Below are 144179 nucleotides of genomic sequence, written 5' to 3' on the forward strand. Positions count from 1 at the left end.
TTTATGATATTTTTAATATAGGTTGCCATTTAAAAATCAAAAGTTGATGGTGGTTTACCTAATAAATATAAGGGTGAAAAATATTAAAAATTTATATAGTTTTAGAACAAAATGTATCTGAAATTTCAAAAAAAAACAATTTGAAAAAGTACCTAAATAGTTTTTATAAATAATGAGTGTTTTACACCTCATGAGTCAAGAATCACCCTGTGTATACATATATATTATATATTAATGAATTTAATATAATGCATGTTCCAAATAAAAAGGTAGCTACTTTTTTCCAATCGTGTTTAGCCATATAGAGCTGAACAAATAAATAATTTTGAAATGTTCACATGAGTATTAGGTATAATATTATGGTAATCATAATAATATACACCAGTGAATTTCAACCTTTTTTGAATTTCGACTCCAATTTTTTTTATGGTAGCCCCTTCAAATAATAAATAATAGATCTAAATTGAACATGGATAATTAGAAACATTCGTACCGAATAAATAATTAGTTTGATTTTTAAAATAATATATTTTGATATGAATAATCATTTGTTAACTATTCTTAGGGATCCCCGAACTATGTTTAGTGACCACCTTGAGGGAAAGACTTCCCCCCAAGTTGAAAACCACTGATATACATTACATAATATAAGTTGTAGGTAGACTGAAATTCCTAGTTAATGACTTGTATACTCATACGTGTATAAGTACTTATACTTACCTATATTACATTAAAAATTGCAACCTTAAGCATAGATAAAAAATAGCTGACATTTGACAATTCGAAAATTGCTGACAGATATTCGGTATACTAAAATATTTTACCAATATCAGAACGTCGGAGTACTGAATTGGACACGAAATGCGCTTCCATACACTTTATTAATCTAAACATTAATTAACAATAATTATTATTTTCACTATACCCATGATCATAAAAACGAAATGTTTTTTCTTAACGGCTCAAATAGATTTTTCATGAAAAAATTCCAACACAAATATTGCATTATAACGTCATTTATTAGTTTTCATAAAATTATTAGCTACTGATATAATATAAGAGCTAATATATAGTTATAGGTATAATAAATTGGGCACACAGATAAAGCCCTATTAGTAGTACATAAATTATGTTCCATAGTTTCACAAGCGTCTAGATGTATACAATGAAATAATAAAGATATGAATAAAAATAAAAATAAAAATTGTGAATTTTATAAAAATTTACAATATAAGTCATTTTACACGTCCAAATATAGAATAATAAAATATTATAATACTATTTTTTCCAACTTTAAAAACATAACTGATTTACTATTTATGTATAGAAATAGATACCATTATATCAATAATATTGTTGGGGTATAATTAAAATACAACATAGTATACAATAACGTTTTAACAATTACGGAAAATGAATTTTTATAATTTTGACTTACTTAGTTAGTGTTTTATTTATCAGTATTATAAATTATGGAGCAATAATAATAATAAATATAAGCTAAAAATTAAAATATTTATTGCATAATGATTTTTTATCTACAAGCGTGATACTAAAACTTAAAATAAAATATTTTTAAAAGTCATATTAATCATGATAATAATTGTATGTGTAAAAACATAGGTATTTATAGGTATTTATAGATAATATATTTATTATTAAAAGCGGAAATTGAAAATTATATTGTTATCATGAACCATTATTATTTTATTTTATGTAATTTCTTATAAGGCTTTTGATCTATTGTTGAATATTATTAGATTACAGTTAATAAAACCAATAGATAAACCATTTAATTAAAAAAAATATAATTAATCATAACAAAATGCATTTGTAACTATATTTATAACATCTAACAATATTTAGTCACGAAAAAATCAAAGAAGTTAAAAGTAGGTACAACAACCTGCTCTAAAATTTATAATTTATAAAATGGGAAATTTAGTTACATAATCAAGTTGTTTCACTTAAATGTACTAAAAGCATTAAAAGGACGTCAACTCCTCTTCAATCAACGAAATGTGTTTTATTAGTAAAAAGGTGGGCCTAATGAGCCTATATTAAACTATTTTTTGATATATTCATAAATCGTCGAAATCGTTATTAGCTCAACTGTACGTTTGACAATTAAATTCAATGTTCGAATTGGGAGGAAGTATTGATGAGCAGAGCTTTTTAAATAATTTGAGACCACCCCTAATAGTTTTTTACCATATTATTTAATTTACAATCAAGTAGGTACATAGACATAACTGTTCGTTTTTTTTTACATGTTATTTTTAAAAATAAACTTATAATTTTTACAATATTGTTACCTATTCCGTAAAGAAGAAAAATTAAATTTGACGAAATTTTCCTATAGCATAATACCTACTCAATACTCATTATTATGACGATACTGCATTTACAGCTGTGGAATCAAATTATTTATTAAATTAATAAGCTTTTAAACAACTATTGCTTAAAAATATTTATTTAAATCAATCAGAAGTATCCATTACATGCATATTCTTATTAAAGTCGTAATTGTTTGTTTAAAGATTGACTTTCGGTGATATGTGGTGGGGCTTTGCAAAGCTAGGTTGAATTTAATAATTTCAAATGACGTTAATTTTATTCAAATTTAGGTACAAGGTTTTTTTTCCAATTCGAGCACATTTTTTTAAATTTAGACATTTAGTATGTTACGTTCACATTTTTCAATAGGTACAATAAATTATATAAAATGTATTTTATATTAATTTAGGTAGTAATTGAAGAAGTTCAGAGCTTGATATTGTTATACTATATTTTATATGGATATGTTGAATGATATGATAAAACTGCAGTAAGTGATTATGCTTTCAGAAAATTTAACTCTAGGTACTTTCAATGAATTTTAAGTTCGTAGATATATTTTAATAGGCAGGTATTTAAAAATACACTAAATCAGTTTTCAAAATTAGGACATTTTTAGCAGATTTCTATTATGAGACACATTTTCAAGAGCAAAAATGTAACTTAACTTATAGTTGGTTCACTGCACTCAGGATCTAAAATACATTGAAAATTTAAAGATTAAAGTTTATATTTTCTGAATTTTTATTTTAATTGACAAAGCTAATTATTGGATGATAGTAAACTTACGTAGGTAATTAAAAGTAAAAATGATATGTAAAATAAAAACATAAGTTTGAAGTTCTTACCTAGGTGATATAGTTAATTTGATTTTAAATTTAATGAATATAATGTATTTTATTGATTTTTGTAAATATGTAAAATTTATCACATTTCAGAAAGTTTTGGAAAATGAACGAAAAAAATTTGTTTAAATAGTTGTTTTTATTAAATAATATTTTATATGTTTCTATTCCCTAATCTAACAGTATATAATTTTTAGTTATAGAATGTCAAAATATTTTTTTCAGAGAAAATGGCTAATGAATTTGTTATTATTATATTTAAACTAATTTATTGAATTTTTTATGAATTCATAAGTACAATAAATAAATGTACCTATAATATTCATAAAGTCGTCAGACATATTGAAAAATATTTAAAATTGAATACATTTAATAAATTATTTAATCATTCAAATAGTTTCTCCAAAAACAGAATAAAACCTAGACGTACTAATTTCTATTGAATCATTATTACCTGTTTTAATAGCTTATAACTCTCTACAATATTCCTGCTAAAATAAAAAAATAATGTAATAGGTTTATTTAAAGTTATTATAAAACTTTTATTAATACATTTTAATATTTATAACAATAATAATATTTTTTTTTTAAACGAGATGTATAGAGTATAGACTTTAAAATAATAATAATAAACTAATATAATTAAAACTTACTAATTTAATTGCATTTATATTACAAGTATAATATCCAGAATTACTTGCTCATAGTAATCGTGTTTTGAAATAATTTTTTAGCTGTAGGTACCTAATGTATATTACCATTTTAGTGAAATATTAATGTTTTTATAAATTTAATAAAAATAAAATTAATTAACGTTTTTAAAGTATTTGCATTATGTTAAAGGGTCAGCAAGGTCTTAAAGATTTTAAGTTATTATAAATTAATAAACAAGTATTTTATTGTTGTGCTAATCACATTTTATGTATTTTTAAAATCGATATAAAAATTGAACAGTATTGTTCAGTAAATTTTAAAATGACGATGACGGTATTTTTTTGATCTGTCAAAAAAAAAGGAACATTCTAGTTTTAAGATATTATGTTTAATGTTTATAGAACATAAGATATAATATAAGTGAATAATTTTATAACTCATAATATTTAAATGGTCGACTAACTTGAAGTTATATGTAATATTTGAGATGTAATACAAGTATTAAACACTAATAACCAACATATTTATATTAAATGTATTTAGCATTTAAACTACTATGTTTAATAATGTAAAATATAATCATTAATTTGTTTGAATTAAAATTTTAGGAAAATTTTTATATTATTGTCACGTGTTTTCCAATATTATTAATACTAAATTTTCAAATACTTCTACAACAGTGGCGTAGCCAGGATTATGATAGGGGTAGGAGGATTAAGTTAAATTAATTTTTTACAGTTTTCTTATACAAATAATTAATTAATTAAAGTGTTGGAAATGTGGGTGGGAGTTAAACACTCATCCACCCGTGGCTACGTCACTGCTTTTACACATATATTTTAAGTTTGAGAGATTTATTGTCCATTTCTGTGTAGTAACATAATAATGCTTTATGCTAAAAATAATAATACAATTAACAATAAAAATAATATAATCTTTTTCTTTTCTTATGTCGTACAAAACAATTTTCACCATACAAAATTATTGATAATCAGTAACAAAAATGATATTACCAACAGAATACAACATATAAACATATCAACATTTTAATAATACTATTATTACACACACACATTTTAACACATAATAATAAGTTGAACAAAAACTTAATAGAAATGTTAAACATAAACATAAACATAAACAAAATAATAAAATATATAATTATTAATTATTATTATTAAACTACAGTTACATCCGAATCTCACTTTTCATTATTGTCATAAAATTGTATAATATATAAATTATAGTTAGATACTGCTATATCATAATAATTACTTAAAATAAATTCATGATTTTTTATTGTCATCAAAGTACTATAAATAATTTTTTTTTCGTTTTAACTGTACAATTATTAATAAAATTGAATTATTATAATCTTGAATGCCTGTTAATATAATATCTACTTAAAGTATTTTAAACTATTATGTTTTTCTTTAAAAGTTTAAAATTTATACGATAATTTCAAAATATTATCAACATAGCTTTAAACTTTAAAGTGATTTTTTAAAACTATATAAACATAAATACCTATAATCTATATATACATATTATAATATATTATTTTTCTTTATAAGAGGTTTTCCAATTTATTATTTTATTTTATCGAATATAGTTTTTTTTCTAGGTCAATATGATTTTAAATGTCGATAGGTACTTAAAATCATTAAAAATCATGTAAGTAGGTATATAATAATATTTATTAGGTTCACGCTGTACAGTTTTAATTTTCAATACTAATGATTTAATGTTGTTATTAAGGTTAGGTTAAGAAGAAAATAGAAAAAGCAAGAGGAAACAAAAGCAATAAGGGTAGTTATGGAGATGGACGTTTAAGGGAAATGATGAAGAGTAAAACCAAAAACAAAGATGGTTGGATACTATTGAGAATGATATGAGGGATGTTGGTATGTGTATAAAAGACGTGGAAACTTGAGAAAAGTGGTGGTGTAGGACAAACGTTGCCGACTCCAACTAGTTGGGAGGAAGGCGAAGGCGAATGAGAAGAAAGTTAAATACAAGCAATGTTATATATTCTATACAACTATTTTTACGTATTTTATTAGTATTTTTTTGAATTTTATAGGCAATTTAGCAATAACATCCAGTTAATGTATTAAAATACGATAACATTTTATTTTAAAAATTGCATTAAGTAGTTGTAATTTAATTCTTCACGATTATTAAATCGAGAAGTTTCCACTTATTCAACAAAAATGTTTATCCATTTATTTAGGAACTAATATTTATAATAAAAGTAATAATACGAATGTATTAAATATATTTCTAATACGTCAATAAACGTTGTAAATAGAGTAGGTACCTATGATTAGTATTATTTTTAAAATTTAATAATCAAATAACTTATAATATCATTCAGCTTTATGCTTGAGATGATAGTTAAAAAATGGTAACTTTCCAACCACATTTCTAACGAATGTAAATAAATCTAACTAAATCATATTTTTAAACTAAAAATATATCTATGATCTATAAGTATATATAATGTTTCATGTTGATTTCCATATATAATATTAGTTTTAGATATATTAAAAACTGAAGAAGACTATTTAAAATATTTCATTTAAATTATCACTATAGTTAAGGAAAACAAAAATAATTTAACTACAAATCTAATCCTAACAATACGTAAATAAGTTTTTTTTGTGATTATTATAGGAAATTTTTTTATAATAATAATTAGAATAAGTTTTATGAAATAGTTGTTTTACTATAAGCACTCTATAAAATATACTTTTAAATTATAAATTATTTAAGATATTTTTCATTTTATTAACTTAATATATGTATATAGGTAGGTTAGGTTAGGTATTTACCTACTTATTTACTGCATATCCAAATCATAAAATGAGAAATTTTTATAACCTTTTAACATGAGTTAGATCATATGTTTTTTTTAATACATTAAACTAACAGTATATTAGTGATAAAATATTTTCGGTTTTTTACTGTACATCGAACTATTATTATATTTTCCGTTTATATTATTTTTTGGATGCATCAATGACGATAATAATAATAATAATAATAATAATAACTGCTTAATATTAGGTACTATATCATAATATTTAATATTATAATTGTAATTTAAACTTAATTCTTAATGTTACCTTACATTTATTTTCACACGTCAGCCTAACTTAAACTAATATCTGAATTCCTGCGTTACGGGAATTCAGTCTCACTTTTCTGTCTTTGTTGTTAAGGCCCCTCGTCGAGAGACAAGGTGAATGGCCTTTAAAACGGTAATAATAATTATTACAAAATAAAAAATAATGCAAAATAATTAACACAAACATTTATCCTATAATATTTAATATTTAGTTATTATGTTTCTAATAACTATCCTAGATACTCGAATGGATCATTTATAATATATCTAAATACAATTATTACCTATCTATTATTTATTATATATTTATTATCTTTTATTAATATTAGTAGTTAAATTAGTTTATTCTAAAATAGTTATAATTTCGTGTTAATAAAATCTCATTTGAGCAATAACAGATTAAACTAACAAGAAACCGTAGAAATAGTTATATATTTATTTTAAGTATAAATAACAATTATTTGATTAAGTATTTAAATAATGATGTAAATTATTTTAACATAAATATTAGTAAAATATTGTTTAATAACACAACCATAATTTATTTAACAGAAGATATATCAAAATGGATTGTTGTTTATTTCGTTGCCTTTTATCTTTATTTATACAGAACAACAGGAGAACAAGAGTGTCAACTTATCGGAACTGTAACTACCTATACATTTTTTTTTATACAAGTGTCGATGTTGAGTTTATAAGTAACAGAAACCTGACAATATGATATTTTCATTAAAATAAATTTTGACGAAAGCAAAATTGGAATATTATTTTGCGTAGAAAGAATTCAGAAAAAGCATGTTCAACAAAAAATGTCGACTTTTGATTTGATGTAGTAATATATGTATGTTATAAATCGGGTTTGTGGTAATTCCATAATATTCATATTTGATGCATAAGAACTAAATCATAGAGATAAACTAAGTATGATAACACTACCACTTCGTCTTACAAGTTCACTTTCAAGCAGTGCTTTGCATCTGAATTTACTTGTCTCGTAACACCTTTAAAACCCGTCAAAAAATTCCCAAATTCCCAAAATTCAAATAAAAAATTTTCCAAAACACTCAAATAAACCGAAAATAGATTAATTCTTCACTATTAAAATTAATTTAATATACTCTTCGCGATTTGACTTTTTAGTTTTTTTTAATAACAATATCGTGAACAGGCATACAATGTTGTTTTAAATGTTTTTAAAGGAAACGGTTTTTTATTAAGCCAAATATATGAATTAGAATGAACATGTTTAAGTAAACATTGTCTTAGTAATAGTTATATGATGAAAATATTCTAAGATGTAAGAATCATCCTATAGTTAATTCGGTAAATAGTTTTTGAATACATTATTAACAGAATATCCGTATTATACTAAATCAACTCGAATAATGACGGTTATGAGCACCTAAAAACTTTTTTGAATTTTATACTCCAGTGTTTCTCTATCAACAACTGAACACATTCATTTAATCGAATAAATCTGGTACAAAGCTCCAAGAGATAGAGAAAATATGTAAAAGACATTTTATTTTGTATATTTTGAAGGTAATCGCATAAAACGTATTTAAAAGATTTTATTACATGTTAAAGATTTTCTGTCATAATATATTACAATATGTGTAGTTTGTTAGAATGAAATATTATACAAAATAATTGAACTTTTATTGACTTATTAAAAAAATTAGATAATTTATTCAGATCTAAATATATTTTATTCAAAACATTTTGAATGAAAATTTGTTAAAATATTATATTACCTAAACATGACCAGTTTCTTGGAAATTTATATCTAAATCACGAAACAATTTTTTGATTAAGGGCTGTAAATGACAATGATTTTTAAGTATTATGTATCATTTTTATTTTTATTAATTGTGAAATTTTTAATAATCATTACTTAAAAATAACCTTGATACCTACCCATATTAGTCTTAGTAAAAAATCGCGCTTATTTCTCGTTCTGTGGATATAATAGTGTTATTAAATTTTTGAAGACTATTTAAACTGGTAGGTAGGTATTTTAACTTTTATATTTGGACTTTTGCCGCTATGGAGCTATTAGAACAGTGAACCCTGATCATAATAAAATGCAGTGATGTTGAAATATTCCATCGTGTCATGCGATCATTCGTATTTATCGCAGACCATATTGTAAACAGTCCTGCCAGAAAATGCGAGTATTTCAGAGCCATTTTTACGATACTTTAATATTATGTTGTTCAAAACTACTACTAATCCATCCGTTTGTCGTTTTTTGCGATGTGTATGCGTCTGTATTGTTGTAGAGTACATATCTACTGCGCAGTGAACTCGGAACATTTGGGAATACAATTTTGAGGTAGTTACGTATAGGTACAGTTTAAATATTATACTATTATGCATTCACGTTTTGCGCTAATATGTCGTGTAAAGTATACTGTATCCACTAATTTATATTATTTGAATTTTTACTTGAGTTTACGAGATTCGTGAATAGTGGTTATGCAAGTTATGCTTTTCATGATATTATTTAGGTTTGATGAAATAATATTTATTTTTATTTTAACTACCCAATACCAGATTAGTGTGGACTAATATGCAATTAGAAACAAAAAATAAAATGAAAACCAAATTATCTGATACAAATTAATATATTCGTCGTTCTTCATGAAACACAAGCATTCAATACACTCATTTGTAACTTGAAGGATGAAACTATTTAAATATTGAGAGCAAGTAGTATTTATTAATAATATAATTTGTTATCACCTATTTTTAAATATTTTATGTAGATTCCTATACAGATTTAAAGGAATATTAAAAACAAAAATTAACATAATACGAATTTAATCATATATAGTGCAATATTATCTTAATAAAAACATTTTAATTTGTTTAACTTATTTAAACTTCAAAACTTTTGAGCGTATATGGAAATATATGGAAAATCTGTTTTGCCTGTATAATCTTCAAATATTGCTTTTAAACTAGTAATTGTATAATTTCTTAAATTTGTTGGAATTTATAAATCTTAATTAATTTTATACTAAGTACCTGTCCATTCATATTTATTCAGACTTCATTTTTCAAACGAATTATACACATTCTTATTTATTAATAATGAAACACATAGCAAAAGTACTAAACAACTCATTTTAACTATACATTTTATGACAGTTAAAATCGACAAAAGACAAAATGTAGAACCGTCTCAAAGAACCTACTATCTATTACTTTTTTACTTGTACATTCTATTTGTAAATATCTAACTTGGCCCATCAAAATTCAACACTAAACACATCTTTGTTTTGAAATTTAATTAAAAATTAAACGTCTAACCGAATATTTCATGAAAGACCTTAGAATTGTTTATAGGTAATAAGTTTTAAAAATAATAATCAACGTTAGATAAAATAAAAACTAAGTGAGTTATAAGCTTTTGTATTTTAAAATTAAATATTGGTCATAGTTGTGTGCAAGTATAAACTATTATCTTAACTTTACAATTTTTTTTTATATTTTAGGTTGTTCTATTTATATAACCTACGTTTTTAACCACAATTTAACTTTAATTATTTTGCATCAGTTTAGTAATGTATAGATTAATAATACGGATATTATAAAAACGAACTTTAACAGGCATTCAAAATTATTAATAATTTACAAAAAAAAGTGTGACTTAAAATGTAATCAATGTAAGATAAATAATAATTAGTGTCTATACTTACCTTAACCTTGTTTTATTTATACATAAGAATAAGCGCAACAGATCGGATAATTCATCGCTGGAAGGAAGACAAATGGTAAGTTTCTGTGAATGGACGTAGGATTTGCTTTGAATATATGTGAACATAATATTGTGTACCTATATATATTTCGGGCTTTACTGTGGACGCAATATTGTCATTATGACATTTACCATCTAGAATTCCATGGTTTGATAAGCGGCGAAGATTTATACTGTAAACATGAAACAAACTGTTATTATACGATTAACAATTAATTAATGGAGCTTATTATACAATTTATTGTTCACATAACATTTTAGAAATATAGGTTGAATAAGAAGTCTAAAAACTCGAAAACGTAATTAATCAAACTAAACACTATAATTTCTACAATGTTACTAAGATTTATTCAACTTAATATTCATCCTTTAGATTATGTTTATTGTTTGACACTATGGTGTGAATTGGACGTGTTTTCCTTTACAGGCGCAATGGGATAGAGTCAAAAATAACAAATAGTTTGCAAGGAACTTGTATAAATTATAAATTATTACCTGTATGTTATTATATCAGCCAATTTATCACTACAATAAATACTTATTTTAATATTACTGTTATTATTGTGATCATATTAATCAAATGTCTATAGAGATGAGATTTTCTTATCCCCCTCCTTCAATATGCCGGCCACTGATAAATTACTTAACAAATAAATTTTAAGAATAGTAACTTGTATGGTGCTTATAAATAGCCAAATGAACAATAAATTAAACTTCAATGTTAAATAAAGTTACATTCCGATTTAGCATAGTATTTTATTTTTTTTGAATAAATGTAATGACTAATAAATAATCAATTTAATTTAATTAAACAATCGACTTTAGAAGATAATTTCTACATCTGTTTACTATAAATGTATTCGATATTAATTTAAATTTTTGTTCATTGAAATTGAGACAATTTATTAAGTAAAACAATAGAAACAAAGATATGATTACAAATTTATCATTGTTAAAAAAAAAAATACGAAAAGGGCAGCCAAAGAGTAGAATTTTGTGAAAACAATTTAAAATTCCATTAATTAGAATTTGGAATTTGGAATTTATCTTTTTTATTTTTATAATATGCAAGTATTGTATGTTATGTCAGGTTAGCTAAATATTCATAGTTTTGTGACAACATTTTACGATGGGCACAATTTTAACTCTTAAAATCCAAAAGTAATTTGAGAAACGGAAACTAGAAATACTTATGCCGGGTTGCATTAAATCTGTTCTGTAAACTATTGGTTCCAATGGTTCCATAATCTATCTGTTCTGTAAAATCATGTTTACTGAACAGTTTGCGTTGCATAAAATTGTTTTATTATTTGTATTTATTATCTATGGTTACAACCACTTGCTCAGTTATCAGTATAAATATTTTTTTTTATAAATGATAATGTGATAAATGATAATTCAATATGAAGTTTTGTGTGTTGAGTCGTTGAGTGTTCTGTCATTTCCCGTTCTATTTTTTAAATTTGTTTTTCTATATCAAAATGGCAAATGAAAAAAGAGGTAGAAATTTCACCGAGGCTGAAAAATGCCTTTTAATTGATTTAGTTTTACTGCAGAAAAAAATTATTGAAAATATTAAGGTAAGTCAATTAAATAAAAATATTATTTGGTAACATGAATGTGTTAATTGTTCATGAACTAGCTACCTATTCTTCTTTTTGTGTTGCAATAGTGAATCTTGTGAAAATTTTAATCATAATTTATATTGAAATAAATATTTGTCCAATAATTTAGACTGATAGTATAACTAATAAATGTAAAGATGCTACTTGGATTGAAATCAGTCATACATACAACAGCCAGCAAAAGAGTCTGGTATCAGAAGCATTCGACAGTTAAAATCATTGCATGATTTTCAAAAAAGAAAAACCCGAAAGGACAAAAGTATATTGTAGGTACTTGCGGGGAATAAAGGCAAAGAAGAAGAAGAGACATAGGTATTTACCTAAAGCGAATTTTAAAGTCAAAATCATCATAATCTTCGAGAGGATTTGACCGAACCCGAAATCGCTTCGGCGTTGGAAGATTAATCAATATGTCAAACAACATATTATTATCATCAGACTCATCTGATGAAGATGAGGCTGATGTTAATGACATTGTATTAACAAAAATAAAAGTTTAATTTATTACAGTAATATTCAGTAAATAATAATGTACCTAAATAATGCACAGAATACTGAATATTGAATAAAACAAATTAGATATAACAGTACAAATTACAATATTCAACTTATCAAGAAAATGTCACGTTTTTTCGTGATAAAAAAAATATAATTACCTAAATGATAAGGTAAAGAGTTCTGCAAATTATACAGAACCGAAATCGGATCTCCAACTTATCGATTCAATAACTATGCATGTTTTTGATAACAGCTATCATATTTACGTAACTGTTTTCAATTTTACGGAACCGATAGCCGACTATCGGTTCCGTAAAGTTTTATGCAACCCGGCATTAGTGATTTATTTATATTGTAAAACTATTTATGTACGATTGATACGTGAATACTGAAATGTACAACTTTATTAGGTATCTGCTATAGAATCAAATTTTTAAATAAAGTAAACTTATACTTAGTCAAGTTAATTTAATATTTATTTTCATGAAGTGAAATTATTTTTTTTGTCTAAAATAAACTTCATTGACTTAGTAAAATCTATAGAAAAATCTTGTGAGTTAAATTTCGTTTTAAACCTTTAAAATTTGTTCACTATTTGACATTTTATACCTAACAATAATCAATTGACATTCCACATGTCTTTGAACGGTTCTAAACGGCAAGACTGATGTTTCGTTGGTGGTCTCTCATGCGGAAATATATGATGAAATACAGTGATTCTCGATTTTTAGGTTCCGAGCATAGCGATGAATGTATGATTGATTTTACAATGATAAGTGTTTTTTTTTTAAACTGTCTTCACATTTTGATGTAGGTACGTATTAAAAATACTCTGATTTTCTACTTCAGCATTTTAGCTGGTAGAAAAGTGAATATAGTTGGAACTTAGGAGAGGTTAAAGTAAAGTATTTCGTAGTAAATTTAAAAGTCATAAACAGAAACAAAAAACACAGTAATTATTATGATAACTAGTTTTTGACTAATTTGATTTTTTTGGTATGACTAAATCATGAACAATCAAAATTTAAAAAAGGTTCTGACTACTTTTTAGTTATTTATATTGAGATGAGAAATCATCAATTTCGTTTAGGTTCTTTTAAATTATTATCGATAGCAAAATGCTTAAAAATGTAATAAAAGGTTTCTCATAAGTTTCTATTAGTACAATAAAAAAAGTTAGCAGTACATTATTACTTTCTTTTAAGTTAGAATTTTTACAAAACACGTAAAAATAATACAAATTTCAAGACTATTTGATTTGGATATCTATTTAAAAAAATTATTTTTTTTATAACTAAAATTTGAATATTGAAAAACTTCAAAATCATTTTAATATAGCTAAAATGCTTGATAATTTAATTCAAGGATCATAAAATTTGTTAGAAAAGCAGTTAAAACTTAAAATATAACAATAGTACTATGTTACTTATTCATATCATTTTTTGAAATAAGCATTGAAAGTTTAAATTGTATAGAAAATTCATAAAAACCACGAACATTTGCCAACTATTTTGTACTTTTGTAGTTGGAAATTTATAAAATGTTCATTTTTTGTAGCTAAGGATTAAGTATTCAAAATAAGTCTCTCATTAATAGTTCATATCGCAAGCAAAATATCTAATAAAATATATTATGAACAATATTTATTTATTTTTATAGATATTATTATTATTATATGTTATTATATGTTCAAATTTTGATGAGATTAAATATTTAAATGAATACGACTTTAGATAATTTAAAAATTGTATTCGTGGATACTTGAGACTTTAAGAGTGCCTATATTATAATATTTTAATTACAAAATGAATTTCTTAAATGCGATGTTTTCGACAAAAATTAATTTAACCTTCTGTATTATTCAATAACAGTAAATTTAATTACTTTAATAGGTAGTAAAAATAACATAAAATATACCCATAGAAACATCGATTGCCAGAACATTTTCACTCAGAATCGTTTTTCATAAAGATACTCTAATATTATTTCACTGAATTAAAATCTAGCTTATCGATTATAGTGACCCACACAACACTCGGTGTACCAGCAGAATGGTACATAGGTACTTTCCCACCTTTTAATTTTAATTTTATTGTTTCTCCCTAAAAATAAATTTAAAATGTCTATAAATATTTTAATCAACGCACTGCTTCGTCTTAAGTGAAATTGGCATAGGGACCAAACACAACCTTTAAAAAATAAGTTTGTCTAGAATTGTGAAGTAGTGTCAGTTGGAAACCCCCTTCAAACAAGCCGTCCAATCTTGTAATCTAACCACCATATTACCTAATGAATAAATTTAATAAAAAATGTAAATATACTTATTTTTATAAATAAATATAAAAAAATATTTCAAAATGAGAAAAAATCTTTTGAGAATAAACAATATTTTCTCAATTATCATAATGAGATTGAAGCAGTTGATCACAAAAACGGTTTGCAAACATGTGCCTACAGCGTATTGAACCACGCCTTAAAATTCTGGTAACTTTGTGGTCTAATATTTTGATATAAGTGCAATGCAGGGTACAGCACTTATAGTTTTATGTTTTAGCTACCGCTGTTATAAAATATATTTTTATAATACAAAATTATAATTGCCTGAGGTGTAGCTGTCGCAGTATCGTCGATCTGTTCACCGTTCGGTCTCACGTTCATATAGTGCCCTTGTGAAAAGTGTCTGGGTCGTGACATCAACGACTCGTAGCCTGGTCGTTTTTTACCCGCAGTGCCGTTAGAAGTGACCGCCGCCGCGGTGATCGGTACGACGGAAAACGGATCATCATCGCCGTCTCCCGTTTGATAATTGTTTATCTTCTGGTGACGCATCAGTTCTTTTAACTCTTGAAATCTATCTTTGGCTGTCAGGCGCATGGCGATTATAGGTATTTTTGTTAAGGGTTGATAACCCAGACGAAATAAATTTGCTTTTCTTGTCAATTGATCGTCCATGATGGCCCTCGTTGTAGTGGTCAGTCTAGCGATTTTTTCAAATGGTCTAAGTCGCCTAAATATATGAAACCTAGAAATTCATAATAATATATATTAAATATAAATAATTTAAATAATATTTATGAGCAGAGACTATGAATCGAACCTAAACTAAAAATTCATGAAATAAGTATGATATACATAAAAACGGAGTTCTGAATTCAGAAATATAAACTGCATTAAGCAAACTCAAGTTCTTTATGAATGCACAAGTATATAGCTTTATAGGAATAAATAAAAAAATGCGTATAATATTTAATATTTAATATTTAAATATTAATACATATTACATATTTTGTATTTTAAAAACAATAAGTAGATAAGCTTCATAAAATAACATTTATTTCCTGAAAGAATTTAATATGAGATGATAAAGTTTAAAATTTAAAAAGATGATTCTTATTTCTTTTATTATAAATCTTAAGTATGTCACATCAAGATTTTGATGAGATAAGCCATTGAGATATTATTGATACCTTATACTAATATCAACTACTAATCATAGTAAAATGTTAGTTCTTAACTATATTATGTTAAAAACATTTCTACACTCCCGTAATAAGTTTTAAAAATAATTTGATATTTAAAAAAATATACATTTCTGGATATCGTTTGGATAATATTATAATATTATTTATATTAATGATATTATTAATTACATATGTAATATATTACCTTTCTGGTATGGCTCGTTCAAACATCATTGATTTCTGTCTGTTTATATATCTCGGCTTAATGTAATCTTCCCATGTATTAAATGCAAACGGATCGAAAGTCAGCGGTAAATTGCTGCTTGACGGTGTCAATTGATTTTGCCTCTGGTAGGTGCGCCACATTAGCCGCAATTCATGGCAGCTAGGTTCATCCAAAAAATCTTCTGGCTGGGAAATGATTTTTACCTCATTAATTATATCTTGTCCAATTTTCGAATCAGGTTTCCGACGATCTATGACTGTTACTTTAGGACCATACATTTTGACTCTAGGATGAGTGGTACAATCCGAATACTTATTGAGTACTAATGCGATTGAGATGTAAAATACGACGCTGATTTTCATCAGGTCCATCTATAAAAGTAAAAACAAATATTTATTTTAATTTCTAAGTATCAAATAATTACGTTCTATAAACGTCATATTACAAGTAAATCATTATAAAAATATCAAGTAGCCTAAACAAACAAATCGAAGAAAATTGTTTATAAATTGTTATTCAAAAGGTAATTAAGTACGATGATATGGTACGTTTATTGTTTATGCTTTGGTTTTGTTTATGCCATAATATTATAATATGATTATTGTGAGAAAAAAATTTTCTAACGAAACTTAATGTATACGACAAGCCACACACCTATAAACTCAGACAGTGGGATTGTTTATTTTGTTTGAAGAATTTATTGAATTCAATTTTTCATTAGATATCCAACAACATAATTTTAATTTTAATTGATAGACAATAGACATTATGTATCTACCTATATCATATTGAATTGTTATTAACTAAAAACATTTAAGAGTATTAAAAAACGTTATTAATTAATAAAGTACATTTTCGATATCAAACATCAAATTAATTTTAAGGTTGTAATTAATTTTAATAGTGATTCGCAGAATTAATACATATTTGTACCAAAATAAAGTATAAATTATAAATAAATATTAATACTAGTTATAGTGGTTTTGAGTAAGTGCCGATTTTTATCGATAGTTACTAAACAATGCAATATAACTGTTGGCATTTCGATGGTTATTTTTACTATACATTTTTAAATGATATAAAAGAATGTGATCAAAGCAAGCCATATGTAATTGGTTTTATAATATTACATATGTTTTAGTATTTTCAACTTTTTCTATTCATGATATTTTATTCTGTTTGATAAAAGAAAGATAATTTTCTAACGTTAGGATAACGTTGGCAAATTGTTAAATCACTAATTAGTTTTAACTTCCAAATTAGTGACATTTTCCAGAAAATTAAACATCAGTTACTATGAATTCAGATTGAATTAAAAAAAAAAAAGTAGGTAAGTAGATGTCACTCTGCTGTACATTAGGTGGTGGGGTGAACCTCTGACTAGGTTATGTTGGATTTGAATGCAATGATAGGTATCATTGTATATGAAAAATGATTCTGAACAGAGATGATTTGTCAGTCTAGGACATATTATATTTAAATATTGTGATATATTCTATTTTGAAAATAATATTTTATTTTTCAATTAGGACGCATTTTGCATAAGGCATGGTATATCAATTTTTCCAAAAACATTGCATGTAGTTATCATAATTCATAATATCTTATATTATCATAGATATAAATATACCTGATTTGAGGATAAATCGTTATCATTACACGATTTCATAAAAATTTAAAACTCAAACGCTCAAAACATTTTTCCTATAATGACGCTTCAAATTTTCTTTATAGCTGTTTGAAGAAAACCCTTGAATTAACACATGTTATCCAAAAGTTGCTTCTAATTATGTGTGGATAAATGAGAAAGTTATTAGACGTAAATATGGCCAGAATGTCGCAGGTTGGTCAGGAGTTAAGAAAGATACAGCTTTGGGTAGAGTTTATACAATACACCCAAAGAATGTTGAATGTTACCATCTTCGTCTTCTTCTTCATCACGTAAAAATCCAAACATCGTATTCATTTTTTAAAACTGTGAACAACGAATATCCGACATTTCAAGCATCATGTAAAGCCTTTGAATTATTATAAGATGATAATAAGTGGAATTTAGCTTTAGAAGAAGCAGTGGTATGACGTTCATCTAATAAAATGAGAGAACTATTTGGCGTAATATTAATTAAATTTGCAATTCATCGGATGCTTTAAGGCTTTGGAATAAGTATAAGGACGATTTTTTAGACGATATTCGGCGTCAATACCAAAGACATTACATGGAAAATAATATAACAGACGATGAACTTTATAACAAATGTTTTGTATGAATTGAAAATTTTGTTTTGAGTCTAGGTGGAATGAGCTTAAAAGAATATGGTTTCTCCAACTCCTACAAGATCTTGTGGACTGTTAGAAAATAGAGAACAAAAGGAACAAGCTATGATTAAATTGCTTTCCACGAGATTGTTAAGCAAAATTAACACTCATTGACTGAGGAACAGTGGTTTATTCACAAACAAATATTAAATAGCATCAAATTAAGTTTAGGCAAATGTATATTTTTGGATGCTCCTGGTGTAACCGGCTAAACCCACTTAATCAATCTACTTTTGGCTAAAGTAAGAAGCTCATATGGGATTGCAATTGCAGCTGCATCATCAGAAATTGCTGTTACGTTTTTACATGGAGGAAAAACTGCTTGTTCTGCTTTCAAGTTGCCACTCAATTTAAACACCATCGAGACTCTAACGCGTAATATTAATAAACAATCAAATTTGTCAAGTTTTGAAAAAAATGCAAGCTTATAGTTTGGGATTAAAGTACAATATCTCATAAGAAAGGATTTAAAGCTTTAAACAACTGTCTGAAGGATCTGAAAAATTCAAATTTATTGATGGGATGAGTACGGCACTGCTGGAGATTTTCGACAAACTCTACCTGTCGTACAAAGAGGAACTCGAGCTAATGAATAGTAGCCTCCATCAAGTCTTCATATTTGTGGCCTCTAATAGAAAAAGTTACTTTGACCATAATAAATAGGCGAGTACATTTAAAAGGAGACATGACTGTTAGCAGCTTTCAGAGTTACTCTTAAAAATAGGAGATGGAAAATATCCGGAATATGAAGAAAAAATTACTTTGCCGACCGGATTAGGTACCTAGGGGAAAGGTGTCCAAAGCGGCCACCCTAAGGTTCAACACAATGTCACACTTTAGGATTTAATTTTTTTTTTATGAAACCTTCAAGATTGTCTAGTTGAACTTGTCAGGAATCATAATTTCCAATCAGAAACAATTTTAAACAAATAAATAAATAGTTATTGTCAGTTTGTTAAAAAGTACAAAATTGTTCACTTTGCCCACCTAGGTGTTCAAAGTGGTCAGCCCATGTCCACATAGACTGCCGGTTTAAAATTTCTATTATTATTTATTATTTTATAATATTTCCATAAATGTATGTAATATGTATATATATTCTCACAACAACTTTTCTTTGATAAATAAGTAATTTTATTTCAAGCTTTGTGTTTCTTATTATTTTTTTTTATAAATAATTAACACATTAGTCAAACTTGATATTTTTTTGGTGAGTAACAAAGCTATTTTATAAAATAAACATATTATTAACCTTATTAAGCTTTTGAAGACAAATAAATAAATAAATAAATAAACAAATAATATTTAATACATAAATCATAGTAGTGACCACTTTGCCCTTTTAATAATGTTTAATTCACTATTTAAAAAATAATAATCATATTAACTAATTAAACATAAGATAATTCTATGACATATAAAAACTTATGTAGATTTTGAAAAAAAATAATTTGGGTATACTAATTATTATTTTCATAAAATATAATTATTTATTCAGAGCACATATTTTAGATCAACAGCATCGAAAAATGAAATTTTTTTTAAACGAAAACGGTAAATGTTTCTGTTAATAGTGGTTTATCAGTCAATAAATATGATAACAATGAACCAACACACGTGATGAAACCAACTGTTTATTTATTTATCACAGAATAATAAGACATGACCACTTTACACCTTTCCCCTACTGTTGTAAAAACTATAAAGCAGTGATCTCAAACTCCAATTACCTACGGGCTATATATTTTTTCAAAAAAATTCGCGGGCCAAATTTTAAGTGTCATTTTTATACTTATACACTAAAAACTAAAGACAAAACGAAGGCAAAGATACATACAAAATCCATTTATCTAAATTTAACTTAATATATTATTATGAAATTGCTATTATTATAATTACTATTACCAAAAATATTTTTATTGCGGGCCACGTAGGAAGGATACGAGAGCCACAGGTGGCCCGCGGGCCGTATGTTTGAGACCACTGCTATAAAGGAACTCACAGACAAAATATATCCAGAAATCGAAAATATCAAAGATAAATCAATGGACTGGCTATGTGAGAGAGCCATATTGACATCAAAAAATGATACAGCAGGAGACATAAATAAAATATTATTGGACTTTTTCAAAGCTAAAAATATGGAATACAGATCAATGAATTCAGTATTGGAAGTATATGATGCAGTTATTTATCTAGTTGAATTTCTCAATTCATTCAATCCTCCTGGATTTCCACTACATTTATTAATATTAAAAATTGATTGTCCTTAATGCTTCTCAGAAATCTTAGTCTACCAAAGTTGTGTAATGGAACACATCTACGGATTATTAGTCTACAAAAGAATTTGATTGAATCTATTATTATGAATGGATCTGCAAAAGGTGAATTAGTTTTTATTCCTCTTATACCAATGATACCATCAGATTATCCTTTCAAATTCAAGAGAATGCAGTTTTCTGTATAAGTATGTTTTGCCATGACAATAAACAAATCACAAGGGCAAACCTTGAAAGTTGCAGGGATCGATATAAGAGAAGATTATTTTTCACATGTCCAATTGTATGTGGCATGTTCCATAGTCAGTACGCTCACGAGTTTAGTTATTTTGGCACCAAAAGGAATCACACAGCTAATGTAATTTATGGAGAAATATTATATTAACGATAAAAATCAGCATAATAAACAATTTATATAAAATGACATATTTTTTTTAATAATCTTATTTAAATTAAATTTAACTAAACAATATTTAATCTTACCACATAACAACAATTAATAAACCTGGCATGACGGGTAATTCAGCTAGTTTCAATATAAACAATTTAAATTAATTTACTTTATTGTCATTTGTTTCTTATTTTGTATGTATTTTTTACACAAAACACGTTTGCCTTAATTTATTGGCAGTCCATATGAATATTATTCCTATTAATACGAAAGTGGTAATTGATGAATTAACTAAAGAAAATTAAATTTTGTATTCAAATAATTGTTATTTGTAGTTTTTAAATAAAATGTCTCATATACACGGATAATTATATGTACATGTTATTTATTATTTTAATCGGTCTGTAGTAGATAACAGTAATTATAGGTTTAATTATTTTTTCTGATCCCCTGCCCCATGTAAAAATTATGTAAGACACGCTGGTCATAAAAAATGTTTAGAAACGATAAACTTGGAGTCTATTTTTAGTGTATCCATATTTAAAAAATAATGAATAATTAGTCAATAGGTTTTTATTTTGACTTAGCTCTAAAAAATAGACCTAAATTTATTAAGGTTAAACCGTTTTTATATCTTTAAGATGTTTCAGAGATTATGTTCCTAGATAAGTTCTATTTTTGAAATGTATATCAATCACACGAGTCGTAATATAAAACTGTAAAGTACGACGTGTCTATGCTAATCGCTTAAAATATTATTAATCCGTACTCTCCTTCATTAAATAAAAACTTTTAAATATTTTGGCCGGAAATGGCGCAGTGGTCACGCAGTTGACTATGACTCACACAGTCATTGGTTCGATTCATAGCAAAGTGCAAAAAATTTGTGTGGTTTTACACGATCACCAAATCCCCACGCTATCGTCCGATTGCGTCATCCGGTTTCCAATTAGGTTCCACTCCTTGGGAGTGAAGACCGCACATGTCTCCTCTTGGAGAAGGGGGTAGTATCATGCATAGTGATATATACATAAATAAATAGATCACATGATCTCCCTACTACCCACTTGTGATAAGTATTGACGAAAACATAGAGTTCGTTTCAATGAACAAATACAAAAAAAAATATATATATATTTTCTTAGTCAGAAACTTCAGAAAAATAATGCAAATTAACCTCAGACTTATAATTTAAAAACGAAAATATATTACGTTAACATGTGCTGAACAATACATTTAATAACTCATACAATTTATTAGGTAGTTCATGAAAACAAATAAAAACCAGTTCATCAGTATACGCAACTATAAATACAATTGTTTTAAAATTACAGTATATATTTGTACCTTTTTAAAAACTTATGATTTAGGTAGCTCAATATTTTTTTCAAATTGTAATGGTGCGTTAATATATTTTATTAAAAATAACATTAGTTACACACTAATGCTCTTGGTGGAATGATTTTCCATTTAGATTGAATAATTTCAGTAGCAAAACTGAAAATGTGTGGAGAAATTGCAATCCGCTAAAGTGAAATTGTAGTTATTTTATTTTTGAAGAAACGCTATGACAATAAAATTATGAGGTATAGAAATAGTTGGTGTAGCGAAATAGCCTATCCAGCACGCCGTGTGATTGAAATGTCGTGGTTAAATTTATACAATAATAATTGATATTGTTTTATATTTTATTATTCAGATCAATAAAAAGAGTTGACACGGGCTGCCTATACCGAATCTGTTGCTGTCACATGCGGTCAACTTTCGTTGTACGCGTGGCATTCAAACTTTGTATTTTATGAATTACGCCATTTATCATTTTATGATATTTTTAATGCCTTTGACGAACCTTACATAAGCTCCCTGAATTATAATATACATTCTAAGCATAATAGTTGATAATTATTTAAATATATTGTTTGATTTTTCTTTCAAACATTGCATAATTTTAATTTGACATTGAACTGCTTATATCTACTGTGGAGAAGACTCCTGTAGTCTATACAATTACCCAACTTTAATAGAAATTACGAAAAATCATGTTTTTTTCTGCGTATGGATATAATATTATCATGTATAGAAAGTGAAAAAGTAAACGTTTGGCCATAAGTTTAAAGATTTTGAATTAAAATATTTAATTTAAAATCATTGTACACAAACAATATTTGTCTGTTATTTTATAATATGAAAATATGCACTGATCCTCCATGTAAAATTTACAACACGCCTTAAGATCAATTAACTAATATCATAGTTCTTAAAATGAATACTATATTTGGGCAACCAAGCCTTAAATATAAGTTTATTCGATTTTGTAACAATTATAATTTTAATAGCTTCTTAATGTATAAAAAGTATATATCTAATGTTTTATTAAATGTACATTCATTTATTTTTTCTTTAAATATTTAATTACAAATTGCTATATTAGCGCTATTTTTAATTATTATGTAAAATTTAAATAATTTATATGTACTAAAAAGCTCTAGTTCAATGTCTGAAGCACATAAAAAGATAATTTTAACCTTTTCTATGATTGAGCTTTTCAAATATACAACCATTCATTATAAATTGCAATTTAATATGTATATCATCAGCGTTATTATATTATTTACTAGTATTTTTCATATAGATATTGTTCTAATTCTTACGTCCACTTGTATCAAAAACTCTTTTTTTCAGCACAAGCTTGCTTTTGAAAGAAGAATCAAAGTTTTAAATATTCTATGTATTTTTTTATGTTATTTATCTTGTAATTGGTACCAATAAATATTATATTATTATAATTATTATTTATTTAATAACAGAAAAATAACTAAACCGTTGTATGAGAATTTGTTAATTTACAAGTGTACCTATATATAATGTCAGAATTCAAAAGCTTGTAAAAATTAATTTAACCGATTTTAATTTATCCTTAATTTTTGTTTGCTTTTTCTGACGCTTTTAAAAACTATTGGGGATTTATTCTTTTGATCTTCCCAAAGTAGATACAAACAAGATTCACTTCCCTACCAGGAAACATGCGGTTAAATATAATTCAAGTATTTTTACTGTTTCAAGAGGTGATGACAAATAAAATAATTTAATAAAGAACAAACACATTGTAGTAATATCGATAAATCCATAGCTCTATTCAGATTAAAAATATTTGATAGATAAAATAATTGATATTAATTCTCAATTATAAATATAAAACATTTTAACCAAAATTTAAATATCTATAAAATATCATTAGGATTAAAAGTGGAAAATTTTTTATGTTTTATGGTATAATTTTTTAACGATAACCTGATATTTCTAAAACGATGCTCATAAATATGTTAAAAAAATAATAATACTTACTCACTTGCAAAAGAAAATAATAAAAGTTTACAGCTGATATATGTACAATATATATGAATTACATGCTATATACAGTCTAGATTTATGAAAATAATTGTTTTTTAAATTTTTTTTTATCGCTAAAAGCTATTAAAATAAGTCTGAGTGAACAAAGAGATTTAAAAATAATTATATATATATTAATATTTATTTCAAGGTTCGATTTCTAAAAACAGAATAATAAATTCTTAAACTGTTATTGTATTGCGATAAAAACATTTTGAGAAAATAATGAAGAAGAAAAATATGGTTTTAAAATAAAGGTTTACGTGAAGTTATTATTTATGAATACTGCCACAACCGTCCGACAGCTGCAAGTAAATACAACACGTAGCCATTTATTGGTATCGAAAAATACAAAGGAGTTTTTTTTATAAGTAACAAATATTAAATGCAAAGGCGTGAAGGTCACCACCCACTCATCTACAGGAACTACCAACTTCATAACTCAGATTCAGATTCTGTTAACAGTCACATTTTTTAATAAAATATATATAATATAAAATAAAATATACAAAACAAATATAGCGTCTCAAATTATTCTTAAAGGTGCACATACTTTTATTTTTAAGAATTGATTCGGGTTTAAGGTGGCGATTTAGGAAATATTATTGTTCAAGTTAATTCTTTGACAACAATACTACCTACTAAATTTGTTACTATATTGTATTATTAAGATAATTATAAAATCCCTTTGAGATTAATTTTTAATTAGCTTGAGTACTCATTAACTTAATATTATCAACATCTATAGTTTCCTGTGATTTTTAAATTCGCAAATAAAGTTTTTTATTATTGTTCCATTTAGGGGAAAATTTTAAGCAAGCCTTAACGACTTCAGATCGAGTACCTTTAGGGATCACTGGTAAGGTTTGACGGAAATCACCAGCGAAAATAAATGTTATGCCACCCATAAACTTATTATTATACTTAAGATCTTTTAATGTTCGATAAATTGCTTCGATATGTGATCTGTGACTCATTATACACTCATCCCACACAACGAATGAGGTTTCTTGGAGAATTTTTCCAAGAGGGCCATTTTTACGAATCGGACAAACGTATTCTGTATCAAAAAATACATTTAACGTAACTCGAAAGTCGAGTCAGCAGTTCTATCGCCACTAAAGAGAGTTGCTGCTATACCAGATGAAGCTATTGCTAATGCAACTTTACTTGAGGATCTAATTTGAGCCAACAACAAATTAATTAGGGATGTTTTTCTTGTACCGCCCTGAGCATCTAAAAAAAATACTCTTCCTTGATGATTCATTATGCTTTCTGTAATAACATTAATAGCATATTTTTGATCATCTACTAATTTTGGTAAATTTATTTCTACAAATTCTTGTTATCGGTTATTATCGCAAGAACACAAAATTGAGAATTCAAAAGGATCAGATGCATTTTCATTTCGAACAGGTGAGTTCATTCCAAATTCAGTTAAATATTTTTCAGACAGACAAACAGACAGAAATCCATTTTTATTTATTTCATTTTCATATAAATTGCCCATTAAACATACTAACGCTTGTGATTTATTAATTTAATTAATTAATTAAATAGAACACTTTTAGTTATTCTTTACATGAATTAGGCAACTGTGTAAAATAACAACCCTAATGTGATACAATTTAAAACAAATTTGTCTTAACTTACTATGAACATTGAATTCGAATTGGTAAAATAAAATAAATAAAATAATTTAAATGGTTTTCATTGATTACAAAAAAATATTATTAATATTATTTAGCTCATTTTTTGCCGGACAGATGGCGCCACTCTCATTTCATCACCACCTCGTTATATTCATCTAACTCGGTAACTTTCTCAATTTTTTCATCCATAAGATCCTTCTCCTAACAATTACGAACCAAACAAAAAAAGAATTAGCCAAATCGGCCCAGAAATTCTCAATTGATGAATTGTTATATACTTTTATATATATAGATAGCTGATATAGATAATATAGGTACAATTTTTTTAAATTTTTTATGAATTTCATGCTTTTTTTACTGACAAAGGTGGTACTAAAACCTTCAGCGGAGTGTCGGGTATAACAGTAAAGAATTTCAGCCAAATCGGTTCAGTAGTTTTCTCGGTTATCGCGGTCGTAGAAAAACCCTTACAATTTTATGTAATAGTACCTATAGATTGGTGTGTGAGTGTGAGGATACGTCAAAAGCTTAGCTTGTAGATAAACAGTAAAATATACTGAGTATTGAATAATATAACGTTTACTTCCAATTTTAGGGGAGGCTCCACCTTTCTTAGTTCATACCTCAACATCTAAACCGTACTTATGTATTGTTGAATTTGTTAAAGACCAAAATAGAAAGGGACCATTAAAGAGTTAAATTAAATTAAATTTAAACCATTAAACCCGTGGTCTCAAAATTAATTAAGACGTACATAATATTAACAAAATTATATTTGAATGCGGATAAATGTTTCACTACATAACTTTAAATGTAGGTACGGGCGCTGTTCCGATGACATCTACGATCTACTGTTTACCGTATAGCTCAGTCGGTTATTAGTTATGTTGCAATTTAATAATGAGAACGGTTCTTCAAAACATTGTTTTATAAAGTGAAATATTGAAGATTAAATAATATTATAAGTAAGGACAAAAATAAAGAATATTATTAATCCTCGTACCGTTAAGATGGAAACATCGACAAAATGTTTGTAAGTTCATTTGGATTATATTGATTATAGAAATATTGTATAATATATCATGAGAATACTTTTTTTTTTCGATTTCGTTGATAAGTAATAGTACTTTAAATTTATTATATAAAATTTTAGTTTAGTAATGTGATGGAAATATGGATACATTATGTATCCATTCAAATGAACCTTCCTAATATAATAGGAGGCAAGATATTGGATAAGTCATTGGACTAAAATAATATTCTAATTATGATTTTATTATTTATCATAAAAAATATTCTACGTTGTGCTTACTTAAATTAGCACTTAAAAATTATAATAAAAAAAAATTGTCCATGGTTATTGAAATCATATAATATCTTAAAGTAATATATAACTATATAAGATTTAGTACATATATGGTAGTATCATAACTAATATCATCATAAGTATATTGTGAAATATAATATTGGTTAAATATTGAGTTATAAGTACCTAGTAAAAAAAATAACCAAATAGGCTGTGATTTGTACATCAGTTTTACCATATTATACAGTTGATACGTCTTACATAATTTATACGCGCATAAACACATCTATTATCTATACAATATATAAATATTAAAAACCAGCGATAATTCATAATTTATTTTTCAACACAGCGAAACTGTCAAAGCGTTGAAAGGAACCAAAATTCTTTTATTATCTCGCAATTACTTTCCTGTATCAATAATTAAACATTTCGCATTGGATAAAATAAATTTCTTGCTAAATTAATTAAGATAGGTTTTCGGATAGAATTAATAAAAGCTTACGATAAAAAAAAAAGTTTTCAATAAAGATAATTATTTAATGTCAGATTTGAGCGTTACAACTTAATAACCTACTTTTTGGAGTACCTTATAAGACCTATACGCTATTGATCAGATTAAGAGACGGAGATATTTAGTCTTCTTGACACCCCCCGATTCAAATCTCTAAGTACCTAGATATAAAAAAATCAACCACAATGATATTCAAGACAAGTGTTTAAATGTGTTTATATTTAATTAAACTATCATATATTACAACACTCGAGTTGAGTTATAAATTAATAATATTGATAATTAATTGGTGAAAGCAAGTTCGTATTTACATAGTTTGTTACGCGTAGGAGTAGTGTTAATCTTAAAATATATGTTTTTGTTTGATTTCAAAATGTGTTTATTTTAATTTAAATAAAAAAAATTAAATAGTGTAGGTATTTTTTATGTATCTATTATAAAAAGTAATAATAAAATAATGGTTCTATAAGCTTTTTAAAAAAAATTTTAATATTCAGCAATATATAAATTGTTCAAAGTATCTCACTAAAAAATAAATAAACGAACAATTACTGATACAACGTGTAATACAGTTTGAAAATTAAATCAACAAGTGGTGGTGGGGTATTAATGTTTAAACACTATTCAGATAATTTAACTAATAGAATATATGAACAAATATCTAACTCAATGAGACTTCCCAAACACTATTTTAATTTTTATTTACACAATTCTAAAAGGAATTCGTTGATAATGATTTTATTTGGTTTTATTTAAATCTATTATTGGTTATGATGCACGTTGCATCCTTAAAATAATTATTCAATATCACAGTTATAAACGGTTTTGCTGATATGAATAACTTAAATTGTGAAGGTACGCAAAGCTTAACCATAATAAATTGGAAGGCATAGCAAAACAACGATTTATTCACTTTCAGTTTTTTGCGTTGAGCCGCGTCGTAATTAAGAAAACAATTAAGTCGTTTATAATTTATTTAACTTTACTTTCCAGTTCCGATAGGCAATGGCCATAAATAAAAATGATAATCAGCGCAAAAACCGAAACCATATTTCGCGACGTCAAAATAATTGTCAGCCCCGCGAGCAAACCAGGCTCCGCTTTTCTTATCAATGCATTAAATGCGGTGAATCAAGTTTAATCTTAGTCTTCTCCAAGTATGTGTACTACATTATATTATAACAAAACACGATCGCGATGCACAGTCTCCTGGAAATGCTGCCCATCTGTTTACAAGTTTCTAGTATGTATCTACAGCTGTGTGTAATGGTCTGTGAAACCAAACATCTCAAAACTTCAAGCAAAATCAAGTTTATGTGTGGTTTTCTTTGTAAACTTATTTTGGAATCGAGTGTGGGATTTTTTTTGTACGTATATAACATTTTTTTTTTTTTGTAGAACAGTAAATTAAATAAACTTGAAAGTCGTACAGGTATACATCACTCATAACATGACTTCCCTTTGATCGATAATGATTACAAACAAAAATGCTGCTTTTGGAATTTTTCTGCAAACCAAATAATAATAATAGCAAACATTTATTTTTGAAAACCTTGCCGTTTTAGATCAGATTAAATTTATTTTAAAATATGGCCACGGTTATATTTTCTAATTTACCAATTTATCATTTTTAATCAGTGTTTCTAACTTTTATGATAGGTACCTACTATCATATAATAATATATTGTACACTGTAAAAAAAAAAAAATGTGTTCAATTAAAAATTGTGTCAGAGTTTGTATTGTACAATAGTTTATAGAATACGATATTTTAAAATTAGTTTTATCAGGCTATAATTTTATATAATTTCTAATTTATTTATTATTTAAAATTTAAATAAACTCAATAACATTAATGACATTAAAATTTATAAAAAGTGAATTTATATGAAAAATAAATATATCTATACATATGGGATCTTACACAATCTTAACCTGAAAATGTAACTGCGATATTTGAATAATTGTTTAATTAATTTTTTATTATTTATTTGTTTTATTGAGTAGTAAATTTTGTTTAGATTTAATTATAAAAATCTAAAAATCATATTTTAAACTAAAAATGCGGATTTTTTTATATAAATTAATTATATTTTTGCCTATTAATACATGTCATTGAACAGTGGCCACTACGTATAGAAAATAAAATAAATCAATATATTTCAATTAAAAATAATATTCATCTTCTCCACTTCAAACACAAAAACTTACACACACAACCACCACCTCGTTATACGTGATCCCTCCTTGCAAAACGTTACTTATAAGTTATGCGTAGGGATAACACGATTTGTTATGTTAATGGCATGATTTGACATTATAATAATTTTGGGAAGTTGTGCCAAATGATGACACTTATGAATTCGTACATTAAAAAAAAAATATATACTTATATATTATCCTACCCCGTGCACTGAAAATACGTGATTATAGTGCCTATACCTATATCATATGAAAAATACTATCCATTTCCCCACTCGGTAAATATATGTATAATATTTTCAACTATTTATTAAATATGATAATTATAGCTGATATAATAAATGAACTACACTATCTACACTATACAGTATTAGAGTGTTAAATTTCTGACAGAAAAAAACTGTTTTCAGATCTTCGAGTTTTTAAGGAATTTAAATAAAGATATTTTTAACGATTCATTTATGAAAAATATAAATACAATAATATTTTAATACGATGGTTTCACTCCGTGTTTTTTGTCAGATGATCCATGAATCCTAAATCAAATTAAAATTATTATAAACATGTAAACTCAGATCAACTGACCATGCATTATACATATCCATTTTAGAATTTAATATAAATATTTAATTTACAACTTGAATCACGGAACATTTTTTTGAACAGTTCTAATTTTCTATTGTAATGTAATAATTTGAAAAATGAATCAGAATTTATCTGAAGAATATTGTTTGTTTTGAATTGTACGAGTAGTATTCAGAGTCTTATCCTCTAAAATTATTTAAAGTCAATTATGGCAATTAAGTAATACCCTAGTTAAAATTTTACAATAAAAATTTATAAAGCCTAATTGATAAACCTTTTTCAGAGTTTTTCTTCAGAGGATGTTAGTACTATTGGTCGAAGACAGAGTAATATTATAATAAAATTATAAGTTCAAATCCTAAACATGGTGTACTTTTGACTTTGTTCAATTTATACTTCGTCTGAGGACCAATAGGTCTAGTAAAAGTCTCGTTGAAAACGTTGTCCGAAATAATGTGAAACTATTTAATCTTTATTCTATTTTTTAATTATAAAATGTGTGCTACAACGAGGTAAAACAATATTAATATTGCAGTGTTCTAAAATAAATCTTTCAGGCAAAAATTGTTTCAATTACCTATTAAAACATCGTAAAAAGAATGTTAAAAGACAAGGACTAAACTTTTAAGCATTTTGTTTTCAAATCAAACAATTGGAATTTAAATATAAATGTAAACTAATTTATAAAAATGAGTATTTAATTATGAATAAAACTATTGTTTTCGTTATACCTCTATGAATCTTCAAACATTATACTCGTATCTTAAGAGAATTTGTTGATCTTTTCAGAATTTTTAATTAATTAAAATTAAGAAAATATATTATAATATTATAGAGTATTATTTTCGATGTCGTTGACATTCATAATAAAAAAGATTAGCACAATAGCATGTGAAACAATGTAAACAATATTTAACTATTTACAGACGTTCAACTCGACAAAGTTTAATCCATTTGTAATAACGATTATATAATTTAACCATAATTTATATAATGCTTGTCTCCATTTCTACAACGTTTACAATTTAGGTAACATATTTCCTCCTGGTCTGATACCTGTATACAGCTGTCATTTCAAACATTTGTGTGGGACGTGGGTATTAAAATAATACTTTATGAATCGAATAACACATTCACTGCACCTTGAATGTAGACCTAATTTATGTATACCATAAAAGCATTGCGTTCAGAAAAATCTCGTGAATTTTATTGAGACGGTGAATTCTAATGCATGTTCTAGAATTTTTAGAATTTAATGCTGTGCTATTTTCTAATAAATTAAACAATTTAAAAATATTTCTTTACGTATTGGAAGTGAAGTTACCATAGAAGGGATTCATAAAATTGTTAGTATACAAAAAAAAAATTATCTCTTGAAATAATGATAAAGTATTATTTCATATTATATAGTATTTAGTTAATTTTAGATTTTACAATGGATTTTTAAATTTATTTTACGTTAATTTATGTTTAATATATTATCATATAAATTAACTAAATATACCTATTCATCGTTGTGATACTATCTATATGTTTTCGTTACGATCAAACTCTTTATATAAGATATTACGAAATTTCATAATTTATGAAAATCAAAACAATAGGAAAAAATGTTTAAAATGTTCTATATCATAAAGTTGCAAATAATTAGAATGATTAAATTAAATGTTTAATCGATTTGTCAGATTTTAACTAAAAATTTAAAAAAAATATCTGAGCAGTAAAACCTTTGTTTAAAAAATCTTTAATTTGTTGAGTTACATCTATTAAGGTTAGGAATTTTACAATAGTAGTAAATTTACCTAAATAAAAACTTATATACATAATAATTATTAATAAAAACAGAAAATGGTTGAGTAATTTTATTTTTTACAACACATAGGTATTCTTTGAATATCACGAAAAAATAAGCAGCTGATAAAAAACCTTTAGCTTTCACATAATTTGAAATTCTCGGCAAAGAAAAACAATGAATTCTGTATACTCTGTAAGTTATTTGAAGTAAAATGTAGGGTGAACAATAAAATTATCAATCGACATATATCAATTCAATATTTCTTCCACTCAACTCTTGGGAATTCAAGTTTCAGTATGAATGAATATTCAATGATAACATTATAATTGTTTATACTATTTTTCACCATTTTTATTTTGTTTTGTAAAAATGTGTAGGTAATTGAAGTTAATCATTTTCTGGGAAATTTTCGTTGCGTGTCCAAATATATAGGTATATTGTGCATGATAAAGTATTTAATTAATAATTGAATGAATAAGAACATCACTAAATAATTTTGAATACATCATATCATCTCTTAATTTAATATTTTCAACAAAATTACTATTCTGTTTATGAAAAAAAAAAAAATAATTAATTTAAAAAAATATCATAATATGTAATATAAAATAAATATTTAAACATATTGATATTTGTATACATTTAAAATGGTGAACCTAAATAGTTACAATATAGGTACTACAACAGTGTTAGAAAAACTTTCTATAACCTACATTTAAATTATTCAAAACTAATTAATGTTTGAAACCTATACGTATTCAAAAAGCCAATTTTAAAACCAGACTATATTACTATAACTATAGGTACACTATTATTATTTATTGTATTCATATTTGTAATTTATATTTCATAATTTTTCTGTGACTCGATTTTTTAATTTAATTTTTTTACTTTTATATAATATTATTCATATAGAATATACTTATACATTTCCAATCACTCAAAATTTCTAGCACTCAAAACTTTATGTTTTTCATAAGTCTTTTCTACTTTATTCATCAAGAATTATCAAATTAGCACGATTTATCATAAATGTCAAATACTTATCATAAAAAATTTAGAATGCCCCTACAATGTTTTTGTTTTAAATGCACAATAATTCCAACTTCAACCCAATGCTATTTGTCAAACGTATATACATTTGATGGATACGAGAGATAGAGGTCTTGCCCTCTATACTATCTCCAAACTCTTCAATTTATAATTACAAAACATACCTATAGTTTGTTGTAATATATATATTTTTTTTAGAATGCCTTCCTTTCAGAACTCAAAACTGAGTACATCGAAATGGTTAGGTTAGGTTAGGACCAATGAATTATTGGATAACGGAATTTGATAACTTCAGATAGTTATTAAAGAAAACATTTCGAACTCCATAAAAAAATTGAAACTCATTTATAGAGTTTATTAAAAAAATGTATAAAAATGCTTTTAATAAATTTGAAAATACACTTGTAGAATTCAAAATGTTCAATTGCGGTTACTTTGAAATAGAAACATACTAATGCGTTATGCCGTTATATAATACACTATTAATGCTTTGTGAATTTTAGATTTATAATATTATTGCGGCTTGTAATGCTAGGAATGGTAGATTATTAGTTATTAGTTAGAAAAATCGGTTTTATCTATGGCCAGCAAATCTTAAACGTAAAAAAAGTCCAGGTCTACAGCAGAATTGTATAAAAAAAATCAAAATATTCGGTTTGAAATTTATGATAGGTGTTATGATTTAACACCTGTGGTCCGCCCAACTCATCAAGGCGTTAAATCATTGGTTTATCAACAATAATAGCATAGAATGTTTTTATCAATTAATTATTCGTACCTTATATTATAATGTGTAGTCTTTTTGTAATTTTATTAAGTATTAATCGAGTTACGTCTTCTAGTCTTACTCAATATACTCAGTGAAATTTAAACATAATCACTTGAGCAGAAATGTATTACGTACTTTAATAATATTTCATAGTTTTAAAAGTGAAAATTAAATTCGATTAAAATTTTATTGTTTGTACGACCGAAATGAATTAGAGCATTTTTTTTTTTTTTTTTTTTGATCAAGTGATCATAATTTACTTACATACCTATATTATATAAATATCATGTGTGCATCATGTGATAATTGAGTTTAAGTGCTAATATATATTTATTTTCATCAAAACATACTGTTAATGTGACAAATTAGTTCCGTATTTAAATTAAGTATACTATTATCATATATTAAAGTATACTCGTAAATTTAATAAGACCCGAGGCGAGTATAGAAAAGCACTTAGCAGCTATTATAATGAAAGAACTTTTCGATGGAATATTTTTTTGGTAGGCATGTGCTTGTGATTAAATATGGACAACAGATGAATATGAAACATTCTTGTTTTTGTGAAACAATATATTTTAAACTGAGTGAAAGTTAGACAAAAATTATGGCTTTTAAAGTAAAATTAATGAAGGTGCTGTACGTGGTGCTTCCATAATTTATGTTTTTGAATGTCTGAGTCCATCATGGTACCTAGGCACTACCTACCAACGTGGTAAGAATATTCAAACTGCAGATGCTAATTGTATAAGCTCACCAACCATATCTATAACCATAGGAGTAGTGAGGGTGGGACAGGAGAGGCACTTGCCCACCTCTGAGCCTCAAATTAAATTAAAACTATTTTTTTTTTTTAATTGAAATAATTAAGTCTTACACTAAAATATCGAAATATTAAATGCAATATAAGAACATTTAATTTAATTTTAATTATTTTTGTTACCATGCACCGTATAACTAAATGGGTAACAGTTAAAATTATTATTACTAACTATAGTGTATGCTGTGTTGATGGTTACCTAATCTTTATAGCAGTTTCTTATGAAGCGGCTAAAATTTATCTAAACTCTAATTTAAATTTTTAGGTCTAAAAAAATGAAAATTGTCAGAAATAAGTAGTAGTGAAAGTGATGAAGAAATAGATAAAATTCCCAAATCCTCTTATAAACCTTCTACTTCTTATAATCTCAATATCGAAAATGAAAATCCTTCAACTTCTAAAAAGCCTACAAATGAAAATTGTTGTGAAAATTATATAGATAAATAAATAAAGGGCATTCAGTACTTTAAGAAGGATAAAGACTTGATTGCGTTTAACGAAGACGGAAAATCGTTGAAATGGTAAATTAAAATAGTTTTTTTTTTTTCATATTAATGAAAATTATATTAATTATATTCAATGTAAATTATTTTAGATCTCTGGATAGTTAGAGTGCATAGATAGCTAATAAATGAAATGAAGGAAAACCTACAACAGAAAATTCTAAGTATATTTTGTGAAGATCCTAGAGGATTATCATTAATATAATTATACGTACAACATTTTTTATTCAATTTTTTTTTTTATTTATACATTTATTTATTTTATTACCTAACCGGTATTTTTTTTTATTTTATTTTACTTTAAATTTTTAATATATTTATTATTGGAATTTTTATAATCTTGTTTTAATTTACCCCCCCCCCCTTCCTGATTGAAATCCTAGCTACGCCCATATATATATCAATAAATCTAATAATTATATAGTTTCTATAATAGTGGTTTATAGGTAGGTCAGTTCTTCTATTACCACCGTAAATGTATTTTTATAATAATATATATGGATGAAAAATAATTTTTTTCAAGAACATTTCATATACAATAGTAAAAAATTATTATCTACCAACATAGGTGATATAATTATTATAAAATTATTTTCATGAACTAATGATTTGTCTATACGTATACTTACATATAGGTGGTTAAACTGTATAAACTGGCTTGTAAAATTTTAAAGACTTGCAAAATAAATAGTCAACTCTAAATATTTTGATTATTAAAAACAGTAATTTAAAAATAATTGAAGATGATTTTCAGTTTATGTGATAATTATTGTTTGGAGGACAACATAATCAATGGCAGCGTTAATTATTGAGAAATTTTTATATCAGGTTTGAAAATTGAATACCGTCAAACCATTAATTTCAATCGTTTTATTGTTAATATATAAATTATGCAGAATTATGATATATTATTTTTTTAAGTTTTAGTAAGAATAACTTATGAAGAGGTTTTTGACTTCAAAAAACCATAAATGGTCGTATATTTCAAATGTCTATGAAATGCTCAAAATATTTTTGAAGTTAATATCAGATTTTAAAAATTATAGCATTAAAATTTTGCAATTCTGGGCAAGTTAATGATGATTTTTAATTGAGTTAAGTTAAGTTGATAAAAAACATTTTAAAAAGTCTAAAGTTAACAGTTCACTTAATTTTTTTAAACTCATATCAAGTTAAAAGTAATATTAATATTTTAAATGAACTTACTAACTTAAGTTAAGTTATTATTATTATTTTTAATACCTACCTATATGTAGGTACCCAGTAATATGGCTTAAAATAATAGAAATCATAAATATTATTGAACACAGAAAATAGGTAATCCCCATAGGTTTTCTATACATAGCATTGAATTATTAAGTACTGATGAATATAATTGTATAGTAGGTACCAAAAGCATACACAATGTATATGTGCATAATTTTTTTTTTTTATCATTGGCATTACAATAACTGCATAACCCAATTAGTTTTTATTTAGGACGAAAACATTTTATAATATGTTCCTGAACATTTTTGCATTTGTGATTTGTATCCTTATCAATATAATATTACTTATTAGTTTATTACTAATTAGTTATTAGTATTATTATTGTTATTTGTTATTAATATAATATTCCCTTAATACTACAGTATGGTATGGTGTATATAGTATATTTATTTATATATATACGATACACCTATATAATATTGAATGTAATATATACCTATATATGGGAATAAGGCTATTTCTATATCTAAATGTATTTAATTAAGTTATTTTTCTTGAACAATTCGGGATAATGGAACAAAAAATAAATTGAAATATATTTTTAATTCTTTCATCTTGGACTAACTTGGACAAGCGCCTCACTTGGGATAGCCATATTCGCATAAAAAGAGTTACCTTAAACGCCCGTCTTCGCAGACTACGGACGCTACTTCACAAATAACAAATACCACTCCAGTTTAAAAACTTAAGTTCTTATGTATAAAACATTACTCAAACCTCTATGGACATATGGTCTTCAACTATGGGGTACAGCAAAAGCGTCCAATACTAAAAAAATTCAACAATTTCAGAATATTGCTCTTCGGAAAATTACTACAGTTCCACCCTTTGTTTCGAATTACACTATACATAATGACCTGTCAATTAAAACCGTGACAGAAGAAGCTATACGTTTCTACAAAATCTTTCATGCCCGTCTGCAAACACACCAAAACCCACTCATTAAAAACCTATCCACCCAAACATTACCTGGCAAACCCATGCGTAGATTAAAAAGGAACTGGTGCCGTGACTTGCTAGGGAACTAATATCAAAAATCAAAAAAAAAAAAAAAAAAAAAATGAATCAGTATTTATAAATATAGGTAGTTTCATACAATTTCCAGTCAAGTGTCATTAGTGGGTGGCTTCTTACTCATGTACTCATGTATTATTGTAACCCTTATCAAATATGCTAATTGTGCATAATTGTACAAATTGTATATATTATTGTGTAAGTAAAAAAAAAAAATTTTATCTAGGAAATAGTTATGTAATATCCACTATAAATAATGATTGTATTTCATTTATTATTTAATTATTTGTAAATTAACTGAACTTGAATTCTATTAAAAGTAACTTGTTATTTATTAAGTTTATATCAATGAAAATAAGTTAAGTTAAAAATTAAGTTAATGAAAATTAAATTAAATAAGTTAAGTTGAAAAGTTTTATTAACTTAACTTTAACTGTTAAAATCATTTATGACCAGACTTGAAATTTTGTAAGAATATCAAGTACTTATCAGTTTTTATTTTTAAATTAAGAGGTACAACAAAATAACTAAATCGATTTTTTACAAAATTGACAATGAAAAATATTACCGTTTGTTTGTAATTTATTTTTATCTCTAAATATTTTGAAAGGTGCCGTCTATGCATTTTTAACTTACGATCCCACAATATACGAGCTATGAAGATCCAATCATTGAAAAATTAACCGGTAGGTACATTCATCATTCCGTTCTGAAAGAATTTTTTCAAGATGAAAAAAAGTCTTGAATAAGTTGTAAATGAATTTAAAAATCAGTAATATTTCAGAAGTTGAGCAATATTTCTTAAAGCCGACTTTGTAATTTAGTTACATTTTCAAGAAAAATATGAGTACTATGCTTCAGACCTTTTTTAGAATCATTTATTGTTACATTTACATCTGATAACGTTATTCTCAAGTAATTAATTGTTTTTCGAAATGATATGTTATGCTTATGGCTTTGAAAAGAATATAATATTATTTATTATTTTTAATCAAATAATTATTTTTCACTTTTTAATAATCTGTCTGTTATTTGGGATATGTGTACAATGAACATACATAGTTATTAAGATTCCATCCCCGAACTGGGAATTCCTGGCTACACCACTAGTTACTTGGTATTTAACGACGATTTGCAAACGAAAACGACGTTATATATAAAACACAAATTAATAATAAGTAACCCTCCGAGATGTTTGAAGCGTAGTGGTTTCGTGATCTTTTAAATTAAATTTATGATCAAGCTAACAGAAAGTGTTATCTATGAATGGTTTCTTCAATGACCTGTTAATTTTTATTATATATTCTTGGTGTGCCTAGTATAATTGATATAGATTGTTTATAACTTGAAAAATAAAAATAACTAGTAAAAGTTAATATATTATTATAACCAAAGTGTTAATGTAGAAATGCTCTAGATAATTATTTCAAAATTTATCTTTTACCAACTAATAATATAATTAAACAAGTTTTAATTTATTACCAATTTATTTTTGATGAACAAAACAATAGTAATTTGATTATTTAAAGTAAAAAAACTTATTAATTTTCAGTGAAAAGTAATAATTGAAATGTCTTTTATATCTTCCAATTAATGTAAAATGAATGTTGCCACAAAAATTAAATTAAAATTTACCACATTAAATCATTTTATGTTCAAATATTAACTGTTCTTAATTTTTTATGGTATATTCTTTAATAATATCCATAAAATCTATCATTCACAAATAATATTTTTTTAAATAATCTGTAAGAATCACGATGTACTTATACTGAACAATTATGTGAAATACATGTACTTAATTTGACTTATTTATTAAAGAAAAAACATATAACACTATAACAGTGCACAAAAATATTTGACAGTACGTGTTCCTCACTCGACAGAGCAACACGTGTGTTATCTTACCACGAGTGCGCTTTTATAGCTTCGATAGCAAAACCCCAGTCACATTTCATTGCATCGATATCAGGTAATATGATTATTATATAATTATACACCCAACTATCTTCGGCAATTTCGAAATGAACAGAAACACATCGGGCAAAATGCCCCCCCCATCAAACCTCAACAGAGCAAACACCCTACGCTCTCCCAAAAAAACAACCACAAATTCACCTGCTACCAATACCAAAAATTTCACATTACCTTCAACCAAAACACACCAATTAAATACGCGCAACTTAATATCGCAACGGACCGTTATCGAAAAGAACACCGCCGTCAGCCCTCCTCTTCCCCCAGTCATCACTACCTCGACCGCAACTAACGCCGATAACGTTAATTACACCAGTCAGATTACCAGCAACAATATAAATAATACAGATAATCACAATAACTTCGCTAGCATCACAGCAAAGGAGACCACTCCTAACAGAGAACAAGCGATAGTATTCAATTCAATCGACGGAGTTCCACAAAAAGATTATATTTTAGCCATTGGACATATTGTTCAACCTAGAAATATACTATTCGTCTCCAGAATTTCCAACAATAGATTTTGCATATTTCTATCCAGTAAAGAAATTCTCGAATCCCTTCTGTCTAAAACACAAATAATAATTATAAACGGTCAAGAAATACAAATACGACGACTACTAAACCCAGCTAAGCGTATAGTAATTTCTAACGTATGCCCGTCCATACCCAATCACGTAATACTCCACTCCCTAAACAATCTGGGTATATCACCTACATCACAAATAAACTTCCTTAAAGCTGGAATTAACCTAGATGGCTACGAACACATTCTAAGTTTCCGTAGACAAATATATATCAAGCACGAAGACACGATAAAACTCCCTGGGTCGCTGATCTTAAACCATAATCAGTCTCAGTTCAGAATTTTTTTCACGGATGACACGATTACTTGTTACACATGTAAGACAACGGGTCACACAGCTCAGACCTGCAAAAAGAATGTCTCTACTATCTCCGAAACACCTTCTCCTCCTACCACATTTTCCAAAAATACTGTTATAGACACTCCAACAAGCGATCTGACACCACCCTTCATCGATCCTGACCAAGCAGAAAGCCAAACTTCCCAACACGATGTTCAACACACCAATCTGAACACCAATGAAGAACATATACCCCCAATACCACCCGCCCAAATCAATACGGAAAACAAGGAATCAGATACTCACGAACAACACATCATATCGTCTTCCCAAGCTCCGCCTAATACCGAAAAAATACCTCTAACTATGCAGACCAATACTCAAAACAAAAGACCCATATCTGACACCTCATCCCTAATGTCCCCCCCTTCAACCCCCCTTTTAAAAGTAGCCCAGCAACCAGTTCAAAAACAAAAGAAACAAAAAATAAGATCTCAGTCTAATTCTTCATCAATCACTGACGACGACACCCCCGATGACCCCCTCATTCCGGCCCAGAAATTATTCCATGACGACAATCCCCTGCCAATAACATACACCCAATTCAAGTACCTGGTTGAATGCTCTTCAAATAAGTCCATGAATATACGCTCCCTATGCGAAGAAGCTAACATCGAATTACGTACACTAATGGCAATAATCGAAGAAACCTACGTCATGATAAAAAACTCCAGAATGAAAACTAAACTAACTAAATTTCGCAATTTATTATTCCAATTAATGCCCGAAGAACCAACAGACCCCACACAAAATCAATCATAAATAACAAACAATATAACATATACAATGAGCATAAATGTAATACAGTGGAATATTAACGGCCTTGTCAAAAAACTTAATGATATTAAACTAATAAATCAACAACACGACCCAATCATCATATGTTTACAAGAAACCAACCTCAACAATACCTTCACCCCGCCCATCAAAAACTTCAACATCTTCTCAACCAACAGAACAGCCTGCAACCGAGCTAGCGGAGGAGTAGCGATACTGGTCAGATCTGACTATCCAAGTTCCCAAATCCAGATCCAATCTCCTCTGGAAGTGGTGGCAGCATCCATCCAGCTCGAGTCTAGCATCACCATCTGCAATATTTATATACCGAACCAAAAACTATTTAAATCCACTGATATTGTGAACATAATACAACAACTTCCACCCCCCTTTCTCCTCCTGGGAGATTTCAACAGTCACGGCCTAAGCTGGGGATCGGACAAAACCGACGACCGGGGAAAACAAATCGAAAAAGTCCTCGAGACTGATAACATAATACTACTTAATAGCGGTGAACCCACACGACTCAATCCCTCGAACGGAAAATTCTCAGCGATTGACCTATCATTATGCAGCTCAAACCTTGCCCAACGCACTTCATGGTCAACTCTTCCCGAAATATACGACAGTGATCACATCCCAATCAAGATCGAGCTTCTTTCTAGCAAAGCAACTTCGCCTACATCTCCCAACAAATGGAAACTCAAAAATCCCAACTGGAATCTTTTCTCCCAACTAGTCGAAGCCTACGTAAACACAAACCCCCCTCCTCCAGATGGTCCGACCGAAAATGACGTTGCCCACATAACCAATTCTATAACTAATGCAGCAAACATATCAATTGGAAAAACAAATGGCACTCTAAACAATCCTAAAGTTCCTTGGTGGAACCCCCAAATCAAGCTATCTATTAAGGAAAAGAATATCGCATTAAAACGGTTCCAAAAAACGGGAAAAATCGAGGACCACATACGCCTAAAAGAACTTCGTGCAAAAACAAAATTCCTCGTAAAACGCAGTAAAGCATCCTCTTGGAAGAACTTCACTTCTACCATAGGCCCCAAAAGCGACCCCAGCTCTGTATGGAGCAAAATCAGATCTTTACGTGGCAACAGCAAAGAAAAACAGACTCTCATATTAAATGACAACATTCTCCTCACCGATCCAATCGAGGTTGCTAATCTTCTCGGTAACCATTTCTATTTGAACAGTTCTGATAACAACTATAATGAATCATTTCTTAATAATAACCTGACCAGTAGACAGCATTTGCTCCAACCCAACTACAGCCCATTAAATCAGGATCAACACCATCTAAACATGCCCATTAGCGCTAAGGAGCTAAACTGGGCCCTTTCCAAATGCTCTAGCCTCTCTCCCGGACCTGATGAAATCCCATACAGCTTCTTACACAACCTACCCGCATCAGCAATACAGTTCCTCCTCCACCTGTACAATAAAATATGGAATACCGGACAAATCCCAAAATCTTGGAAACACGCCATCGTCATCCCGATTTTAAAACCAGGGAAGGACAAATTTAGCACAGAGGGATATAGACCAATATCTCTCCTCAATACAATGTGTAAAATACTTGAAAAGATCATCGATTCGCGACTGAGATGGTTTCTCGAAAAAACTCACTATCTTTCCCCTCAACAAAATGGCTTCCGCAAGCACAGGAGCACATACAACAGTCTACATGAAATCCAAAAAGACATAACTAAGTCCCTAGAAACCAACCAAGCCTTGGGACTTGTTGCCCTCGACATAGCGAAAGCATACGACACCACATGGCGCCCCCGGATAATCGAACAACTACAAAAAATCCTATGTAACGGTAACCTACTGATCTTTGTCAAACATTTCCTAGAAGACAGATCTTTCCAAGTCAAAATTAACGGTCATCTCTCTTCAATCTTCAATCAAGAAAATGGAGTACCACAAGGATCCACTCTCTCAGTCACCTTATTTCTTGTAGCCATCAACGACATCTGCGAAAGAATCAAATTCCCAGTAAAATCTTCTCTCTTTGCAGACGACCTAAACATTTGGTGTTCAGCAAAAAACTCATCCTGCATACAACCATATCTACAAGACACAATATTATCACTTGCTGCATGGTCCGAGACATCAGGATACCGTTTCTTCCCATTTAAATCTCAGTGCATCACATTCACCCGAGCTAAAAAATATCCTTCATTAGACATTAGAATGAATGACATCCCAATACGAACCTCAAAATCAATTAAAATACTAGGAATCACATTCGACCGCAAAAATACCTGGAACCCACACCTTAAAGATCTCCGAAAAGCAACCATGCTAAGAATGAATATCCTCAAAACTCTAGCTCACACTTCTTGGGGAGCAAACTCCACAACCCTTAAACAAATATACACATCGCTCATTCTTTCCAAGCTAGAATACGGATCCTTCCTCTTTTTCAATTCTAAACCATCCAGCTTAAAAATGATTGACACCGTACACAACCTGGGACTGAGATTAGCCTCCGGAGCATTCCGATCGAGTCCAATTCCCAGTTTGCTCAACATCTCTTATACTCCACCCCTAAGTCTCATAAGAAAAAAAAACATCATGCTTCTATCTGCAAGACGAGCCCAGAACAACCTAGACATCCACCACGGCATCAGAACTGAACTACGAGACTCCAATTTCAAATTCTCTGACTTAATTAAACATGAATGTCCGACTACTCCCCCTTGGACTATGGACATTGACATCAACCTCAAGTTATCTTTCCTCCCGAAAAGCGAAACTACACCTAACATTTATAAAAGTGAACTACAAGCTATTCTCGAAGGATACCAAGACCACATATTCTTCTTTACGGATGGATCCAAAACAGACGCCGGCGTAGGCGCTGCAGTTACATTCGGTGAAACCAGACGAATGCTCAAGCTCCCTGACTATTGTTCAATCTATACGGCCGAAGCCTTGGCTATCTCCCATACATTAGATATTATAAAACAGGACTCAATAAACAAATCCATTATACTAAGCGACTCCCTTAGTACACTTACAAGCATCCAAAATTACTTCCAACCTAATAGCATTTCACAAAAAATCCAGAACCAGATATCATTTCTCCAAAACAACGCACAGACTATCTCCATGATATGGATACCTAGTCATATCGGCATACCTGGAAATGAGATAGCAGACACATATGCCAAACAGTCCATCTCATCTCCTCACTCTCTAATCATCGGCTCACATACTCTGCAAGACTCAAAAAACTTTATTACTGATCACATTCTAAAAAATTGGCAACACTCCTGGTCAACCCAACGTACTAAACTAAACGAAATCAAACCCAGCATTTTCCCATGGCCAACCACTCCACTTACCAGGCGTCAAGAAGTAATTCTTAATAGACTTAGAATCGGTCACACATGGTTAACCCACAAACACTTAATGTCTAAAACAGATCCCGAACCTTGTTTCTCATGCGGCGAAACACCTACAGTCAAACACATCATATGCTTCTGCCGTGAACACAACAATGTTAGAGTCAACCTCAAACTAGCTGACAATCTCTACGAAGCTCTTGGTCCTAACCCCGACAACACTCAGAAGATATTTACCTTTTTAAAATTAACTAAATTATATAACTTAATCTAAACACACCTTCACACCCCAAGCTTGAATTGTATAAATTTCCCTCCTTCATCACCATATGTTAAATTTAACTTCAGCCAATAATCTTTGTTGTTGCGGCTTAATTTTAAATAAAAAAAAAAAAAAATATTTGACACACAAGATGACGTTGGCATAGGTATAATACATAGGTATTAGTAAATTTCACACCCTCGCCCTACTGATGAATACTATTAGTGATGCAAGACTATGAAGAAGACAGTTGTTGTGATCGTCATCACACTGCTACCAAATAATATTACATAAAATCTGGGTATTATAATGTTTGTTTGTTTCGAGAAAAAAATAAACAAACTTACTACAAAAAGTTTAAAACTGTTGAAAAACATATTGTTTTCTATTCTATTTGATAAAACATAAAATATATTATATTGATTTGACAGGCAGTTTATCTGTAAATAGTTAATTAAAAAATAATAATAATTTACCATTAATACGGGATACGGTCAACGGTGGTTATTATGTTAATATTGTCTATCTTTATGACCTAAGTACCGAAGTATGCTCTACAATAAAACAATATATATAACAATAAAATTGTACCTTAGTACCTATAATTTGCTTTAGACATTTTAGTATATAATATGTATGTAATTTATTTTTTCATTGCTTGCAATTTTGGTTATTATTAATGTATTTCTTAAACCATGAATTCTCAGGTATCCTAGGTAATGAAGCACTAGCTTGCAGCTCCACTCTCACGATAAATTAGGATCACGATCGTTGATATTCGGTAAAATTATAATTGTGAATTTTTTTTACAATCGTTGAATATAATTCATATAATATAATATAGGTACTCGAGTAGTTTCTCAGTTAATAAGCGTAAGAACCATGAACGAAAAAGTAATTATATACGGAGAACAATTAATAATATTTTTTGACAAATTGAGAACAACATAAATCAGTAGTAGATCTTTTTTACGGAATAAGTATGCAATTAACGAAAACGTTCTCCAGAGATGCTTTTAAATTAAACTTAAACCAATCAAAACAACTCTTTACGTCTGGTATCCACAAAACACAAATACATGCACACTGTTGTACACTTTAATGTTTAAAATTAAATCGACGAAAGGACGTTTAAATTGCATTGCTTTAAAACATCGAATAAATTAATAACGCTACAGAGCATTTTGTTAAAGCTCTGTACGTAGGTACCATCGAGGCAGTGGTTCCTAACATATTCGGCAGTTTTCACTAAGGATCACTCACGGAAAATTCTTTAGAAACATGTACCACAATACCACATCTCAATACCCAATCACCACAGTCACTTCCAATGAACAAAATTAATATTTTAAACATAAAATATTTGTTTAGTTACTTCCAAAAATTGCATCATAATTACAAATGAATGTAATAATTAGTACTTAAATAATCATATTATATTAATATTTGCACGTAAAATTATGATGCTTGAGTATCTTTCTCATAAACTTTGAAACCCACCTACCCATCAAACTTTGATATAACTGCTCATATATTTTTAATAGTTAACTATTTCAGTTGCAGCAAATTTAATTATTTGTATATTTAATTTGAAAATATACCTATAGATGGACACAAAAAACATTATTCAGTAAAATTAAAGACCCAGTCGAGGACTACAGATTTAAACCGACTAGGGAATTTGAATTATTCGTTTTAATTAGGTACATTACAAGTTTAACCGCTGAATTGTCAAACAATAATTTATTTCAAAGATTAAAATTTGATCGATCATAACACCGCAGAAGTGAAATTGTTTACCAACTAAATTTGGTTTGAAATAATTAAACAAATATTTACAATAATATTATAGTAGGATATTATAAAACGATCAACAATCATTGAGTGTTTTGCTGCAAATCAAAAGTAGTTTTGGGGGTGGAGTGGCCGAGCGGACTGAGGCGTCTGTTGCGACGCACGCAGTCGCCGGTTCGAATCTCGGTCACGGGCAGCATCGCTCTTTGGGCATTTCGCGATGTCTGGTGAGAGAGGCCGCCGCCCTCAAACCGGGTATGGCAGAAACCTACGGGTGCCCATTCAAAATTCTGCCAAAAAAAAAAACCCACGTGTTAAAAACCTACAGTCAGTACCTTCCCTTACATTTCCCAGGCTAATGACCTGAGTTGTTGAAGCCTTAACCCTAATAAAAAAAAAAAAGTAGTTTTGAAAAGACTCTATTCAGACCGTAATATGTGTTTTGAATAACGATCACTCGAAGTCTATTGTATAAATGCTTCTTTATTATTACATATTGTAAAACTGTCATTAACTACAATTGAAACGATAATATTTTATATAATAATTAAAAAAGTTTGAAACGTTTTCGATCAAGTATATTATTTCGTATCCGTATACCTATTCAATTAGTTCATTCAACCTAAATTTAAATTTTGTCTTTTTAAATCGAAATTCAAACAAATAGCTTCTGAGTTTTAAAAATTATGCAATATGTACTATGAATAATAAAGGCCTTACACAAAATATAAATTAGATAAAATATAATATGCAGTATATAATCGTAAATGCTAATATTTAAATATTAAAATTAATAAAATAATAACTATAATATTTAAATCATCAAAACATTAATATGTATATCAACTTATCGTCATAGACCATTATCCTTTGTACATAGAGTTTAATGTTTAAGATTTCATCCCTTCAAATATCAATTATTTATATAAATAAACATTTAATAAATACAATCTGTTTAACGATTAACAATAAAAAGAGTGGTTCCAATTTTAAATAAGAGAAGTTTCTATCGACACATAACAAGCATTTATTATGGCATAAAAAAATCTAAAAATCCTAATTTGAATAAATGTATTATTATATTTTTAATAATGGTGGTGTGCATGTTTTGTAATCAGGTAAAATATATTAAATACATTTCGTATAGTGATTTTTGTCGTAACATCTAGGTTGACGATTACTTACGAATCACGGCAGATGTACTTGCTTCTGTATGAATAATTATGCCGTTAATAAATGAAAAAAGATGTTCACGCATTAATAATTATATGATGATTTCCAAACATATTATTGTCCAGCACAAAAATCGGATTTTATAAGTGCACATATTTCAAGCTCCATTTCCCCGCCCCCCCTTGGAATTTCGAAAAAAAAATTAACTCCATTCGTTTGTGCTTTTAATCCCGTCGTTTGAGCTTAACTCCTTCCAAAGTTATTCCACTTACAAAGTCGGGGGGCTGGGGACATGCTTAGCCCCCACTTTGGAATTTCGAAACAAAATAACCTCCATTCGTTTGTGTTGGTTTGTGCTTCTAACCCCGTCGTTCGTGCTCAATCCCTTCCAAAGTTTTCCAACTTTGAAAGTTGGGGACTGAAATGTAATCCCAGCTACTTTCCTTTGTAAAAAAAATTATTTTGTCATGTGAATCTGATCACAACTGTCCACCTAATCATTGTTACCTCTATTGTATTTAGTCGTAAAATATTTGGTTTGCCAGAAAAACCCATACACTTGTGAATTTAAAAAAAAATTTTTAAGTTTGAGTAATTTTGGGAAATAAAAAAAATATTTGCGACTCAACAAATGGACTTACAGCCTAACACTAAAGATATCATTGTAATACAGGTTGTACTTTAATACGTTCAATGTATTTTGGAAAATCAATCTGATGTGGATTAGAAAAACGTTTTTTAATATAAGTCCATAATTTTCGAACGTTAAAAAAATAGTTTCTATTCAATCAATGAAACTTAAGTATAATCAATATCTATATAATATTTTTATAATAATTATATTCTATACCCAATTTCATACCAGATAAGGACATTTCTATAACTGGTGAGTTATTCAAAATATTTCATTAAATTTAAAAACATTTGTAAATACATACATGCATACCTACCTATACTTTTAATAACTAGTTAATAATTACCATCCTCATCCATATTTATTATTGTTTTTTGTACATAAAATATAAATATTATATGTACGTCTTCGGGTTTTTAAGACGATATTTAAGATATAAATAATATTATTAGTTAAATATTATAAGACAGTTTAATTTTTTAAATAATAATTTATAGTAGAAATTGTGAAATGGTGGAACGTTTCCTTTGTGTCTTCTTACACGTACTACCAAATATGAATTACATACATTTTTTTTAAATATAGAATTTTTCAAATTTCGTATTAAACCTTAATAATGGCCAAAAAAATCACCATAACATAATTTATCAGGTTCTGAAATCTGCAGCTCTATCCTAATTTTATTTTTTTGGTGAGAATAATAAACTGAAGTTATACAAATAATCATACACATTTTATACTAAATATCTATTTGCAAAAAATAAATAGTGAAATTTGTGTGTGGGTGAATATAAGATCCACACTCATATTTATAACAAGCGATAGACAAGTAGACACATATATATATATAAAATATACTAATCATAATTAAAAATTAAATAGTTCAGAAATTTTAGTTAAAATAATTATTAAGTAGTTATAATAATATGTCACAGGAATACATTAATTGATATTATAGAATATTAATTTTAGAATTATATTTTAATCTATTGTTTGTTCATAAAAATGTATACCTAATCAGTTTTTATATAAAATATTTCTTAGATTTTTCATACACTGTACTCTTAAAAAACTTTTATTCGAACGTATGAATGCATTTTATATATTTATTACGGTAAGAAATCGCCATTAAAAATGTGTTTGTATGAGTGTATAACTAGAGTAGGTACTACTTAAATAGAACTGTTAATTTTAAATTATTGGTCTTAAAATGATTAATAACTACCTGATAAATTTATTTTTTCGATATAAGATTGACGTACGTAAAATTGCCACCCTAAAATTTTCGTATTATCTTCAAAGTGGCTGTAGCCCATTTGCGCCCCGAGGGTTATGGACATTTGCGCCCAAAATAAAAAACTTAACACCCAGATTTATAGCTTAAATGCGCCCATTTTGCATGTAACGATGCCGTTGTTGTTTAAAAATATAAAATCCTACGTAAAATCAAAATTGATAAAAGGTAATAATTTTAAAAATAATGTTAAATACTACACAGTATGTATATTATATATGTATATAAATATTATTTATATTGCATTAAATTATAAATTTCAAATATAAATATTTTTACGTAAAATCAAAATAATTAATAAATACAATTACAATAATATGATAAAATACAACTGATAAAATAAATGCATTTTATATAACATAATCTTTATCGATTGGGAATTGGGATTTTACAATTTCGATTAGCACAACTAAGGACAAAATATTATTATCTTTATCGATTTGGATATTGGTTTCAATTAGCTTGGGAAACGATCAAATATTATTTTAGATTTTATAGTTACACACCAAAATACTCAATAAATGGCAACGTTGCACGATTTTCACCTGATCTGAATCGGGCGCATGTGGGCTATGATTTGGGGCGCAAATGGGCTACTATAAATTGGTTCGGGCGCAAATGGGTTGCGCCGTTCAAAGTATTTACAATCAATTTTTTCTTTCCAAATAATTACTACCATTTGTAACAAAAAACACATTTTTTACTATTTTTATTCTAAGAACCTGTGTACGAGTCTGCAAATACCGTTTAAGTATCTTTTTTTAAGGCGGGTCAAATTTGTATGAGTTTGTAATTCAAAATTCATTAGTCGGTAACTTTTCTCAATTACGCTTAATATTATATATTAAAAAGCATATTTCTTATAAGTTTATAGCTTAATAAAATATAAAAAAGTAACTTCACTTAGATAAAATTAAAATTAAAAAAAAAAGTAAGTGCGTAGGTTGATTTGCTGTACAGTAGGTTACAAAGTGGGTCTCTATATAATGGATTGTATTAAATTTGAATTCAATGATAAATTATATCATATCATTGTAAACGAAAAACGATTCTGAGCGAAGATGGTTTGTCAGTCTGGATATTTAGTATTGTTATTATATTTTATTATAACCTGTTACTTGAATTAATATAATAAATAACAACAAAAAACCTAAAATCTGTATTTTTCGTTTCTATGACGATAAGCAATGAAATTAAAATCTGGTTTTTTGTAATTTGTAGGTAGTTTTTCCCGCGGAATTAAATAACTATTGAGAAAATCAAAAAATTATCTTCTTAAAGTATCATCTTGATTCAATTTGCTAAAAGATAAGGTACTATATGTTGAAACAACACTCATTCTGGTATAAAATTTAGCTGATCATATTTTGGAAAATGTAACCAAATCTAAATTCAAACGAGTAATTTTTTAAGTATTCAAAATTGTTTACTTAGGATAAAAGGTCTCATATTAAAAAAGTTTGGAATATATTGGGACTATATTAATTTTAAAATTTTAGTATTTTATTTAGATTTAACAATATTTATGATTTATTAAAATGGCTCAAGTGTAATAAATACTAAGCCCCATGTTACATCTATTTATATGTATTTAAAAAATGTTTAACGACTACGATCCTTAACATAATCATTTTTATTAATTAAAAATATTCATTGAATTTTGAATTAGAAACATTAAAGTTTTCTAAACAATTATCCACTTGATAATTACAGTATAAATACAGGGTTCTCAATTTTTTAAAAACTCCTAGATTTATGTTTTTCTAAAACCATATAATATTTTAATTTATTTCACCTTTATATTTATTAGTGTAACCAATATAAACTTTTGATTTCGAAATGGTAACATAATATAATCAAAATATCATGAATTAATAAAACCATTTTTATTATGAATTTACTTTTTAAAATTTTTATTTTTCGTTGATTAGTTTGCAAGATACAGCTCCTTAAAGTATTGATGGTTGAAGGAGGTGTTATAGTCGGTAAATGCGGCATTTTTTATACTATTTCTTCATTTGTAAAGGCTAGGAGCTATAACTGGTAAATTCGATACCGTTTGACCTAATAGGTAACAATATTGATAACTGTTGTACTTTGTACCTGATTAATTGAATGTCCTATTACACCTATATGCCAATTTGATCATAATTTAATTTATTTTTTTACTTTGAATTCAACGATATCGAATTTATCACTAGCTCCGGGTCTTTATAATTATTGAAAAAATAGTAAACCACCAATATTTTGAGGAGCTGTATTTCGCAAACCAATTAAATAAAAATAAAAATGTTAATAAGTAAATTAATAAAAAAAAAATATATAATTTTATTAATTAATTTAATTTAATTTCGTAGGTTTATTTTACGCCATAATTTTAACAATTGCATAAAACAATATTATATTATACAATTAAATATACATGCAATTTGTTTTTATAAAAAAATAGTTCAACCTACGGTATTTACTAATGACATAACTGACTACTTTTAGCAATATAAATAGGCACCTGTGTATCAAGATAAATATCCTTAGATTTATATTAAACCGATAAAACGTCTGCATTCAGAATAATTTTTTTTTCCGTAAGCAGTGATTTGTCATTGCATTTAAGTTCAGTACACCCATAACAGTAACTTACTCAACGACAAGTTACATCATCAGAGTGTTGATTTTTATATTTTATTGCAATTGAATGGCATAATAATAATAATTTTAAAGATTATACCTGAAAACGAAACAAGTTAATTGATGACTGTTCGTTAAAAACCATGATTATTCTACTTAGAAGGTAATTATTTCACATCATACCGTGTATTACCAAAGACTGAAAAAAAAATTAAACATTTGCATATATATATATATATATATATATATATATATTATATACTTATCTTTATTTTTTTTATGTATTAACTAGTGTATCTACTAATATATTACATATAAAATATATTCGTCGTTCATAATAATGGAAAAAAACACGGATCTTTTTTTTTTGGCGTATGTAATTTAAACCAAAAAAAAATATATAAGTATCTCACGCCACATTTAAACATTAAATTTGGTAATTTTCGCCACTTTTTTCATTATTTTAATAAACTATTCGTATAGATTTTTAAAATTTATCGCAATAATTATTGTATTGTATAAATGTAACGAATTTGACCGTATACCGTTCAACAGTATTATAATATAATACGATATATACAGGCAGGTTATTTAAAAAGTACACGTAAGTAATCTCAAAAATTCATAAAGTTTTTGTAAATATATTATTTATATAATTTAATACATATTTAGTTGGTCTTACAATATTCTAAAAATATCAAAATGCATAGGCATAACTACTTTTGTTTATACAGACATTCGAAATTCTAATTGGAGGAAGACGAATGTGTTTTATTTTAACAAAGAATGACGTCTTTCATATTTTAACAGTTTAGTGGTATTTCCATTATTTAAAATATATTATCTGTAAGGATGAGAAATTTTTCACTATTATAATATTTCATCTTATATTATTATTATTATTTTCTAAATACAATGAGATTTTCAAAATATGTAAACTGATTTTAAACTACTGAAAAAGTAAAACGAATCGGTTAGTGGTATACGTTGTTACCTATAATTTATACCACGAACCTATTCACATTGTTCTACTGTATGTCGGTAATTTACTTACCTATAAATTAATAAAAGCTAATATTATGTTTTAAAATAATATAATAATTACTAACACAATATATATTAGTTATTAACAATTATTCTTAGTTATAACTATAAAAATATAATCTGAGCCACCCATATTTGAAACGAGCGGAGTACACCACATAGTTAAATAGATAATCACTGAAAATAAAAAAATACCAAGACTCAAAAAAAAAAACCATATTTCACAACAGATCGGGAAGGAGAAGCACAGAAATACAATTATATAACCTAATTTAAAATACACGATATTAAAATGTAACCATAAATGTAAACTAATTTTAAGTAAATGTCAAACTAATGGCCCCAGCAACTGATGTGTTATGTAAACATCAATAACAAAAAAAAAAAAATAATAATAATAATAATATTATCGATCTATATCTATACTATTATAGAAAATTGTAAAGGTTTTTCTACGACCGCGCTAACCAAGAAAACTACTGAACCGATTTGGCTGATATTTTTTATTGTTATACCCGACACTCTGCTGAAGGTTTTAGTACCACATTTGTCAATAAAAAAAAAGTATGAAGTTCATAAAAAATTAAAAACAATTGTACCTATATTATCTATATATATATATAAAAATGGAGACAAAAATATATAAAAATGCATCAATTGAGAACGGCGGAACAGATTTCGCTCACTCTTTTTTGTTTGGGTCGTAATTGCCAGGAGAAGGTTTTAAGGTTTTACGGATGGAAAATTTGAGAAAATTATCGGGTTAAAGAAATATGACGAGAATGTGATGAAATAAAAGTGGCGCCATCTGCCCAGTAAAAAATAAAATAAATAATATTAATATTTTTTGGTAGTCAATGGCAACCATTTACCATTTAAACAAACAAGTGCTTTCGAAAGCAGCTGAACTTATTTAGGATGGAAATTGTTGTTTTTATAAATGGTTATTATTTGTGATGGTCATATATATTTAAATATATACATTATGATATATAAAATAAATAAAATTTGCTAATAATGCAAGTTGTCATTTAATTGCTTTTTTAATTACTTTAATATTGGTGACGATTCGTTCAAAAAATGAAATTACTCTTAATCTTGCTTCGTCAATCGTCAGGCATTGCAGCAACTTTGTTTGAAGGCGGTCGAACAACAGACCAAGCTCTAAAATTTCCATTGAATATACAGAGCAACGAAAATCTAACTAACAACATTTCCAAAAATTCAGCAATGGCAAAGGTTTTGCAGCAATGTAAGCTAATAGTGTGGGACGAATGTATGATGGCGCATAAAAAAATCTGTAGAGGAATCTTTAAATTATTTTATTTATATTATTTTACTAATTAAATTCCAATGTTCATAGTTAAGACAAATTTGTTTTAAAACGGTTTTAAATTGTATCACATTATGGTTGTTATTTGATCTACGATCTACACAGTTGCCTAATTCATGTAAAGAATAACTAAAAGTGTTCTATTTAATTAATAAATCACAAGCGTTAGTATGTTTAATGGGCAATTTATATGAAAATAAAATAAATAAAAATGGATTTCTGTCTGTTTATTCTTTATGCATTCCAATTCCAATTGGTGGACCGATTGTGATGAATTTTGATTTAATTATAATTGCAGTATTTATTCAAACGTGATTATTGGAAAAACGTAAAAATCATGCATATATTATAAAGCATTTAAATAAAGGATAAACAGACATCATAGATATAGAGATATAGCTATGTATATAGATAGCTATATATATCTGTTTGTCCTATATCCATTCTTAAACAGCTAGACCGATTGCGACAAAATTTAAGTTAGACAGTGTTATACCTAAATATCATCGAATTGAATATTTAAATTGTCAAAATTATATTGAAAAAACGAAGAAAATTACATAATGATATACGTAATTGAATATTGCTGTAAGATTATAATATATTTTAATTTTTTAACCGCTATCTATCATTATGTACAAACATTTAAAATATACTGCTAGAATCATCACATTAAATGAATTTTACACACAATATGAACTATGAACCACATAAGAGGTAGGATTTTTAATGGGCTACGAAGTGCACGAGTTCAGCTATCTGTTATAAATTAATAAATATGAGGCATTTATGATTTTTGATCGTCAAAAATAAATTACCAAACGTCATATTATAAACAAATAATCAGGGCCGGCGCAAGCAATTTTTTATATGTAGGCAAAGATCAAAATTGCCACCTCTTATTTTATTATAACTTAAATAGATAAATGTCATATTATGTAGGAGCAAAAAAATTAAAAAACTTTTCACACTTGTCAATTATTATATAATAAAAAAGAAATTGCTAAATTAATATTACATAGATTGTTTGTAAGGTATTTGAAATAATAAAAAATCCGTTTATATAGTCTATTACACTGTCTTCACTTACGAATCGTAAGTTACGATGATCGTATGTTTTAATGGTTTACTATTAAACTACAATTTAACACGTCCATTAAAATTACCTACACTTAATTACTACGTTTATTCGTTTATATGATTGAGTTAAAACCCTCGCCCTATGTAGTTTATTAATTTAAAACCGCTTTAATTTCAAAACGTTTTAACGCCATTATATAAACGTATAGTAAATGACGTATTACATTCAAAATGTATGATAGTTTTTTTTATTAAATCGAACATCGATATCTTAAATTAATTGTTCGTTATACTGAACTAAAGAGAAGTTACCTTTGAATTACCATTACAGTGTTATATTATACTGACACAATAAAACTCAGTACCTCAAATGTTTTGATATGTCGGACTTTTTTCTGTTCCCCTTGAGATTTGACAAAGCTAGAGTTTACATTATTTATTCAGAAGCGACTTCCCTGGTTTTTTTTTATACACATCATCAATATAAGTTTTTTACTCGGGAATATGAAGTTTGAAGTATTATTAAAAATATTTACTATCATTTTACCGTTAAAATAATCACTCATCATTATAATATTATATCATATATTGTTGTATTAAGCACTAGTAGGTAGTCAAACACTACCTAGGTATATAGCCATTGTTATGAATTTCGTATTTAATAATTTACAATTAAGACTTTAAAATATTTGGAAACTGTTAATAATATTTTTATTCTAAGTATTGTATTGTATCTGTGTGTAAAATAATATGTTTGAAAAACGATAAAAACACTACCTATATGTGTATAATAGTGAATCGAGCTTTTATCAAAATCATATTTCCAAAATTCGTATGCGGTGATTTATTATTCCTTTCAAATTTATAACACGTATTATAATACAAAACTGTCTAGTGCTTTAACCGTGAGAGGTGAGACCCAATTCTCTATATCTTTTCTTTAGCACTCGTACTCGTATTACCTACACTGCGTATCTTTTTTTACTCGTATTTATTAATCCGTGAAGTTTAGGTCGAGTTGTTCATGATTAATAAAAAAATATTATATTATAATAATTTATCGATATCGACGCTATATAATATTATTACATTCTGCTGAAAACATTTAGGAAGCGATCATATGGTAGAAGTATATATTATTTAGTATATATTTAGTATATATTAAGTATATATTTAGCCAGTTAAGTATTTTATATAACATGGATCTTAATCGACTTGTATAATGGTTAAATCAGTTTTATAAAAAATAGAATATGTGTGCCAAATTCATTTTCGAAACAGAGCTTTTTTAAATTTAACCACCACGTTAAAATAAGTGGTTTTAGTTTTTCAATAGTTATTGTCATAATTACATAGTTTTAAAGTTAATTGTTATTCACAAATCAATTGATATGTATCACTAATATTGCATTCTAACATAGTAATATTGTTTACACAATACACATTAAATTATATTTCGTGATAAAAATAATATAAATTTATTTTAAAGGTTTTAATTTACTTGCCTTTATTTTCAATTGATAGTACCCGTTTATAATATGATAACATTTTATTAGAAATAAAAACTATAATATTATAATAATTAATTAATTAAATGGTTATTTTTAAAATTATGGATCAAAAACAGGCGATGATTATAATTTTATCCTCCATTTTTTTTTTTTAAATACAACATTTTAATTTTATTATTTTAAGTTAATCCTCATATATTATACTACATACAAGTACACTCGAGCTATTATGATAGCAAAAGTACAAAACTAAATTATTTAAAAAAAATTAAATGTTTCATTTTCTTATAGGTAGTTTGGTGAATTTGGTTATAGGTTCCATAAATAATCAAATGAGACTTTGGATATTTTCATTTATATCAAAATGTACTGTATATATATATGATTGAGACTGGTTCAATAAATAAAGTTCTAACTTTATAAACCTAAAAAATGGACTTCTAAAAAATTAAAAAAGTTGAGAGGGAACGTAGTTATTATGGTTCCCACATAAAGACAAAATTTAATCAAGTTTTAACGTTTCCGAAGTGAAAGTTTTTCGTGTAACCTGATGTAAAAAAACTTAATCAAATAACAAACTTTTTCAAATTTGAAAAAACGACACACAATTTTGTAATGAATTCTTCAATGAAAGAGAATCGGCTTATAATGTGTTTTAAATATTAAAAAACACTTAAAAAACAGTTCATTCACAAAATACTACCAGAGGTCAAACATAAAACAAACATTTTTTTTTTTGGACCAGCTGTTTCATTTGAATGATTTGAACGCTTATAACATGGCTAATGTCCCACTTTTTAATGAAATATGAATATTTTTATTGATTCTATAATAAAAGATGAATTTATAATAATTAAATATCAAACGCACGTTCAATTAAATGTTTTATTATTAATATTTTTTTATAAAATATACCCTACTCTACTAGTAGGATATTATATTGAATTTAATTTGAAATATCCTTCTTAAATAAATATTACCACAATTTACCTTAAATGTATATTTTAAATAAAAAACATTCTAATTTTTTGTATAAAAAATGGAAGTTTTAAATAATTAACAGAATATGCATAGGTAGATGTAGCTTGAATAAAACAACTTATGTACATATAACATTTTAAAAAGAAACAATTGATTTTTTATATCACGAGAACATAATATTTGTTTGCTTAAAATTTAATAATAATAACAAAATAAATTTTTTTTTAATTATAAATATATCAAAGCTATTTAAATCGTTTCGAAAATAATCACAAGATTTTTTCAAAATATAAATCGCAAAGTTGTGTTTGTTTTTTTCGACCTAAATCACCCACAAAGTTATATTGTTCCTGCGTCATGTTCATTATTACGGTATGCATTCATACAGAGTGCGATAGACATAATAATAATATGCTGATATTTTACCCAGCGAGGTTTGCAGACGCGACATGTATAAAAGCATTAGTTCAAATTTAAATAAAAAAATGATCGATAAACAATAAGTAGATATAATAATGTATGATTTCGAAAAATGTATTTATTTATTTAAAAATTATGAATATGATAAGATAACAAAAATAAAGTTAATGTAATTCGTTAGTAACTATTTTTTTAAAATTTGGATTTTTATCTGCAGATGAAGTAATTCGGTTGCTTTTGATAACACGTCCACGATAACGAATACGTCGTATAGGTGCTCGTATACTATAATATCAATATTTTTTGAATCTATATTGTTTTGTAAAATGTTTTCAATATAATATAACTATAGTAAGCAACAATTGGGTAATTATCTTCTTTTATATATTATATAAAATAATTTGTCCTCCGGAGGGATCACAGTAGGGCCCAAACCATAGGGAAAATCAGCTTGAAATTTTCAGGATGGATTAATATTATACTTTAAACGAGGTTTAAGAAAGGATTTTTGGAAATTAAACCCTTAAGGTAAAATTAAGTGGTTGTAAGTATACAACAGTGGCGCAATCTATCAATCAATATCTAATACTATATTTATTTATTTATATTATTAAATTATTATTATTATTATTATTATTGATTATTGATTAGAGGCTTTTATTTATTTTATTGTTGCTCCCGGAGGAACAGGAAAAACGTTCTTAATTTCATTGCTTTTGGCGAGGATCAGATCGCAAAGTAATGTAGCTCTAGCGTTGGCTTCATCTGGAATTAGCTGCGAGTCTACTAGAAGACGGATGAACTGCACATTCTGCCTTGAAATGCTCTCAATGCAACCATTTAGAATTTTTTACCGGGACAGTTGGTTTCCTACAAATCAGTCGACACCATTATGAACCAGGATGACGTAGTCAACTATCCCATGGTGTTTTTAAACTCGCCGTAATTGCCTGGATTACCACCCACAATTTGCAGCAGTTAAAAGTAGGATCAGTTGTCATCATGCTGCGTAACATTAATCAACCTAGACTGTGCAATGGAATAAGACTGACTGTGAAAAAGCTAATGAGTAACGTCATTGAGGCAACAATCATAAAGGGAAAATACAAAGGAGAAGATGTCTTGATCCCGCGTATACCGATGACTCCAACAGATTTACCATTCGATTTTAAGCGTCTACAATTTCCCGTACGTCTGGCCTTTGTGATGACCATAGATAAATCGCAAGACCAGTCGTTAGAAGTTTGCGGAATCAACTTAGAGTTTCCCTGTTTCTCGCATGGACAATTATACGTCACGTGTTCACGCGGAAAACCGTCATCTTTGTTTATTTACGCACCACAAAACAAAACAAAAAATATAGATTATCAGAAAGCTTTAAATTGATTAACAGACTGTATCATAACTGTCTGTGCCTATTAATATCAATTGAAACCTTATAAGTAGCCAGTATTTCAGGAAAAATCTGTTTTGTAAGTATCTCATTGTTGTGACGTGACTATTTTTAAGTAAAATCATGTGTAATAAATAAAACCTCATTCATACCGAGCATTTTTAAAAAAAAAAGTTACGGATTCCTTTTGTTTGTTTTAATTTTTTTTTTATATAAAAGTTAAGTTTTTTTATTTAATGAATGAGGCAATACAAATTCGAAAAAATCCCGGTTTTCACCTTAAGTGACTTTTGCCCGGGCAACGCCGGGTGGGACAGCTAGTTAGCAATATAATATGGGCATTAGATATTATTTATTATCCAGTTATTTTTTTCACTTTTATTTATAAAAATGTCATCTATTGAAGAAATTACTATGAATGGATTGTTGACTTCTCAAATCGTTGTACCAATTATCGGTGATGGTGCCTGTCTTTTCCGTTCAATTTCCTTTCATTTATATAAGACTCAAGAAAGATGCCAGGAGATCCAAAATACAATTGTTGCGTTTGTCTCTGATAATTGGAATACCTTTGTTAATATGTCTTACAATTCATGTGGTGACAACTTTTCCACTGCTGGGGATTGTGTTCGTGAAATGGAAATTCCTACTGTCTACGATGATTACTGTGAATTGTTTGCAACTGGCAATATCTTCCCATATATATTTGAAATTTATTATAATAATAATCCTTATGCCAAATTTGGTATAGATACATTCTCAGTAAAAAGATTTCGTCTAACCGGAAATATTAATAGTGGGCATTTTGATGTTTATTTATCTATTTCTAATATTCCTAATTTTAGTTCACCAAAATTGTGCATTGGGCCACGTCTACAGATTATTAGTCTACAAAAGAATTTGATTGAAGCTATTATAATGACTGGATCTGCAAAAGATTAATTAGTTTGTATTCCTCTTATACCAATGATACCATCAGATTATCCTTTCCAATTCAAGAGAATGCAGTTTCCTTTATAAGTATTTTTTGCCATGACAATAAACAAATCAAAAGGGTGAACCTTGAAATTTGCAGAGATCGATATAAGAGAAGATTGTTTTTCACATGGCCAATTGTATGAGGTATGTTCCAGACAACAGGAATTATACAGTTAATGTAGTTTATAGAAAAATATTATATTAACGATATAAATAAGCTTAATAAAAAATTAATATAATATGACATATGTTTTTAAATAATCTTATTTAAATTAAATTTAACTAGACAATATTTAATTTTACCAGATGTCAACAATTAATAAACCCGGCAACGACGGGTAATTCAGTAAGTATTATATATATATATTTTGTTTACGGCATCAACAACAAAGTTATTAGCTGGCAATAATATTATAATAAGAACCTTAAATTCTTATTTTGTAGGCGTATAGGAACTAAAAACGTTTTTATCATAAGCTGTAATACACCTTAGACAAACAGATGTGTTTGTAAATAGGTACCGCTGTATATAGATCTTCCGGTCTATGAAATATCAATTTATTAAAATAAATCAAAATTTTTCATCATAGCTATTGTCAATCATAACGTACTTCCTATTTTATATACTCCTGATTTATATCACATTTAGGCAAAATATAATATTTTTTTTAGATTACGACGTCATATTTTAACGTATACAATATTATTCTAGCTCAAGTTTTAGCATTATTTTTGTTTTTCCTAGATCAAAGATCGGACGTGGTGGTCGTTGACGGATCACAGGCGGACCCTCGGAGACATGCCTTGTGCAAAATAAATCATCCACTACGTGTTCGCGTTACGCTGACCGTTGAACATAATGATATTCTGACCGAATATCTAATACACCACGATTAAAAGGGAAAATGTCAACTACCTGACGAGTTTTGTAAAACAAAAAGGCTCGGACCCAAATACGATGACAAGCGCTATTCCGTCGTAAAATTGTTTCTGAATAAACTATAATGTATAAAATAAAATTTAAGGAATTGGAAATCTACGGGTATTAAGCCCCCCAACCAAAAGTAAAATCCAAGTTTGAAGAGTACAATATTTTATAAGTTATAATTTTTAAATTTGATTTTGTTTTAGTCTCTATTTCGGTTCGATTTTATTTTGTTTACGGCCCCCGACCATTCTCATCGAGAAAAATATAAAAACATTATATTTCATCAACGATACTTCTCCTTTATTCGATCGATAAAATTGAAAAAAAACTTAAACACACTGATATAATTCAAATAGATTGCAATGAAATGGAATATATTATATTATCTACCATCTTGTTTCTAATTCATGAGAGTCGAGAATTTTTATAGCGTCACCAATACTTTCTCGTATAGGTAAGTATGATAATTCTAATTCTGCAGCACCCATACCTACACAATCAAAATTATATCATATTTTATTAATGGTATCGATCTCAATTGTAAAAATTCTCCAACACCTATCTACCCACACGGCAGTTAAAGAATGTTCATGCTTATAAAATCTTTTATTAAATATGATGAGAATAATTTTGAAATATCGAATCATAAATATTTGGAAGTTAATCAACAAATATATTTTAACATTAGGCATAAATATATTAACATTTTTAATTCATTTAGATAAAATATTTTGTAAGTAAAATATTATGTACTTACATTATAGATAATACCTATAACTATACCTATATTACGGTTATGTTGCTTGATTGGCTGACATAATATTATGTTCATATAAACGTGTTATTCCGGTTATTCCGGTTATTCCTAAATTAATGTTTATCGTGGAATATCACTTGATCGAATTTACAAGAACATCAAAATTCAATCCTTTTCAAATATGATTCGATAGTATAATATAGGAATATTTCAAGAACTACACTTTAATAATTAACACACGAAGGCGATTCGTGGATATAATTAATATTTTTTGTACCTAAGGTATTCACCAAAGGTAATTATATGAAAACTAAACCACTTCACCATTTAAACCAAGTTCAATCAAAATAATAAAATATAATTTTTGTTACATAATACAATATTTCTTAAATTTACTTTATATTTTACTACCTATTCAATTTTTTATTGTCACATGCTTACACCCAATATACTTTTGTCAATTTTGCAGACTGGACGATCGACATTTGTATTTTTAATTTAACAATAGAATTTTTTTCCGAATCACTGAGTCCCAAACAAATATTCATGAATAACGACTTGAACATTTGCATCGTATTTTTCAAAAGCGTGTTATTGGTGAAATGCCAGGAAATCCGAGCGAAAACCGCCCCCTGGCTACCACGCTAAAGTCCATATTTAATTCTCTGTTAATGTTTCTCTGTTTTCGTGTGCGTGATCACCGTGAATTAAAATCGACAACATTCTTGGTGACTAATTTAACGGTACAATTTCATTACGATTGCGCGATGCAAGATTACAAGATCTAATAACCTATCACAAGTTCTGAGGAGCATAGCCGATACTCAATAATAACCGATCGCGTGTTTTAAAGATGAATACTATGCGTATTTAAAATTAAAAGAAGAAAAATTATTGTCTTTAGTTTATTTGACTGATCATTTTTTGTACACGCATTTAGGGGTAAACTATCTGACAGACTGGCAATAAGCAGGCAGACGATAGTATATTATGTGACAAGGGCGAAAAGCGAGATATTTCATTACTTATGGCGAGGGCCGCATTTCGCCCAAGACTGAAATTGCCTACTCGCATGAGACATACACACTATTTTTTTTCATGGTTCTGAGTTCATCGATCATGGCAAAGGTGATGCAGCAAGCTATGCATCAACCAACTGACTTTTCTACGAAAACAATTTCATAGAAGAAATTTTATTTTATTTTAGTATAACAGCCATCATAAGTAATGAATAGATTGATAAACTTATCGGTAACATTCAACGCATTTATGCAGGAACAGCGAAAATTAAATATATTTAACTGCTTACGCGTCATGCAAAGAATTATCAAAATTAATTTGTAATTAAAAGTTTGATTTGATTTGAAGATTTCAGTTTTTGGTTGTACAGCTAGGTGTGATTGTAATACACTTTTTGGGGATTTACACTTTTTGAAATTTTCATTTTACCACCTGATATTTTGGTGATCTCCCACATTGTCCCCACTGGACGGAAAAGGTTACTTTTAACCGCTTCAACCATCGTAAAAAACTAAAATTTCTGCCAGGTGTGGCAAAAAAATAATAGGGTTTCGTGTTAAGTCAGGCCACTCAGTATTTCTAACTGTTTGTTTTTACTAATAATTACATTTTTGTTAACTATATCTTTAGAAACGGTTTCAGTATGCACAAAATATAGTTTATACATACACTGTAAATGTTTCAAATATACTATCAAAAAATAATAATAAGTAAATAAAAGGAGAGGAGGGAAAAGCAGAGAAGGATTTATGACATGAACTTGAGTATTTTTTTTTAGAAAATACAACAAAAACATTTCGTAGGGAACTAAATATTTTTTGCACTGAAAATGTATGTTTATAAGATAATGACAATTTGATAAGAAGCATCAGTATAGTATATTAGCGCACTATACATTTTTACTTTGGCGAAGAAAGATGGTCATTGGTAAATCTATGGTTTACGTGACTTGGAATGCAATTTCACTTGGAAGAAATAAATACTACTTTAACTGTAAATAATATTTTTTTTAAGAACGGTCAGAGACCATTTTGAAGTATAAGCCTTTACTTTCAAACAAAATTGTAAACCCATATAAAATATTATGATTATAATAATTAATAATATAAAAGTTTTAAGAAAAAATGTGTATTGTAGTTATAAATCATGTTTTTCAAGCTTTTCTGTTATGTTAGACTACTTAAATACTACAACAGGTTTAAACCATATAAGACTTTAGTTTGCAGACAAAGAAGAGTTATAATTCTTATGACCTACTTATAACAAACGAAATTGGAGATCAGATGTTTATATAAATTATGCAACTTAATTTTGATATATTATTGATAATAAGAAATTTTAAGGTTTGAAGTACTTTCGTTATTTCCAAAACAAAATTAAAATACAACAAATATTGTTGGTGTACTTACCAAAAACCGTTTTGTTTTTTATTATATTTGATTATTGAGTTTATTATTTTTAAGTTGATATTTTTTTCCACTTTCAATATAGTATTTCACAGTTGGCTAAAATAAATTGTTATTTATGTTTATAAGTATGCTGATAAATTAATGGTTCATAGGAGTTGAAATCGGCGAAACATCAATAATAATCGAAAAGCAAGGCAGCTAGTAAATAACATTTCAAAAATGTTATTTTTATTTTGGAAATTTGAGATAAATATTACTGTCAGAAAAAATACATCTGCGACGGATAGGTATAAATTTGGCTTCCATTTGATCTGAAATTCGTTTTTTTTTCACCTGAAATGAAATCGTTTGTGATAGACGTCGCGTTTGGAGTAAAATAAAGTAAATATAATATTTCATTTGAAAATTCACAAATACACATTTAATTATATCGTTCATCAGAAAATATTCAACGATCTACGTGAGTACTAAATGTGAAACAAAAAATCCGATGAAAATTGAATTTTCCCAAAAAAATCAAAATATACGACCGATTATAAACAGAAAAATGATGCAGGAAAAGTTTTTCCAGATCAATGTACACATTTTTAAAGAAAAATTACGCGAAACAAAATAGAATTTTTTTGTCCATTTTTCCACAGCAGTATACTTATTACACAATGGTTATTATAATATTGATAAGACGCACTAAAGAAGATTATTGTCGGTGTAGGTATAGGAAAAATGTAAAATATCAATTTGTTTAAAAAAGCATTTCACGATCACATGAAAAATTGAGAAAATCCAAAAAAGAAGGTCATTCTTGAATGATATAATACAATATTATATGATGTGACTTTGGGGAACAATTTATTAACTGTCAAAAAAAAAAAAGCAAAAAATATATTAAAAGAAAATACAATACATCGTTATTTTGAGTTTATAAGAATTCACGGAGTTAAGTATGCTGCGGAATTTAAAACAAAATAATAGATGCATTTGTAAAATAATTAAAAGCAAATCTCACTGTTAAAAATATCAAAAGCTACATTAATATATTACCTAATTATATTTTCATTTAATAAAAAAACACTTTAGTGGATTTTAACTTCATGTTAAAATTTACCTATTTCATGTTCTATAAACATAGAATTATATTATAGTGTATTCCTAGTGTAATGACGAATGAGTTGGTTTTACAATGAAGTGTTTTTTTTTGTTTGTCACCAATTTCGGATTATTAAAAATGTTTCAATTATTTACGACTACAGCATCTATTCTGATAACAAAGTGAATACAGTTGGTGCATTTTGGAGGTAAAAGTTGAAAATTTATTTTCAAAAGCATCGGAAAAAACAAAAAAAATAATTCGAATAAGGATATTTACGTAAAACCAATTTTTAGAAAAATCGATCTTAGAAATGAAAATTAATATTTTGTTGTAACTCAAAAATTAATATTCACCAAATTTGATGTTAGCGAATGTCGATATATTGTAAAATGTTCAAATAGTTTGATTGTTATTTTACTATTAATAGCCATGCAAATTTTTTAAATTTAGTAATTTTTTTTTAAATGTAGGATATGCGGTAACAAGATTGAAAATGTAATGCAAGATTTCTCATAAGGTAAGGTTAGTTTGATAGTAGTTTCAATATATTGAAAGTATTTAGGCATGATTATTTTTTAAATTAACTTAAAGTTCAAAATATGTTGAGAAAATTCTTCGAAATTCCGTAAATTCCGAAAATTTTCAAATTATTTTTGAGTTAGAATTCATAAAAAATTTATTTTTCATAACTCACATTTAAAAATTTAATAAAATATTCCTCACATTTTTTTCTATTAGAAATCACTAATATTTATAGCGATAATGATGTGTTTTAATTTTTTTTTGATTATTACATTTAATTTTTTGCAATTTTGATTGATACACCGTCTCCATTCAGAAACTAATAAGTTATCATTGAATCTAAATTTACACATATTATATTACAATAATGTAATTGACAATATTATTACTTAACCTCAAAGCGATACTCACTTATCAACCTTTTTTTTTTCGTTATTCATTTATTTTTCTATGATTTTTATTTTTTTCGGGTTAACCAGATATCTAATATACGAGTAGTTAAATAAATCATTGGAATTGTACGTTAATTTTATTAAATTCAAACGATTGTAATGTTAGTAAAACAATTTAATAAACTTTATTATTAATTAGTTTTTACTATATTAAATATAATATTATATGTACATTTACATATGTACATTTACTATATACATAGGTTATATGGTCGTGTGGTTAAAAAATAAAACACTGTATGAGCGAATAAGGTAATCGGTTATTGTGCACGTGGATCTACTTTGTTTTTAAATGTCTGTTGAAAACCAATGACAGGTTCAACAAGCACTTAATTCGTTAATTATTATAATATGAACTCAACCAAAGGCCCTCTCATAATACACTTTGTAATAATACTATAAGTGATTCTTTATATACTTTAATTATGGTATTATATCACTATAATAAAATACTTAAATTTAAAAAAAAAAATATTGAAAATGATATAAATTTATTTAAAAAAATAAAAAAATAAAAAAATAAAAAAATACTGATATTCTGTTTACCTCCAGTGTTAGTGTGATGATTCAATGTTGACACTTCGCCGGAGAGCCTCCGGACGTAATCGGTAGTGGTGGAGTATGTTGTCGTTGCGGTGTGTTTGACTGAATCGTATCACGGAGTCAGTGATTACGACTGCGGCGGCGGCGGTCTGGGGTGGGGGTGAGGGTGAGGATCGGGATGTGATGTGACGGCGGGACAGTGCTTGTTGGTGGTGTTCTGCTTTGAACAAAGGCGGCGACGTGCCGATGTTCTGGTGTCCTGTGGCGTACTGAACGACTCGGTGACGAAACGGTTCTGTCCGCGCGCCGAGAGAGCGAGACACCACCGTCACCACGACGATTGCAATGGGCTGGTGGCCACCGATGATATGGGGTGGTCGTCGAGCCTCACGAGGGTGATACGACGGAAACGGTGCCGGTCTGTCGGGTGGGGGAGTATGGCGGTAGAAAATTCGCGCGCGCCAGCTATACAACAGGTGCTTCTCTATGATAGGGCGTGCGCGCGCGCACTCGAGAGAAAGAGAGACAGAGGGTGAGAGAGAGATTCCGCCGGGAACGTGTTCGTGCGTACGAGCGTGTTGCATACGACTCCGGGAACTTTTAGCCGGCGGTGGTGGTGGGACTACCCACTAACGCTTTTAGCCGGGGGTCGCGATTTCCTCACCCCTCCCACCCATCAACATCCAACCGCCCACCGCCGCCGAAGCCCGACGGGCAGTGGCTGGTTCTTATCGCCGTGCCGTTTCGTTCTGGCGCTGCTCACTCGCTCCGTTATCGCTCCACCGTCGGCATCAACCGCCGTCGCCGCAGCCAAGTCACACGCATTTCTCTACGCCCCCGCACACACACGTTGCGTACGCCCCCGCACACACGCACGCAGACACGCCGCCGCCGTCCGCTGGACCGCGAAAACCCTCTCCGCGCGCGACCCACCACGTCCGGGTTTTAAGCGTCCGCCGCCGGAAATATAGATTTCACTCGTTTCGGGATTGTGAATGAATGATAAGCCGACTACTACTACGTCGACTAACGCCACCGCCCCCCCCCCCCTCGCCGTTGTTTTGCGCGCGGAACGGCCATTGCTGTCGTCATCGTCGACGTGCTATTATTATTATTATTATTATTGTTATTATCGACCATTGTTCTTCCGGTTAGCTCTTGGCGTTTATTGTAACACGCGTATTGTTGCTATTATTGTTGTTGTTATTGTTGTTGTTGTTGTTGTTGTTATTGTTGTTGTTGTTGTTGTTGGATATGCGTATATTAATAAGTAAAATAATATTATGATATGATTCGAGCTATAATCTGAAATACGCGTAATAGAATAACATAATCATGATTCATGACGAAACACAGTTGAACGTCTATATGTACAATTTAATATACTATATAGGTAACCACCAACCACCACTGCACTACTATTATACGTTAGACCACAACACTATTATCCATTAAAATATCATCGCGATACGCATTGTCCGGAAGTGATTTAAAAATTAATGACTTAGGTTAAGTAAATGATGTTATGAACATCGTTGTCAACGTTTTTTACAGTGAATTGATACGACATACATATCGCTCGGCTAGAGCAGTTTATTCATTTATTGGTTTGCTTGTTATGGTCGTCACCTTCCAGGATAATTTCTATTATTATGCATACTTGTAGTATACTTTACGAGACACTTTATGCGAACAAACTGCGGTTATTATACTGGTGAATTAGTTTAAAATCCACTTTTGTTGATATTGAAAAAAAAATGGTTTCGTAAACAGAAAATATAATATTTTGTTCATAAAGTGATAAGTGATAATAACTTGTTTACACTAAATAAATTAAATTATAATAATGTAGCCGTTATTTTTGTGTTTTGATTTCATAACTCTTTAGTGAACTCGTTGAACTAGACGAGAACCTATTGCCATTATAAATTATAATTACCTATTTCTCGTTAATTTCACATAAAGTTTACGTGATTGTTCTGACAAAACTTCCAACCGTCACTAAAACTCATTGTTGTTGTTTTAGATTTATCGATACACCCGAGTTCGGAAGAGGTACTTTACGCCATCCGTTGACACTATTGACGAGTGAATATTATTCTATTATAATAAACAAAATCCATTGTTAATTCTATCATATGATAGGTATGTAATATTTTTTATTTTTTTTTTTGGTTAGGTTAATAATTAGGATTCAACTTCTGAGATCTAGCCAGTAATAATTACAAAGTATTGTTCTTAAAACTTTGGGAAAACATTATGTTAAACATTAGAGGGATTATGTAAAATATATTATGTACAAGTGTATTTTTTTTACATTTCTTTTGCTAAACCTATGTTTGTGAAAAAATTGTATATATTTTTGGAGTATCTTCGCCAACTGCTAGTTGCATCGTTATGTAATATTATATTGTGTATCCGAAATAATATGGTATCAGGTTTTCAAAACGGTATTAATGATTATTATTATTTTATGATTTTATTATAGAGCGTGAAAAGAAGAAAGTTAAGAGAATTTGTATACCTAATCAAACAAAAGCATTATTTTCAAAAAAAAAAAATTATATTACTCCAACAAAAAAATAAATCGACTAAATACCCATCTATACTTTAATATTATGCTATATTATAAATAGTTTTCTGTGTCGTTTATTACAAACAATATTATTATAATATAGTCAGTAAATTTCACACTCGGTGCACGCGTTTGGTCAGTATCCAAACAACTTTCTATTCATACTTTTTGAATAGTTAAATTAATTTTTTTTTTCTAAATTTAAAATATACTTATCGTTTTTATTTTAGTTATATTAATTATAATAATTTTTACTTATTTATAATGTTAAATCCCCTTAACTCCTTGTAATATTTATTAAGTTTGATTTGTCTAATTATTTTATACGAATAATAAAATTATTATGAACAAATATGATTTATTATAATCTAAGTCACTGGAAAAGCATAATTCAATTCTACACTCGTTTAAGTGTCTAATCTGCATGAAACATGGACTTAGTGTGTGATCATAATATGATTAATATGGGTTTGAAATACGATTATCTACTTATCTAAATTATATTTTAGTATAACTTGAATTTTATGATTATAGCTAAATGGGTTTTGGTTTAAATTATGAATTTCAATATATAATTATAGTTTTCTCTTTCGCTTGCGTTGTTTTGTATGACAAAATCGTATCGGTGCAGACAGCAGACGTAAAATAAGTGGCGCTGAAAACACTTTAGCAAAATGTGTAAAAGTGATTAGTTCTTTTTTTAACCTAAAAAAGGCACATACATGTGGAATCTACGGTGGTGTAGGTAACTGTTTAGTTAAGGTACATAATCTTCAATTTATTTATTATTTACCACTATTTAAATTTATTTATTGATAATAGAATTTAAATATTTGCGATTAATTTAGATTCACACTAAATGTATCGATATTCAGTTCCACTAAAATTCTTGTGTGTGATTATGTTATGTCTCATATTTTATGACGATTTGATGCTATTGAGTGTAACAATTTAATATAATTTTTATGCACAGGCGTCCAAAAGAATAATTCTAATATATTATCACATGATGAAAATTATTATACTTAAAAATAAACTATAGTGCTTAAAAGCGAATAATTAACTTTATAGTAGCATTTGACAGTACCTAGTTGAAAGTTTTGAATTAAATTGTAAGTTCGTTAACTTTTTGAATTTAATGGTAGTGTTTTAAAAAGCGTGAATTATAATTAAGAAATAAATGCAAATTGAGAATAAATTGTATATATGTAAATTAAATTGAACAACCAAGAAAATATTTTATGTATAATAAGAAAACTAATAAGGCATACGCATTAAGACTGAAATTCATTGCGTTTTTCTAGTTAAATTATTACTGGATAGGCTAAAGGATAACAATGTGTATACAGACGAAATATGTATTATACTTTCAGCACACGTTTATAATAACGAAATCTAAAATATTAGTTTCTACAAAAATCGTAAAAGAATTCGCATTGGTATTTTTTATTTATTGACACTGGATAAATCGAATTCTCTTCCACTCACGTTATTCATAACATATATAAACAGGTATCTAAAATCAACTCATTGTGTGCCAAGATAATATAGATTCCAAATAAATATAATACCAAATGGAATTAAAAATTACATTATTTTCAAAAGGGAAGGGACAAAATCAATGATGATGAATGTTGTATTTTATTAGTATTTCAATCCAATGTACATGTAATGTATAGTATGTTAGTATGTATCAGTGTAGTGTTGATAGTCAATTCTATCACAACATAATAATATTAAAATTATTAGATGATATCGACGAATTTTCTGAGATTTTATTTTTAATAATTGCTTGGTTAGAAAAATATCACATTAACTAAGAATTTTTCAACAATATATTTCTTAAAACGTTTTAAAACCCCTAAGAGTTTTATGGAGCTATTTTATTGTTTCAAACAATGGTGTGTTTACAGAGTAAATAATTTCTGTATTTCTAACAATCATACTTACAAACACTATTAAATTAAAAAAATCTTCTAATTTGATATTTAACTATTTCAGTATTTACCATGCTAGCTAGTTGTTGATTTTAACTAATCATTTAGTTGAAAAATGAGTTACTATCTTTATTTTTATCAGAAAGTGAAAACATCAATATAACCCATTGATTTGAAAAATCAAAATGTTTAAATTTAAATAGCATAATATAATTATACAACTTAATATTAATACCTATTTAATCATTAAGTTTAAAATAAAAATCAAATTGTTATATTAAAAATATTAAATTACTAATTATAGGCATTAATAAAAATAAAATAATAAATAGTAATAGGTTTAATAGGTATATACATTATAAGAATTTGTCTCTGATAAATTATCTTAAGTCTCTTAATATTCCCTCTAATCTCCCATCTAGTATTAATATTAAATCTTTAATGGTTATTCAAAAAAATAATTAACCTAATATTGGAAGCTAATTTAATGTTGTTAATATTATTTTTGTGTATGTTTGTGTATTTTAATGTAATAATTGTATAATTATCGAGCTGTCATAGCATCTAACTAAAAGCTAATAATAATTTTTTTTTAAAACGGTTTAATAAGAATTTATGAACCTGTATTATCAGAATAATAAAATAAATCTAATTTATCATGATACAATATAATTAACCTATAAGTTGATATAAGTAAAAATTATTTTAAAAAGTCTCCGTTCCACGTGTATCTACGGTCTTGACTTAAACAGTTTAGTTCTATGTACCTAGTAAAAATCAATATACTACAAAATTCTACGTACAAAACTTGTACCCACTGGGTGGGTGTATGATAAATATTAAGAAAATCAAAAAACATATAAGTAACAAAATATTACATTGTTATTGATCTGATGTCAAAAAATGATTTATATTACATATAAACCTATTTAATATATATCTTTGAGATTCGTATATGAATGGTAGGTATATGATCCATTTGGCGTAATAACTCATTATAGTAGACCGGTGTATTATGAATAATTTGAGGTGATCAAAATACAAATAAAACTTTTTTTATGTTATACTTGTTCATATCGTTTATTGTTTTACAAAAAAAGTTATCAAGCCAGATATTTTAACAATAACTTTTAAAAATTAGGGGTTAAATAGGTAAAAAGTTCTACAAAATTAAGAACAGATAAAAATTATTTTATATTTTTATCACAAATTAAAATAAACATCACGATTCACGATTATCTTTAATGTTTGAACCACAATATCTATGCGTGATTTTAGTTTTAAAAATGGACATTTTTACAGGTGGGAATCCAAGGGGGGACCAAGGGTCGATGCCCTTCACCTCCTTCATTAATAGACTCTAGCAAATTATAGAATGTTCGTTTTTGGTGGGCTGATAAAATACATTGTCTTGCCGATTGTGAAATTTTATCCAACGTTCCCTCCTCCGTAAATCTATTCTGGATCCACGCCGGCTTGTTGCTAATGGTCTGATAAATTAGTGTTTTAATTGGATAACTATTCTGTTCTGTATTTTTAACTATCGTGGAAAACAATTTTTTAGTGACCTTAAGCACCTAACCTAACCATGGCCATTAACATTTTAAGAGGGCATAGTTGATTGAGGAACACATGATGATGTGTCAAGAACCCAGGTGTGTACCAATCTGGGAACCAGTAACTCGTGGTCAGATTAACCTCGGAGCACATATTAAGTGACTGGGACCAACAACCACGCATCTTGTTAATAACTATAAAGTTGTGTTTTCCGGTAAAATACACTAAATAAATAAAATAAATAAATAAATGAGTTCAGGTGATTTTACACCCAGATTTCCACTCATCATCAAATTCAACAATTTATTCGAAAACATAATCTTATTTTACTGTTTATCCCACTACTATAATTAATTTGTAAAAGGTTATAAATATTTTATAGCCACTTTTTCTTGTTTTTTTAATCAGATGAAACGATCAGAATAATTACACATTTTACATGAATTTGCGTGTTCCCTGCTGTTCGACGAATAATGGAGTGAAATCCGTGTTCGGTTCAGTGTGAATTTTGCATTCAACAGCGATGTTAGAAGAGTTAATTTCGTACTATATCGAAAAACAAATTGTTTAACACACGATAATGTGGTAGAACGAATTGCAAAAGCGTTTTACGATATTTGTACGCTATATATGAGTTGTTATTGTTATTAAGCTCATATAAAATCAATACTAAAAACAGCTAAAATACAGCTCTAAAAATAAATTAATTCTGTTTATGAGGGTTTTTAACATAAATGATGAAACATTCTGTAATAACGAGTAGTTTCATACTATGTTAATTACATACTTTGACTTCGTATTTATGTTAATACGTATAATAATGGTTATATATGTTCTGTGATATAGATGTGATATTTTGTTTATGAGATGATGTTAAAAGAAAACTATATTTTGTATTTTAAAATTATAAGTTATATTGAGAATGTAACATTTAGAAAATATAAAAGAAATATCTTTGGACTAATTACCTTCTTACTTATTGTCATTGTCATGCATTATGTGGCTAAATTGTAAAATCATTTAAACATGGCATATAATTTTAACTTAATTGTTGTACAAAAATATTTCTAAGTCTTATAATCATTTTTTTATGGCATTTAAAAATAATTTTGACCTAAAATATTTTTAAGCAATTTATTATTGCGTTATACATAAGAAAAAGTGTGATGAACACCAGTTGGTCATTATGATTATTCATACTATCATATGAGAATTCAGTAATAATTTATATTATCTATCATAATGTGTATAGCGGTGACCTTGAGGGGTCAACCTGAAATTGGCAAATAAAGGATTTTTAATTATTATTATCATTTTTGTTCCTTCCAATATTCTAATTTTTATTAACTTTGTTTATTGTTATGAAACGTGTGCTGAATATAAGTTATTATATCAAACGAAATTATGATAGTTTATTACTCGAATAAAATGAGAAATCCCCTAGTATAATATATTTTTGAGCGTCATTATTTTTATTCATGTTTTAATTCAGGAAAATTAAAATTTTATTTATTTAATCAATTATTTACATATATGTACACTGTACACTTTTATTCTAAATGTATTTTGCTTATTGTATTGCATTTAAATTAGTAGTAAATTTTATTCAATATCGCAATGATTATTAATTTAATACAATTTTTTTTTCCTGCGTATGGTGCTCTGCGCAAAACAAATATAGACTATATCATTTTCCCCAACTTAGAGCTGTAGGTATGTATAATATATTTATTTTTTTTTCAATGACAATATTATTCATATTCATTTGGCGGGCGCGATGTATAGGCAATTTCGGTACATCCTGGTGTAGGTGGTTGTCGAACGATATTCCTCTGTATTTCCCCGCATATAAACGAATATTTCATTATTCACGTACCTATACTGTTCAACTATCCTCGTGTATAATAATAGGACTACTCCAATTTAATAGTGAACGATGGAAAATTCTCAGATTCCAAATGGGGCAATTGTTCAAGTTGTACCATGGTTAAGTTTTCATCGAGTTATAACAATAGATTCAGTTTTTTTTTTATATATACTTAATGGTTATGACCTATGAGTGTGAAATACCCACCTATAAATATCGAAAAAAATAATTTTTTTATTGATTTTTTTTTAGAATGTTATTGGTAGTGGGAAATAATGTGTTTTGATAAAATTAATTTTGGTCATCCTTAATTTTTATTTTTATTATTTTTAAATACGAATTTGATTTGCATAATTATTTATTTTATTATTTAAATTAATGTCTTTAATGCGTTACATAGTTTTATGAATAAAAAATGATTATTAAAACCGAACTATTATACAAAACATATATAGTTTTACAAATATAAACTCATAATGGTTTATGCCATATAAGTAGGTATATATTATTATAGCTATAATGTTTGCATTGCTTTGACAATATTCAAATATTATATGGTATCAACCCACATAATTTAATATGAAATTCATAAAATTGTTACATAACCGTAAATATTAAAACAGCTTTTTTTCAAAATTTAAAATTATTTATACTCAATATAAATACATAAGCACATAATGAAATATAAATATGCTGACTTTAAAAAATAATTACTGAACAAAGCATATATTTGTTACCTACAACGCTACATACATTACAATATAACTTTATATATTTGTTATTTGTATAAATATTATATTGTGCTGTGACTTTAAATAGATTTCATATCACAGAACAGTATTGACTTAACAACTTGTGTAAGCATGTGACTCAATGTAGTATTAAATTTGAATTATTATTTATTTTTATTTGCTAAAGTGAGTTATTTCATAAATATTTCATGATATTTATAAAAATAATAATAATATGAAAAATAAAAACTTTTGTTTAATAGTTCTTTAATATAATATTATTTTTATATTATTATATTATAAAATTTTGTCGTTAAATGCATAATTGTAAAGCACACATTATTAACTTGATTATTCCATTATATGCGAACAACCATTATTATTATTTAATAGGGTATAATATTATTTTGATAGGTGGTTGAATGATATATATATATATATATATAATATGTAAACTACTTTAAAAAATATATTATCTAAATCGCTTAAGTATTTTAATCCTTGATAACATAAAAATTTGTTTCATGCAATGTTTTGCAATTCATGGTTAAAATTAAATTCAATGTGCCATTTTGTTTGCTTACTTTTGCAATTTTGAGGATTTCAGATTAATTCACAAATTTAATAGTGCTTTTCAGATTTAATATAGTTTATGTTTTATAGTTCATATTATTCTGCTTTATCTTTTTTTAAACAACATTGTATTTAAAACTCATTTAAAATGAGAAAAAACAAAATTTCGTATTATCAGATATCCCTTGCGTAATGCTTTTTACATAAAAAAGTTAACTCATTAGAAGGCTGATAAATAATAATAGTTAAGGTATAATTTACCTATATAGTGAACTAATAATTCAGAATAATGTTTATGTATTGCAAATAAATATCAATGAATTGTTGATGTCGGATAATTATAAGCATGCTGTGAGGGACAATCTCAATGATTTTCACGAACAATATATTTTGTTATTTTAATTGAGACGCATTTGTATCAACTAGTTTAATTAATTTCTTCTTATGTCGTCTAAGATTTTTAGTGTTGGTGAAGAAAAAAATAACGATATATTCTCATAAGAAAAGTTAAAAATAAATGATTAGAGCTTTCAAATCTAGTATTAACAAGTTTTTGATGAACTTTTTTTCATTCATCATACTTCTTCTGGTTTAATGGGATACATCAATAAAATGATGTCTAGTGAATACGCCCCGTTTATTTCGGATTCAAATAAACAACGTTATGTATAATTAGTGTTTCTAAAATGTTAAAATTACTTGATTGCTCAATGTTATGCACGCGAAATTTGTACTTTTCAGTTAGCAAAAAGCTTTAATTATTAAACACATTGAACGTTTTTAAAGTTCTATGTTCATTGTACACACATTCAAATATTATATAATATGTTTAATAATTTCCTACATATTTTGTATATTTAATTCTTTATCATTATTATTATACTACTATGTATAATAATTATTAATTTTCCTGACTTACAAACAATTGCCTCATTATTTTATTTGAAACGGTTCAGTGATATTGTTACGCTCCCACATAGAACATAGCTAATTACAGTTTGTCGATTGAATGTATTATACTTGTATTCACATAGCCATTATAATATATATACATTATTTAATGTCAGGTGAATTATCCAGTAAGCTCCGATGCAGTCTTGTCTTTTAAGATACGCGTATACACTAAAAATACAATTTGTTAAACGATCACGTGTGTGTTATGTTAAATAATACATAAGTAATTAATCAAAATATTCAAATTTCACCACGGTTTTGAGTGAGTTTGTGATAAGTAAAGCACTACTGAAGTTATTGAGAATTCCGCGTGGTTAGTCTACCGGAAACTACAGTAAACTGATAGCTACTTGCTACCTTCTGAAGACTTTGATTAACAGTGTACAGCAATAATACATCGTTTATTTACATATTATAGGCTTTGTGGTTACGAAAAGGGCTACGGTGGCCGGGGTCGAGGTACCGAGTGGTTGACCCTCTCAAGAATTCACTCGAACACTAAAAATATTAACTCGTCATTGTATCATGTGAAGGTAATCAAGTATACGTATATTATATATACATATATATACTAGCAGAGCTGACAGACGTTGCCTTGCACGAGTTTTAAGCAATTTTGATATTAAACAAAGAAGTATGAAATGAAAGACAAATAATATAATATTTCTTTATTTTGAAATAATATCAATTTTTCTAAAAAAAATTCATTATAGTCAATAATGGTTGTTTAGTTTTATCTAAATGTGAGTGGTTGAACAATATTTTTAATCAATTCTAAGGGAGGAGTATAAATGAATAAACTTGACGATTGCGACAACTCTTTGCGAATTGATGGGAATACCTGGTCGCCGGTCGGTTACATAGTTCGAAAAACTCATTTAATGTGGTTTTTGGGGCAATTGATGCACGTAGTCTCTTCCATGAAATAAACACACTGTCCATTTCCATGGTGCGTTCCCAAATGTATAACAGCAGGGCAAGCCCGGATTAAGGGGAGCAGGGGGCCATGGCTCTCGGGCTTAGATAGTTGGAGTTTATTTAGGGACCTCAGATTTTTCTATTATTTTTTTTTTCATAGACTGTATATTGCATAAATAATATAAAAAAAAAATCGATGATAAATTTGCTGACGAAATTATAATCAATTACCTATGTCAAATAAGCCTATTATAATAATTCATAATAATAATATATAGTTTACTACCAAAGTGTGTAATGTGTATAATACCTACCCGCATTTTGGTATACTTATTTTCAGTAATCGCTTGTCGTCACCCATCGACTGTCACCACTAGCCCTTCGACCGTCACCCAACTATCGAACGGACAAAAGCTATTTTTGTACACCAGTACATAACAACACAACACGTTAACAACAAATTTGTCGTATTCTGTTATCTTTATTTGTTTTGACTATTGTTTAATGAATTATATTTAATCGTTGAGTTAACTTTTCATTCTTTCTTCATATTTTAAAAATGAAAAAACATTTTGAGAGTGGTTCTTCAAAAATAAAAATAAAAGAAAAACAGCAAATTGAAGTAAATAAGTACAGAAGATTAATGAGCAATTACGTTTTAAATTTAGGTAAATACTTCTATTTTTATATATTTGAGATAGTAATAATCATAATATAATTTAATAATAATATTGCGAAAATATCAATTTCGTGTTTCATGTCAAAAAGAAAAAGTATTGTTTAGCTTAAACATAGATATTTAAATTTTCTATTTGTTTCAAGAATTATTATAGATGATGCCTAGATATTAAATTAACTTAGGTATATTGTTTGATATTTATTTTAGGTATTAACTAACTACTAAGTTCAAAAAGTTTCTGTACACAGTGAAATAGTTTTAAATGAACAAAGTAAAATTATACTAATAACATTAGTCAACCAAATCAATATAATTTAATGTTAATTTAAAATGTTCAAAGTAATACATTTAAAATTTTTAAATACCATATTGAGCTTTAAATTGTGCTTTTTTTTTTGTAATGACAACCAAGTTCAAGGTGTATCTGTACTCTGTAGTCTGTACACAGTAAAACAGTTTTAAATGAACAAAATAAAATTACTAATAATACTAGTCAACCAAACAAATATAATTTAACGTTAATTGAAAATGATCAAGGTAATATTACTTGGTAATAAGTTGATAAACTTTAATAAAACATGTTGATTTATTTTACTACAGATATAGAATTTAAGATGAGAAATATTTCTGATGTGGTTTCCGACATTTAATTTATCAAGTATAAGTGATTCATACCTACCTACTACTGGCTGAAAAAATTAATGACAGTTTCAGAGAATATTGTATTTAGAAATTACTTGAGTTTTTCAAAATAAGAATGATGATTTAAAACAGTCTGCACGTATATACGATAACTTATTTATATTATATAGTTTTACGTAATCAATAATGAATTCAATTATTATTTTATTTTTGTATACTTAGAATTTAGATGACAAGAGGTTTTTTACGGCTTCTGTGTTTAAACGGACTTTACCCAATGGAGAAATTGGTGATCGAAGTGGGTAATATACACAATTATTATACAAGGATCCATTTATCGTTTTATGCGTAAATTGTTTTCATGTCTACCCTGTTGATTGTTGTATAAAAGCTGTTACATGCAATGAAAACAATGATTTGAATCACTGAAATTTTTTATTTCTTGACTAATTGGTTCAATTTAAATATTCGTTAAAAATTTAAAATATTATACATTCATAAAAATATAACTATAACTCAACGCGCTGTGGAGAGCGATATGTTCGGCACGCCACGCCGTCCGGTTTATTACTGTAGACTAGTTACTATAGTGCGAATATATACGCCTTATCGGAGATATTCATGATAGGCGATGAGCAATGATCATAATATCAAACATACCGAAATAAATAAATAAATAACCACACCTTGAAATACTTAATTTCAACACAATATATATAATTACTAATCACAATAATGATTTACAAAAATTTATAAGAAATCGAACTAAACAAGACACAGATATGCGATAATAAATACAAATAAATTACATACCTAATAATAAATAAGAATTGATCACACATAATGGAAATGATAATAATTTTATACATAATACATAGCAATAGGTTACAATATATTGAAGAAGAAAGAAGGACATTAAAAAAATGTAGATTTCCATGGTTTAAAATATAATACTGTGTTGCAAGGTGGTGATAAGTTTAGAATTGAAATCCATAGTAATATAATCATTAATAAATTTTGTTCTGAACTAGACAAACGAATTGAAACTTACAAATTTGTTTCAGACATTTTTTTATTTGTTACTAAGTTGTGTGTTCCAATTGCTGACATAATTAATAAAGAAAACGACTTTGAACAAAGTAATGAGAACTTTATACACCTACAAGGAAGATGTGTAGATATTTATATAAAAAATGAAATAAAACAGTTTAAAGAGTATTTTTCCATATGCAGACCATCAATTGAAGACTATGAACATTTTAGTATAATTGATCTTTAGAAATGGTTTAATAAATGAATTAATTGACGTATTTCCCGATTTATACATTGCACTAAAAATGTATTTATAACTATACCAATTTCAAACTGTTCAGAACTTCCTGAATCTCTTTATAGTTTGATTATTGGGTTCCATCCTGATCACAAATATTTCATGAACCGTATTAGACAATATAATAACTGCTTCCAAATGACAACTTTTGGAGCGAAACAAATTATCAAAGATCGATTTCTGCCCACATTCAAAGTGAAAGGTCAAGTGTATCATTTAATTGGTAGTTTGCAAGCTTTACCTCAACAAAACCTTCAATTTCCACAGATTTATTTCATTGGAGATGATGAGAGAAAAACACGCTTAGGATGTAACAACTTCGCTGATATAAAGCAAAGCCTGGTAATACGATTACAAGCGATGTTGTGCCATAATAACCCATACATAAAGGCCTTTAAAACCACACACAAGAGAGTACCTCAAAATAGTAATAACTTTGAAATTATAATACACTCTGATAGAAAACCTGATAATGCTCACAGAGGACTTTATAATTCACCAACAGCAAGTGAAGTATCATTGGTCGCAATTGAACAACAGTTCGAAAAACGAGATATTGTGTTACAAAGTCATGATAACAATTGCAACATATTAGTGAATTGCACCGTTCATACGATACACTGCAGTACCCGTTACTTTTCTGTCATAGTGAGGACGGTTATTACATTAATATCCCTCAGATTGATCCAAAAACTAAATTACCACTTCATAAAACAGTTTCTGCATAGCAATTTTATTCTTACCACATCATGATTAGACAAATGGAAATCAACCATTTACTGTACTGTAGATCACTTTTTAATAAATATTTAGTTGATATGTACACTAAAATTGAAACAAAGTGGTTAAATTTTATTAGAAACAATCAAATGCAACTCAGAGCTGATAATTACATATTTTGTTATGACTAAAACAGCGCTTTGATTAAAACAGTCTTTGGGAAAAATATAAGGACAGTCTTTCAGAAGATATACGACATTGATTGGAATTGGATATACAGCACGAGAATGTGAACTCAATTATTAATAAGTAGGTATACATAGTTAATCTTAAAGATACAGTTCTATGTCTGGGAGGTCAATTTTGGCAACATTATTCATTATTAATTACAATATACTTATATATATTTATTATAATATAGGTATGTATATAAAACATACATATTTTTTTTTTGTAAAGGTACCTCATTTAAAATTTTGGGTCCGAGGCCTCAAAATGTCTTAATCCGGGCTTGAACCTTTCGTATACCGGAAAACTTAAAATACGCCAAAGCGCTGCATTGCTGATGATGTATCAGCCCACTTGATACTATGTTATTTTATCATTTTCATTAAAATTTTGAACAGTAAATACAACCATATCACTGCCCTTACGGACATATTTTCATATATATTTCATGGACTTTACCAAACTGTAAAGCTCAATGTTTATATGTGTTTTTTAGATTTTACAGAGCAATGGTGAATACGGAACCAGCCAACGATTGTCAATGTCAACTATTTTACCATTTTAAATGCGTAATTGATGTGATTGACCACCATGGTCAGTGCATCTACGACGATACAATCGATAACCATCGATATTAGTGATTGTATCATTCGTACATTTTCCCTTGTCTATGCTTGGCATCGTCAATCCGTCATGTGCCATCTGCCAGGCTGATTGGTGAATCTAAAGCATCTAGGCCGTTACCCAAATGTATACAAAAACATTAATTCAAATCGGTCCAGCCGCTTAGGAGGAGCTTAGTGACATACATAAGTACAGTAGAATTATATATATAAAGATATATATTTGAGAAAGATCTCCGGTTTATAGAAATATTTTGAAAACACGTTTACACCTATCCCTACATGGACATTTGAAATATGTGGATGGTTTTATATACAAGTATAGGTTTTTATAAGGTAATATTAATGTGCTGTAAATGTATACGTAATTGTAGCGGGTTACATCTGTAAAAAAAAATTACAATTTACGTCGACTTCTGAGCTGGATCAAACTTTAACATTCATAGAATGCTTAAAATATTATGCATGCGTTAATAAACAGAATCAATCAAAAATACACAGTTTTATTTTATACGTCAATACGCACATTTTCAATTATAAAAAAAAGGTGAGCCGATGAGTATCGCTCAGTTGTACAGTAGTTGTCAAGCATGTCATTGTTATGAATTATGTGTTAAATTTTAATTAAATAATACATTATTACATACAAAAAAAGGTTTTGAACGGAGATGTAGTGTCGTCCTAGCATATTTGTATAAATAATCAAATTTAATAATTAAACAAATATAATAATAAACAAATAATACCTTCAATATATATTATGGCTATAAATGGCGTGACTTTCCGGTGATTTTTTTTTTAAAAAGAACATGTATCCATGGCATAGTTGTAATATTTTAATCTTGAACCAATGTCTATATACTTAATATCCAGACGTTAATCTGATAGACACAAAAATGTACCTATAAAACAATATTACAGGCCCTATATTATGGTACTTAGTTTTCATAAACATTTTTGTATTTTTTTCTCGACTATCTTGAATACTGCTTAGTACCTGAAATGAATGTTTTGTAAGTGGAAAATCATAATATATAATAGTATTATAAATTTATCCATTAATAATAATTGTAAGTAATGGTAAAAATGTTTCTTCATAGGTCATAACCACTGACTCTCATCCCCCGATGTAGTCTGCCTAATGCATGTATGGTATAAACATTAAACACAACCTAAACGTAGGATGGGTTTTCAAGTATGCCAAATTTGTTTAGCATTTGTTCGCTACGATGCTATAACAACTACTTACACAACTTATTGTTACCTATGCAATAGTTATAGTTATGACGACAATTCCAAAACTGTTTTGCCATTATTCAAGACCTTTTAGTAAATACCTACCTATGCTACTATTATATTAATATAATTTAACTCGAAGTAGAAACTATTGTGAGTTGTTGACACCTGTCATATTATACGCCTCGTCACTTAGATATCACATCTTTGTCCTAAGTCTAAAAATCACAATGTAAACATTTAATTATACATTATGTTATTTTGATAAAACACTGGGATTTATTCAATGCGCTTTGCACAGTATTTCAATGATAAAGGTATCAGGTATCCATTACTTGTTTTTTATGATTTGAGTTGCATTTTGTAGGATCGTTTTATAAAACAGTTATATAGTACCTACAAAATATATACTGTTGATGAAATATATTATTTTCATTCTGACGCTAATTTTATTAGTTTATTTAAATTAAATTTTAAGAATTTCACTTAAGTATCTTATTTTGAAAAGGTTCTTGGAAATATTTGCTTAATGGTTGGTATTGATTTTATGTATGCGTTGCAACACAATAAACAATTAAAAACTTATATAAGATAGCCATAAAATAAGCTAATGACAATTATTTAAATTTCAGTACCAATTATTATTATTTATATTTATATTTTATTAACGGGCTGAGCTAGACAGTTAAAACATAATGAAATTATATTATATTATTTACATTAATATTTAACATTTTAAACTGTTAAAAATGCCAGTTCGTTCAACTCCTTTTTAAATGTTAAACATTTTTTAAATAATTAAAAACAAAAACATTTTATTACATATTATTTACTTTTTGGAGTGTACAGGCATTTCTTTAGGGTTTTGGTAAATGATATAATTTATTATACTCGTATATGAAAATATATCGTCAACGTAATCTCGAAATCGTTTACAAAATATTAAATTTTCAATTAAATTAATCCTAAGGAGACACTTCAAATGCATGCGAAATATCTTATAAATTTCAAAATTTTTTAAACTTGACCAATCCTTTTATCGATCTACGGACTCATTCGTGTATTGTGATAATATAGATGTTCATATAACATAGGTACAATAATAAACAATATTGCAATATCTCCGCATAATATCGTGGTCGTGAGAATTTAAAATACATGGGGAAAGGAGTCATCAAAGTAAAAAAATTAAAAATAATAGTTTAAAAGATGTAGTACTTAGTAATGTTAAGTTTTTGTAAATACAATTACTTATTTTACATGCTGTAAATCGTTAACCTCCTCTTCAACTGTGTCTAAAGCCCTGTCTCCAAACATGTATTTTAATCGGAAAAAAATATTCCCCACTAACTATGATTTAAAAAAATTAATTGAATATTTATATTCACGGCACCGACACGAACTGTTTCCAATTGTGTCGCATGAAATATTATCGTCTCGTCAAAAGAATCCCAAGAAAAAGGTATTTACACGATGCAGCATAACACGCCAGCACAGAAGGGAAGAATAAAATGGAAGAGGCAGCTATTATAGAGGTGGATCTAATTATTAAAATTATTATCTATACGATGCATATATCATATCATTTTATTTTTATTTTTTACATAATTAATATATATAATACATTACACATAAATAACGAGAGTGATGTTAATTAAATATAAGATTATATTGGATTTAATTAAAAAATTCTATACCTAAATCATATTTCAAATTTAAACGCATAAAAGTAGCCAATGAATTTTTATTTTTATTTTTACTTATAACTTTTAATGGTTTTTTAAAACAACTCAAACTGATAAATTAAATTTTATGGATGAAATTTACTTAAACTAAAAAATTACTTGGAGGATGCAACTTCCATTTCCTATAAAAAAAATAGTAATTGAGACGTTTTTTACATAAACAAAATAATACTCGTGACGCATTTACATTTGAATGGTATATTAGGACTAAGTTTACAATCAGCCAGGCATCACTGCTATGAAAAATCCTAAAAATATATTTTTATTTAAAACCTACCCCCTATTATAAGCTCGTATAATGGTTAATTATCACAGAACTGTGGCCATATTTTATTACAAACTCCCGGGGTAGCGATCCACTTTCGGGTCACGGCCCAAAATGTATAAGTAATCGTAGTTTTAAAAAAATATCCCGTACAGATTCATGTTATGTTTTCGTATCTATAAATATTTTTTTGTGTAGATTAAAAATAAAGAGCATAAAATTAAAAAAAAAAAAAATGTAATGATACCTATTTTTATATTATGTTTGTTTTAATTAACAACGGAACTGATATTTTGAATGTGAATTTCGTTTTTGTTTGTCATTGGGTCTATAGTTTTGTAATAGGTACCAGGTGTATATTTTGTGATTTTGAATGAAAAGCGAACTTTATTCTTCATTATTTTGACTTGATCACATCCATGGTAGAGAATAATCATTCAGAACTGAATGTAGGGTTGAATATTAAAACGTAAAAATTTAATAAATCATCAACAGCCACATTATTATGAAATAATAATTTTTTCAGCAATATTTTTCATTGAATTTGAAATTCAAAAATTTAATAAATATATTTTTGTGTAGGTACCGTTAAAACCAGGTCAACTCCGTGTGCGTTACACGACAACACGCCTGTGACACACGTAATACGGTAAATACCATAATATAGGTATAATTTGGTTTGCTTAAACTTTTGTAAGTCACCAGCAACTGTATTATTACTGTTAAATCGGAGTCTTTGTATTGAAATGAACCCCACATGTTAGGATTTGGTTATTGATTAATCGTCGTAATCACAGTACAAAATCGTAGGCTTTTCCTGGATGTAATACTCCATTGTAACATACGTTATTTTTTCATTGAAACTGTTCCATTTCATGATTTTTTCATTTTACCTATTATAGAGTGAAACGATATTTTACTTCACCACTCGACCATAGTATGGTTATAATGGAAATAATGCAATTATAATATGAAAATAATTACTGTATAAAAATTTTAGTTACAAATCCGATCAGTATCTTACATCAAATTATCCTATACGGCTATAATTTTTATAAATTATTGATCGATTAATGTATTTAATTATAGGGCGTATGTTTTTGTTGGATACGGAAGAAAAAAAATAGCATTAATTTTACAAAAAAGAAAGATACACTAAGTTCATAAGCTTATATGAAATAAAACGACGATGTGTATACATAACCATAGAAACTTCTAATAATACGCTTCATAAAACATTTAATTATATAGTAAATCCAATAAATGTTATGCATAATAAATCATAATTTATTACAATTTCCAGTATTAAACTTATTTTATACTGCTTAATAATAAGTAATATTTATTAGTGAAATTTTGTTGATAATTCGTAAAAATTATTTTGTTTTAAAGTCTTAACAATTTTACGGATGAGAAATTCAATAATACGTTGTACAACGATGAGGACATTTTATAATATTGTTATGGTGTAATATGTATTATATTATGTATACTATATCTTAGTACTAATGATTAAATATTACTATTTGGTTTATTGTGTAATATTTTAATTTAATCCTAATTTCGATTTCTAGTATATTAAAAGAGCATTGAAATTTGTTCAAAATTTCGTTTTGGTGCTGGTTTTGGTCATGGTTCTTTGTTATACCATGATTGCCCATAATCACGGTCTTAAAAAAAGGTCACTCTGATAAGAACCACTGGCAGCCACGTTCCATTAGAAATAATTGACCGTCGATTTTTATTCAATGTCCGATACAACAGCTACCCTGCCCCTCTGGAACCTTTCATTCAGTTATTCAATCGATAGGAATCGTGACGATTATTAATTATAGTGGTGTAGCTTTTTAGGAACCCAACGTTCTTGCAATATTCTACTGGGATGGCTTATACATGATATAGATGCAGGTTATGAACAATGATGGGACGCCAAACGCCCAAGCTGAGATCCATAAATTATAATGTTACTTAATACGGTCAATGATATTATTGAATAGTTGGAGTTTTCTCAGTGAGGCCCATCATTTAATATTTACCTACCTATATGAAATTAAAATAAAATAAATAATAAATAATTACCTATTATATTTGCATTCCCTAAAACTGAAATCCGGCATGTTGGTCATAGAACAATATAATACAAATTATCAATGTCAATTGTGTATCAGAAGTCATATTATATACTTTATAAACAAATAATAATTCATCATTTATAAGCACAATATTAGTATCCGTGTATACTTATTATGTACCTGTACTTATGTATATACTATATTATGGAACTTAATCAATCACTGTAGTTAAATATTATGAATATTTTTAGATTTTGAGCGGAGCGAGGAATGTAGGTATTAATTTTACCATGATGTGTGTTTTTATTTTTTTTTTGTGTGTGTGTCTGTCATCACGTTTTGGGGCAGCAAAAGTGCTTTGATTTTCGATTTCAATACCTCGTTCGATCAGAAACTGAATCTAGTTGGTACTTTGAGGTTATGTTACTCTATATATTATATTTTACGAAATTTTAATATATAAACTATTAACTTGTTATCGACAAAAAGTTTGGTTTTTTTTGTAGTTTACAATTTACAAACTAATAACTATAGAGACTTTAACTAGTCAACATAATATATATTTATTAACATTTAAATACAAATTTAGAAACATTTTAAATCTTTTGTGCTATTATTTAGTTCCTCATAAGTTGTTTATACCTAATCAAATGAAAAATTTCAAAAAATACATAATTACTATAAAATTTCAACAGATTCAAAGTTTATTTTTTTTTATGGATTTTACCAAAATCACAAAAATGTCATTGTCACGATTATTTATTTTGTTGGACAAATGATAACACTTTTCCGTAAAACTTGGCTGGATATCTAATACTTGTCCAGTACTAGCTGACACACACCACTGTTGCAATACTGGTATGGTATAATAAAAATGTATTTCTCTACCAGAACACTATTGCCTGTATTAGTATAATATATCAGTTATGATATAAGCAACTATAAGACTTTTCTATACTGAACTATCTAATATCTATGGCCTAATATTATTTGCAATACCACTAATCATTATTGGAGGAGTGGCGATAGTGCTTTTAATGCTTATATTGTAGTATAAATGCTTAAAATTTATAATTTAGGAATACGATTTTCTCCAAAACACAAAATCGGTTAAGTAGCTTTCGACTATCTATTTTATAATCTACATCCAACCTTGATATTTTTATTCAGATATTTTCTTTATTTTAAACTATAAATGTGACGATGCATGGTTTATTACTCTTACCTCATCTTCTGGAGTAACCAATTTCAACAGATTCTAATTTCTCCTATTACATTTTATAAATAGTAAGCTGTGACAAATAACTATCGTTTACAAGCATGCCCATCTAAAATCTTAAAATTTTGCTTAAATTAATTCGAATAAAAAAATAAGAGCCACTTATCAAGTTAACGACTATCCTATTTACCAAGTTGAATTAAGCAAGAGACATTTATAAAATATAATTAAAATAAGTATAGTCGTTTTGAAGATTATCGCGATCGAACAGTGTGATATGATATTTATATATATATTTTAGAGATTATTTTAAATTTCACATAATATATTATATTATATAAATGAATAAATGAATCAATTTTAAACGTAATGAACAATGGAAAAAATATAATGGTAATAATATTTTTAACTTTGAAATTATAAACTGTATTAAAAACAATAAACAACAATAATTATTATTTTATTTAAATTCTTCATTATGTACATCATATTTTTCTTCAAAATAATGTTTTTTCTGCTCTATATATTACAGTAATTCAATGGCAATTATTTGTTATATTCGTCTAACAAATGCGTAGAATACCATATTTACGTTTAGCTTCGTAAGTTTAAGAATTAGAGTGAATCGAACTATTATGAAACTCAATAGTAAGAACATTTTGAACATTATCTGTGTTTATGAGAAAAATGTTTAAGATGGTTTAGTTTTTAAATGCGTTATGAGTCTTTTTAATTTAGATTATAATATTATATTATACACGCAAAACTTGCTAAAATTTAAATTATCGTGACAAATCCGCATAAAAACACTTATAATGTCGTACTATCAAGTTTCATTATAGGTCGATTCACTTTAATTTTTAAGCTAACGAAGCTAAAACGGATCTGCTGAGCGTAAATTTGCTATGTTAAATACACTTTTAAGATGGAGACAACAAATGTCATGCTATTAAACTTTTTTCTTTTTTCTCTTTCTCTCTATCCTTAGCACACAAAAATCAACGGCAGAATACTTCTTTATTGCTGGTTCAGAAAACTTAATAGTAAGCACTAAGCATTAAGCACTTCAAATTAAATAATTATTTATATAATGCAGTAGCTATGTCATTCAAATGTGTTTGAACATCAAATATTAACGATATTGGATATTTTAATAAATAATAATAATTTATCTACTAACAATTTTTATTGTGTTACTATTTTTCAATAAGTATTAATTATAGAACTATGAAATATTCTACTATTACTTAAATTTTTATTTTCGATCATAATGAAATTTTCAAAATATTTGGACTACTTAGTACTTACTATGCTTACAATTTTTAAATTTATTTTTGTAATGTTTGATAGAAATATACTGTTTAGTAATATAGCTCGGAGTTCTTCGTAATCAGTGCTTAAACTAAAACTCGAAAATCTTCAAAAAGCTTAATTAACTAAGAACAGCTCGTTTAATGCGTTGTTCGAGTAGGTACATTGAAATACTCAAAAAATATATTCTGCTTTGAAATATTAAAAAAAATATTTTTTCGTTCAAAGAAGTGGTAAACTTATATAACAAATATTGTAAAGACTTCGAATTATCTAAGAAAAAAAAAAATTTTCAAAAACTTTAATAATTTTCGATGCAATGAGTACCTTGCAGTAAAATAATCGTCTGTGAATAATGAATTTATAGATATATATCATTGACTGATGCACTTCTATTTATCATGATTATCTACTTGCAAAAATATAATAAATTGTAAATGTTTCTCATTCATTGTCGGGTCATAGTGTGTATTTTGGAACCGGTGATAAACGATTGTCCCTTTTAGTAAAACGATTGCGTACGATTTCTCTACCTAGGCCTAAAAAACATTACGATTGCGTACGAAAATGAGTGCAACGTTGCCAAAATGTACTATTAAATTTAATTTAATTTAAAAAAAAAAACTATTTTCTATTCAACTAAAAACTTAAATTATACAAAATACAAATTATAATAGTTATAAATTAAAACCTTGGTATCGATAACCAGTCCCTGATAAAAAATTAAATATATTACCAATTACCATCCATTTTAAATTAGTCGTATAGTTGCATTACATGGTTAATTTTTTGCATATCTTTAGATGGAATAGCTTTGAATATATTTTTTTTTATAGTGGATATTTTTATATTGGTTTCAGCCTGCATTTCTTTCAATGCCTCAAGCACAAAGTATATTGGTGGATGTGAGTTATAGAATTGAGCGTTAAAAGTTCTGTGGAAACTCTCTGGACCATTGTTGTCCTGACATTGAAATACGTAAAAATTACGGAATTAATAATAATCTAAATATTTTATGACACTTTATTTTTATGCATCAGAACATAAACTTTAAAGGTATATTGTGAAAGAATACTTCCAAATTTTTCTTATAATTTATAAAAATATGATACCTTTTATTTATTGAAGGTTCTTCAGCCCATATATTAGTTGTAAATATACAATTTGGATGTATATAATTATTTAATACATAGCCTAGCTGGAAATAATAGTCTCGGTAACGTATCAAATATAAGCAATCGTTTCCTAAAATAATTATATTACAAATTTTCACGATTTTGAATAACGGCAACGTTGCACAAAGTATTGGTAGGTAGAATGTACGCAATCGTAATAATGAAAAAGGTCCATACGGAATCGTATCTACGCAATCGTAACGCACCCTTTGGAACAATAGAAACACATTTTACATCGATAAACGTTTTCGACAGCTGCTGCTGTTGTTGTCCTTGACTGAAGATTTAAATTTAGAATCAATTGTATTTTCAAGCTTTAACGAATTAATTTTAAGCCATAAAACATGATAAATTAACTTAAATACAGGTATATTAGCCCGTGTATTTCGTTCATTGGCGAAATCTTCCTAGGTGTTATTTTAACATGAATTACTTGCTCATAAGAAAGGCACTTTTTTATTTTACCACTATGCTGAAATGTTTTAATATTATATATTTATTTTTTCAGTTTATTTGAACTTTTAGAATATATTTTATCAAAAAAAAAAAACTGCATTTTTCTCTTTGCATTTATTTTTATTTATTAACTGTTATCCAATTATTTATTTTGTATTACTCAGCTCTACAGTCCATGTATGCACTAAGTTTTGCACGAATACCTACCAACCTACTACGTCATAAACTATAATATATAATATATATTTAATAAATAGATTTCTATGTGTTTTTTAAATCTCTTCTGATGCATATTATATAAAAATATTAGAAATTCTTAAAATATACAAACATTAAAAATATTCGGTATTTTAGGTTCTGAGCGGAGCGATGAATGTATTGATTTTACCATGATGTGTGTATTTTTTTTTTAATTTTTAATTTTTTTCTAAATAATCGGGATAAACAAACTAAAAATTAAGGGAAAACGGGAAATAATACGCACAATCAATTTTCAACAAAATCAATTTTGGTTTTTGATGTAACATTAAAAAAAATGACCATAAATTCATGAAATTTTCACCAAATGTTTATATAAATATATTCTATCCACCATGCAATTTTAAAAAATTTTCGACTTAAGTCGAACTATTCATAGGCATATACAATTTTCGATCATTATTAGTTTTTTTAAAATTAATATTGATAAAAATTTATTTGTTAGGCAGAAAAGCTTGAAAATTTAATACAAGGCTCTTAACAAATTTACAATAGCAGTTGAAAAACAAAATAAATTCATAGTCACAATTCTTTTTTATAAGCATTCAAAGTTTCAATTTCGACAAAATACGTAAAAATCATAAAATTCCCAAATTATTTTAAGCTGGAAATTCATAAAAAATGTTCTTTTTAAATCTAAGATTTTTAAATTTAATACAAGATTCGTTATAAGATTGTTAATCTTTATCACAAAAAAAATGTCCACCGGAAATTCAAATTAAATTTTTATGAGCATATAATATAATATATAATATCATTATAATGATATAATATCATTGTATTCAAATTTAATTCCATCCATTACAGTAACCCATTTGTAACCTACTGTACAGCAGAGCGGCATCTACGACTTACCCACTTTTTTAAATATTATCCTACTTCAGGCTGATATTAAGTAAGCAGAACATATTTTTAGTAAAATCTACCACGATTGTACATAAATGATTGAAGTGTAAAAAGAACAAACTTTACTGATATATTTATGTATAAAATTATACCTCCTGTATAAAATAAACGATTTTTTAAACATGCTTAAAAAAATTTAATCTTTATAAATATAACTTTGAATTAAACTCGTATAATTTATTTAGTTTATCTATTGATTTTTCACTCATAAGTTTGAACTGTAATTTTAATTTTAAATTAAATTAAATATAATATTTAGGTATAACAAGTTAACAAGTCAATAGAATTAAACTTTCGTTATTAGCCATATATCTACATCGCTATATTATTATATTATTATAAAGTGAATTCTAGATAGCTGAATTCTTAAACTTTAAGAGTGTTGTACATACGCGATTCAATGACCGTGAATTCCAAAAGTTTGAAATAAAAATATATTATTTATTTCAAATTATATTATTTTTTTAAATAATTTTATTCTAGTTGAGTGTTTATGGAATCAGTGTTTATTTCAGAGGGCGACCCTTACGGTTGATAATAAAATAAAATAAATATTTAATATAATATTTCTTTGGTTAATACCAAACATATAATAATTTTTCGTATATCAATAGTCAATTAATGTGAATGAAATTGTACGTCAAGTCGTCAGCATAATCAATTTTAGATACTTTAATACTTTATCAGTTATCGCATGTGGGTAATTTTTTAAAACGGGCTGTATATGTATATAACATAACCTACTGCTATCGCCTGATTCGTTTGATTTAATTGCATATACATAATAAATATTAAAATATATATGACTTAAGCTCATAATGAAGTATTATTAATATAAAATGCATTAGTAATGTATGAACTATTTACTCCTAAGGCATACTCCCTTGAAAATATACGATACTACCTCACCGTTAGATGGTCTGAAATAAACACTGTGTGGAATATATTATTATACATACCTCATATAGTTGTAGCTCTTAGAAAATGAATGCGATATTCTTAAAAACAATAAAGTAATGTTATTGTATGGTATTTACTGCACAGTGCACGTGTGTGTATGGGTTTGTTTCGAAAACGTTTCATTTACAGCGTTCGGTAAGTAAACCCAATCTACCAGTCTTTAATTTATGATTAATTATTTCATGTATTTGCGCTTTGGGTAGATACTAGACAGATGCATATAATAGCCATAGGTGCCGATTTCGTGACGCGTCTCTTGTAATTATTTTTGACTGCCAATACTACATATAGCCGTCCTGCAATTGAACCCACGTTGGTGTTGATTTGCACTGCGCTACTCGTATTTGTCCGGCTAGTTGAATTTCTCCGGGGTTATTTCGGCGTGTTGTTGACACGCTGTCAGCTAATAATATATTTCAAGTCGGTATTAAACGTGTGGAAGTTTTAATAAAACTTCTCCTCGTTGAATGTTGCGTCGTATAGCTCGTACGATACGCGTAATATCAACGCTCTAAGCTTGTGTAACGGCAGCGCGTTCATATTAAATATAATTATACATGTATAATGTCTATGTATATAAAATACGGTTCATCCAACACCATGCGAGTATTAAAGAAACGGTAGAAACAGAGAAAATCGTTAATATTGTATAATATAATATAATACAGACAATAATTACTATACATGAAAACACATAATTTTATTGAATGTTAATTTCTCAGTTTTAATTAAAAATTAATTACAATCATGATAATCAAGGTTAAAAATCCTGAATCGGTCTAAAATAGTAATGCAATTTCGCTGTTCATTTAAACATATATCTAAGAATCCTAAGTAATTATTTAAGTTCCATAATTAAAAACGAAATGATATCAATAATCGTTGGTTATTCAATAAAAGATGACATTTTAAAATATTATTATTTTTTACCATATTATTATTATTTTTTTTTAAACATAATTTATGTGAAAATAAATACTAATAGTTACGCAATTTGTGAACATAATATAATTGCCGAGGTTAATGATTTCAAAATCTGTGATCGTAAGCTTATAATTCTTACATATTGGTCTTATTGTTTTTTTGGGAATGCATTATAATATGTTGAACAGTAGTAAGGGAGTTGTATAGCATTGCGGATGGTTTTCCAAGAATTGGTCTGCTTGTATTTTGATTTTGTGATTAATACACTTTAGAAACACTCAAATGTGTAATTAGTTATGAGTTTACGCGTTCAGAAAAATTATAAATAATTTATAACCAAAGTAGGTAAGAAAATATTATGATGTATTTGGCTGTTGCAATTAATTTTGTTTGTTTTTTTTTAACTATCCATTTTATTATGTTTCTTTTAGTCTACCCGCTGAATATTATCCATTATATTATAATATATATTATAACCATTGATATACTTCCATAGAACTTTAGAATTTTTATATAATTACTAGGCACTTATTTAATGAATTTATAAACATTTTCTTTTCGTTTAAATAAATAATTGCAATGTTTCGTATTAAATAAACATAATATTTGTTTAAGATGAAATAATTATTCCTATAGGTTCCACGATGGCGTATTTATATATATAATATTTAGGATACAAATATAGTGGCATGCTTCAATTATCAAATAATTAATTTGATAAAGGTTATCTATTACCTATAAATGTCATTTCTGGTTATATTTCCCGACTTTGATTTGTAACTAATATATTTGATTTTTCGTGTTGTATTTTCTCGAATTATTTTTCGATTTAAAATCTCACGATCCTACGTGAAATCCTTCAATATAATTTATCATGTAGCAATAATACATTAATATTATGCGCTAAATTATTCTCGTAAACCTATAGTATATAAATGAGTTAATTACCGACTTTATGGCATACCTACTATATATTATTAATACTACGTTTTCATCAATGCTAAACAAATAAATTAAATTTGGATTTGATATCTATATCCTGAAATGTTCGATATTCCGAACGTTTATATAAACGCCATAGTCATTAATACTATAAAACAATAATAGTAAACGGCGGCCATGTATAATAACGTATTTCTAGGATATGTGAGAAATGATAAAGCGTATTATGAGCCGTGGCAAAGTCCTTTATGAACAATTTTTGTATTATAGGCACTGATTGTAAAGCCTAAAACTGGTATCGTTTTAAGGCCGACAAGTATTACCCAATTCGATGGGGTTCAGGATTAATATGCCAATATGCGCAAAAAGGACCAAAATAGTGTTCAATACCTGTTAAACCATATTGTGTTTCGCGACCTTTTTAACCCTTCAGAGTAATTTTGCAATAGCTTAAATGTTATGAATGAATCAATACATTTTCTATTATTTTGAAATACGATGTATAATGAAAATACGTTTAGAAAATCATATAGCTTTGTTTTCAGAGCCGCGTCGTATTATATCTGCGTTTTAAACTTATAGACAACATTTTGGTTCTGTACACGTCAAGTTAAAAAAAAAAAAAAAAGATACTAAATATTTCTTATGAACTTAGTTATTTACTAAAGTTATTTACGGATGAAATAACTCGGGTAAACTTAGTTCCAATAACATCGGACCTAAATACCAACATTTGACAGTAGTGTTTTCTAATTAGAAAAAATAAATAAAATGTAGACTCAGCAGCTATATACAGATACTTTAAATTATATAAATAATATAGTTTTTATTTTATTTTTTTGTTATCCATTATAAGTTATATAAGTTTTCTTGACTAAATAAACTAAATTCAAGTAGGTTTTTAACATTTTGTGTCTTTGTCGGTTAGCGTACAATGGTTAACTATTTACATTCCTGGATAATTAAAAAAAATTATATAGTTATAGAATAGTATAATATATTATAAAAATCTCGTATTTTGAATTGAATTTGTATAAACAATTATACAACAAATAATGTATACAGTTAAAGGGCACACGTGTATAATATAAACATTAAACAGTGTAACAAATACATTATTACTACGTCAGACATTCGTTTGTAGTATTACTTTTTTATCCGACGCCTTACGAACTAGCTTTTCTATAGTTACGGCCTTAAATCAGGGCTTAGTAATTTTTAATTTTTTAGAGTACCTAAGTAATTTGACTATATCATCTATTAGTTTGTTTTATACATTAATTAATATAAATATGCATTTCTTTTTCATATAAAGAGTACCGATTGTCTTGCTAGCACTCATTCTATGTATAATTAAACCCTTGTATTTATATACCACGTGTCCACGTTAGGAGTTTTCAATATTTTTATATTATATTATATGCATAAGATAGTAATTAAAGTAAACATTTAAAATATATTCATTCTGGTAATAATTCTGTCACGCATACAAAACTCTATATGTGTAGCTTTGAATACACATGTGTAGGTACCTACGCATTTCCGGGTCAGACATTTTTTCCTCTTAAGTTGAGTCAAAGCGCTATTTATACCTCTTAGCCTCGAGCAAAATATAGATGAAACGAATTCTTTCAAAACAATCATGTTTTTATAGCACTGAATATTCATAGAGTAAAATCATAAATTACCTACAAAAATTATAGAGAAAAATAGTAATTTTGATATTTGCAGACGTGCCGGTTTTTTATTTTATTATTTTGACATTTAACTAAAAGGATAAAAAAAAAATTTGTGTAAGTTAAATAATTGTAAATAATGTAAAGTTAGCATTACATTATTACCAACGTGATGTACGGGCGTAATATTATATTTAATTTTTTGCGATAACTACAAATGTATTACCCAACATCGTCCGGGTTAAAATTAATCTATCTTTCTACCGTTTTCCATTTTGACTCAGTTGTAATGTATAATGCAAATATAATTGCAATAATTAATTTTGTGATTTTTTACTTCTTAATTCCGAAAATATGTTGATGTAAACACAAAGGACAGATTTAACAAATGTTTAAAGCCGATATAAATAAAATATTTTAGAGATTGGTGGCTACGGACATTTAAAAATCATAGTAATTGATATTATAATCTATTAACATTATTAGTTTGTAAGAATGGTCAATGTAAAAAACAATAAATTCAATATTACATTTATTTTATATTATTGTAAAATCACTTTAAACGATTAGTACTTCTATAAACATTTTATAAACTAAGAAATTATACTCGTTCAAATTTTGAATTAGATACATCAAATTTGACTATTCACTAAATAATTTAAATAAAAAAAATAATAAGATTCACATATTATACAAATAAAAAGTTTGTATCCCCACGGATACACTGTATCTTAATATAAATATTTATTATTCATCAAACTGAAATGTTATTAAAAACATTTAAAATCCAATCTACCGGCTCAATTACTCTTTCCTGGAATACAAATATATACATTGCACATCATTATGTTTTGATTTTTCTTAGAGCCTGCTAACCAGCTTATGGCCCCTATACTAATATTATAATATGCTCTGCGAGTAAAATTTATAATTTGTATACACATCACGGATTAAGATGGTATGGGTTGGAATCTGTGGATTAAAATATTGTTTTTTGTTGGTGCTTTTTTAAATAAATAAACTTAAGTGTTTACTTAAATTAAGTACATTTTATACGATTATTCGTTTTTGGTTAAAATAAAATAATGTATATTCAAATTATTGTGGTCTGTGAAAAATGTACATTTCATTTTTAGCCTTTAACACCTTTCTCAGGTAAACTTCAAAAAGGGACACTTTTTCCGTTTTTATAAAATTGATTTTGGTATCTATTTTAAGTGTGTATGAAAAACGTGAATACGAAACAATATTTTTACAGTATTATATTAAATTATTAAAACTTAAGTAAATAATTATTTTTATTTCTATTATTGGTGTTATATTTTTAATAAACAACAGTTTTCATATAACGAGCGTCGAGTGCATTTTAATTTAGTATTAATATTGCAGTATACACAATTTTTATCACAGAAAGTATTACATTATACATATTAAAAAAGTACACCTAAGTAATCCCTATAATTTTTATTAAATGGTTTTTTTTTAAATTTAAATTTATATCCATCCAAGGCACATTCATTTTTATTATTCATAAAATTTGGCTATACCTACCTATATATTTCACATATGATAATTTTATGAGTTTCTATTGAAATATTATCCTTCCCATCAATACACGAAAGAATCTATCTACCCTTATCGTCATTAATATAATTTCTAAAAAGCAACTTTAAATATCTTTCGAAACCATTTTCTATAAGAGCATAATATTGGTATTATATCTGCACTACGGTATAATATTTTTAATATACGACATAAAGTTATATATTATAACATAAGTAAACTATACATATGATCTTTAATCGGAATAATAAATATTAAATACCGTAACGAAGTTCGTATCCATACAAAAACTATTGTAAGGTACATACCAAATAATAAACATTATGATCATACTGCGCAGTGCGCATTACGCACTCTCAAACTTTCGTTTGAAATCTTAGAACAGATACCGTGAACACACACAGGAACAATATTATACCTACAATATTGATATATTTTTTTACGATGATAAAATGTGAACGAGAAACGGATATATAAAACAGAAACAGAATATGTCATAAATTAAATTATCTTCAAGTTGTAGATAGTAGATACACTTGCGTGTATAGTTAGATACTTACTACTAAGTATTTACAGCACTTAAATTTGATATAACAATAAATTGTGTGTGTGTGTGTATTGTTTTTTAAACGTTATTTATAATGTATGTATATATATATATTTCAACATATGCATGTATGTATACATAAAATCTTTTTCATGTTGAAGTAGCGTTCCGTAAAGTTTCGCATGACAGAATCGGAAACGGAACACGGATGGCACAAACTTTATAGGAAGGTCGTTTTTCCTACACCAAGTATCATAGCTAAAACAAAAGACCTATAACATCCGAAAAATCACAAAATCAGCAGAAATTTATACTTACAGCGCATCCGTTTTTGTTTTAATCGACTTTGGTTAAAATTCAATACCATTTTAAAAATTAAAACAATAGATTTATATTAATATATTATATATAAATAACAGTTAGGTAATATTTTCTTAATATTGTTATTTTATTACACTTATAAAGGACTCGAAATTTAATCAACTGACAATATTTAGACAATCGAAAGACGATTGCACCTTTTCTTTATTTTTACATACAGAATGAAGCTGTATGATTGATTTACGTAAAACTTACACTAGCTTCACGTTCTACAACTGCATTGCTAAACATATTTTAGATTCTGATTTTATGAATTTAGCCAGACACTGTAATGTATATATTTTTCATCTATTGCTGCGAATACTTTTTACTTAAAGATAGTTTCAATAATAACGCTAGGTAGTTTGGTAGTCACAGCGCGATTAAAAGAAATTCGTTAGAGAAATATTAAGACATTATTGACTAAAAATACTATACCAATCTCGGTTTTAAAATATATTTCCTTCGACGAAATAATAATGCAATATTTAATCAATGAAGAATATAAGGTTATTTTGGATACATTTAAAATATTTGAACATAAGGCCGACATTTCGACAAATAACGATGTTTCATTTTAACGGTTTAAAGAGTTCATATAGCAGCTCAACAATTTAAACGCCCACCCTATTTCTGATGTCATGCGTAATAATTCACGTAGGTGTGTTTTTGCTTATTTGTATAATGTTTTGCGACAGTTCATGCGATTAAAGGCCCAAATGTTTTATTAATTGTAATATAACATTATAGATACGAAATATTTGTTTAATAGTTTAGTACATTTTTGTCGAACTCAAGAATGTTGTATACACTAACATACATCATAGTAATTATGTAAAATGTGTACATCGTATTGGTACTCGTATATCGCGAAAGACGGCAGCGGGCGGACCGACAATAATTAAAGTACCAATTAAATCAAACACAATAGCACGGATTTATGATTATACATCTTGCAACTAAATAATGATAACATTGGATATACATATAAAGGTATAACGATCGACTGTAAAGTGCAGAGGGCTGAATCGGAGACTGCCACGGTGGAATACCACAGGGCGGAGTGTCACGGTGACTGATATGAGTATAAGTTCCTACGCGAGACATGGCAGAAATAACATTACAAATAATAATAAATTACGTATGCAAGTTCATATACGATATATGTAGATTGTAGATATGTGACAATATATAATTATGTTATGTAAGTTGCCGCAAGGCGTTAAAATCAAATTTGTTTCTTATTGCGTATTCTGCACAACAAAGTCATCATTTCAGTCGATTTAATTTTTTTGACATTTTATTAAAATAAAAAGTACACGTACCAAATAATTACATAATATATATTATAATTTATTACATTCGTTTAAACTGACTAATATAATATTATTGGTTCATTGTCTATTGGTAACTAACACAAGTGTGTTCTAATTAATATATACAGTTAGGGTTATTCACCAAGCATAAAATGCAGTTGTTAAAAATACAGTTTTTTTGTTTTTAAATAACTTTATGACTATATTTTTAAATTTTTGAGGTTGTTTGTACTATTTTTGTTGTGCACAAACCTTTGTTTTTTAAATAAGAACCCATTTTTTTATTATAATTTATTTAGTGGTTAATTTGTTTGAAACGCTTGATGTACCTAATTCATAATCCATACGAGTAGTTTCTCAGCTAATATACTTAAGATAAAAGTCCTTAAAAATGGTATTGCAAAATTATAAAACAGATTTAATATTGTATTTCTAGTATGTTTTATACTTACACCATTTGTACAAACTATTAATGTCAATAGATTTATATTTATTTTCAAATCACCTAACCACCCAATCTTCCGAATCCAATATTATAACCAATTGAATGCTGATTTGATATAACTAAAAAACTACCCGTATAAATTATGATTTTGATACCTCAAAATGTTTTGAAAATTATCAGCTAAATACTAAATTACAGGATAAAAAGAGAATTTTCTTTTAAACCTCAAAATTTTTGATCTCTACAATACACTTTTTTTGCAGTACAAAACAATCTCAATAGAATTTTAAAATAATATGGATATCAAATATATTATATATATTAAAATCAGATTTCGAAAAACTGCGTTTTTGAAGAACACAGGTAATAAGAATGGGGTTAACCTTGTGATTAAATGTTAAACATAATAAATGGACTTACAATAAAATAAGAATAACAAAAGAGATACGTTCAAATAAAAAAAAACACGAAAACAATTATTTTCAAAATTAAATCAGTTAATCCTCATTTCACGTATTTCTAAAAAAAAAAAATATTCATCAAGGTTTTGCTATAAGCAATAATATGCATTTTTTTATGAGCCTGCAGAATACGCTTATTTTAGGCAATTTAAAAAAATATAATATCTCTAACAATATTTCCTGTAAAACTTCAGTCCACAGTGGAATAAAACCTTTTTGATAACATTTCCCTCTGATTATGTTCGGTAAATATTATAAGTTATTACTATCTAAATCTAGGTACCAACCTCGTTTTTACGGAATTTCATGGATGCTGCGTCATTTGATGTATTTGTTCTCCAGTGGCGTAGGAATATACCATGGTATAATAGTATTCGTATCATTTGAAATGAATCATCGTCAAACATTCAAATATTTACTATTGGCACGTGCTCACACACTCCACTCGTATCTCCGAAACAGGGATGTGCCCATATAATAGGTACTCGCGCAAAGACGGTGATGGTAATTACAATTCTGGTCCAGATTTTTCTCTCGAATTGATGTACATACAAGATTAATCTTTTACTGATCAATAAATCCTTACAGACATTATTACGGGTATATTGTTATTTGTTATTACAACTGAAAATACGACCTGTGTATGGGGATTTCACTCATTATTATTTCTACCGCGGTTTTCGTATTTGTCGATATCTTTTGGTGCTATTTAACGACACTTAAAATGTTCATATAAAATTCCTTTTAAACTTTCTTATAAGTTGTAATTACCTAAAATACTTTGAAATATTTATCAAACAAATTACAGTCACACTTTTCTTCCACAAGCATATAATGTTGTAGTTAAATATTTGGCGGATGTGGATGAAATACCAAAAATAACGACTTTTCCTTAAGCACCGTTATTATGCTATTATTAAAATAATATTAACGGTAGAAACTTTAAACTTTTCATGTTAACTTATAGTTCATACTATATTTTTCTGCGCAAAATTTTTAAAATGTGTTTGCTGATTTTGAACTATTTATTCCTCTAACCTATATTCACAAAATTCCACACTTCTAAATACACCCATTAGTTAGTTGCCTTTGCTTAGAAACTTTTTTTTTTTTGTATACAGAGATTTATAATTTAATTTGAATTTATAACACAATTTCCATAGCTATAGAGTTATGACTAGAGCTCGGATGTTTATGACTTTGCATATTTATTTTGCGCTCCCAAAATTATACTCGAGTAGTCGAGTACGATTTAAATTCGATTCATGAAGTCTAGATTACTAATATGTAAACTAATTTTGCATATTTTTGCATATTTGAAATTTTTGAGCATATAAATGCGTATATATATTGATTATTCCTAGATTATTTAGCATATACGTTAAAAAATATAAATATAAGATTAAAAGTATCCATATTATTATAATTTATAATCGTTAATTTGTTAAACTTCAATAAAAAAAAAATCTTTGCTAATATCATTATTTTGTTGAGTAACACACTTATAGATCTAGAAAATTAGATATTTATTAAACAGCGACACAGTGACACAACAGTGGAAACTGATGACATTTAAGTACTATGCTTGAAACTGCAGCAATTTTTTATTTATAAAAATATATTGTCAAATCGTTGAAGATCTTTCAAATTTGAAAATATCAGAAAAATAATTGTTACAAAATGTAATCTTGATACTTAGAGTACTAAAACCATGCAACATCTAATTTTAATAGATTGGAAATTAATTAGTCATTTTTTTCATATTTTATAGATATGTATTTTGTAATAAAGTATGTAATAAAGTAATTTGAAATACATATTTAAAGAGTATACACTTTTTTTAAAAATAGGTATATTTAATATATTTTATGGTTTATAATTGCATATTTTGACTTTTTTAAATGCATATTTTAATTACATTTTGGTCATTAACATCCGAGCTCTAATTGAGGTACACTCGAAAATTATTATGCTGCAGAAGTAAGTTTTATTTTTTTTTTTTAAACGAAATATACCCTCGGCGACATAGGCCATTGGGTTACAAAATTTTAGTTACATTGGGTTGAGTTTACATTGACAACTTTATTATTTTACAATGTTCATATTTTATTTTGTAGTTCTACCTCTGTGTTTTCTGTTTTTATAAATATAAATATTTACAAATCATCGTTTGCTTAAAATCATATTAGGTAGAAATATTCCGAATTAATTAAATTTTAAATAAAAATTATATTTTGATAAGTAATTAGTATAAATAACATTAAAAAAAACCATAGACAACAGATATGTCTTATTGAACTTTTAAGTTATTATTTTACTCGTAACAAATCATTTATAAATATATAGATAGTCTATAAATATAAACCTACCTATAAACATATTTATACTTACCTATTTATTAAAAAATATTTAATTTAAAAAAAAAAACTCAAATGTCCACAAAATATAAACTAATTATACATTCAGTTTTACTAAACAATGTGCTGATGTCTTTATTTATAGCATTAAAGTAAAAGATGGAAAAAAAAGTTCTTGCATTAATTTTTGAATATTATTCTTTACTGTAGGTATAATACTAAGATGTACAATGAATTTTAGTTGCCTTTTATTTTATAGTTCAAACGCTGGGCAGGTACCTATTGATTGAGTTTATCTAACCGGCTAACCGGGGACATACAGTTCTCCTGCAGATAGATAAGAATTTAGTAGGCGGGAGTTCAACGATACCAACCTCTGTTTTATTAAAAATGGATATATAGAAATATCGTATTATTGTACTCGTAATCACTGTTATTATTATAATTTATAATAGTACCTATAAATTATTTAACATTTAATATTTTTATTTTTATTTTAATATAATATATTATACTTGTCTATGATAAAATGGACCATAACTATGCTCTACAAAGTATACATTTATTTTCCTTTGATTAATTTATCATTTAAATAAAATTATTATAATTATAGAATTATATTATTATAATATATTTTTTAGTTCCCCAAGAGAATATTCTACTTAATAATAGTGACGACGAGGAAGACTTTCGTGGTAAATTGTTGAGCATAATATTCTAAAGAATACAATTCTTTCTATAAATTATTCACTATTAATTGCATAATTATTTATTTTTATTTAAATATAATACCATATTTTGTTTCTAGTTCCCCTGGAAGATGTTCAATTAATATAATTAGAATTATAAAAATAAAATAAATAAATAACTAATGTCAAAAACTATGTTCATACTATGAAATATTATATATACATTATATCTAAATATTAGACTATTTAACTATTTATTGAGCTAGTCATCATGCATAGAAACAGTTAAATGAAAAAACAACAAAATCACTTTAAAAAAGTTAAAATAAGTTAGACAATATTTATTTTATAGTCGTACCTAGTTTCTACCTAAATTAAATTCAGATTTTGGTTTCTTATAGTTAGCCATACTGATTTAGTCAATTCTTATTGGTTGTAGGAAAACTGATATCATCCCTTATCTAACTATCTACTTTAAATGTTATGATTTTAATATTGAAAACGATTATGTCAAACTACATGGTTAGTGAATAAATCATTATTAGGTAAGTACTTTTTTTTTTAATCTCAAGCATTTTAACTTAAAAGTTTATTCAAGATTATACTAGAGAGGATATTTATATATATATATATTATGTATTCAATATGTACTTTCAACTACCAATATAACAACGTTCAATTTTTTTTTTAAATAGTTCTGCTTTTGATTATTGAATCATAAATTCATGTCGTTGTAAAATTATATAAAATTATAAGGTAATGGTGGTTTTGATTAATTGTGGATTATCAGTTGTGAAATTCTCGATTATAATCTTACCATAATTAAAACTGTTTACTTTTTTTTATATATCTTATGAATCCCAGAAAAACATTTTTTTTTTTTTTTAATTATTATTGATTATAGACATATTATGGTATAATAATATAATATAATAATGTTGACGCAGGTTTACAAACCAATTTTGTGTTATATTCACTTAATCACTTATGGGCTTATGGCTTATATTAAATCTAATATTTTGATGACCTACCTTAGGTAGGCTACATACCAAAACCTCAAATTAAATTCTGTTCTTTATTATTATTATTATTTTTTTATATATAGGGGGAACCCGCGGAAACATAGGTCATTGGGAGTGGAGTAGTACGGTAGTGGTTATTTTTGTGTATTTTCGTGTAGGTTTTTCGGTTAGTATAAGTTAGTAGGGTTGTAACACGTGTTTGTGTATGTGTGGCAAGGATATAATCCCGGGTGGTCACCCATCCGGAAGCTAGCAACTGCGGCTGGTACGTACGCTCAGTGCGTTTCTGCAGATTGAACGTATGACCACGCCTCACCAAGCTACTTAATTATTTTTATATTAAACCAGCATGATGATCAACATTTTTTATTGTCTTGAATAAAATTGACATTCTTACAATATTGCCTATATATTTGGTAATAAATACATAACACAATAGATACATATACTAAAATTGTTTAACCTGTATGTAGTATTTATATTGTACATTGGAATAAGTTAAACTCTGTGATATTTCTAAGTACTGATTACTCGTATATCTTAATTATTAGTATAATAATGATGGATAGTTGATATTATTTAAATTTTATAATTTAATAACTTTTTAATATTCAGTGTAAGCAATTTGCATACTATGTAAAATTAGGTAGGTACCTTGTTTAGAAATTATTGGTTTAGTAGGTACTAATATCTATTATAATTCAATAGGTACTATAAATCAATACCTTCTATATAATTAATTACTATTTATCATTTATAAAAATAAAAAATGTTATTAAAACAAAAAAAATTAATCCAACATACAAAATATATAGAAAACATAATGCATAAATTATTATGATTTTACAAGTTTGTGAATAATGTAAATATAATACACCTAAAAAATTGCCTTTGCTACTAAAATTGTAACTTGGATCAATACAAACAAACAAACAAACAAAAAAAATTAAAATTTTTTTAACTTTAGGTAAGCAATGCACGTTTTCTTGTTTTGTTCAAACAAAAATTTTTTTTTAAATAACAGTTATTTATTTTTTTAAGTGATACTATAAAATATATGTTATTGGTTCAACACAATAATATGTCGCTTGTATAATATCATTAAAACTTATTTTTTTTTTTTAACTAAACAAATATTGGTTGATATAAAGTTTTAAAAGTACCTAGTCAATCATCGCAGACTCGTTAGACTGAACTAATTAATAAAGAGTGTTATTTAATCCACTTATTAAAATGACGAAATTTAGTTTAAAATTAATAATTATTTTGTTTTGAAAAAAAAAAATAAACATATTATGCTTAATTAGGTAGTCTATATTTTTATTGGAAACTATTATTAATATACCTATTAAGCATCCTTAATAAATTATTTCTCGACATAGTAAATACTAAATTTTTTTTTCAAAAAGTTGAAAATATTTTTTTCAAAATTATTAACTTAACTTATTATATAACTGATGTCAGTAAATACCGACAAAAATCCTTTTTGCTGTTAATTTTACTATATTTATCTAATATAGTCCATAATTATAAGGGATCTTATGTCATTAACCGAAGTTAGTCAACAATTAAACAATTTCCGTTCTAATTTTCAACAAAATACTTGTAACAAATAGTATCTTATACATAAGTATAGCTTAATACTTATACTTAATATGTATATAAACCGTCTCAGAATGGGCCACACACCTTACACACTCCCACTTAATGAAGAAGGAAGACCCCCCAGTTTGCACATGTTGCGGAACACTACTTACTGTGAAACATATCTTAACCGAATGCAGAATATACGACAAAGAAAGAAGGCTATATCAAATATCCAACCACCTTGCTGAAGCACTCAACCCGGACCCCAACAATATACACAAGATCATACTATTTCTCAGACAAACGAATCTTATAAACAAACTGTAAATTGTAAATAATACTATTCACTTAACTCCTAATTATTACTACTTTGTCTTGTTTTAAATACTAAATCACTTTGTATATCTTTTTAAATATTAATGTAATATGTAAATATACTAATATATAATGTACTGTTACATCCAATGGCCATAGACGCCGCGGATAGTTGTTTAATAAAAAAAAAAAAAAAAAAATATGTATTTACGTACAAAGTAAAGCACTATATATATAAAGATGCCAGCATACCACTATTGACGTCATAACGTACTTATGCCTACGTTCATGTTAGTGAGTAACAATTTAGAATAATATTTTAATCTACGGAGGGTTAATAGTAAAATACCAGGTGCATAACAATACCACTACCAGCACACTCGTGCTTCTAATTTTCAAATACTAATATTTATTGTTGATTTCAACATTAACGCCTAACCCATAGGCTAGGTATACCTATTTTGAGAATTAGCTTGCAAACCATGATATCTTTTTGTGTATAATAATTACATAGTATTGTTTTTTAATTATTAAAGATATTATTGTAAACCATTGGATGTATACCAAAATAAATTCATTGTCAAATTAAAGTGTTCTTCCGTATAAGATACAATTATTTCCATGATTTAATTAAAGAAAAAAATGTATAATTTAAGTATTATCGTAATAGAAATCACAAAAGCGCGTTTCTGGTTCATCCAATTTAACTGTCAGACCCACCTACTTGATACTGACTAAAAATAATATTTTTTTCCTACGATATAGATATACATTTAAAATCAACAAATCAACTTATGATTTATGATATATAATTTGATGTAGTATGACCAACTATAGTAGGTCAACAAATCAATATTTAACACGGCCTATTTTAGTGATTTACGTATAATATGTAAGTTTATTTTATAACGCCTAAGATTCAATATAATTCAATATATCAGAAAATGTATACATTTTTAGTGTATATTTAAGTAAACATACCTACAACTGTAATAGTTATTTTTTTCTATATAGGTTGAATTTTCAACATTATTAAAATTATAAATGCCTAGGTAATCGATATATTATAGGTAGTGATATTTTTTTATGAAAAATCTAATATTAAATGTAATACTTTTTTTATTATATATCAGATGATCGATTATTTTAATCAATGTTATAAGTTCAACCATGAAAATGGCTAAATCATATTGCAGTTTGCCTTTTTTAAAGTTTTAAATGATTAAGAGATTTTTTAAAAGTCAGAGTGGAACAATAAATATAGTGATTTTACATTTATGTCTGTGTGTTTTTTTTTTGTGTCTAATGACAGATTTTACAGTAAAAGATATATTTTGATTTTTATCAATAATATATTTCTCTGGTTAGATAAAAACAAGAGAGCAAAACTAGCATTATTACGCGAGACTACTACACTAGTTTTTAATAAAATCAATTTAAATGTTTTAGTTCAATTTAATAATGAATAACTGATAATACTTGAAATTTTCATCAAATATTTATATTAGCATTTTATAAACATAATATAAGTCACAAGATATTTTAACTCTTTTTGAACTACTCACAAGAATGTAAAATAATGAATTTTGTTTCAATAATATTGTCGATAGAAAAATGTTTTGCTCGGTCAAAAAACTTTAAAATGTAATATATATGGTTCATATAAGTGTACACTAAGAAAATCTTAAAATTCATTTAAGACAATGTTTTTTTTTATATATATTTCAAGTTAAGATATGGAAGAAATTAGATATTTATATTTTTAATTTTTAAACAAACAACAACGACTTTAGTTATTTTTTTTTTGTAAATCAACAATATTTTTTCATAAAGATTTGAATCTTATATGTACATTTTTATATTTTGTATACACAATGACATATTTGAAACATTTAGATTACATTATTATATTCTAGCATATAATGCTAACTAACACCACGCAGTTGACTATTATTATACGACTATTCACGCTGATCTATGATTAGTCGGTATTGAATCAAAAGTAGTTTACATTTATAAAAATGTTAATTAAATATAAGTGATATAATAAATGTCATGTTTTTAGTAACAAATAATTGAATTTTTAGTATTTCTTATTGTAAAATAAATTAATATGTTAGCAGTATAAATCACTATACATATTGTTTGTTTAGTAATTATATACCAATCTTCGTTCAGAATACTTTTGCGTAGGTAGGTATGCAATAATATTCATTGAATTCAAATTGGACATATTATATACGTTACAAGTACATGTTCTGTACAAACAACTGTCACCCACTTACCCCTTTTCATCATGCCTTTCCAAATTGTTAATCAAAGGGTTTAGCTTCTTCTGTATATGTACCTACTTACTATAAAAACAATAACATGTTTGATATTTTAATTGCAGTTTATTCTTCGTGAACAAAAAAAAAATAGAATACATTTAACGTAGCCTGTGTAATTAAAAATGTAATAAAAATGTATTTGTTTTATGTTTACAATAAATTAAGCTAAACAATATTCTCAAATAATTAAAATACTATTATATATATTATATATATATATATATATATACTATTAAAACATTATAATATACATCTTAATAAAAAAAACCTCTATAGGGTATCATATACATATTTAAAACAATTCTTATAATAAATACTTATTATTACGAATTCCTTAAAATTTATAAGCTATTGAATAATTTTATTACTATAAATAATCACGTTTACTCTATTAAATGTTTCGATTTTATACTTATATTTAATTTGTAGCTATTATTAAAAATATAAAATTGCGTGTATTAAAGACACCGCTATAAAAAAAGAAGATAAATTAAAAATCGAATTAGGTAAGGTAAGTTTTAACTACCTATATAATGAACGGTTTCCCAAGTCTAGTGTTTAATTCTTTATTTATAAGATTTATAATAATAATAAAGTTATGACTATTTAGAGTCAATAAAAAACGATAAATTATAATATCGGGGTTTTGATATTTTTGTGTTGTTATATTTAAGTGTACATGTTTATTGTTTATACATTGTTTTGGAATGTTTTTTTTTTTTACATTTATGACGATTTTTAAGTTTAATGAATGGTCTCCTCTTCATGTGATTCTGGTTTTTGTATATACTTATCTTGTTATCCTTATTACTTATTGTTTTTATTTTGTAAACAGAAAGAATATATTTGAATAGTAAAAAAAATTTTTTTGAATAGCTCGGTTGTAATTTACAGCCGATTTATGATTCTGACGTCTGAATAGCCCCTATTGTTAAACCACAAGCTTTGACGTTGCTTGCTGACCTTTCCTGCAATATAAACCCCGTCACCATAGTTACTGTCCATTGTATGAATGGTACTTGGTTTATTCACATACAACCTTATCTCCTGAATTATTATTGATAACGATTTAGCTTTGGTGTTTTTCTTACTTTTGTATTTACTTGACTTCGGTATACTTTTATACGAGCTTTTGTTTTACTATAATCATTATTATAGTGATTGGCATTATGTTTTATCGATAGATTATAAGCGAGTCTAGGTGAAAAGAAACTATACCCATTTGCGTGAATACAGAATTTTTACCTGAAAATGTCCTTTGCGTACAACAGTAATTTTGTACAATGTCTACTCGTATACAGACTGGCCACAGGAGTTAAGAAATTAATATATCTTATTTAGCCAGTTAACTCATGGGGAAAAGTAAAGACAGTTTTACTAAATTGTTACTTATGTATTGCATGTACGTTTATTTTTACCGAATATTGTAAATTATGTTCCGATTTTAATTTTCTGAGGCTTATGAACAAGTGCAACCAACGATAATGAACATATCACGTATGGCGTCCAAAGTTATAACTTATAATCATCATTATACAATAGTCAATATATATCTGCCACATGTCCACATCAAAATATGTTCTTTTGTTCTTAACTCATTGACACAATGCTACAAATTTTCAATAAGAATTAGAATAAAATAAAATAAATTATTATACTATTAATATTCAACAAAAATACCACTTCCGTTGCCAGAATTTATTTATTTTTTATGGGACAACATTCTACCTTTTTTTCTCTAATTTTCGTAGAACTAGAAAACTTGTAAAAGGTGAAAGGTGAATTCGTTTTTGACCAAAACCGTACCCTTCCCTTTTCGGCAAAATTTAAAATTATTTGATTCTCTTTTCGACCAAAACAAAAATTTATATAATAAAGTTATAATAATAAAATAATTATATACAACATATAATAGGTACCAATAGCCGGTAAGTCGGTGGGTGGGTTTGTAAATTGTAAATTTGCTTATGAGTTATTTTAGATTCGTTTCATCACTGCTCTGCTGTATACATTATATGTGTTTAGTTGGCCAATGTAATGGATGTGTTGAATTTTAATTTAATTATATAAAATCATTGCATAACAAATACGAAAAATAATTTTGAGCAGATATGGTATAGGTTTGTCAACCTATATGGCTATAACCATATTTTATGATATTATTGCCATTATAATAATTTATTTTACATTTTATTTTGTGTTACATTAGAAATATAAAAGGTCTAATTAATTTGACAATTTACACGAAAATAAAATTAATTTAACACATTTATAATTGTTATGAAAATTTTTAAAGTTCATACTACGTTGCCTCGTATGATCGAACTCAGGAACAATATCTTCTCCGAGTCACCGAAACACATTTTCCAAAGCCGGTCACGCCTTAAAATATCTAAGACCTATAATGTTTCTGAATGAAACGGAACATTGGTCACAATTAGCACACTCATTAAAGTATGACAACGGATAAAAATGAATGCACAAATTATTATGCATCATTGTCCATAATATTCAATATTAATGTGTTATTATTTTTAGGTATTGTTATAATTATTTATGTTATTTTTTTTTTAAGTTTTCCTCTGATTTTTCAAACATTATATATTATACGAGTATAACGAAATCACAATAAATTCTAATTTCTACTCACTGTATAAGATAACATTTTCGCTATTGCTTTAAGGAATCTGTGAATAATAAAGGTGACTTTATGCATCCTCCCTTGATGTCCAATCTTCCAGATATTGGTGGCTATTATGTCACCAGGCTAAGAGTAATCAAGCCTCATTTCGCCACTTTATAAAACGTTGTAAATTATATTGCACATTCACAAACAGCGTTTTAAAAATGATAAGTTAAATATTAATAATCTAGGCTGGAATTTCGTTCACTGTTCATATTTCATACGCGCTCATAGATTTTGGTCACGTAAAGCAAAAAAAAAAAAAAATACGTGAAAAACTATGCGATCGAGAACCAAACTTTGACGATTATTTCCTAATATGACGGAAAATATCAAGGTTAAAACAACAACCCACTGTTATTATCAAAGAAGGTTAGGTTTTAGGAAGTCATAAGGAGAGGACAGCAAAAATATTTTGCATACACTTACAATTTACATACATATCCCATTTATTTTTTCCTATTGCTTTCATATTTTTGTACGGTTCGAGGAGGTAGGTCCACCTATCACCCCCCCCCCACCACCACCACCACCGTAAAATTGCCACTTTTATCATAATTAATATGGTGGGTAGTCACTTCTGACGTGTTTACCATGGTCGGAGTGCAAGAGTTTAGAAACTCGTAAGATTTTGTCAATAAATGTTCTCATGACAACTTTTCAAACCCGTAGGTACGTCCATGTACAAGTATTACCTAAAGTCTAATAAGTACAAAGGTTCTATAAACTATAAGTCTTCTTTAACCTAGAAACCATGGTAAGTTGCATGTAGTATAACTCTTGATGAACTAATAGGTACGATTCATTCTGTAGGTTATCACCGTTATCAGTCTTACGACAACAATCGTATAAGTTTCGTTGATGATGTACAATTCACGATTAATTTCTACCACTCTGTTTTCCCATGTTTATCATCAAATACCTACGTAATATATAATATAAACACAGTGTACGTATAACACAGCGTTTTGCTCCATGACGAAATATTTTCGGAGAAACGAGTCTCGGATTACCTCCAATCAGATGAAACGTCACGTTGTTCCTCGTATAGCAAGGATGAATATCAGTCACCTATATTGTTTACAGCCCTCAGTTTAGGAATAGGTTTACGATCAGGGCTTGAAAACGTTATACTAATGATATAATTAAATGCCATGAGAAATAAAGATTGAAATTTGTAAACGTAGGTAATTAAAACGGGAAACAGTGAAAATAAAAATAAAATACTACAAGATAAAACATAACAAAATACAATATCATCAAACAAAATAAAAACGCAATACTAAATAATTTAAATCATTATATTATATTAATTATTAACATTAAAATAAAATATTTTATTTTCCATTTATAAATTGTTGTTGTGGAAATATTTTCAATGCGATTTATTGATATATCACTTATATCATAGCTATAACAATTTAAGCATTATATTATTTATATTCCATAATATGCTGGTTGTTAATGATTTACCTATCATTTAAATATTATTATTGTTACATTTTGAATATTATCGGTATTTTATACTTTAAAGTAAATATAAATTTAAGATTATACACTAACACTTATATATGGTCCCATATCATATAAATCATATTGCATAGTAAACTTCTAGTACTCACCTAAACTCTTACTAAAGCATAAAACTAAAACTAATTTTATGCGAAGATTCTTCGCCGAAGAATAATCTATTTATTCTGTTATATTTAATATTAGAGTGAAATAAAATATCATCATATCATAAGAAAATACTATCGAAGGTATATTTAAAAATATAATATTTTAATTTTGAACCAAGTAATGAGCATTAAACAATTTATAAGAAATAAACAATTTTTAAATGCTTATATAAGTATAACTGTTTGTTCCAAACTAAAAATATCTATATATCTTTATGTGCAGTGCCTTAGATAATATTTTATTTTTAAAAATGCTGCTATAATAATAATACACAATTCCAGGTATCCCTCCAAAGTGACTAAAACGTAAATGGTTTAGAGACTTATTAAGAAAAAAAAAAATAAAAAAAAAAAATTAATAAACTTAATCACAGAAGATTTAATACAAATTGAAAGTGTCATCAGTGGGTGGCTTCTTCTAAAAATTGTGTAACTCGTGTTTTTTCCACTCTAGTTCTCTCAATATGTTATATGATAAAGATATTGTACATATTTTCTAAAAATAAAAAATAAAATGTGCTAATTGGTCAATTCACTCTAATATTATATATAACTGTGTAAACGAATTATTTTTTATGTAAAATGTGTCATGCTAAGCGTTAATAGGATGAAAAAAATATATGCGAGTAAGCATTTGTTAATGTTTACAAAAATCCAAAAGTTATCATTCTAAAAAGCAATAAGCACATTCGTTGTGTAACATTTTAATTTTAAATAATATAAAACGATTTTTTCAAAGACGAGCCATGATTGCGATAATTTTATACATTTTTATACGATGTTTAATCATAAAATTTATTTTACCTGTTGAAACCTAATATTCGTATAGGTATAGGTATTACATATATTTTACAAATTTGTAAAATCTATGTGATACATTATAGTAAATATTAGATGCGATGGTTATTATACATTATAATCTAAGCGAATAATAGATTAGCAAATAGTATTATTCATACTTGTTCATAGATACCTACCCTATACGTATACAGTATTCAGCATTATATAACATCATTGTGACCGATTGGAGATAATAATCTTTTAATTTTTATTAATTTTATTAATCATTTTTATTTTGACAGATCATACTATTTCTATAGTATAAAATGTATTCAAAATTATACAGATCACAGAGTAAGGGTTGAAACGATCAGCAGGCAAAGACGAAGACCCCTTAGTAAGATAGTTTGATATACAGGGTGATTCTTTTAAGTGGGTACATTATTTATCTCGAAAAGTATTTAATTTTTTTTAAATATTTTTTACATGGTTCCAAGTTGTTAAAAAAACCAACGTTTTTATTAAAATTATATTTTTAAATATTTTTTATCCTTATCATTTTTTAAGTTTTTTACTTTTTTGAATGACAACATAGAGTATTAATTTCATATTCCAAAGCATAATGTTTTTCTAAGTATTTTGATACATAGAAATCGAATTTGGGGCTAGTAGTTTATGAGTTATAACTGTTATAAGTATTTAAAGTTTAGACAAGCGGAGTAGTGGACAAATATTTTGAGGGGTAACCCCGTACCACTCCACTCTGCCAATCGAAACTTTAAATACCTATAACTCATAAACTACTAGCCCCAAATTCGATTTTTATACATCAAAATACTTAGAAAAATATTTATGCTTTGGAATATGAAATTAATACTCTATGTTGTCATTCAAAAAAGTAAAAAACTTAAAAAATGATAAGGATAAAAAATATTTAAAAATATAATTTTTTTAATAAAAACGTTGGGTTTTTAAGAACTTGAAACCATGTAAAAAAATATTTTGAAAAAAGTCAATACTTTTCGAGATAATTAGTGTACCCACTTAAAAGAATCACTCTGTAGACGTAAAGTAACATCAATCTCAAATTTAAAACGCTTTTTTCAGGAGTATATGTTGCACCTATAATAAAATATTTTGTCTTTTATTTTTCACTAAACTCTTTTCTTCACTTACGATGTAGGTACTACATACTGTTTAATAACCTAAAAAGATTAGGATTAATTATAAAACAAAATAAATAATTTATCAACAAATAATTTCGTACTGTGAATAGGTAACGTTTATAAAAATACACAGTGATAGGTATTATGGTACATACTCTGATTTTAATTAAAATCGTATCACGGTCGAGAGATACCCAGACTGTGGGCGTTTTCATTTTTTCCTTTTTTTTTTCCGAGAACATCGGCAATCTTCCCACAAACTATTATATAACAGTGCCCGTTTGCGTTCGCTGTCTTAATCGAAAAACTATATTAATATCTTAATTGCATCCTCAGTCCACAACCATAAGTACCTATTTAAGATAAACTATTTGACTAAAAAAATGTAAGATACATGCAAGTATGATGATCGAATTTAATAAAAAAAAAAAAAAATGTATAATAATTTAACACCAAAAATGTACTTATTTTCGGTCAAAAAGGACTGTTAAACTGTTTACGTCAATATTAAAAATACCGTGCCATTGTTCTCAGTAATTATTGCGTCATTTACGGGCATTCCTCAGAAAATTTATATGAATAACGCTTACATAAAATGAAAACCTGAAAGCAACAACAAAACGTCTCCAATTAATACAATTATAAATTAGATGAACATATAAACAGATGTATATATATGTTAACAATCAGAAATTTCTACAATTGTTGTATCAAATGACTCAGTTTCTTTTTCCGAATAACGTGCAATCAAAAACTAATTTTGACAAAATATGGAGCTATCATTTCTTGAAATGTTTTCACTTGCACGTAATTTTTTCCAGCATTATGTTTGATCATTCGTAACATGGCATAAAGAAAATTGTTATCACTGCATAATTTTCTATGTACAATATAATCGGTAAGCCGCATTGTCTACGGAAACACTATATATAACTAGATTGCTTATTCTTTCCAAATAATCGCATATTCGCTAATAGAAAATAGCCTTTTAATGTTTTAACTGACGTTATATTATAATATACATTGCCAGAAGCACTGTGGATAGCTACAAATGATCTGGGACGCACTCAGATTACGTCAAAAATATTGTCTTTTTCAGAGGGTGAGTAGGGGGATCAAAAGTATGACATTTTTTCTTTGAACGCAATCAGTCTGTACCTTATTTCGGGATACACCAAGGAGAAACTCCCCGCGGTCGAACCAGACAGTAGTGAATGATACCGCATAACTACTTAATACTGCGTAATATAACATGGATTAACATGGATCGCCGCTCCCCGTTGGTTTGGCTGCTACGTTCCCTAAAATTAACATTGTTGCCATTGTTGTAAAACTGTTTGCCTGGTTCATTTTAGTATAGACATATATTAATAAACGGGACGGAAATAATAATTTGCAAACGTTCATAAATTCTTAATAACTTTTACTTTTCCAACAGTGCAACAATGGAAATCCACGAGAAATTACGTCACGTGAAAATTAGTATATGACTAAAACTGTAATAATTATTAATAACAAAAATAATATACGCCCAGCACAATAAATCGTATCTTAGCAATGTATAATTCAAAGAAATATGCTTATTTCAATTCATCGACTGCGTTAAAACTTAAAGTTAAAGTAAATAAAGTTTTTTTTTAATTTAAAACAAAGCGTTTAGACAAATAATCGATGTTCGACAGTAATTAATTTGTATTATAAATGACGTGCAAAAAACATCATAAAATAACAACTTTCATAATTCATATATTCTTAGCTAGAAAATACGGTTTTTAGTAGGGTGGGAGTATTTGATAGGGACTTTAGCATATAACACTATGCGTAAACACATATTACATTCTATCTTTTAAAAAAAACTATTCAAATTAGGTTGCCATACTATTTTTCAAGTGAACAAATAGAATTAAATTTAAAAATTATTTTTTAAGATACATTTTTTAATTCAAATTTATTGAGATATTTTCTAATACCACTATTAATCCAAAATAATTCATTAACAATAATAAATAATAATAAAATTAGTCTTTAAAATGTATCTTATATATTATTAATGGAAAATACAAAATATTAAAAATCTCTATGTCCTATAATAGTAAATATTTTGCGGTATTTTTATTAGTTAAGATTATTTAAGTAATGATAATACATGCTATTTACACAAATTTAGTTACCTGTACGTTACATATATTTTATATTTAATATAAAACTATATTATTCTTACAACACAGTTTTTAATAATTAATAGGAAACAGAAACTACTTGATTAAATGTTAGTCAAAAAAGTCTACTTAACGACTCATAGAGTTACCAGCTTAAACATTTCTAGAATCAGAATTAGTGTCATATGTAACCTATTTCTTTAAATTTATAGCTTACTTTACGTACATAGCGACGTACTATAAATTTTTAAATTACCATGTTTATATTTTAAATTTTTTTTAGTATTTTGCATTTCAGTTTCTTGGATTTTATACATATTTTGAATTTCAGTGCTTCGATAAAATAATAAATGAAATAATGAAAAGCGTCGTTTTTAGTTTCTAGTGCCCAAAACTCAAAATCAGATATTCTGTTAAAATATATTTCTGAGTATTTATTCAGTGTTATTATCATCTAACTGACAATAAAATAATCATATTATAATTCTGAAAAAACTATAGTGTACTGAGTACGGATATTTTCTTCACATTTTATTTTCTTCAGTAAGTATTTTTATTTATTTTTTTTTTTTTTGGACTTTCTTCGAGAATATTCTGAATACTCTCTGATTTACGACCAGGAGTCTATAGGTATCGCGCATCTACACGGCCCGTTTTCAATTCACATGAAACTTTTGTAGAGCACCAACCGAACAAATGATTAGATACCCTGCAGTACAGTTATTATACCTATACGTTCATAAAAATGCACAAGACAGGCAAGCATCTTTGTAAAACTAAAAAGTATTTATAGTTCCGATCGGCTAGCTATCGCTGTTCGGCATCTGAAATACATCCAACATCGTTCGTCCGAAATAATCTGAACTTAATCTACTTATACAGTCTGTATTATACGTACTACACGTACATTAATCACTACATAGTATATAAAAAATCACTTCTCGCTGTCTGTCTATCACTGTATATGCTTAGATATCTTTAAAGGACACGACGGATTTTGATGTGGGTTATTTTAATTTATAAAGTGATTCAAGAGGAAGGTTTATATGTATATAACATGCATAATATAGTATAGAAACACTGATAATGTTAAAGGTTTCTAATGTGATGTCGTAAATAAACACATTTTTTGCACTTACATAAACAAACGCTGCCTGAACCCTACGAGATATATCAAAATATTTATATTTTTGTTTTTGTTTATTATAGGATTGCTATTGGTTGTATAATTTAGTAGGATGAATAAGAAATCAGCAATTTGTTATTAGGTACCAATTTTAAAAAATTTTTTACCTTCACAAAGCTAAAAATGTGAGACAATATTATGATTGAATATACTATATTTGGCCTGTATTTTACATTGACAGTGTTAAAATCTTTAATGGAGATTAAGATTTGGTAGATTCGCGGAAATTTGTCACGGAAGTTATGAACACGAATAGATGGGTATTAAACGACAAATTAAACACAAATCTTAAGTCATATAGAAGAGGTATTTTTAAAGGGCAACGATGTGCACGGGAATCAGCTACTACATGCAGTGATTCTCAATTGGTGCGCCACTCAGATCGACTAGGTATGCCATGAGAAATGTTTGATATTTGTAATTATACTGGTAAAAAATATTGAAAACAGTACTTTATTTCATTATATTTATGTTGAGTGTGCCACGAAAACTTGTGATGTATATTAGTGTGCCGTGAACCAAAAAAGCTTGATAACCACTGAGCTAGTAAATATATAATATGTGTACACTAAATTCGAGATATGCAAGTTAATATCATATAATGTTATTATATTATACGGGGTGAATTAATCGAAATGGCTACACCAAACATTTTTCAAGACAATTGTTATAGTCTTAGAGACAAAAAAAAAAAATTTAAGAACTTCAAATATTTTAATTAACCTGGTAGTACATTTTGTAAACATTTTTAAATCTTCTTATAAACGATAAATTAATTACACCGCCGTGTTTAAAAATATCAAAATTTGTATGTATACATATACATTATATTGGAGGTAGATATTTCAAAATAACTGAAAATATTTTTGTTAAAAAATACTTAATTATTATACTTAGAAAATAAGCGTGGTCGCTGGTCAGTTAAATGGTTGACCCTGTAAGGTAATACGGTCTTAAATTTCAACGAAGTTAAAAAAATAAAAAAATAAAATAGAATGTATTCCATTACGACGACCTCTGGTGTAGAGTTAGCCAAGTCGTACACTTTATATTACAATAAATAACAGTCAATAATAGTAACGCATATTATGATATGATTATTGATTACAACGTTTCGTGGACATGCAGACATGCAGTAAACGTGCTTTTTTACCACTATATAATATTATCTACTCGTTATTATGATAATAACCACTGAGAAAATCGTTGACAAGTATTTTTCTAGCATTAATATTTTATTTGTTATATATTACTAATTACATAATATTATCTGGTGATCTGACCTTCATGATACACAGTAAAATTTTATTTTTGGTAACACTATGTTCAACGATTGCAGATAATACCAACCAAAAACATACCTAAATCTTACATAATATTATAATATATTAACTAATGTAACATATATAATTATTTAAATAACATATAGGTATACCTATATGTTAGGTTATGTACCTAAGTCTAGGTACCTATAGATGATGTAGAAAGGAATATGGGGTGATTGTTGACCAAACAAAAATTACAAATATAGATTTGGTAGATACTAAAAGGTCGTTGTTTGAGTGAAAACCATACATCTTTCCTTTTTCTAAGTCGTAATCAGCATAAAAGTTAAAAACAATTAATATTAACTGTATAAAATTAAGTAACTTGTATAGTGTGGACTATATTAAGAAGTGTAACTAGCATAACGTGTGTAAGCGTCTTAAAAACGTCTTAAAAATATATACAATATACATATATACCAAATTAACATTCAGTATAACTAATTTTGTGTTGCTAGCTTTAAAAAATAGAATGAATTCATCTATGATCTAATTTAAAGGTATGAGCATTATCTGTGTTGTCTCGTTAGTTTTTACGATATTTTTAATTTTTTGACAATTCATATAAGCATTTTAATATTTTCATATTTTACACTCTTAGGCGTGACTCACTTAAAATTAAAATATCAAAAAAATCCCGGTGCACACGAATTGCGTACTAAAACAGGTAGTCGAAACCTTTTGAACGAATTGCGTCCGGGACGCAATTCGTGCTACCTTTTCATCACTTAACATTTTTTGAGGTTTCCAGTGGTTTTTAAATTTATTTTAAATTTTGATATTTTTAAATTTTTTAACAAAATAATAATAATTAAATATTTATCATTAACATAATATTATTCTATGAAAACTTATTTTTAGTGGTTTGTAGTTTGTACTTTAAGGCCGGAGCTATACACGGCGTATTCACCGCGTTTCGAACGCAGCGTATTTCGCGGCGTTTTCTATAGAATTAAAAATAAACCAATGCATTTTTAGTTCGACGGACAAGCGGCGGTATACGTAGTGTAAAGCAATAGCTCCGACCAGATGGATATTTTCGATAAAAATATTAGGGACTATACGGACTTCCCAATCGATAAGTAACTATAGACTTATGACTTATAATTTATATGTTTTATGTTTATGATAGTATTATATTTTTACAGTTCAATTTTAATTTTTTTATAAATAGATATGTGATTAATTATGACTTATAATTTATATTATTAAGACATTATTATATTTTTACAATTAAATTTCATTATTTTTATATGACCTGGCATATCTTTATTGTGACAATATCGTTTTAGAAACCACTTACAATAATTAACTGTAGATGAAAAACTAACACGAATTGCATCCGGGACGCAATACGTTCAAAAAGGTTCGTCTACCTGTTTTGGTACGCAATTCGTGTGTACCCAAAAATCCAACGGGGATCACAGCTAATATTCTTACCTAAGTTTGACCTAAAGTAATTCATTCTATAATATTTATTTTAAGCTGACTGAGGGTGAGTTGCGGCCCGACCTTTCGTTTCCGGTGTTGGAGACCGGTGAATTCCGGCCCGATAATATTTTAGGTATAGGTTAGTTGCGACCCGAATAATTATCATTACATCTGTACCTTACTTACATAATATATATTATATTATATACCTATTACCTATGTACCGTATAAACGAATAACGATAAACGAAATGTTCAATACGTATGGGAAGTTATATTTTTGTATATAATATGATAAAGATAATATAGATCGTTTTATCGTATTATCTGCCATATATGACTTACATTATGAATGCTTTGTTTTTTTTTGGGCATTATTATCATAATATATTACACCAATTATACTTTTTTTTATTATTATTATTTATTATTTAATATAATGTCATAATATTAATATATTATATTATATTCAATAATTTTATGAATACTTTTATTTTATTTACGACCAATATTAATATAAGTACGACAATTTTTTCTAGAAAATACCTACATAATATTGTGATGTTTATATACTATTACTATATATAGACATATAGTATATAATATATATATATATATATATGTATGTAATATATACATTATTGTATGGCCGCAACTCGTACGTTATTTAGGGTTTGGGCCGCAACTCACCAACACTGTTTAAGCTAACAACAAAAAACTGATCTTGCTGAATTTCAGTTACTAAGTAACTAAATAGTTTACACTGATATATTTTACGTTTGTAAGACTAAGACGACATACATATACGGGCATGGCTTTTTATAATAATCATCCTAAGATACAAATATGTTTCATGTGACTTCTATAAGACCTAATAAAGATCCAAATTTGTATTTTACAAGTTTTGTAAGTCATCAAAAATATATCCATGTTTTGATTAATATAAATGCATATTTTTAATAGTTTGAATAGGATTTGTAAATAAATTCGTTTTCATGATGGTAAAATTTAAGCAAAATCGTGAGCATTCCAAAAATATTAGATAACTTAACATAATCCGACAACAGAACAATTTTAAAACGTCGATTTATTAAATCAACATTTGAACAAGTAGCTTACGAGTTATTAAAATGCATATACTTGAAAAATCAGTCCTCCTTAAGATAAGTTTTATACAAAAATATAAAAATATATAATACTTAATCTAGTACTTATTATTTTTATACAAATTTTACGTTTTAATTTTAATTTTAATAGATTAACTGTTAATTACTTAGTATAATATTTTCAAATCAAAATTCATCAATAATTATCTCTATCTTCCAAGTCTGCTGACCTTAGTACTTAGTACATACACAAAAAATAAATAACTCAAAAATTATTCGTTCAAATTTTAATTTGGACGCATCAAAATGTTTAAAATCTAATTTATTTAACAATTTGCGTGTAAAAATGGTGATTCTCATTTTAAATTTAAAAAAAAAACATGTTAGAATCGAAACAGGACGCTCCAAATTGTTTAAAAACAATATGTATTTGAAAATATGGTCATTAAGTATACTTAAAAATTCCATAAATTGGAAATTGAATAAATTCATTATTAACACTTCATGAAAAAAGTAAGGGTAAGCATTATAATTTGTGAATCACCTTGTATATGTCACTGCAACAGAAATCGTTGCACCACAAATTTTCGTTTTGAAATTTCTCAACAACTACTGGAGGTGCTGTGACTGTGGGCCACTCGTTTTAAAATTATTGTGTAAATATCACAGAAGCCCACATGCACATCACACCGGTAGTCATGATTATTCTTAGATGATAGTTCCGGTCAAATTATGTTGATGACAGACGTATTGAATACCAGAATTGAAGTTCTGTGGTAGTGAGCCACTCAAATATATAAATAGTGGCTCACAAACACATCACATCATTAATGTATTTTATATATTTATGATAACTGTTGTTTAAAAATCTATTACACTATACACTGCAATTATAATTAAAAAACAAAGATTATAATATAATTATACAACATATTATAACATAAGTGAAAAAAACTCCGCCCTCAGAAAATACTGTGTCTTTAATTCCGTCTAACATTGGTCTTTTTCCTACTTAAAATTATTGTAAGTTTAGATTTATGAACTATTGTCGACAGTTGATGTAAGATTTATTTTACCCTTCATAATTTTCATTAGTTCTTATAAAATAAAAAAACAAGTATCAACAATTCAATGCATACAGTACAATATTATAATACGTAATATACACTTACATACAACGTAGCTGCAGGTATAATATAAAAGTTAAGCACAACAATTGGAAATGTAGCTTAAATTTAGGAATATAAACATATTATAACAAAAGTTTTTTTGGCATAGCGTTGAATAAAAACGTGGTTATAACTAACTTAAGAACATCAATAAGGGTTCTAAATATATTTAATATTAATTCACAATCTGATTAAAAGCAATACAGTTATACATTTTTTTTTTTTATGTTTAATCTTAACAAAGAAATTCAAAATTATATTAACTCAGTTTCACAAATAACAGGCCAAATGTTTTAATGTAATGCCTACTTACTTATTATCTATTTTTTATGAACAATACACAATATTAATTTAATGATATTACTTATTGTAGGCAATCGTGATCACTGATCAATAATATTTATCTAATAATAATTATATTCCTAGCTATAATATACCTGATTTAAACAAATTTGCAAAACATGTAGGTAATGATAAATTTTTTATGTCGTAGGTAGTTTCTTGCGATTTGGAGGAATAAGAGTGAAGCCCTCTCTTAAATATTATCCCAGTTTCACCTATTCAATAATTATTCATAATATATATATAATATTAAAATAGAGTAAAATATAATAAATTGTTGAGGGAAAAAAATGTACATAAATATAATATGCGTAGAGCTAATTTTTTTAGAATTTCGTGACTTTATTTACGGCATTAATAGCAAAAATGAAAACATTAAGCATAATATTAACTTATGATATTCTTAGGAATATATTGCAGCTTACCATAAAATGAACCACGATCTTCAGCTTTAGTGGTTTCCTCGGAAACTAATAAATATTTCTCAAAGTGGACTTCTATACACTTCACATATTTATATATATAAGTATGATTAATCGACCGATAACTTTGAATATAATGTTATGCTGAAAAGTACTCACCTAAATCACGAACAAATTAAAACCATGTGTATTTTAATTAAAAATCTATTAGAATGTAAGATAAATATTTTCAAGTCTTTTCAACCAAATTGCATTAAATCATAAAGTTCAAAATTTGAATTTTACTGCGTTATTAATTAAATACTCGAAATCTCGAAATCATTATTACGCTGCTGAAAAACTATAGATTGCGCTAAAATATAACATAATTAAACCATTGCATACGATTAAAGTTTTACTTAATCGTTTGGATTTCTAATGAAAAATAGCTCCATAGAATATAATTAATGTTATATTTTACCCAACAATCTAGTTGTAGTAATTGACTACAAATTAAATTTATTTTAATTATATTACGAAATTTAATAAAATAATGTTTCCTATAACTATCGAACGCTAAAACTTATCCGCAAAAATAACGATTATTATGCATTATGCAGCGTACGCATCGCACTAACCAGAAGAAATTTGTAAATTAGTATTTTCCTGGATTTTCCCGGTAGTTCTATTACCATCAAATTAATGATTATTTCTCGAAGAAATATAACCAATTTATTTGTTCAATTCAAACGTGTACTCGAATTTCTGTATAGAATTACAATGGACGAAAGTTCGTACCCAGATAATAATTGTTAAAAATACAATCAAAAACTTTCTTTATTTCAAAATAGGTATTGGACCACGGGACCTATACTTATAACATTGATTATTGATAATAGTTCTTTGCGTGAGAATAGTAATTGCTATACATACATATAGTTGTACGTTTATACTCACTTACACAGTTACGCTAGGATATGTAAAAGTACTATATTATTATTAGGTGGGGACCATGGGGTACCTATATACTCGATGTTTGGTTAACCAAGATTTGTGAGTTTAGATAATGGTGTAAACTGTAGAGTATATAAATATTGTTGCATAGGTATTATACAAACAAGTAATTTCTCATATTATTTTATTACATAGGTACTATCAAAGAATAAAGTAAATATAAATCATTTATTAAATATCTGTGACTTAATTTTAAACACTTATCAAACAAATACGGAGATAAAAATTCTTTAAACATTGTTTACAATATTGTATTATCTGCAGAAATGTAATGATTTAAAGGTAAAGTATTTAACATGGATTTCCGACAACAATAAATACTTTAACTATAAATCATTACTATAATTTTGAATTGTTGCTTATTTTTAATTTATGCTTCGATTTAATTTGTATTACTATTTTATTAATTATTATTTATTCAGTATGATTAAAATAGCTAACATAGTTAGAAATGTGTATTTTAAATCCACAACTATTGAAGTAGATACACGTACATGACATTTTATCAATAATATATGCTTGTTAATATCAAAATAAGTAATTTTTATTAAAAAAAGTAACAATAAAATAATATATGTTATTTTTTATGAAATTAAACGTTAACTAGGGATTTTTTTAATTTAGGTATTTTTTAAATTAATATGTGTTGTATAAATTAAATTAAATATGTATTTTTTTACAAAATAATACATTTTTCAGAGAAAATTTTTAAATCTGACCCAGTTTATATTTAGCAACATAAAAACAGTTTTTGTATTTAATATTATTGCATCCACATCATAATTTCATATTTACTATGCAAAACCCATTTTTTCCAGAGCAATGTATTTAAGTACATTTATGCCTACACACATTATTTTAATAAAGTTTATCGTATTTTTTGTTCACCGGTGAATGTATTTAATAATAATTAAATATTGCGGCGGTTCTGTACATCAGAGCATACTATTATTATTTGCTAATAATATATTCACAATCCTAATGGATTTCATAACTCGTTTTTAAGTATAAATTGGCTCTAACTCGTATTCAACTAAGCTGTAGGTATACAAAACTAATGCTATAGGTACAATATTGGAAATCTGTTTATTTTCCGCAAGCCGTAACCATCACTACTATATACTATTATCCTGCAACGGTCTCCAGAATTAGTTATATAAGACATATTGTGTCAATCTATGTTGTTCAAACGTTATATTGTTATATAAAACACACACATAACCCGAAAATCCAAATATTTTAAGACAAGAGACGTGGGCTCGATCTCGCGGGTGTCAAAATATTTAGGTAAAATTGATTCACCAAACGTGTATAGTTCGTATAGATTATTACCAAATACCAAGTAAAAAATTTTAAACCTTCAATGGAAAATCATAAGACTGTTATAATTATTTCCAATACCATGCCGGAAAAGCGTTTTTATAGTTTTGCCAATTGGTAATTGAGCAAGTGAAAAAGTAATTAAAACAAACTATACTTGCAAAATGTATTTTATTTTAAATTGTATTATATTTTATTTACTACATAAATATTTGAAGAGAAAAAATGGCTTAAATAATTGTTAAAACAAAATATTAAAAGTAGGTAAAAAAAATCTAGAAAAAAATTTCTTAAAAATGCAGTAATATTGATGTTTAAAGGTTGTGGGAAAATTCTAAAAACGGTTCCTACATAATAATATAATGACCATAGAATAGGTAACTACGCATTTGTGAGTATAATGTATGATATATATTTAGGTACTCACCGTTAACAATGTTCGCATTTCCGTCGCCCAGCCTGGTCCATTGGTATACCTCGTCGAGACCCATATATCCATCGGTAAGTCACCCGAAAATAAACGACGGAAGTGGAGCGAAAATAATAATAACAATATTAATAATATAATAACAGCGAATTTCGGGCTACTATACTACTGCCGGAACCGCGGGACAGCATTTCCGATTCAAAAACCGATTCGTCGCCGGCCGACCTAAATCTCGTCGTAACATCTGGTACCTATATATATTTGTTATATGCGTGTGTATTGATATAACCGTGACCTAGGTATCTATACAATATTGTTGTTATACCGTAGTCGTCTCACGGCGCGGTTGTTTCGGCCCTCGATCCCGTCGTCGCGGAGTCGTATAGGTATGCGCCTGCATTGAATTATAATATCGAACGATCTGTGTAAAAACAAAATGACCCGATCCCGGACAGTGGCGGCGGCAGAGTGGGCACCCGTCTAGGATGTCTGATTAACGATTATTATGAAACGCTTGTATGCGGTCGTGTGTGCGAGTGTGTGACAAACATGCAACAATAACGCTTTTCTGTGTATTTTAACGGCCACTCGTCGATACGAAATACGTCGACGGATGCTATAATATGACAAATGTATATGTTATTATTATTATTATTATTATTATTAAATCGTAATGTGTATTATACGCGCGAGAGTGTATCTTGTACATGTGTTTGAGCGCGTGGAGAAGGGGAAGGGGAAATGGAAAAGAGGAAAAAAAATTTTGTACACGTAAGCGTCTATACGTTACAATTGTGTTTACTGTGCTCGACGAGTAAAACTTATCGTGGTTATTTGTTTTTTTCTTCTCTTTCGTATTTTTTTTATCTTTCGTTATTTGCGTTCTGCCACCCTCCCCCCTTTCTCCGCATGATGGTGGTAATATTCAAATATTTTACTTAATATCTGTTTTATTATTGTTATCATTATTATTAATGAATAATTTTACTCACAGTTTTTTCGTTCGGCCGTTTGAACATATATATATATAATATAATATAATCATAATTCACGGAGATGCGAGTAGTCAAAACTGTTAGTAGGTATTTCACAAACACTAAGTCTTAGACATATACCTATGTAGATACTATAAAACCAATCTGTCACTTTTTGAATATTTTAATAAATTATAATATCTTATAATATTATCTCCTCCCGGCTCCACTAAAAAAATGGACGTACACATGGCCTCGTTTAATCACAAATAACTTCCACATTCATTGGAGAACTCTGCGCGATGCACAAATATAGGAACAATTATTAATAGTATAACTGAAATCGCGATCATTTTTGAAGATTGTATGTGTATATTATAATTTATATTTTATTGCAATCAGATTGTTACAATGCCCATCACGCTGAATGCCTTTTATTGGCAGAAATTATGAATCACTTGAAAAACTGGCGATAAGTATAAAATAAACATATAAATAGATTAAATCTATTAATACTTGTCATTACTCGACAGTTCTTTCAAAGCTATTTCAAATCCTACATAATATTAAATATTTTCTTCATTTTATCCTGCGTGGTATATAAAACTATGGTTATTTTATGAATATATTATTTTACATATCGCGATTCACAACGTTAATTGAAACGAGTGTGATCGTGAGTATCTAGTATCTATAAGCTGAATCCTTCGTAGGACATGCGAGAAAAATTAAGCATTTAAAAAAAAAATTAGGTTTTCAGTAAAATATATTGAATTCTTTTTTTTTTAAAAAAAGACTTTTAAAGGTTTACTCAAATAAATGGGGGCCCTTTGTTTCCAGTGTCATTCTCTCTTACCCCGCGTGAGCATCCCTTACATAAAATAAAATCGTTACAACGTTTCAAGCGACTCAATCGAATTGTTAAGTGTTGTAGGTACGTGAGAAGCTAGGCTTCGATTTTTATAGCTTATAACAAATGAAACTATCAATAACACATGGATTCGATCCAAATAAGTATATCATAGTAAGGTATAATCATTAATAAAATATTGTAATTTATAAATATTATAAAATACAATCGAACTGTTTATATTTCATACAGATTTAAACCATCGTATTTTATAACAATATAAAAGTGTATAACTTTATTCATTCATAATCAATTTGCTAACATCAGTTTTTTTATTTTTAGACCATCAATTATGCTGTTAAAAATAATATTATTTACCACTGAAATTCGATACTAATAATAATTAGTAACATAAACGTCGTATAGGTACTATAATATATTGTATAAGTAAATCAAATTAATAAGTTTGAAAAGATGACATTAAACAATTGTCTAAAACAAATCATTCAAATAATATAACATTCGCGCGTCAATTCACGTAAAATTACAACTATTTATTTATAAAATATAATAAAATTACAAGAATTAATAGGAAAAAAATTATTTCGTAAATTCAAAATTATCAATCATTTTTTAAACAATCCAAACTTTTTATTTATTTAAAATTTATTATTTTACAGATATATAATATAATACAATATTATACAATTATAATATGTTCGTAGTAGTGTTGTCTAATTTTAGCAAATATTTATAATTATGAACAAAATATTATAATATGATACCATATGGGCTACGATATTATTGTATTGCAATACTATTCCATAATCCATCATTTTCAAATAAATAAACCATGCGTGTCCAAGTAAAATTAGATTGCCTTGAATTGACAGTTACCAATAAAATGCTTAGAAAGCTTTTGAAGTTAAGTTCATTTCTGAATAAACGAGTTTGACAAATTATTAATAATTGTATGGCCATTACGTAAGCTAGGTATTAACAAATAATTTCGTTATCCAAAGTGAAGAACGTTGAATTTTTATCATTCACTTTAGTTGACAAATTTTGCACTTAATAATAATTATATTTTATATTTACGTACAGTAAATTAAATTTACATACGTTTAACCATAATAAGTTGTTGTATAATAATTGTGTAACCTTTAACCAAAGTCGAAAGTAATCCTTTTGAAAATTTAAATTTTCAATGGAATAATTTTCTGGGAACCAAATTTACAAAGTAAAATCAACTAATAGAAAATATTTACCACTTGGTAATTTATTACATTCATGTATGAATGTGAATGTATCATATACACATTAATTTGTTCATTTTTGTTAATAGTTTCAAAAATTTAATATAATACAAAATTTCACCGCACTATTATGTTTCACATTTACATTCATATTGTAATAAACACTTAAACATCCTCCTCGAGCCTTAAGTGGTATAGACTTTAGGGTGCTATTAAAATATGCTTATACAAAATATGTTGATTTTACACCATTTGAAAATGTTAATTATTTCATATTTTCTGCTATTTCCCTGTTCCAAAGTGTATTGTTAAGATTAATAGGTAGGCATTATTAATTATTATAATGTTAAACTAAATACAAATACGATGTAGATGCACTGATTTAATTAATATAAATTTATACACCTAACAAAATACAGTTGTAAAAACTTAATGATTACAATAATTATTTCGACATTGTATGTTGTGAATAGCTTAAATAAATCAAATTAATTTAATCCCGAGCACAGGAAATTACGTATTTTTTATTTGTTTAGATCACCGATATATCAATGCGAATATTGTATATTATAGATAATCTCGAATGTCGTGCAAATGCGTGATGTCGAAGTTATTGCAGAGGAACGTGATTTTCGCCGGTACGGCTCATAAATACCGTAAAATCGACTCAAAGATACTACAATATTATAAAATTTTATAAACTCTTGTAATCGTATATATTTTGACCTTGATTAAAACAGATTAATACAACATTGTGTATTTATTTGGCTGCACTCTCTGCAACAGTGGTAAAACGAAATCTCTTGTCTATCAAAAGTGATTTTTTTTTCTTGACAAGTAGCATATATAGGTACCTATACTCGCATAACACCACCCAAAGCCACCTCCATGTAAACGTTGCATCTTTTAAGGACGTAATGCACTAATTCTGTTATGCCTAATGTTGTTATTACCTAACAAACAAATCATACATTTGTGTAACTGTCTTAATCATACTATATTTATTTAGTCTGACTGTACAAAATGTGACATTATATATCTAGTTGTATGCATAACTCTACAGATTTGAAAAATATAATATTTAGTTTTAGTGCGATCAACCCTTAATTTGCATTGCTATCATTTTTTTTCACCTATAAGTAAGTACATTTAGTTTATCAGTTATTCCTTCGATAAACTCTTAAATTACGACCTATGTTTTGATCTTTTTATCAGAAGTACTTACACCTTTTGATGCCAAATATGGCACTAATTTTTTATATACGTCATTAATATAAGTAATTCAAGTTTAGACGAACCTGCAGTGGTGCCTAGAAAATTTCTCAACATAATTTATTTATACCAACATACGATTCACACTTTATTTTTGTGTGGCCGATAACAAAATACTATTTTTAAATGATTAAAAGATTGTTCAAAATACTTTTTACCCACTAAAGTTATACCTACTTTATACCTATGTTTTATAATACAGTACATGCAGTGAATTTATCGTATTTGATATTTCCAATACGCACGTTGATGAATTCGTGCTTACCATTGTTGTATATAATATTATAGTGTAGGTAGTTAAATAATAATTCACTGATTAACATAATATAATTTAATCTTACTGTCATAAATAAAAAATAAAAATTATAACAATAATACTAATGCAATCTCATTTACACGATTCTGACTTCAATAATATCGTTTCATACGATATATACTGCTAGACTAGTGAAATACGAAGGTCAAGTAAAAAAAAAATTATAATAGACTTTATTTTTAAATTTTTTTACTCATATTTTAAATCATTTTATTTTAAAATAATTGTATTCAATAAATTATATTATAATTAATGCATTATACAAATAATATCAATAAAAGAAATACATTAACAATTAAATTTGAAACTATTTAATTATAACATCTAATAAATATAGATCTGCGGATTTAATACACGATAAAATTGTGCGTATATAAGTGCGCTATATAAGTATAATATAAGTGCGCGAAAATATGTATTTTAAATATTTAAATGTTCAAAAATTTTCAGAATTTCACCACTTCCGAAATAAAATTTTTTTAAGTAATGCTTCGCTTTGTGAATAATTATGTGAGTGTTAAAATATACAATGAAGCTTTAAAGATGGTGTGACGTGTGGCTGTAAGAGTGTAACATTGATGCAGCCTACGACAACACTTATTTCGATAGGAAAAAAATATAAACCTATTTTATAAATAGTTTTTATTTTTATTTTCCAGATATTTCCTCTTTATATAATATAACGTATTTTAAATATGTATTATGCATTTATGGTGTAATGGCGTTAGTTTTTATTACCTTATTTTTATTTATTAGTTCAAAAGTTCAAATTATATGTCAAAGAATGAAAAAAAGAGTAGGTACTTAATTTTTAATGACAACAAATAACAATTATGTTATAGGTATTAATTATTTTTTAGTCATCATACTAGAAGAAATCCATTATTTAAATACTTTAAAAATATAATATAATATTTTATTTTTACATACATTTAAGTTATTTCTCACTGTAAAATAACATTTTAAATCATTTATTAATATAAATTGTAGTTGACCATGAATAATATTTTAAGTTTTTACTTTTTGAAATGACAATATACATTTTTATTTTATTATTCCAAATAATTATTTTGGAGTAATTCTTTGTAAAAAAATAAATGTTAGAAACTAATTAGGTATAGCATATGGTTATTGGTTATACTTATGACTTATAGTTTGCTCACATAAAAAATAACAAAAATGTATATAATCACAATATATGCATTATCTTATTTCCGCTAAAACCGAGAAGTAGATAATAATATAAATAAGGGCTTGCAAACGAATGGTTGGAAAATACCAACTTTATTTTCCGCATGTGATTTTTATCGTTACCTGCTTCAGTTTCAAGAGTTGTGAAATCGATTTCTTTTATCGATTTAGGAACTTAAACTGTTTTAGTACTTGCATTTATTATACAGACAGTATGAAAAATGGACGAGATCGTATATTATAATGAAACGGTCGAAACCGATTAATTCTTCAACCTACGTTTTATTGGACACTTGATCTAAAAAAAATGTAAAATGTATAAATTGCAAAGAAAAACTAATAATAAGTCTTCATTAAAATTTATTGAGCCGAAGTCATGCATATATATAGCATAGGTATTATATAGACATTAGACATATAATATAATTTCGGAATAATAAACTATTTTTTCTAAATCGCGTTTTTGACTTAAACTACATAGAAAGAATATAATGCTTTTAAAAATCACATGAAATTGTACAAAACACTAAATTCACTGAATTTTCAAATAATGTCGACAGCAAAAATTGGCGATTGAGATATATTCAAAATTATTTTTGAACCAATGTAAATTTCACACCATGATCTACGCGTGAAAAAAATACTTAATATCATGGAAATCTGCAGGCCATCGACATGAAAGTCACAGCTGCGTTAACTGAGTATATTATAAGGTAAACCTTGACAATTAAATATTCCGAGTAAAGTTTTTTCTCACACCGTGAGTTTAATTTTTAAGTAAAATTATAACGTTAATACTAATATGTTCATAAAATTTTATTTATCTATGACTACTGTATTAAAATTTTAATAAAATTTTATTCGGTTTAAGTATAAAGTTGACGTTGAAATCTCTTTAAAAATACATTTTTTTCTTGACTTAGTCATTACTCATTGCCGTGTGGTGATTAAACACTATATATATAAGTGAGTTGGCAAATTTTATTCCAGATATTTATAAAAAAATTTTAACAATATCAAAATCCATTAAAATGTTTGCACTTTATTGTACTTATCCATATATTATAAACTCGTAGAAAACTCAAATAAACCTTGAACTTGGGAGCACACTTCATATCATAAAAATAATAGATAATATATTATATTGACATTCACCGACGACGAAATCACCAGTCTATCGATGAAACTACAACAATGCAGTTCAAAGGTCCGTGAATAAAGGCCGTGCTACTTTACATCGTGTTTGTATAACATGGTAGGTAGAAAACTATCAGTAAAAAAAAAAAAAATGAAAAATTCCAATAAAACAACTTTTCGATTATAGACTTATAGTTAATAATTATGGTCAAATCCGATATTATTAATGTTAGGTGCTTTATTCGATATTTTCGCTACCCACATTATATAATAATAAATGGACATAATATTTTGTAATAGTTACGAAATCATCACAAATTGGCAATTGCACAGTCAATATACACCTATGCTGTCTGGCATTAATACTAAAATATTTACTATATTATTATTATTTATTAGTTATTATTATACACTGTAGTGTGTAATATATTAACGAACGATTAAAGAAATCGTTTTCGGAATTATATTGAATTCGATCAATTATTGTGGTTGTAACCGTCATGCATACTATTGTATAATAACATACCAATAAAAACTAATGTATGCGTTTTTTTTTTAATCGTGGAACGTTTATAACTTTATACGATTGGCGGGACACGGGATGTATAATTATTTAGGTTGTGTCACTTTGGAGTTTGGATGTGATCATTTATCAAACGAAACCGTCATTATATAACACAATAGCATGTGTATCAATCAAGCTTTTAGCAATCGCTGTCATTTCGTATCACGATAATCGATGCATTTTTGTATTATTTGCAAATATCGATTACTACTTACTTGATGAGTACAATATTATTAAACGAAACTTCCCAATCGATGAGTATTGTATATTTTATATGTATGCATTAAAATTCAATGACCTCGCACACTGTTGGTACCTACCCATATGATAACATAGGTATCTATTTGTTGTGTTAAATTGTTAATTGTTAAATTAAATTTTTCAACAAAAATTATTTGTTGTGTTTAATTAATTTTTTTTTATCATGTTGTGTTGGCTGACAATTGCTTTATTTTCGTAGATGGTCTAACCAAAATGTATCTAAGATTAAAAAAAAAATTGAAAATAAGTTTAAAATTACATTTAAAATAGATCATGTCAAGTACCTATAACCAGACTTAATTCTAATATAAATTACAATGTGGCATTCAGGCACTTATACAATGAGGGGAGGTCTAGGGGTTGAACCTTCCCCTCCTAAATTTCAGGAAATATGTTTTATTATTTATTAGTTTGGTTTTATTTAGTTTCTGGTATTGCCATCGTAATATGAATTACATTCTCGTGTAGTAAATATAGAGGTTATATGAAACCCAAATGCAAGCCGATATCATTTTTATTACAATAGCAACGATGAAAAAAGTTTGACAAATGTTTTCCTAACATAATCGTATAATGTCCAATTTACAATCATTAATTCCTAAGTACATAACTCAAAATACTACATAGGTATTTAAACAAACTTAAGGAATGTGCACTGTTTTACAAACCATTATTACCCAATTTTGATACGTTTGATACTTAAGACTAAAATCTGGCAAACACAGTGGCAAAACATATCGGATGATGATCACCCAAAATGTTCATTAACATGTTTTAATAATTTCCTGTTTCTGGTTAGATTAAAACAACAATACGTATAATATATATAATTAATTAAAAATTACAATGTGATGTGCATTATGCATTATTAAAATGCAATGTCTAATAAACAAATATTGTTGATTAAAAATATACTTCATAATTATTATAATCACCAACATCAGTGAGAATGGAGTGTATCCATGAGATAGGACCCCGACAATATTTAATAATTTATAATAATTTACATTTTTCTGCTATTGCGCAGTTTTTCAACTTTCCACTTTTTATAAATAATTTGAAAGAAACACAGACCAGATTATATCCCATAATAATATTACATTCATTCATCAGTCATTTTGTTTGTTTTCGTTAGAGTACTTTTCAAATAATTTTTAACATTTATTAAAGAACCATTTCAGCAGATGGAAATAAATCATCTTGTTTAAAATTAACAAAAAATAAATAAACAAAATATGAAGCACAACAATTTTGTATTTATAAAACAGAGTTGTGTGAAATCGTGGTATTTAATATCTGTCAATCTCTGTTTATATTTATTGATGCCGACGCATCTAAGGAGGGGGAGAGGGTTGGATAAAGTGACCTAAAGAAATAAATACAAAAAATGAAATTACAAAAAAAATACGGGTGATCAATAAATACCTCTAAAGTATTTAACGACGGTTAAAACTTTAGAGACGCGCACAGAGGGTGTGGATTAATAAATATTTAATAAGCATATTAATAAACCTACTATTATAATTTGTGTAGGTTATAATGCAATAAATAATAATATTATAAAACTATTATAAAACAACAAATCAAAGATTCGTATTCACATTATGCCACGAAAAAAAAAAAACACAATAATTTTTTTCCATACAAAATTATAATCCAAAAAAAGTGTATATTTTTCAAAACATAATATAATACTGTTACTCGGTAAACGACGTCGTCAAGGAATAAATTGTGCAGTGTGCTTCGTCAGTCTGTCGGTTTACAGAGAAAAAAATTGGCCGACAGCGATTCGATGCTATTTTAAAATAATAATAATGTCGTTGTTCACGCGTTTATCAAAACCGTATCGCATTTCCATGAGTATACAAAATGATTATTAAAAGCTATGCGAATTTATGTTTTTCCACGCTCGATAAAAAAGAAATATTATACGTCTCGAATGTCACATAATAATATTATTTATATTAATATATGCAGCAGGAGTTGGCGCGCCATTTGTTGCTCTGCCTACGGTAGACTATTCGTTCTCAGTTTGAAAGGCGTTTTTATTAATAATTTTTTTTGTTCTCTTTACTGTCAGCCGACTTTGTGTTTATAATATTATTATCGTACCACAAAATTGACAATCTATACAAACCGTCAAACAACGGCCGTGCAGTACATCCACCTACGGAATGATCGTATCTATGTTATTATAATATCTGACGAGTAAAATACTAACTTGATAGTATGCACTATTCATATTTTGTTAATATAGGTAATGGGTTATTTTAATGTGCTTTCGAGTATAAATTCAAAACTAGCTTCCAAGTCGTATTCGCATCGGATTCTATCTACGAGTAAAACCTAACGCTGCACGTATAGGTAAAAATACAAACGAGAAATCGATAATAACATTCGTTATTCGTCCACTCAACACTAAAATGTTTGTGACATGCGGTAAAAATTCCGAGGTCATCAAATCAGTTCAACCAAAACGAATGAATCCACACAATCGTGCTTCCGATATTATTACAGATATGTATTTTAAGGAAGAGTGGTCGATTTTTTTTTTAAATTTAAACGCGATATATATTATCGTCAGTTGCTACGTCGTCGTTTTTCGTTGAACTCTGCTGCATGAGTTCGTCGTCCATTGACCGATGACCGTTGTTGTTGTAACTTAATATAATATTAAGTATGACAACATACATATCTTTTTTTTTTTGATTACCTATCATTTATATTGTTGGCAAACCCTAAATGGACGCAAAAAAAACATACACAGACAGTAAAATAATCATTATTATCTTTTGATTTATTGAACTTTGGTTTAAAACATCAATATAAAGAAATATACAGAAGATTAAAGAAAAAAACTTTAAATATAATATATTTAAAAAAAAAAGCGGGAAAGTGGATGTCGCTCAGTTGTACAGTAAGTTACAAGTGAGTTACTGTAATGGATGGAATTCAATTTGAATTCAATGATATTACATCATTGTATACGAAAAACGATTCTGAGTGGAAACGGTTTATCTATCTAGGATATATGAATGATTATTATTACTCATTATTAATACTTAATAAAATATTTGACTTTCCTGTGGAAATTTTATTTTATTTTATTTTGTTGATAAAGGTAGAAAAACTTATAAGGAATCTTAGATTTAAAAAGAAAAATTTTGTGAATTTCTAAGAAAATATTTGAACATTGCCGTAATTTTTACGTATTTATAGTCTAACTTAATATTGATCACTTGATTGAGCTATTTCGTATGGTTCAGTTAGTATGGAATTTTCCGATAGGAGGGTTTTTATTTGGGCCATGGGAATTCCTTTACCTAATGATTTAAATTTTTTTCCAAATAATATTGGTTGTTGCCTCTTTGCTTGAGGTCAGTTGTGCATTTTATCCAAGATTTCTTTTTTTCGTTTTTAATATTATTATTTATTATATAATATATTAAACAAATATGTAATGAATCAAATCTGTCGATCAAAAAGCTTGACACGTAATCTCTAAAGGACTCTGATTCAAGAAAATATTATTTTATTATTTATGATATATTTATCTACTAGTTATAAACATAGTTGATTATGAGTAAAACAATTTTTAATATATCATTTTTTTTTTTTTTTTTTTATTGAACGGTTTTTCAAAATAAAGTTTCGATTTATTTCCCTGGACCTGCTCTATACTGCAATTGAAAAAAATAGAATCTCCTTGGAGACACGAGTTGATTTGGCTTACCAGTTAATGTATACCACTGTGACACAGTTACCACTATATAAAATCATGGCATTAGTGTACTTATTCTTGCATATACAGCTTTAGCGTGACAAAAGGACCGAACTTCAAATTCTTATCAAATGATAACAATTTTCAAAAAAAAAAAAATATTATGCTGCGACTGATTCAAAGCAAAACCTTTTATAAATCCAAACATCTCTAAATTTTCAGACCACAGGAAGTAAACTTAAATTTATGTTATACGTAACGTGTATGGAGTTTTCCTTGTGTAGTTATAATAATTAATTTCCTGATGATCAAAGTAACATCATGTTACTTTGAAAGGTATACGTTACGCAATGAAAACATAGAAACACTTATAATTTAATAATTATATAACTACGTAGTCTTGTGTTCGTGGATCTACTGAGACAATGGAATCACTGTACTTAAGGGGGCTGCAGCCAATAAAAAAATGTGACTTTTAGACCAATAAGTTAGACAAAACTGGAAAAATTTGGTTTGACAGATTTTAATTTTGAAAACGGATTATGAATAATCAACAAGTTTACTAGGGAATGATTGAGGTGATTTTGAATTTTTTTTTTTCAGCAGTGATATCCAAAAATAAAAATATGATATTTTTCATTATGACACTATCAATAATTGGAATATTTAAAATCGCCTCGATCATTCTCTAATACATTTGTTGATCGCCTCACACTCATACTCGTTATATGACTATATGAGACATGCAAATCTTGACCCTTCTTTCTCTTACCTACTCTAGTTTATTTGTAATTTTTGTTGAATTTATATATTGCTGTTAGTTCTATATCATCTATAATCTTAATAATGTAAATATTAACTTTGTTTTTAAATCTAAATTGGGCTTCCGCCCGTCTTATTGATAAATAAATAAATAAATAATCTGTTTTCAAAATTAAAATCTGTCAAATCAAATTCTTCCAGTTTTGTTTAGCTTATTGGTCTAAAAGTCACTTTTTTCATTAACTGGAGCCCCCTACAGTCCCCTTAAGATTTATTTTATGATTAGGAATTTAAATATATCGAAAAACATTATAACAAACAAAATTAGTGTTTAGATTGGTCAAATCTACATTAGTTTTGACTTTTGAAAAATCCGGCTGCAGCCCCCTTAAGAATAACAAATATATTATAACTATCAATTATGCAAATAAAGCAAACACTCTATTTTCGACAATGATATATTATATTATATACATATATTTAATTATTACATACGGATCGTTTTCGTCGTCGTCTTCATATTTGTTTTCCCATCCAGACTGCCGACTTATAGCTATAAAATGCAATCTTCTTAATATAAAATAATGTACTACATATTTACCAATTATTTTACTATTATAGCTGATCGGATTTATGTACACTTATATTATTATTAGGTACCTATAAATTATATATTATGACATAATATCGTCACATAGTATTACACTAATTTATTTGTACTGTGAAGTTACATAACAGACATTTAGGGTTAAGAGAGGTTAAGACCACGGCGGTTGCAGGTTATCTATGTTAAATTTTGATTTTTTTTTTTTAAATCTTAAAAGTTTTTAGAATTTTTACATAGTTAAACACAAAATAATTTAACGAAACTCAGCGTACGAACATTATAAAATATGATCTGCAAGTCCAAACGATTTTATGAAGAACTCATATTTTTGTCAACTAAAATCAAGTGAATAAAATGTATAAATAATTTTCTGATATTATTAAATCATATGTAAGAAATGTATTTACAAGCGTTTTTCCGATCGTTCTAAACACGTATACCTAATATATATCCAAATAATTGAAATATGTTGTGGTATACGGCGTAGGAGGGGTATATTCATCCAATCTGCAACTGCATGAGTAAAGAATTTTAGACTATTTGTGTGTTTATCCGCTTATACCACATATCAGGCATAAGATATTATAAACTATTTGACGTGTGTCCTAACCTACAGTATAGGTCCTACACGACTGCACAATTTTTAATCTCTCGTCTCGTTAAAAAATATTTATTACTCCGGCCACACTTCGTGTAATCGGGATTGAGTACAGTTTGGATATAAATTTATATAATATTTATATATATATAATATGCAGGTATTTATCAAATTTATTTCTTCCAAAGTTTATGGACTTGAATAGAAATATTAAGAAATAAACAAGAATAATTATAATAATATATTTATATATATTATTATAATATGTTGAGCGTAATAAAATTAAACATTACCGGTAATAAGTTTTTAATTTCATAA

The 144179-nt window shown here is 27.1% G+C and overlaps 2 protein-coding genes and 1 long non-coding RNA gene across 4 annotated transcripts; 1 reads left to right on the plus strand and 2 right to left on the minus strand.

Annotated features, from left to right (window-relative positions):
* Positions 1–998: 998 nt before the first annotated feature.
* On the minus strand, positions 999–68948 carry LOC107169728 (uncharacterized). Of its 2 annotated transcripts, XR_016189557.1 has the most exons (5): positions 68697–68948; positions 16519–16910; positions 15454–15874; positions 10808–10902; positions 999–10727 (listed from the first exon to the last, which is right to left on the minus strand). XR_016189557.1 is itself a non-coding variant. In XM_089216589.1 (4 exons), exons 2-4 carry the CDS (start codon positions 16908–16910, stop codon positions 10858–10860), a joined length of 858 nt encoding a protein of 285 aa, XP_089072715.1. In that variant the 5' UTR covers positions 68697–68948; the 3' UTR covers positions 999–10857. The 2 variants fall into 2 exon arrangements, 1 of the variants encoding a protein (XP_089072715.1); XM_089216589.1 differs by having other exon boundaries at positions 999–10902.
* LOC149060887 (uncharacterized) lies at positions 60604–60987 on the plus strand. The gene has a single exon (XM_089230770.1). It carries the CDS (start codon positions 60604–60606, stop codon positions 60985–60987), a length of 384 nt encoding a protein of 127 aa, XP_089086896.1.
* A 57554-nt stretch (positions 68949–126502) lies between the features above and the next one.
* On the minus strand, positions 126503–130957 carry LOC149060888 (uncharacterized). Its single transcript, XR_016189415.1, has 3 exons — positions 130352–130957; positions 127615–127693; positions 126503–127404 (listed from the first exon to the last, which is right to left on the minus strand). It is a non-coding gene; the product is annotated as an uncharacterized LOC149060888 (long non-coding RNA).
* Between the last annotated feature and the right edge of the window lie 13222 nt (positions 130958–144179).

This window comes from Diuraphis noxia, unplaced genomic scaffold, assembly GCF_037042655.1.
Source record: "Diuraphis noxia isolate RWA-SAM2 unplaced genomic scaffold, SU_Dnox_SAM2 contig0001, whole genome shotgun sequence".
Taxonomy (NCBI): domain Eukaryota; kingdom Metazoa; phylum Arthropoda; class Insecta; order Hemiptera; family Aphididae; genus Diuraphis; species Diuraphis noxia.

Bases quoted from the DNA above. Each gene is read 5' to 3' on its own strand.
- LOC149060887 (XM_089230770.1), top strand. From the start codon at position 60,604: ATGCTGCGTAACATTAATCAACCTAGACTGTGCAATGGAATAAGACTG.
- LOC107169728 (XM_089216589.1), bottom strand. From the start codon at position 16,910: ATGGACCTGATGAAAATCAGCGTCGTATTTTACATCTCAATCGCATTA. The intron at 15,875-16,518 runs GTAATATATTAC...ATGAATTTCTAG, and splicing joins GAACGAGCCATACCAGAAAG to GTTTCATATATTTAGGCGAC. The intron at 10,903-15,453 runs GCAATTATAATT...TCATGTTTACAG, and splicing joins CTGCGACAGCTACACCTCAG to TATAAATCTTCGCCGCTTAT.